The sequence below is a fragment of the Mesocricetus auratus genome, unplaced genomic scaffold, assembly GCF_017639785.1.
Source record: "Mesocricetus auratus isolate SY011 unplaced genomic scaffold, BCM_Maur_2.0 Super-Scaffold_100007, whole genome shotgun sequence".
NCBI lineage: Eukaryota > Metazoa > Chordata > Mammalia > Rodentia > Cricetidae > Mesocricetus > Mesocricetus auratus.
This window is the reverse complement of record NW_024429191.1, coordinates 38,565,648-38,697,933: the sequence shown is the minus strand read 5'-3', so window position 1 is coordinate 38,697,933 and position 132,286 is coordinate 38,565,648. Positions and strand designations below refer to the sequence as shown.

The 132,286-nt window shown below is 46.1% G+C and overlaps 4 protein-coding genes and 1 pseudogene across 8 annotated transcripts; 3 read left to right on the top strand and 2 right to left on the bottom strand.

The window, feature by feature from the left end:
* Positions 1-4,850: 4,850 nt before the first annotated feature.
* LOC101830944 lies at positions 4,851-5,992 on the bottom strand (annotated as a pseudogene).
* A 4,457-nt stretch (positions 5,993-10,449) lies between these two features.
* On the top strand, positions 10,450-19,408 carry LOC101841698 (zinc finger protein 709-like). 2 transcript variants are annotated; one of them, XM_040748741.1, is made up of 4 exons: positions 10,450-10,616; positions 15,930-16,056; positions 16,249-16,306; positions 17,025-19,408. In XM_040748741.1, the coding sequence occupies exons 1-4, from the start codon at positions 10,614-10,616 to the stop codon at positions 18,220-18,222; spliced, it is 1,386 nt and encodes a 461-aa protein (XP_040604675.1). In that variant the 5' UTR covers positions 10,450-10,613; the 3' UTR covers positions 18,223-19,408. The 2 variants fall into 2 exon arrangements, with proteins under 2 accessions (XP_040604675.1, XP_040604676.1); XM_040748742.1 differs by lacking the exon at positions 10,450-10,616 and adding an exon at positions 11,900-12,181.
* Positions 19,409-24,827: 5,419 nt separating this feature from the next.
* On the bottom strand, positions 24,828-33,383 carry Jmjd4 (jumonji domain containing 4). Its single transcript, XM_005067696.4, has 6 exons — positions 32,967-33,383; positions 32,624-32,789; positions 30,167-30,301; positions 29,758-30,025; positions 28,687-28,833; positions 24,828-28,477 (listed from the first exon to the last, which is right to left on the bottom strand). The coding sequence occupies exons 1-6, from the start codon at positions 33,229-33,231 to the stop codon at positions 28,178-28,180; spliced, it is 1,281 nt and encodes a 426-aa protein (XP_005067753.1). The 5' UTR covers positions 33,232-33,383; the 3' UTR covers positions 24,828-28,177.
* Positions 33,384-33,429: 46 nt separating this feature from the next.
* Snap47 (synaptosome associated protein 47) lies at positions 33,430-82,164 on the top strand. Of its 3 annotated transcripts, none has more exons than XM_005067698.4 (5): positions 33,430-33,550; positions 51,916-52,454; positions 61,126-61,616; positions 68,501-68,625; positions 81,625-82,164. In XM_005067698.4, exons 2-5 carry the CDS (start codon positions 51,958-51,960, stop codon positions 81,769-81,771), a joined length of 1,260 nt encoding a protein of 419 aa, XP_005067755.1. In that variant the 5' UTR covers positions 33,430-33,550; positions 51,916-51,957; the 3' UTR covers positions 81,772-82,164. The 3 variants fall into 3 exon arrangements, with proteins under 3 accessions (XP_005067755.1, XP_040604672.1, XP_040604670.1); XM_040748738.1 differs by lacking the exons at positions 33,430-33,550; positions 68,501-68,625 and adding exons at positions 33,594-33,609; positions 35,938-36,049; XM_040748736.1 differs by lacking the exon at positions 33,430-33,550 and adding an exon at positions 35,938-36,049.
* Positions 82,165-86,253: 4,089 nt separating this feature from the next.
* Positions 86,254-114,191, top strand: Prss38 (serine protease 38). 2 transcript variants are annotated; one of them, XM_040748735.1, is made up of 5 exons: positions 86,254-87,806; positions 111,661-111,823; positions 112,457-112,728; positions 113,268-113,410; positions 113,670-114,191. In XM_040748735.1, the coding sequence occupies exons 1-5, from the start codon at positions 87,782-87,784 to the stop codon at positions 113,922-113,924; spliced, it is 858 nt and encodes a 285-aa protein (XP_040604669.1). In that variant the 5' UTR covers positions 86,254-87,781; the 3' UTR covers positions 113,925-114,191. The 2 variants fall into 2 exon arrangements, with proteins under 2 accessions (XP_040604669.1, XP_005067932.1); XM_005067875.2 differs by lacking the exon at positions 86,254-87,806 and adding an exon at positions 110,684-111,485.
* The last annotated feature ends 18,095 nt before the right edge of the window (positions 114,192-132,286 follow it).

Genomic DNA, 132,286 nt, shown 5'->3' with positions numbered 1-132,286 from the left:
AAAGGCAAGCCAGAATGCCAGGACAATGGGCTGTTTCCCTTTCCTACATCACTGTAATGCCCGCTGTCTTGCTTTTTTTTAATTAAAAATTTTTATTTTATGTGCATTGGTGTTTGTCTGCATATGTTGTATGAGACTGTTGGATCCTCTGGAACTAGAGTTACAGACAGTTGTGAGCTGTCATGTTGGTGCTGGGAATTGAACCTGGATCCTCTGAAAGAGCAGCCAGTGCTCTTAACTGCTGAGTAATCTTTACAACCCCATCCCTTGTCTTTCTATCCTACTGAAACAAACATGAATCTCAAAGTATCACTGCTCCTGGGGCAGAAGTATATATAACTTTCCATAGCCTCTAAGGTTGGTTCTCAAGGTTGCATATCAGATATTTAGATTATGATTCATAGCAGCAGCAAAATTACATTTATGAAGCAGCACAAAATAACTTCATGGTTGGGGTCACCACTGCAAGAGGAGTATTAAAGGGTCAAAGCATTAGGAAGGTTGAGAAGCACTGCTCTAAGGTCTGGGAACTTGTCTGAGGTTGTCCTGACGGCTGGGCATGGTGACTCAAGCCTATAACCTCAGCATTGGAGAGTAGAGGCAGGAGGACCAGAAGTTCAAAGTCATACTGGCTACATAATGATTTCAAGTCCAGGCTGGGTTACAAGAGACCTTGTCTGAAAGAAAAAAATTTTAAAAGTTAAAGTTACCCAGCTTCTGGATAGTTGCTTGGAGTGCTTACATAAACCTAATCTTAAGTAATGCATGATGATTACAGACCCAAACACCCAAGTTTTTTTCTGTTTGTTTTTTTTTTTTTTTTTCGAGACAGGGTTTCTCTAAGTAGCTTTGGAGCTTGTCCTGGCACACGCTCTGTAGATCAGACTCGAACTCAGAGATCTGCCTGCCTCTGCCTCCCAAGTGCTGGGATTAAAGGCATGCATCACCACCGGCCAGCAGACCCAATCGTTTCACCCCACCTTGTATCAAGAATTTTGGCAATGTTCTTTTATAGCTACTTCCAATTGAACCTTAGATTGGAAGAGGCCTTACTTCCTGTGGCCGATAGACTTCAGCAAATATGGCGGTGAGCTATCTCTGCATGTGGGATCCAGAGGTCTTAAATGCTTCTGATTTGCTGGGCGTTGGTGGGGCACGCCTTTAATCCCAGCACTCGGGAGGCAGAGGCAGGCGGGTCTCTGTGAGTTCGAGGCCAGCCTGGTCTACAGAGCGAGTTCCAGGACAGCCTCCAAAGCCACAGAGAAACCCTGTCTCGAAAAACCAAAAAAAAAATGCTTCTGGTTTGTTTGTTTTAAAATAGAACCAGGTATCTCTATGAGAACAAACCCTGCATGAGCGTGCATGGGGTGAGATGTCATATGGAGAAGAAGCAGGGCATCCCGGGTATCACCCCAGCCCAGTCACCCCTAACAATGAGAATAGGAGGTAGAAACTATCTAGAAAGCTCAGAATGAAGTCTCCAAAGAAAGGCAGACTGTAGTGGCACATGCCTTAAGGTGGATCTCTGGTTTGAACCTAGCCTGGTCTACAGAGTGAATTCCAGGACTGATGGGGAAGTCCTGTGTGTATGTCAGTAAAGCACTGTTGGCCAATAGGGAAGCAAGATAGGTGGGACTAGGAGTCCAGGAGGACTCTGGGAAGGAAAAACACAGGGAGTCAAGATATAGCTGCCATAGGGATAAGAAGTCCAGATCCCTTTCTCCGGTAAGAGAAATACTTAGATGGGTTAAAAACTTAAGTCAAAGATAGCCAGTAAGAAACAAGCAAACAACCAACAGCTTCATAATTAATACAGCGTCTTGTGTGTTATTTGGGGACTACAACGTGGTAGAGCCCAGGTGACTGGTGGGGAAAAACCAAAGTGGCTGGCAAGGAAAAGGCTTCACTCAACACAGGACAGCCAAGGCTACACACAGAGAAACCCTGCCTTGAAAACCAAACCAAAACCAAAACAAAGTCTTTAAAGAAAAATAATAGTTTGTTTCTGAGCTAAAGCTGGTGGCTCCATTAGTGCCAGAGGACAGAGATGCCAAGTGTTTTAGGGTTCTAAACTGATTCCTCAATGATTTTAGGGTTACCTAGATCATGAGATCATTAACTGACCCAGAACAGATAATACCAGGATTCAACAAACAGGTACTTATTTTCTTTCTCACTTGTTGAAGGATGAGTTTCTTGTTGGTAGCATCGAGAACTACAAAGATGCATGGAGACAACGCTGGCATGAGATTGGGGTTTGAACTCAGTAGTTACCTCACAGCTCAGAAGAAACAGATGATCAAAGCCAGAGTGTAAGTCCCAAGGTCAGTTACATAATTAAAAACTTGCCTTTGTTTATAGCTGACGATGTGGTTCACTTGGTACAGTATTTGTCTAGCATGAAGAGAGTCTTAGGTTGAATCGCCATTGCCTACGCTGAGTGTGGTGTGCATGCCTGTTGATCCCAGCACTCGGGAGGTGGAGGCACAGTGTTACTGCTCTAGAGGCAGTGGGACCTGGGAGAATGGAGTGGATAAATGAGGCAGACTAAAGTCTCATGGGATAGCCAACGTTATTCAGATCATCAGACAATATATACTCTGAGGGCTAAAAAAGGAGTCACATGAGAAAGGTGTACAATCACAAGGGCAGCATGTAATGGGCAAGCCACCCTTGGCAAAAACATGTGCTTCCATAGAGGCATGTAAACAAATAACAATAGCCTGTTGTAATAAATAATCTGAAGCAAACTCACTCCTATTTGGTACACCTAGAAGAGGCTTGAAAATATAATTCAAGAACAATTCTGTGTTTTTGAAGAAACTGAAGTCACAAGACTCTTGTCTTAGTTTCTTGGAGTTTTCTCACAAGAACTCAGAAATCTCCCATGACTCCATTCCTTGGCCCTGTTCTGGCAGCAGAGAATCAAAAGTTCAAGGTCATTCCTGGGCTTGTAGCAGATTCAAGGCCAGCCTGGGATTTACCACATCTTAGAGAGGGTAAGAGGGTGGGGAAGAAGGAGAGAAAAAGAAAGAGAACTCATAGAGAGCATGGCCTGTGAGCTCTAAGACACTCAGCAATTAGGATGTCTACACAAGACTTGCCTTTCTATTCACACAAACCTCCCTTAAAATAGCAAGTTAGTATAAAAGTTAAACACAGACATCTCAACAAATGGGGAACAGTTGCTTGGGCAGAAACGCTGCTGCAGGGTTCCACTGGGGAATCTTCTCCAGTGAGGACACTTTGGAAGCTCGAAGGCTTGAACCATGTCTGCTGTGAAGTCCTTCAGTTGTGGCAGGCTGGAAGGATGGCACTGATGGAGATCCAGGAGGTCTTGAGAGAGCATAGGCCAACAGCTAGCGCTGACAGCCTGGCATGTGTGGGCCACCAACAGTGTGGCAGTTCAACGGTCATTGAGGCCCAGGCCTCACACAGAGTTTCAGACTGGAGAAGTGGTGTCAGGTGAGCATGGCCGAGAGATTCTAGAGACCATTCCAATGTTGTGGGGTAACTCTTTTAAGAGAGCCTAAGCGGGCAGGGGTCAGTCCTTTAAAGGGGTCCTTTGCACTTGTGTGGTTCTCACAGAACTCTGGGCTGGCCAGAGTGTTGCCTGAGTGAATCCTGCCAGGAAACAGGGCAGGCCAGCATAATGCCTGAACCTTTCAACAAGGTTTCAAGATTATTACTAATAGCATTGTAATACTTATGTTACAAATTGCAGGTACAGTGTTTATTATAGGGGGAAGAAAGAAATAATTAGCTGTTTTAGTAACTGTGCATTTTGTATACGCTTAGGCAATTTTTTAAAAAGATTTTATTTATTTATTTTTTTTATGTATACAGTGTTCTGCCTACATGTTTGCCTGCACACCAGAAGAGGGCACCAGATCTCATCATAGCTGGTTGTGAGCTACCATGTGGTTGCCGGGAATTGAACTCAGGACCTTTGGAAGAGAGAAGTCAATGCTCTTAGCCTCTGAGCCATTTCTCCAGCCATGCTTAGGCAATTCTTAAATATTACAGAAAATAATGGAGACAACAATGCAGTACTCTATTTACAGTACAGCTGAAAATCATATTTAAAATCAAATTTGAATGTACATAATTGTTAGTGCACTGACTAATCACGTCCAAAGGGAATCAGAGCTCCCTCCCTGCTCCAGACAGACCTCTATGTAATGGCCAACAGTGATTAAAGAGAAATCAGACACATGGCTTGTTTCCATTTTGTTGAAGAGCTCACACGAAGGGACCACTATACATTAAAATGCATTTATTAATTTTTATATTCCTGAAACAAGGTGGGGTTACACATGATTTCTTCTTTTCAGTCAAATTTTAAGAAATAACAGGACTGATTTGGATGTCACTAATATTCATTCTTTCTGGACATAAAGGACTGTTTTCTTAGGATTATTTTATTAATATGTAGAATGTACACTTTTTTAGCCAATAGAAGAAATTATCATTTGTTTGTCTTCTGTTGCTAAGTATAAATATTTTTAGCCTTCTAAAACTGTTTTCCTAAAGCTCACATTAGTAATTTTGAATCTTTCACACCTGACTCTTATCCCAGGTTGGAGACTGGTGGTTAAGTGTGGCTCCATCCCCACTGGAGACGAGTGGGTCCCTTGCACTTTCCCACGAACAAATTGTACACAGTTCTCTTTTCCCTTTCTACTGCCAAAACATTAGTCGGAAGAACACATGCATGTTATTAAAAATTAAGTTCAAAACACTCAAAATAATTCAGTATTAGAAACTTGATTCTACCATAAGTCTCTTTTTGGAAGTCACATTCGGCCAGCTAAATGCTCCCACACCACTGTTTTTGCCATTTAGGGAGTTCACGCTGGAGTTCCGTTACTACAACACTGGCTTCTGACTGCGCAGGCTCAGTAAGGTCTACTCCTCGTCGTCTGGTGGAGTTTGCACCTGGATTCTGTGTTTCATTCTTTGGCAGCTTTTTAGCTATTTCCATGAATATTTCATTTACATTCATTGATGTCTTAGCTGACGTCTCCATGAATAATAAACTGTTGTCATCTGCATAGGACTGTGCTTCCTGGAAGTCAACAGCTCTTTTATTTGCTAGCTCAGCTTTGTTTCCTGACAAAGCTATCACAACATTAGGACTTGCTTGCATCTGAAGTTCTTTAACCCAGGTTTTGCTCTTGCAAAGGACTCCCCATTTGAGATAGATATCATACACAACTATGGCTGCTTGTGCTCCTCTGTAGTACATTGGTGCTAGGCTATGGTAGCGCTCTTGGCCAGCTGTATCCCATTTTTCAAATTTTACTGTTGTGTCTGAAAGACCCCTACCCAGGACCCCCTAGGAAAAGAAAAACAAGGCCAAGCTGTTGCCTAGTGGAAAAATCCAGGCCAGGTGCCTCGCCTTCAAACAGGATGTCAAACAGGATGTCTGTGATCACCAGAGCAGTCATGGGACCTGGATACTTGTGTCTATGATCACCATAGCAGTCATGGGACCCAGATAATAATTTCTGAAGCATGCCGGGGTCTTTCATGAGGTAATACCAGGAAACCTAGTCCGTGGGAACTACCCCAAGATGAGCGAATGAAATGCCTGTTGCTATGCTGATACTTATGTAACCATTAAAACTCTATAAATATTGTGCTCCCTGCAAGCCCCGTATGCTCTGTACCCGAGTTGCAGTGGCATCCGCAGGCGCCTGTGTACTCAATAAACCACCTCTTGCTTTTGCATCCAGTGGTCTGGCCCCGTTCTTGGGCAGAGGGTTCCGTTCGGTGCTTGGCGCTTTGATGCCGAGGTCTTTTCATGTCGTCAAGACACAGTTTGGGTTAGAATGGTATTCTCTTGAAATTCATGAAATTGGTCCTTCACAAAGCGAATCACAAGGCTTGATTTGCCAACAGCAGACTCTCCTAGAAGTACCAGTTTGAACTGGCAAATTTTATTTCTAGTATTTGGCCGATTGGGTCTTGTTGCTCCTCGATTAGCCATGTCCGAATTTGAAAGAAGTCCCTAATTTCAGATTCCTAAATGAACTTCCAGGATGTAAGGTATCAATTTTGTGTTCTTTCTGGAGAAAATACTTGGGGTGCGGCTCCCAGCAGCGAGGCCACACACGGCCTGGAGACTGGATGCTTGCACCGCAGCTGCAGCAGCGTCGCCTGTTTGCCGCTTCGCGCACACTCAAATTCTTTTTTTTAATTATTTATTTATTATGCATACTCTTTTTTATCTGTGTATATGCATGTACCCCAGGAGGAGGCATCAGACCTCATTATAGATGGTTGTGGGCCACCATGTGGTTGCTGGGAATTGAACTCAGGACCTCTGGGAGAACATGCAGTGCTCTTAACCTCTGAGCCATCTCTCCACACTCGGATTCTTAAAGCCTATAAAAAGTCTTTATTTGCTGGCTGGTGGACTACATGGGGAATTTGCTCAAAGTGAGTAGCCCTGAGTCTTACCGTTCTTTGTGTTTTAGGCACAAAAACCACCTTCTGGTGGACATACTTTTGTTCGCAAGAACAGGTATGGGGAAGCTAAATTACAGATGTCAAAAATCAAGGTTTCCTGGAACTATGGACTAGGTCTTTAATGGATTAGGTCTTTGTTCACATTTTTTCTTTGGCAGGTGTTGGAGCTTATGTGTTAGGTTCTAAGGTCAGAATGGTGCCTGGAGAGTGGTGTGAGTGTTAATTCTAAAGATGGGAGGAGAAAGAACACTGACCCAAATCGCCATGGCCAAATTAATTAAAGCAAGTGATTAATTAAAGCACTTATTAAAAATTCATTTACACAGGCTGCCTCCAAGGCAGGGTTTGAGAGATCAGCATTGGATGTGAAGAAGACAAGGTTTTAGTAGAACTCAATGGTTGGGGAGTTTCCAAATGGGGGAATTTGGCTGGCAAAATGGGGGGGGGTTACAGGAGTAGAACATGAACACAACAAGTTAGTCCTTCCTGAAACAAAGACATGGTTGCAAAGTGGGTATAACAACAGGTAATCAGGGGCTGGAGAGATGGCTCAGAGGTTAAGAGCACCGGCTGCTCTTTCAGAGGACCTGAGTTCAATTCCCAGCAACCACATGGTGGCTCACAACCATCTGTAATGAGATCTGGTGCCCTCTTCTGGTGTGCAGGCAAACACACAGGCAGAACATTGTATACATAATAAATAAATAAATCTTAAAAAAAAAACAACAGCAGGTAATCATAAACTAGGTAGCTATAACAAACCTTATGAAATAAGTGTAGGGTTGCAAGATGGTTATAAACAACTTTGTGAAAGAAAGACATGATTGCTATTCCTGGAACAGGCAGTACAGAACCATTTGTAGTTAAAGTTACAGGTGGGGCATAGCCCAATTCTTCAGAAACAGGTTTAATCATAAACAGAAATGAGCCTAGTTTCTTTGCTATGAGATGGCTTTTAGGGGCTGGAGAGATGGCTCAGAGGTTAAGAGCACTGACTGCTCTTCCAGAGGTCCTGAGTTCAATTCCCAGCAACCACATGGTTACTCACAACCATCTACAATTCATCTGTTGCCCTCTTCTGGCATGAAGGCAGAACACTTATGTGTAATAAATAAATAAATCTTTTTAAAAAAGATGTCTTTTAAGTCTAAGATGGAGGCAGGCTGATTCTTCATCAGTTGTGCTAAGGTCTGGGGGCCTATTAAAGCCAAATTTCCAATTTTTGATTCATTTCATTGGACAATAGCTTTGTGTTCATAGCTTGGGGCTGATTCACTAGCAAATCAATACAATCTTGGGGTTAGTTCATTAGAATATCAAATCAAGGCCTGTCCTGGGCTACAGGTGACCTGTATGGAGCTTGCTTTTGAAGCCTAGCTCTTATTTGTTTGTTTTTGTTTTTGTTTTTGAGACAGGGTTTCTCTGTGTAGCTCTAGCTGTCCTAGAACTAGCTCTTGTAGATCAGGCTGGCCTAGAACTCACAGAGATCCACCTGTCTCTGCCTCCTGAGTGCTGGGATTAAAGGCATACAACACCACTGCCCGACTGAAGCCTAGTTCTTACCAGAGCTTCGTGGTGACAAGTTTAGGTATCACATTATTCCAAATCACACAAAATGGCTTTTAAGTTACACAAAGTGGTTTCTAAGCTATGTTTTACACACACACACACACACACACACACACACACACACACACACAGAGAGAGAGAGAGAGAGAGAGAGAGAGAGAGAGAGAGAGAGAGAGAGAGAGAGAGAGAGAGATTGTGAGATTGTTTTCCGTTATTTGATTTCTGGAGTCAAAGCTGTGAATGGTCCTGTAATGAGTCTGTAGTCAGAGGTCCCCACCTGTTGACCATTCATCCTTCTGTTGCTGTCTGATCAATGGGAAGGGAATGGGCACCATCATGCAGTGTGAGAATGGAGACCTGCTATTTGCATGCTTTGCTTTTTTGGGCATTGTCCCTGCCTGAGAAAGAAGGTTACCAAGGAAAAGTTGTTCTCTCATTTCTGGCTCACAAGGCAGGTGGGGTGGTCTGTGGTGGTGCACACTTTTAATACCATCACTTGGGAGGCAGAGGCAGGTGCAGCTCTTAGCTCAAAGCCAGACTGGCCTACAGAGCAAATTCCAGGACAGCCAGGAATACACAGAGAAACTCTGTCTTGAAAAACAAAACAAAAGGGTGGTGATTCCATCTTGGCTTTGTTTGTTTTGTTTTTTGGTGTTTTGCCTGAGAGGCATAAGAGTTGTCCTTGCCTTGTGACTGCCCAGGGAGGTTGGGGTTTTCTGAATACCTGGGATATGGTTGAAATGTTCAGGAATGTTAAAATGCAGAGCAAATTTCAAAGAAATTAGCAGCAACTAAATAGGTATTTCGTTAACAAAAATGAAAATATACCTTTTATGTATATTTTCAGAATGGTGTTATAGAAAACAAGGAATTTTGCTCACTTCCATTTGTCCTTTGGTTTGTTTTTGAGTGCTGAGTGAAGGTCAGCCCCCAAGCTCTCCACCACTACCACCTATGAACTTTACCTGTTCCTCATGGGGTTTCCAAAACATCTTAATTTACAGATGTGGCCAGGCGTTGGTGGCATAATCCTTTAATCCCAGCATTCAGGAGGCAGAGGCAGGTGGATCTCTGAGTTCAAGGACAGCCTGGTCTACAGAGCGAGCTCCAGGACAGCTTCCAAAACTGCCTCGAAAAACCAAAAAAAAAAAATTACAGATATGGTCCTTCACTAATTTCTATTAGCCATTATTATTATTATTTCTATTAGTCTTAAAGGACTGCCCAAAGCTTAGGCTACTTCCTGTACTAGTCAGGGTTCTCTAGAATACTGGTTCTCAACTTGTGGGTCGAGACTGCTCTGGGGTTGCATATCAGATATTGACATTATAATTCATAAAAGTAGCAAATTTACAGTTATGGAGTAGCGAGGAAAAAGGTTTATGGTTGGGGAGGGTTCCCATAACAAACATGAAAGAATTACAGCATTAGGAAGGTTGGGAACCACTGTTCTACAGGAACAGGACTGATAGTACATATAATTTATTAGGGTGGTTTGTGGTTTACAGGCTGTGGTCCAACAAGTTTGACAATAGCTTCTACCAACAGAAAGTCCAAGAATCTGATGGTTGTGCAACTCATGGGGCTAGCCGTCTCTGCTGCTTTTCAGTCTGCATTGGAATACCAAAGAAGTATGTTCTGACACCAGCGAAGGAATGCTTCAGCAGCAGGACAGATGAACTTGACAATGAAACCGAGGGCAAGCAGGCAAAAGGCAAAAGTTTTCTTATTCCACAACCTTTTATATAGGCTGCCACCGAGGTGTGGCTCAGATTTAGGGTAGGTCTTCCCACCTCAAATGATCCAGTCAAGAAAAATCCCTCGCAGGCATGCCCAGATGCTTGGGTTTTAGTTGACCCCAGGCAGCCAAGTTGACAACCAAGATTAGCCATCACACTCCTCAAGCTAGGAAGATTATAACATCTAAATGTTTAAAATGAGGGCTGTGGCTCAATTGGCATGGTCCACGCCCAACCTACAGGAAGCCCTCAGCTAGATCCCTGGTGCTGCATAACCACTCATGATGATACATGTGTCATCCTAGCATTCAAAAGGTGGGGGCAGGCCCATTAAGGGTTCAAGGTTAGCATTTGAGGTAAGTTACATGAAACCCTGCCTCAAAGTATTTAGAATAAACATTTTAAACAGTTGTCATATTAGCAATTTCCAGTTGTGAATAGCACGTGTATATTTTCGTTATTAACTCACGGCTATGCTTTCTATAGGTCAAAGGCAAGCGTGTCCTGGCAGGACCATCACTAGTGCGCAGAGGAAACCTGTCTTGCTTAGACAGGGATTGGATTACTAACATCCTTTGTCACTCAAGGCTTGGGGGCGTGTCCTAGGCCTTGTCTATCAGGGTGGAATTGTCCAATTAGGCTGCATCTGGAGGGGAGGGGCGGGGCAGGTTGCTGCAATCTCGCGGTGTTTGGTTCTTTCCACTGTTCAGTCTTTGCTCGGGTTCTTTTTCCTCCTCTTCTGTGTCTTTAGCTCACAGTAGTCTAAGGTGGCTCCACTGTAGCTAGTGTCCCTGTGAGGTGCAAACGACGCGGGACGCCAGAAATTCGGAAATGGTGAGCGTTCTGGCCGACGCTGGCTGGCCACATCCAACCAGAGCCAGCCTCGGGGAAGGCCTCCGTAGCTGGAGTCCGCGGCCCGACCCCGCTGCTGTCCCCCGGTCCTATGTGGCGGGTCCGGCGGGCCCCCTCGTGTCCCTTCGGCCCCCGCGACGTCCTGACCGACTCACCCCAGGACTTGGGGTGCTGACTTCTCTGGCGTCCCCGCCGGACAGGCACGGCTGCTTTCCGGAGGCTTGGGAAGCAGGGTCTCAGTCCACTTTCCATCAGTCTGGCTGCTTCCGGGGTTCACAATGAATCCCCCAAATACCACTTTCTTCCTGTTTCAAGAGTCTTGAAGGCAAAACCCCAGCTAGTCTTGGGCCACCTGTCCCAGTCAGAGAGATGGGTAGTGAGAAAAGCCGAGAGTGGAGATTCATCAATGAGGGTGCGGTGGGAAAAGGGACGGATGAAGGGTCCAGTGACACCCGCTGCCCCGTTCATCTTCACCAGAAGCTTTATTTATCCCTAACCAGAAGAAGGCCAGACCAGAAAGGAGCTTCAACAGCAGCCTCATGCAAAGTGTGGCTCCGCCCATCTTTGTCTCACTTAAGATCTCTAGGGGACTGACTAGGTGGCTCGCTGGAGATAACTTCTGCTTACTGGGAGATTTGTTCTTCCTTGGATCCTAGGTGACTGCAGGTTAAGGACCATAACTTACCACTGTGCCTTCAGCCGTGAACATGAAGTAGCTTAGACAGACACTACTTGAATGCTTTACCTGCTTAGATTGAACCAAAGTAAAGGAGGTAGTCGTCGGAGTGAAGGCAGAGATGTCAGGCTTTCATTCAGCTTTTATTCATATGTGTGTTTGCACACGTGTGTGGGGGTGTCTGTGGGGGGTCGGAGGAGGGCCTCTGAGTCCCTGGAGCTAAAGATAGAGACAGTTATGAGTTACCCAAAGTGGCCACTGGAAATTGAACTCCAGTTCTCTGCAAGAGCAGCAAATGCAGCCCCCCCCCCAAGCAGTTTCCATGTGCCTGTTTCACTCCAGGTATTCTCAAATGCCAACTTCTAGTGTAAGAGCTTTAGAAAGTGACAACCATTACTGTTTATTTTCCTTGCTAATAGAAGTGGGCGCAGTAGTTTTCATTTCCTCTAATGGTGGCAGGTTTCAGAACTTCCAGGGGCTGACAAGATTCTTTTTTTTTTTTTTTTTTTTTTTTTTTTGGTTTTTCGAGACAGGGTTTCTCTGTATTGTTTTGGAGGCTGTCCTGGAACTCGTTTGTAGACCAGGCTGGCCTCGAACTCACAGAGATCCGATTGCCTCTGCCTCCCAAGTGCTGGGATTAAAGGTGTGCGCCACCAACGCCCGGCTGAGATGGTGCTTTCTTGAGCCTCTCAGTTGTTCTGGGAGGAAACTTTTCCAAAGGATTAGAAAGAAAACTCCACTGCAGTGCGGCGGGACAGAGCCTGAAGTTGCTTGAGTCACAGTCGGCACTCTCCCAAGGAGGTGTGATTGTTGAGTAGTTCAGTAGCACTGGAGTGAGAAAATGGCCCTATGTGACACTTGATGCTGACAGGTCTGTATTGTCTTCAGAATTGTCCCTTTGCCATATTCATCGCCTTGAAATATTTGTTCATTTATTTGAATGTCAGCTTTACATTAAGTGTGAAATATACTCAGCTGAGTAAGGTAAAAAAAATGTTGTCTTTCTGAGGCAGGGTTTCTGTTTATCTCTGGCTATCCTGGAACTCCTTCTGTGGACCAGGCTGGCCTGGAACTTTAGAGAGCCATCTGTCTCTGAGTGCTGGAATCAGAAAGAGATGCGCATCATCACCCTCCGGCAAAGTGAAATACTCTGAAGCTAGAAAGAAGCAGATTTCAACCAAAAGTAGAGTTTCATTTCCACTGAGTTTTTTTTTTTAATTTGTTGCTTCCCCTGAGCATATATAGAAAAATGGCTGAGCTCTCATGCCAAGGTGTGGGTGTGGAGATGAGAAGCCAACTGTGGAAGTTAAAAATTGAACTCATCAGGTTTAGAAGTGCCTTACTGCTGAACCACCTACCTTGCCCAATCATTGGGTGTATTTATTTTTATTGTAAGACTTGGATGGTCTCACTATGTAGCCTGTCTGTCTTGGATCTTACCATGGGATTAAAGGTGTATACCACCATGCCCAGCCTTTTATTTCTTGATTATGTGTAAGTATGAGTTTCTGTACCAGTACAGTGCCTGAAACTGGAGTTACAGGTAGTTTTGAGCTCCCTGATGTGCTAGAAATCAAACTTACAAGAATAATATGCACTCAACTGGTCAGCCATGGCTCTAGTCCCTCATTTGAATTTTTTTCTTTTTTTGAGACAGGGTTTCTTTGTGTAACAGCCGTAACTGTCCTGACTTCAAACTCACAGAGATCTATCTGCCTCTGCCTCCCGAGTGCTGAGATTAAAGGTGTGCACCACCACTGCCCAGTTATTCTCATTTGATTTCTTGATTACAAATTCGTTGTTGCCTCCTCAGTTTCCCTGGGTTGATACACAATACCTTACTTTTTGAAGCTCCTGAAATTATTCCACAAAATTTCATTGAACGACTCAGGTTCCTTCAGATGACTATCTTTGATTCACATGTGATTTTGTAATTTGTGATTTAATTTCCAGTTGTTTGGAGTTTTCTAACTGTGTTTCTGTTACTGATGTCTATTTAAAGGTTACATGTTTGTTCTTAGACTATACTTTATGTAATCTCTTGTTATGGTGTGTTTGATCACTCAGAATGTGATCTGTCATTTAGCTGTGCTGTTGACTGAAGGGTTCTAGAAAAATCAGTGAAATCCTGCTGTTTGATGTTGTTGAATAACACTAGTTCCATTACTGCTTTTTCTGGTTATTGAATCTGTCAATTGCCGATAAGGAGTATTTTGGTGTTTCTCACTGTAATTATGAATTTCTTCATTTTTCATTTCAATTCTAGAAGTTTTTCCCCTATGTAATTTTTTTTTTTTTTTTTGGTTTTTCGAGACAGGGTTTCTCTGTAGCTTTTGAGGCTGTCCTGGAACTCACGCTGTAGACCAGGCTGGTCTCGAACTCACAGAGATCCGCCTGCCTCTGCCTCCCGGGTGCTGGGATTAAAGGCGAGTGCCACCAACGCCCGACTAAAAAGAAAAAAGCTCTTAAAAAAAAAAAAGATTCTTTTTGGGTTTTTGAGACAGGGCTTCTCTATGTAAACAGTCCTGGCTGTCCTGGAACTCCCAGAGACCCACTTGCCTCTGTCTCCCAAGTGCTGTGATTAAAAGCATGCCACCACCTGGCAAAAAATTACTTTTATTTTATGTATATGGGTATTTTTTGACTGTTATGTATGTTTGTTTGCCACATGCATGCAGTGCCCTTGGAGGCCAGAAGAGGACATTAGAAGTCCTAGAACTGGAATTATACATGGCTTATTAGTTGCCCTGTGGATGCTAGGGAGTGAACCTGGGTCCTTTGCAAAAGCCACAAGTGCTTTTGAACTGCTATCTCTCCAGCAACATTTCTAAAATATTTTTGCAGAGACTGTATTACCTATGTATAATCAGTTTGCTCTGTTGTCCTTTATTATTTATCCAACCAGTATTTTGCCAAGTTTCTGTGAATGTCATAAACTAAAACAGAAACATTAGAAGAAACGGCAAAAGGTCACCTCTTTCAGTTTTTTGGGGGGGAATGTAAGGTGATGGGAGCATGAGGGCATTCCTTTAACACATAATCAGGTTGCGGGGTTTTGTCCTTAAAATTTCTTGGGATACATGGAGCTTTCTCAATTTCACTTTATACTTGGGTACTTTTGAATACTTTAATTTTTAAAATATTTTTTTAAATTTTAGAATACTTTAATTTTTTAAAGAAATTTTCACTGCAACTCTTTTTCCCAGAGTTTAGGTGGTATGTACACATTGTGATCGTAAGTAGCAATTTGGGCCGGGTGTTGTTGGCGCACGCCTTTAATCCCAGCACCCGGGAGGCAGAGGCAGGCGGATCTCTGTGAGTTCGAGGCCAGCTTGGTCTACAAGAGCTAGTTCCAGGACAGCCTCCAAAGCCACAGAGAAACCCTGTCTCGAAAAACCAAAAAAAAAAAAAAAAAAAAAAGGAGCAATTTGTTTTTCCAGATAAATGTAGGCTTTTATTCACTTGTTACAAAATGATACCTGCACTGGAAACGTAGGCTGTTGTCTTTAAGACTGTTAGCATATCAGAGACAGGTTAAAACAAGAATGACTAGAAGCTGCACAAGGTTTTCTTCCCGTTCTCAGATTCTTATAAGTTTACCTTCACATGGTCGATATACCGTTTGAGCACATTTACCTTTTTAACAAAGCTGTTTCTGACAGTCCTGCTTGTACTTCCATGCTTCTGAGGAGGGATGTGTGTTTGGAGCATCCCACTGCCGTTTTCCTGACTGCATTCTCCCTGGATTCTGTGGATATTCATATAATGATGCTCTTTGTACCATTACTTATGTGTCATTATATAATGACCTTGATTACTGTTGCTTTAGGAGGCAAGTTTTGGCATTAAGAAACACTTGTCTTACTGTGTTCTTTCTCAGGATTCTTGTAGTATTCTGAGTGCCTTATAATTTCATATGAAAATTTGTGTTGGTTTTTCAACTCCTATAAGTCAGTCACCCAGGATTCTTTTTTTTTTTTTTTTTTTTTTTTTGGTTTTTATGAGACAGGGTTTCTCTGTATTGTTTTGGAGGCTGTCAATCCAGCCCAGCCTCGAACTCACAGAGATCCGCCTGCCTCTGCTTCCCGAGTGCTGGGATTAAAGGCGTGCATCACCACTGCCCAGCCAGTCACCCAGGATTCTAATTGTTCTTAGTCACTCTAACACCTTTTTAGAATTCCTCCTAAATCCTGAGGTCTCTGATGACAACAGTCAGCAAAGGTCCAATTTTGTGAGTAATCACTTCTAACAATAAGAACTCTCACAGTACAAATATTAGCATTGTTTTGTAGATAGTAGGATTTATTAGTAACATGTATTTGGAGATGTGCTATATATACAATGATAAATTAGGGATAACTAAGAAGCATCTTAATCCCTTGATTTACCAATGAGAAGAGTTTTTACTCTGCTATTGCTTTCTGAGTGCTTCAATTCAATTATAATATTAATACGGCTATATGTGAACAACTAAATACATAACATAAACTTTTAGATGACCAAATCATGGAGTGAGTATTTGGAAACCACCAAATCATGTGAACCTCTACATACAGAGTATAGATTGCTAGTGGTGTAAGTTTTACCCAGTCTCCAATAAACATTGTGGGATATTTTAGAACTCAGTGGCCTTTGACGATGTGGCTATAAACTTCACCCAGGAAGAGTGGGCTTTGTTGGATCCTTCCCAGAAGAATCTCTACACAGATGTGATGAAAGAAGTCTTTAGGAACCTGACTTCTATAGGTAAGAATGATAACATTTCTTTACTTAATAATAATAAAAAACCTAGGAATTTTTTTTATCAATTTGAAATGTGGGAAGGGACTACTTTTATGAATAAATGGGCATATTTTCAGGATACAGTGAATGTCAAACCTGCTATTAATTTTTTTGAAGTTCCTAATTAATAGTGCTTTTCCTTGGTCTATATTTTAGAGAACAGGTGGGAAGATCAGAACATTGAGGAGGACAAAAATCCCGAGATAAATCTAAGGTAATTTGTATTCACAAAAGGGTACAATGTTCCTTGAGGTATCTTTAGCATGTCATTGTAAACTTTGGTAAGCAAACCAAACAAGCACAATGAAGCACTTATTACTAGTTTGCGATCTTTCTTTTTTTAACAAAGTTCTGTGTTTTCAATGTAGTTGACTTCCACACAGTACTAAGAAACTGTATGAATATCACTGTTTTGATAATAGATGTGGGGAAGACATGTTTCAGAGAGATTATTGCATTTATTTTCTGATAATTAAGACATGCCAGGACACCTGGACTTTCTCTGATATTGGTTATAATGTAGGTCCAAGACATTAATGAATAGAAAATTGGTAATAAACCAACCATCAATAATGTGCTTGTCTCTTTTTGTACACAAGTCATATGGTAGATTCTGTATAAGTAAAGATTATAAAAGTCAATGTGGGCAGACTTCCAGTGAGATTCTAAATCTTTTTTGTTTTGTTTTTCAAGACAGGGTTTTACAGTGTAGCCCTGGCTTTCCTGGAACTCATGCCGTAGTCCAAGCTAACCTTGAACTCGGAGATCCCCCTGCCTCTGCCTCCCAAGTGTTGGGATTAAAGATGTGTGCCACTATCCCCTGGTTGAGATTCCAAATCTTAATCTGAAAAAAAATAAGTTCTTAGTTGAGTAAAACCATGTATATATGGCTTGTCTGGAAAAGTCTTCATATGTTGTTCATTCCTTAATAGGCACATCATTACTGACTCTGGATACACCCTATGCCAAAGTCAAGAATATTCTGAGAAGCCATATAAATTTACACAATATAGAAACTCCTTTGTTTCTCTTATGAGTATTCAAAGACATATGATAATGGACACCGGAAGTAAACCTTATAAATGTATGCTATGTGGGAAAGCCTTTCATTTCCCCAGTGAATTTAGAATACATCTAAGAACTCATACAGGAGAGAAACCTTATGAATGTAAACAATGTGGTAAAGCTTTCAGTCATTCCAGTTCCTTTAGAAAACATGAGAGAACTCATACAGGAGAGAGGCCCTATGTGTGTAAACAATGTGGGAAAGCCTTCAATTGCTCTGGTTCCATCCGAAAACATGAAAGAACTCACACCGGGGAGAAGCCCTATGAATGTAAACAGTGTGGAAAAGCCTTCAACTGTCCTAGCTATCTTCAGATTCATGAGAGAAGTCACACTGGAGAGAAGCCCTATGAATGTAAACAGTGTGATAAAACATTCAGTTGTTCCAGTTCCCTTCGAAAGCATGAGAGAACTCACACTGGGGAGAAGCCCTATGAATGCAAACAGTGCGGCAAAGCCTTTAGTTGTTCCAGTTCCTTTCGAAAGCATGAGCGGACTCACACTGGGGAGAAGCCCTATGAATGCAAACAGTGTGGTAAGGCCTTCTTTTCTCTCACAAGTGTTCGAACACACATGATAAAGCACACTGGAAATGGGCCTTTTAAATGCAACGTATGTGAGGAAGTGTTTCCTTTTTCCAGTGTATTTAGAAGACATCAATCATCTCACGCTGGAAAGAAGCCCTATAAGTGTAAACAATGTAGTAAGTGGTTTAGTTCTTCCACGTCACTTCAGATACACGAAAGAACTCATAATGGGGAGAAACCCTATGTGTGTAAGCAATGTGGTAAAGCATTCAGTTGCCTCAGTTACATTCGAAAACATGAACGAACCCATACTGGGGAAAAATCCTATCCATGTAAACAGTGTGGCAAGTGGTTTAGTACTTCCAGTTCTCTTCAGATACATGAACGAACCCATACTGGAGAAAAGCCCTCTAAACAATGTGGTAGAGGGTTCAGTCGATCCACTTCTGCTAGAAAACATGAACAAACTCATACTGGGGGGGAACCCTGTGAGTGTAATGTGGGAAAGCCTTCACTTCCAGTTGAAATTGATTACTAAATAGTCTTATGAATTTAGATTTTGGTAAATCCTCAAGTTCTCTCATAGGCTTTTGAACAAAAATGATACAGCACACTGGAAATGGACCTTTGTAATGGGAGGTATGTCAAAAGCCTTTCACAGTCCCGGTATATTTAGAGACCTCAAATAACTCATGCAGGAAAGAAACAAAGTGAAAGTAAACATTGTGGTAAATCCTTCACTTCTCCCAGGTATCCTTGAAACCATAAAGGAATTTATGTTGGAGAGTATCCCTACTAATGAAAGCAATGGAGAATCACCTATTGCAATTGTCTTTGTAAACATGAATGAACTTGTACTGGAGAAACATCCTTTGAGTACAAATAAATATGATAAATATTCCATTTCCCCATTTGCCTTCAAAGAAACTAAAATATTCATCGAACAACAAATCATCAGAAATTGATTATAAGGAATATGGAAAAACAGTTTTCTCGATTCTTTTAAAGGACACAAAAGGATTCACACTGGATAATAACCCTATGTTTGTGAGAAAAATGGTTAAAGCTTCAGATGCCGCATTTCTTTTAGATGATATGAAAGAATACATACAGGTAAAACAGTATGAATAGGAATGTGGGGGAACATTCAAGTTTTCTTTAAAGACATTAAATAGAGGGGAAAAAAGCCTGTGGCTCTAAGTAATGTGGTTAGGCTTTCAATTTTTACAGTTCCTTTTGAAAACCATGGAAGAACTCTGGATAAAAGGCTGAGTGTAAGAAACGTCAGGCTGAAGTTAGTTTTTCCATTTTCATTCAAAGACATGAAAGAACTCATTTAGACAAAGACTGTTGAGTATGCAGACAGTTTCCCAACTTCATTTCTCATTGAAAGGTATGTGATAATGCACATTGGAGATGGATAGACATGCATTATATTGACTTTACAATGTGAAAATATTGCTTTTCTGGGTTAAAGCATGGAATGTGTCTTTTTATATTAGATACAATTTTGTAGTATTTTGTTGAGACCTTTTTATAATTGTATTCAAAGAGATTTGTGTATCTTGGTATAATATATAGTATAGCATTATTTAGTACATACAGTGTATGCATGTGCATATGTGTATCTGTAGGATACAGTATAGTTTGTATATGAGTAGTATATATTATATAACTAGTTTATATGGTATGTAATTAAAACATATGCAACTACTATTTTACTACATAGTAGTATACTACATTGGTTATGCTTTTGAAATCTTATCAGCATTTCAGTTACCCACACTACTCCCCATCCCCAGCTACTTCTTGTTCCAGGAGCATGGTTACCAGGATCCCCAATATTCAGCATCAGCTGTTTTCACCAGGTGGAACCAGGGATGGTTTCCTTTACCAACCCATGGCCTTGGGACTGCAGCTGATATCAACATCCTCAGAATCAACTGGGTGTGGTCGTGCACACCTTTAGTCCCCAAACTAGACAGGCAGATGCAGGAGGGTCTCTGTTAATTTGAGGCCAGCCTGATTCTACATAGTGAATTCCATGATAACCACAGATACTAAAAAACAAAACCCCAAACATAAAATCTTCAGCATCACCCGTTCTTGTCCCTGCAGGCTAAGGAAGGTCCTATCTGCAGCTCTGAGAATATGGCTAACAAAGCTTTAGACCAGGTCCCCACAACACTACCAATATATGATCTGTAGACAACCCTGTCCACATCCTGTAGTACTGCACATACCAACGTTTTAAGGCCTAGTACCATCTTTACTCAAGGGAGGTAAGAAGATCTCTCATTCCTGCAAGAGACTGGACACCAGAATCATAAATCCAAATGTTACCTTTAAATGTCCCAAGGTGCTTAGGGAAGATTTTCAGAGCAATAGACTTGAGAGATTCTGAAAAAAAGCCCTGGCACTCTTTGGTACTTATACCATGAGACTTCCAGAAGGCCTCATCTGTGTCTCATTCCCACAGAAAGTGGTTAAGAGTGCTGGGCTGGGCGTTGGTGGCACATGCCTTTAATCTCAGCATTTGGGAGGCAGAGGCAGGTGGATCTCTGTGAGTTCGAGGCCAGCCTGGTCTACAGAGCGAGTTCCAGAACAGCCTCCAAAATAATACAGAGAAACCCTGTCTCGAAAAACCAAAAAAGAAAAAAAAAAAAAGGGTGCTATGTGCCCCACTACCTACCTCATCTCACAGCTAAGGAAGGTGCCTTTTGTGTTTCAAAACCTAGGTTTTAGGATTAATGTGTCATACACTGCAGCCTTATCTCACAGGACCCCGTGAAGGTTCCATGGCATCCTGTGACATCAGAACTTTGGCCAATGGTGCCACAAGTTCCATCTATTTCCTGCATTTATCCTGGGTCCCAAAGAAGGTCTTTCTTCACATGACTGTGAAGTGTCAGCTCATGGCGTCACCTGTACTTGTCCTTAGGTGAGGCTCAGGATAGTTTTCAGTGTCCTATAGCACAACTAATGATAGTTGCCACCAAAACATCTATCGTTGTTCCAGCCTTTGATGCCTGAGAATCTGTCGCACCTGCTGTGCAGCCTGCATCCGAGAATGTAGCAAGGTGGTCAGGATAGATGACACAGAGACCGGTCTCTTGCTTTAAGAAAACTTTATGCTTCCCCAGTCAGCTTAGGAGGAGACCCCAAGTCCGCTTAGGAGAACTCCCAAGAAAAAAAAAGCTTCCCTTTTTAAAGACTTCTGCCATCCATCTACATACAATTCTCCAACCGAGCTCTTACACACCTCTCACAGACTTCTCACCCTCCTGGCTGGTGGTTTAATCTCTGGCCCCAGAATCGGGGGAGACACCACAGGGAGCAGGAAGGAACATCTAGCCGTAGGGGGGATCAAAGTCATGGTGTTTCAGTGAGCTATCCCTTATCTGAGCCCTATCAAGCGCTTTATAGCACTGAATTGTTTTCAGTAAACATTATCTCGCAGCTGCCTGCTCCCAGGCCGAAGGGGAAGTGGGTTTCTGCTCAAGGTCTGGTGTCCCCACAAGAATCCACACACCTTTGGATGCTCGTGCTTACTACATAATTATAAAACTTTTTAGGAACTGCTGTGGTCTAGACTATCAGGAGACTCATGGACAACAAGTGCAGATGAAGAAAACACAGGCTGTGATCAATTGCAGGGAATTGTACAGGGACATGGGTAGGATTACAAGCAGAGAAAGTTTAATAAGGAAGAGTATTTCTCAGAAGGGAGGTGGGCCATAGCTGGGGAGAAAGGCTAGAAGCTGAATGTTCCCAATTAGCTAGCATTTTGGGATCTTCATATATTATTTATACAATGTACACTTCTTGTAAGTATGCTTAAGCATCAGTTGGGGGTGGGCTTTCCCTGAATTTTTTCCTGAGTTTTTATCACTGTTTTCTTTTATATAATGTAAATTTTATATGCTCTGTTCTAGTCTTCTGCTACTACTATCACACCTGATAGCTGTGGGGATCATAAACATTTGCATATTTATTTCCCATGTCTCCATGGCCTTTCCTCTTCACCAGCTAAGCAAGAGACCACCCTAAGAATCAGTATAAGCATATAAATCTGTCTGTGACCATGACATAGATTTGCAAACTCAGGCTTATATGACCAGAAATTCTGGCTGTGCTACAGGGAAAAGTACAGGGACTTCTACTTGGGAGCTATGGTTGGACTCTTGGGAGGAAAAGTTGGACAGCCTGTGTATGGATGACTAGGAGGTGGGACAGGGACTATGTGGCAGGGTGTGGAGGATCACTCACGGTCTGCTGCCTCTCAGATTGCTTTGGTTGTTTTTTCCAGTCTTAGTTTCTCAGGCATTTGGTAGAAATACAGCCCCTTCTTGGGAATTTCCCACACATGCACTGGCAGATCATGCTTGGTGGGAAGAAACAGCTAGCTGGGTGTGGTCTACGGGTGAGTCACCATGACTGGAAGGCAGCTCCCATATTCTTCCCCATTACAAGGCCTGCATACAGAGATCACTTATATACTCTCGGCCCCACAGAGGTCATTGTCTAAGCTTGCATGCCCCAGCTGACAAGACAAAACCTGGTACCATACAGCACTGTCCTGTATGGATCTGGGGGAAAATGACTCATCACTGTCCTGCTATGCCTTGTGAACTCCGACATTGAGAAGCAAGAGAAAAAAGTGAAACCTTACCCTGTCTCCTCAGCAAGAAGGAAACAATACCTGATGATTGTCACTTTTTATTACTGTGCTTTTGCATTTGTTGTGATTCTGCCAATTAGGTATGTTTCTTACAGGCAAGAAAGATTTTTGTTTTTCTTTTGGAGACACAGTTTCTCTACATAGTCCTGGCTGTCTTGGAATTCACTCTGTAGACTAGGCTGGCATGGAATTCACAGAGTCTGCTTCCTGAGTGCTGGGATTAAAGGCATGAGCCACCATACCAGCTCCCCCCCCCTTTTTTTTGTCTTTTTCCTTTGAGATAGGGTCTCATGTAGTCTAGATGGGCCTTAAACTTCTAGTATTATAGATGTTCACCATCATGCTTGATCTATTTAATACTTGAAATCAGACCCAGGACTTTGTGCATGCATGCAAGGCAAGCACTCTACCAACTGAGGTGCTTTACATCCCCTGCCCTGATGTTGCTTTCTGGAAAATAGTTCACTGGTAAAGTGCTTGCTGTACAAGCATGAGGACCTGAGTTTAGATCCCCAACACCTACAGAAAGCTGGATATGGCAATACATGTCTGTAATCCAGTGCCAGTGAGGTAGAGAAAGTCAGATCCCTAGATCTTAGTAGCTGAATGAATAAACTGCAAGTTTAGTGAGAATCTATCTGAAAACAAGGGAGAAACAATTGAGGAAGACACCCAGCACCTATCTATGTGGTTTCAGTGCTCTGGGAAAGTAAATAATTTTTACATGTTATAAAAGTGGTCCCATAAGAGTTAGAGCCCATTTTTATTCTCCACTAACATACATTTCATCTTAGGCTTTTTTTTTTTCTCCCGAGACAGGGTTTCTCTGTGTAGCTTTGGAACCCATCCTGGAACTTCCTCTGTAGACCAGGGTGGTCTGAAACTCACCTGCCTCTGTCTCCTAAGCACTGGGATTAAAGGCCTGCACCACTACCACCTAGCATTTTGTTTTTAAAGATTTATTTATTTATTTATTATGTATACAGTATTCTGCCTGCATGCCAGAAGAGGGAATCAGAGCTCATTATAGATGGTTGTGAGCCACCATGTGGACTCAGGACCTTTGGAAGAGCAGCCAGGGCTCCTAACCTCCGAGCCACCACCTCTCCAGCCCCATAAAGGAATTTTTTTAAAGAAAAAAATTGTAATTATTCTTTTATTTAAAAATTTTTTATTTTACATACTAACCTCAGTTTTCCCTCCTTTCCCTTCTCCCACCCCCAACCATCCCATCCTCGCATCTACTCCCCAGAGTGGGTAAGGCCTCCCTTGGGGAGTCAGCAGACTGTGGCATATCAGGTTGAGGCAAGACTAAGCCTTTCCCCCTGTATTATCAAGGTATCATAGGGACTGGGCTCCAAAAATTCAGTTCATGCATCCGGGATAAGTCCTGAACACTGATGACAGCTTATGCTGGAGAGGATGTGGAGTAAGGGGAACACTCCTCCATTGCTGGTAGGAGTGCAAACTTTGGAAATCAGTATGGCAGTTTCTCAGAAAGTTGGGAATCAATCTATCTCAAGACCCAGCAATACCACTCTTGGGAATATATTCAAAGGACACACAATCATACCACAAGGACATTTGCTCAGCTATGTTCATAGCATTATTTGTAATAGCCAGAACCTGGAAACACCTAGGTTAAGAGCATTCTTGGTGAGACATAAAAAGGATTACACAGTAGTAAACCGAAGCTTCTGAAATGAGTGGCTAAAATTTGCCATGGTTCTCTGACTGGGAATTGAACCTAGATCAATGAAGACACCAGAATCTAAGCACACTAGCAGGAAGATACATGGCTTTGGTGCCAAAAGAAAGCTAATGTCTGTGAAATCTCTACTTTTATTTGACCAAGAGTTATAATAAAATATAACTGTTGTTGTGATAAAACACTGACCAAAAGTCACTTGAGTGTATTAGTTACTTTTCTACTGATGTGACAAAATGCCATAACCAAGGCAACTTATGAAAGAAAGCATTTAGCTGGGTGGGGGTGGTGCTTATCTTTAATCCTAGCACTTGGGAGGCACAGGCAGGTGGATCTCTGTAAGTTTGAGGTCAGCCTGGTCTACAGAGTGAGTTCAGAGATACACAGAGAAACCCTGTCTAGAAAAACCAAAAAAAGAAGAATTTGTTCAGGCTTACAGTTCCAGAAGAGGGTTAGAGACCACAAGTATCATAATGGGGATCATGGTAGCAGGCAGGCATGGTGTTGGAGCAGAAACTGGGTGCTTATGTACATGAGCCTTTGGGGATCATTATCATTCAAACCATCACAGGTAGGATACTGATTATTTCCTTTTACATTTCCAGGTGATAGGAACTCAAACAGGGCAGGTTTCTTACATACTGCAGTCCTACCTGCTCAGGGTGGTACCTTCCCCAGTGGGCTTGGCCCTCTCACCTCAATCATTAAGAAAAACACTCCACAGATTTGTCCATGTGCCAATCTCAGGGAGGCATTTTCTTAATTATGATTCTTTATTCTCAGATATGTATAGGCTTATGTCAAGTTGACAAAAACCAACCAGAACACAGAGCAATATTGAGATATACTCTGGCATACAAACCTTAATTATATTTATGACAAAATGGAACAGGTTAAGGTAATCTGTTCATAGGCTATTTTAGTCATGGGTAAGCTCTGAACCAAACTTTTCAAGTGAAATTAAGGTCTAAGCTTTTATTTAGAGACCACTCCATCTGATTCCTTTTCTTTTAGTTTCAAATGAGCTTTGGAGTTAATTCTTAGATGTTCATTTCAGCTAAGAGTGGATGAAATCAATAAAAATTCAACTTAGAATTAAAACTTTTCTTTTCCTAAGATAGGGTTTCTCTCTGTAACAGCCTTGGTTATCCTGGGACTTTTTCTGTAGACCAGGCTGAGTTCGAACTTAAAGATCTGCTTGCCTCTGCCTTAAGTGCTGAGATTATATGCATGTGCCACCACCCAGCTCCTATCACAATTTTTAAAGCACAGTAAGAAATGAGTCATAATAGAACTGTAACAATATAATAATTTGTATGAATGTGGTCAAAATATCTGTTTTCATCTAATTAGTATTTCTGGATCACAATGGGATAGTGACAATGGGGAACAGAAGCCAGACTGGTGGAGAGATGGTTATAGCTCTCTCCTTCATAGTAAATCATTAGTGTTCTTACTTGCATTTTGCCCATTTTTCTTATTACATCTCAACTGTTTAGAATAGCTGTGGAACCCACTCATCACCCTTAGTCAGATTTTGACCAGTGGGGACTTGTCTCTTTCTGCAAACAGGTTGAACACCTTGGTCAATAGTTGGGTTGGACCCAGGAGTCACATTGCAGAGAAGAAGCCCTTCTTGGGATTAGGATGTTTTTCTTTCATTAATGCTTTACAAATGTTAGGATAACTAGGTAGAGGATATTTAACTGTCAATCCAAATAATCTTCCAAAAGACGTTACTTCTTGTGAACAGCAGTGTCACAATGAGAACACATGTCAGTAACTAAGGTTGTATCCATGGTATTTGGGGCAACATGAAGTTGCAAAGGCCAAACAAGGAGATTATATATCATGAAAAACTAAGTTTTGGCTACAAGAATCAGCAACAAGAATGGCAACAATCCAGGCTGGACAGACAGCTACTGAGCTGCCCTTACACAAGCATCAAATTGTGGCAGCCTTGGTGCAAGCTAGGGTTTTGGCAGTCTGAGAGGTAGATGACAGGCCTCACCCCCCACACCTCCTTCCACTTTCTCATGGATTCCAGGGTTCACTCGCACAGCAAGCACCTTTACTTGCTGAGCTGTGTAGCATGGGCCCGCTCCAGGCTTGGTAACCTGACTGGGGATTTACTATCATTCTAGTTATGATGGTCATGGGAGTACATAATAGCTACTGTCTGTCACACAAGGCCCAGGGTGCTAAATGTCTTAATTCTGCCAATCTTTAGTAAGGAGTAAACTGCTCCCATTAAGTTGCTGGGCCACTTGTGTGATGTGTCTCCACACAGGAAAGGAACCAGAGACCCAGATACTACACCCCTGGCCAGGAGCTCAAAGGCAGAGCCTAGGCAAGCTTATCTGCCTGGTCATGTTTGAGGACTCCCTGGAACAATGTTGTTGGTAAAGGTTCTGAAACAAGAGGTGTTATTATTTAGCTGGCAAAGAGATTGAAGTCATTAATAATTTTCTTGCCACTGATTCCACATCTAACACCAAGAGATAGCCTCCTAGCCACTGAGCTCCAGCAGCTCCCCAGCAGTCCCAACCAAGAAGAGACCTGCTCCTTGTGGCAGGCAGGGCAGAGATGCAGGTGCCCTGTCCCTACCCAAGTGCTTACACTTATCTAGTCTGTGTAGGACCTGCAGCTCACAGGGTAAATTAGCATTAGTGCCACTCTTCAGGGCACCAGCAGTTATGCCTTGAAAAGAGTGAGTACTCTAAGCCTCAAGTGGCTCCTCCAAAAATACCCCCAGGAGGCCTCACCCAGAGGGTTTTCCTACGAATGACAGGGTGTATCCCTGGCACCAGGCCCTGCATAGGACCTCTACAAAGGCTGTGGCCAACTCTGCTTATAATTTCCTGTGAGGCCCCACCTCAGACCATGAAGGCTTCAGGTTTAGGCAAAGCTTCTGTCTCCAAAAATGTCCAGCACTGTATGTATAGCTGTGCCTCATCCTGGTAATCCATGCTGGGGCCTAGAGTAAGCGGCTGGTTCTCACACAGGCTGTGCACCTCTGCTCTCAGCCACAATCCCTACTCCTCGAAACAGCAAAGCGAACATGGTGGCATGCAGGTGCCAGAAGTATAGGATATTATGTGGCCCCATGTAGGTCATTAAGCAATGGCTTGTCTCCATCTCAGAGAACATGCATAGGCAATGGGTGCAGTCAACAGAGGGTACTGCCTGAGACTCGGTGTATCCGTCTCCTCTACAGGAATCCCTATACTTCTGCTTTGGATTTGGGCCTATGCCCTTTAGGGCAGAAGATTGGCTAGCATAGGAACCCAGGCCTTGAAGGAGTGCTATGGGGGAATAATACCACTTTCCCTTAATCCTGCACCATCATTTCCATCCTGGGGACTTGGCTAGACCAGTACTTGGGTTTTTCAGTCACCTAGCACTGTGCCTCCAGCCATAGGGGAACAACACACAGCTTAAGAAGTCCTCTGCGCCGGCGGTGGTGGCGCATGCCTTTAATCCCAGCACTCGGGAGGCAGAGGCAGGTGGATCTCTGTGAGCTTGAGGCTGGGCTGGACTGACAGCCTCCAAAACAATACAGAGAAACCCCGTCTCCCGTCTCGAAAAAGAAGTCCTCTGCAACTTGCCCTACCCTAGTTAACTCTTCTAGCCCAGCTGCTGGAGCGCCCAGGACAGAACTAGAGGATGAAGAGGCTCGGAAGGCAACTGCATATATACATCTCTATGTCCCAGGTCACACAGAGACACCTCCAAGGTAGCAGACCAAATATCCACCACTCAGAAGTCCTAGGATCACTAGGAGAGGCTGGAAGTCATCAAGGAAATCTGGTTTCATGATCACTACTCAATTCAAGTTCTTGGCAGGCTTGCTATAGGCCAAATGGGTGAACATCCCTCTAGCCCCCATGAGTTAAACTCTCATTTTGGCTGGACCCTCCTAGAGATCCAGGGCCTAGATGACAGGAAACAGCATCAGATGGAAAGACTTTGTCTGCCCACCCTGCAAGAACTGCCTTGGGGCACATCCTAGGCGTCAAGGAAGGGTAGCCTGTACTTCAGAAGGGCCCTTAGGCAAGAGGCTACCCTTCAGAATTCTCCCTACATCATGTCCTATATAAACTACTAAAGGGCCTCAGCAGCAGCCATGGTGTCCTCCAGCTGCTGAAGCAGCTCCTCTGGCTGTGGTGAGAATGCACTGGTGTCCACTCTCTGAAAGTCAATATGTGCAATCACAGAGGCCAGCACATCTGCAAGGCGACCAACATCAAATGCAGCCTGCTGCAGGTTCAGCCCTAGGCCTGGCTTGTCCCCTGTATCCCCCTTCAGTCCTTGCCTCAGGATAAGAAGTCTCTTCTCAGCGATGACCTTTAGGAAATGGTAAAATTCTTCAAAATTGATCCCTGTGCAGGATTTCATGATGACCTAGGCCAAGAGAAAAGGGCAAGTAAGTCCTGGGGTCACATCCAGACTCAGACTGCTAAGATCCCTCCCACACACCTAGGGCCTAAGATGGGACCCAGAGACAAAGGGACAGAGTCAGGGTAGCGGCCACTGGGTCTGAGTCATGAAGCCTGGCCCTGGCGTCTGTCCTGGACCCAAAGCTGACTCAACATGGGCAGGTTGCTTCCTACCTGGCAGTGGTGGTGCCAGTCAGGCATGGAGTCCTTCCATTCTCTGATCTCCTGCTGCACTGCCTGGAGTTCTTGCTGCAGGAAGTGCCACATGTTTGCCAGGTTGCAGCCATTGACCCAGTTGTGGTTGATAGAGATGGTGTCGTCCTGGAGGGCAGAGGACAAGCTCCATGGGGCAACAGCAGGCATTACCTTTGGTGAGCAAATCAAATCCTACTCCATGCTCACCAAGCTCCGTGGGTGGGAGTTTTGGTTGTTGCTGTGTTTGTTTTGTTTTTGGACAAGTTTCTCTGTGTAGCTTTGAAGCCTGTCCTGGCACTCACCAGGCTGGCCTCAAACTCAGAGAGATCTGCCTGCCTCTGCCTCTGTCTCCAGAGTGCTGGGATTAAAGGTGTGTGCCACCACTGCCTGGTGGGTGTGAGAGTTTTAACTGACAACTTGACACAATCTGGAACTACCTGAGGAGACAAGCTCAGTGAGGAACTGTCTACATTGGACTGGGCTGTGGGCATGTCTGTGGGGAGATTGTCTTAACCGATGTGGAAAGACACAGCTCATTGTGTGTGGCACCATTCCTGAAGCAGAGGGCCCTGAACTGTGTAAGAGCAGAAAAAACTGAGCTGAGCACAAATGAGAAAGCAAAAAAAAATGCATTCATTTCTCTCTTCTTGACTGTGGATGTGATTAGTCATATGAAGTTCCTGCATTGGCGTCCCCACAACGAACTGTAATTTGGAATAAATCCTTTCTCCCCTAAGTTACGTTTTGTCAGAGTATTTTGTCACAGCAACAGAAATGAAACAATAGTGGGCAAAGGTAGCAAACAGACACTTAGCCATGGCAGCCAGGAAATATTGACCCCATCTCATGATGGGGCTAACACATTGGAATGAGAGCTAGAGGAACCAAGCTAGAATAGGACAAGGGGTAAGTTCCTCAGAGTCTCAGTGTGGCTTCCCTACCCTATATCCAGTCTTTGCAGGGGAATAGTACTGCCTTCTTTCTACAGAGGCCGTTGGGGACATAGAGGGAGGGAGCCTGGCAGGAGCAGGGTCATGTGCACCGTCTTACCAGATTGTACACTTGATGGTGCCACCCGCTGGGCACAAATACCATCTCACCAGCCTCCTGTATGACTTCAAGGGGTAGGCTGCTGTGCTGGATCCTGGGATACAGGCGAGTGTCCAGGAGCTCAGCGGAAGTCACATCATAGGGCAGGTTACCGTGGCAGTCCCGAAGGGCCTCCTCCTGCCCCGGTGGGCAGAACAACCATTTCTTCCTCCCACAGATGTTCACTGACCAGCTGAAGGAGCGGAAGATGTCCGCATGGAAGGGAGACCTACAGCAAGGGCTTTTGGTTTGTGTCTTGTGGAGTCCTGTGGAGACCCTGAAGTTTTTGATAGGCCTCTAGGCAGATGCCCCAGATGGTCACACCTCCCATCTCATCTTCACCAGGTGCCCAAGTCCCTTCTGTCATTACCAGGTGCCCCTGGGCCCCGCATAGACAAAGCGGTAGTCATCCACATTGAGGACGTCCCAGAACTCGTTCAGCCAGTCCGATGAGAAGTACACAGGCAGGGTGAATATATCTTCCAAGTCATCCACCAAGGAGTCTCTGAGGAAAGCACATGAGCTATATTGTACTAATCTACCCTGTGTCCCATTCCATATCAAATAGGGCCACCTAAGATCACCCAGCCCTAGTGGACTTCTTGACTGTTCTCATGAAGGACATGAGCTGAATCTCAAGTTGCTTAGTTCAGAATGCTTAAGATAAAATGACTTTGGAGGCACAGTGGCATAACCACTCCACTTAGGCAGTGGTCACTGGGGCTCTGAACACATGGTAAACACCATCCCAGTTCCTGAGTCATGGGCCTCCTCCTTTTTTTCACCACTACTGGAGAGCGTAACACTACCTGGCAGCACCAGGTTTCAGACCCAGGTGGGAGAACCTCAAAACCCATCAATGGGTTCCCAAACACTGGATCATATTAACACCAACCTCAGAGAAGGCTCAACACCATCATGCTGGGAAAAGTTTCTAGAGTCATGTGCCTGTAATTCCCAACAAGAGACAGAGATAGACAGAGCTCCAGTAGTAACAACTTATCTGTCGATCCCCAAACATCAGCATTGCCTGCCTCTCTGAGCACTCAGCAAACTATTACACTTGGCCAGGCATCGATCCCCTGTGGCCTCCTGATTATGCAATTCCATGTCTTCTTCTGCCCATTTTGATTTCAGGGTCTTCCAGAAAAAAAGTACAAGCAAACAAAGGATTTAAATACAATGAACACTTTTTAGCCTAAATGTGTCAGTTAATATATGGGAAATATTCACTACCTCCCTAAACAAAAAAACACAAAAGAACAAAACAAACCAACTTACATGTTTACCTACAATTTCAAACTACTACACAAGACAGAATTTAGGCCTGTGAGTCCGTCTGTACCTGCTCAAACATTACACAGATGCAGGACCAGTGTCTGCTCACACTTTAGCCACCTCCTATATAGGCCACTTTCTACCCAAACAATGTAGTATGACAGGGCATCTGGAGGCTGGTGTTTCTTTTGCATCCGGTCAGCTGTGGAAACTGCTGTGAGCTGAAATGCCATCCTACACTACACAAGTTATACAGGAATTCAAAACTGTTCACTTTGCTTTCTGCTGGGGTTCTGAGCACAACCGTCTGTGCTTGTGAAAGGAACACCAGGCAGAGAAAACACACAGTCCCAGAGCCACCATGGAAAGAAGTGATGCTCTTCCCAAAGAGATGTAGTAGGCTCCTCAGCTTACAATAGGCTTATGTACTGACATGTCCAAGCAGGAAATACCATAAATTTAACAATGTACTAATAACATGTGTTTAGATGCTCAAGAACTTAGCATTACCAGTTCCAAAAAGAAAAAAAGCCAGCAGTGTGCCTAAATGCACAACCACTGTAGCTTAGCACAACAACGGAGCACACTGTAGAGATGCGATCATCTTCTTGACACTGTCCAGCATAGAGAAGGGAAGGGGAAGAAGCATACCACATCCGGCTAGCCCAGGGAAACAGCAAAATTCAAATCTGGAAGTAGTTCTTTTTTTGGTTTTTCGAGACAGGGTTTCTCTGTATTGCTTTGGAGGCTGTCCTGGAACTCGCTCTGTAGACCAGGCTGGCTTCAACTCACAGAGATCCGCCTGCCTCTCGAGTGCTGGGATTAAAGGGGTGTGCCACCAACGCCTGTCTTGGAAGTAGTTCTTACAGAATGCACTGCACTCCTGCACCACCACAAAGTTACAAAAAAAAAAAATCTCCTAAGCAAAGTAGCCACAAGTTGTCGAGTGAGAGTGCCTCTTTAAAGAATAAGGGGTTTTCAAAGTGCAGCAAGAGCGGTTGTAGAAAGCTCACTTGCTCCTTTTGAGAGCCTAGAATGGACCAGGCGACGGCAAGAATCCCCAAAACAAGCCGGGCGGTGGTGGCGCACACCTTTAATCCCAGCACTCGGGAGGCAGAGGCAGTCGGATCTCTGTGAGTTCGAGGCCGGGCTGGACCGACAGCCTCCAAAACAATACAGAGAAACCCTGTCTCATAAAAACCAAAAAAAAAAAAAAAAAAAAAAAAAAAGAATCCCCAAAACAACCATGGAAGGAGCAAGCCTGTCCTCAGTGGGGAGAGAGCAGTCCTAGAGATCTGAGAGGAACCTACTCAGCATCATACCGAAGTGGCCACCTATGCCCATACAAGAGCCACACAAGACTTACTTTTCTCATGACAGTCCACCTGGGCCGGTATGGTGACATTCCCAAGGAACCACCCTCCCACCAGCTTTGAGACAGACTAGAACTCTTCTGTAAAGGGAGCCCCTCTGAGTGCAGTAGGAATGTTAAGAGGGCCTGCACTCGCTGCTTAGTGCCCAGCAGCCATCCGCCAGCCTGTCCCATTACCTGCACAGGTGCCAGTCCTTGAGGTAGAGACAGCCCCGCGGTGAGGAGCAGCCTCCTTGGATGTACTCCTTCCAGTAACTGATATAGTCACGGAAGGGCATGTGCTCCTTGGGGTTTGAATTGTATTCCCGCACTCCGCAGTTAGCGACTGGCACAACAGCGTCTCCTGCAGAGAGAGGGTCGGTACAGAAGCGGTAGAGTCATCCGTGTAGTTCACCCCCTTGGGCCACCCTTTGGGCGAATTATCCAGATCCCACTCGTCTGTTCGGTCCTGGCCACCCTCCCAATCCCCGGGTCTACGTCTCTGCTCCGAGTTCCCCAGGTCAGCCCGCCTGTGCCCTACCATACTTCTGCAGCAGGTACTCGAAGTCAGGCTTCCCTGCTGAAGTCACCCAGCGTCGCCGGCTGCCCCAGCCCTCAGTGAAGGCGCTGGAAAACACACAGGGCAGGTTAGGCAGCAGGAAGCCCTTCACGAAGTCGGCGTAGGAGAAGGCGTCAGGCTCTTGAATGAAGGTCACACTGCGGGGTGCGGGACCGTCGCAGCCAGGGACTCGGCCCCCGAGATCCCGGTAGTGCCGCTCGGCAAAGGTGCGGGTCTCCCGATCCATTCACCGGGAAACCTGACCCTGGAGACCCAGCCCTGCTTCCCACTACACTTCACTTCAAATGGGGAATGGAGGCCGAGAAACCTCCTAAAACCAATTTGGAGCAGAAACCACAGTGAAGGAGCCCGGAACCAGACATCAGAGGTGCAGCATTCCAGCAGGAACTCAAGCCTTGGCGCTCCGAGGATGTGCGCGTGCGCCCTATGTGGTCCCGCCCTCCCGCGCAGGCGCAGGAGCGCTCGCCTAGTGGCGAACCGGCTTCCCAGCGGCTGGCGTCTGTGTTTGGTGGTCCGGGGTCTTCTGCGCGCTCCTCTTGCCCCAGGTGAGCGGTACTGCTAACGCGCAGCTAGGCAGTGCTCGAGTCCGCCACTGAGACAGGAGGTGAAGATGAGACCCAAACCTTAAGGGATGATGGAGTCCTGAAGGGGTGGTGGGATGCGAGTGGAGGATGAGGATCCGCGGGGCGTGGGGAGGCACTTGAGTCTCCGGCTTAGGTTGAGGAACCTTTCCTAGGATTGTGATGTTCACTTAGAAATAGAACGGGACAAATTAAAGGGGAGAAAAGTGAGTTTTGGGAGATTTTGAGGTTCAGGTAGAGAGGTGTGGATTATTGGGAAGAAGGCAAGGGTAGAAACAGGAGGCAGGGACTTGTTTGATCTAATTCGCCCATTGTGGACCTCACTGTGACTCTTGTGGTCAAAGAGTAGAACTCTGTTGCAACTAGGTCATGGTAGGAGATGACAGCTCATAGAGAAATTCAAGTGCAGAGAAACACATATCCATGCCAGTACTCGTGGTGCTCGCTTTGATCCCAGCGTTGAGGAATGCTGAGGTAGAAAGATCCGAGGATTCTAGGACAATATGAGCCACAAAGCAGGACTTGTCTCGAAAAGAAAAAAAGCCAGTACACAATGACAACAGCAATAAATAAAACCCCAACATCCCAAAGTGTCATTTACGTGCAATCATTAAGTCTTCTGGTATCAAGCCTGTTTTGCCAGACATACATGAATTTATACATTTTATTCCTGTACCCTCCTCCGTCTCCCAGAGTCTCTGTCTTCTTTTTGTACATTGGCAGTATATTATATTTGGAAACATCATTTTAGATCTTTAATCTACTTCTTGGCATACAGTTCTTAAAATTTTTGGATTCCCTGAGCTGATAACTGCCATTTTGCATGCTAAGGAGTCTAACACCATCCAACATCCACTAGGGTGGTGGATTCCAGGTGGAGCTGGTAACTGAAAACCTGAGCAGGATTAGAGGGTAGGGACTTTGAACCCAGCTCTCATCCTCTAGGGCTGAAAGTCCAGTAGGTCATTAATGACCAGTGTTTAATTAGTCGTGTCCACGTAATGAAATGTCCCGAACATCCTTAGACGACTCATTCAGAAGGTCCTGGAGAGTGTGCCTAGGAAGAGTGTTAGCATGGTTGTCTCATACTTGACCTGCTGCATCTTTTAATGCCCCATGTAATGTCCTTTATAATGAAACAGTAAATGTAAGTTAGTATTTCTCTGAGTAATATGAACTTCTGGGGGAAATCCAACTAAAGGAGGGATCTCTGGGGCCCTGTGTATAGGTGTTGGTCATCAGAAAGAGGTGACACAGCCTGGGCTTGCATTTGCAGTGAAGTAGGGACATCTTGGGAGATTGAGCCCCCAACCTTGGCATCTGACACAATCATCAGGCAGGCATTATTAGATCGAACTGAATTAAAGGGCATTCTTCTGGTGTCCACTGCTGGCACTCTTAGGGTCCCAGAATTCTGTGCTATGATGTGAGACTAGAGATAAAATAGTTTGTTTTTTCATAGAAATATGAAAAACCCAAATAGGAATTGCTTCTTTGTCTGTGTAGTGTCCCAGGGCCAGCAGGTATATATGCTGTCAAGATCTCTGGACCAGCACAGCCCCTAACACAGTAATTGGGACATGAGCTCTTGACCCCTATTAAGTTAGTGTTGTAATTCTGGTCTTCACACGGTGGCCTCTGGGTGTTAGTAACATTGTCGAGTATGTCAGGCCTGGAGAGAGGCCTGAAACACAGGTGTGTGTCCATGAAGTTGCCTCTCCTACCCCCAGCTGGGAACTGCTAGTGATGCACTTCCTCTGCCCACACAAACCTATGGAAACTGCGCATCCTGGGCAAAGCCACCCCAGATGAAAACAGGAAAGCACTGGAGTTGGCACTCTGGAGGAGACGAGGTGGAAACAGTGGACGGTCTTATTGCTCTCTGAATATCTAGAGCACGCCCTGCAGCTAGGCTGTGGTGTTTGAAACATCCTCAGAAGCATGGCTGAGCCTCAGGGTGGAGATGGGAACTTCTGAGGGAGTGGAAAGAGGGTCTGCTGCAGAGCAGGAGGGCAGGTAATGGAAAAAGCCAGTCTTGCCACCCCCGCTCGGACACACTGCCCCACTGTTCTCCCTCTCAGCCTACTAGGGGAAGGTGTGCAGAATGCTGTGTGTTCTGTTACTTTGGAAATTAACTAAAAATAGGCTGTTTACTTGCTATTGAGTTTTACTCAAGGGCACATGTGTGATGGAAATGCTGAAAGAGACCCATTATGCCAATCCCAGTTTGTTAGGAGTCACAGTCAAGTGACGTGGGCCTTTTCCCCAAGAACGTCATTTATGTGAATTAGCTTGACACCCACGGGTTGCCTGCCATGACTTCCTATGGTAATTGTGCCTCTCACATGCAGGGTTCACACAGAGCTCCTACTCTACCTGTACTAGTGGAGGCAAGTCACGAGCTAACAAAGGAAGACACCAAACACAGAATTCAGGAACAGAGCCTCTCTGGAGGCTCACTGGGTATGTGTGTACTGGGTGCCCATGGATTTCACAAGACTCACTTCCATGAAGGTCACCTTTGGGAAGCTCCCCGAGGTGTGGAAGTACGGGGTTGTAGTGGGCAATAGGAAGGGTATGAGTGCCATGCAACCTGAAGCTTTAAAGTAGAAGGGCATTTCAGAGTCAGGGACGCTAAGAAAGGGGCAGCAGAATGAAGCTTAGAGCCCCATTAGACCGGAAGTATGTTTTCTGTGATTTGTTTGCAGTACTCTCCCACTACTGTCCCAGAACTCAGGGCCTCCCACATGCCAAGCAATTCTTTACCCAAGGGATCCTATATTCACAAGAGCTTTTGGCAGAAGCATGACGTTTTATAATTCTGTTTCCTGACTGATGGGGTGCTGAATAGACTGAAGGGACAGGATGAAGTGAGAAGGTCCTGGAGGGGCTGTGCCAATAAAGGATGACACTGTCCTAGAGAGGGTATCACTGTGGAGGCTGTCATTGTTGCCAGATGGGGGTCACAACCTGTATCCCACGCCAGGTCTGAATAGAGCCAGATTAAAAGTGGAAAGCAGAAAAAGGAGATTTATTCAATGTGGCCAGGTTGGGAAGAGGGACGGAGAGATCTGGTGAATCCCTAAGTCCTGGAGTGAGGCCAAGTACTTGCATGTGTAAGACAGTAGAGGTGTGCCCCCCTACGCCCACCATTAACCCATGCTTGTCTGGACTCCAGTCTCTGTAAGGTGGCCTTACAAGTTGTTAGAATCACGTGATCTCTCTTGGGAGATAAATTCCCTCTGGCTAGTGTCTTTTCCTTCTCCCAGTTTGAGATTCCTGGGGAGATTTTCATCTCTTTGGGGTCCATTGTTTCAATACTCTGATAGATTGGAAGACTTCACTTGTGCCAGGCCTGTTACCTTAGGATTTGTTTATGGGTTTAGGAGGATGAGGAAGAAAGGGGTCCAGAAAGACTCTTGGTTCTAACAGAGCTTTTGTTAAAAAAAGAAACACATAGCTAGGGCCTAGTAAGTGTGAGGTACCCAACAGATAACCAAGCAAGGATCTGGTGGTGGGGCTGGACTGGTTGGAAATGCCTGTTAGGTGTGACATAAAGATGCCCAGCAGGCAACCAGAAGTCTGAGTTGAAGCCTTGAGAGCCCATGGGCTTGATAGATGTGGTTGGGTGAAGTCAGCCTTGTCATGGAACTCTTACACGTGTATGTCTCATACTGGGGGCAGTAACTGGAGGGGATGGTGGCATCTGAGGGAGGGAGGAGGGCAGTATGTGTTATAACGTGGAAATTTTTGTTGTTGTTATTGTTTTTGTTTTTTCAAGACAGGGTTTCTCTGTGTAGTCCTGGCTGTCCTGGAACTTACTCTGTAGACCAGGCTGGCCTTGAACTCAGAGACCTGCCTGCCTGTGCCTCCACCAAAGGTATACTCCACCACTGCCTGGCTTACCTAGGAGATTTTTAGTATACTTGTAAATTGATGATGTTGTCAAGGAGAATGCCTGGAAAGTTGTGTCTGATTAAAACTACAGTGATGTGGTGAGGTTGGAAAGTTGCCAGGAGCTAATTACCATATCTTGGACCCACTTTAGCCATATGAATAGTCAGCCATTCCTTGCCCACCTCTGTATCAGTCATATCCTGTGACGAATAGATTAAAAACCTTTGGCATGCCGGGCGTTGGTGGCGCACGCCTTTAATCCCAGCACTCGGGAGGCAGAGGCAGGCGGATCTCTGTAAGTTCGAGACCAGCCTGGACTACCAAGCGAGTTCCAGGATAGCCTCCAAAGCCACAGAGAAACCCTGTCTCGAAAAACCAAAAAAAAACAAAAAACAAAACAAAACAAAAAAAACCCCTTTGGTATGGGGGGGGGTGGGATGGAGAACTGTGGTTGGAATGTAAAATGAAATAAAAACAAAAACCCTTTGGTATCTAGTAATTTAGCAAACCCCTAGCTTCTACCAATCCAAAAGCTAAGAATGTCATCAGATAACATCTGAGGCCTATAGAAAAGCTTTCTCCATCTTGCTGTGACTTCTTTAATGAACCCACCAATGTATTTTACATTTGCTTGATTGATGACTTCCTTTGTTCTGTAAAAGTATAAAAATTTCATGAAACTGCTTTCACTTTGGAACATGGAATTTGTGGTGACCTAAATCTGTGTTGCTGGACCATGGTCACTCAAAATGGCTCCAGAAAAAAATCTGTTATTCCATTTAAGGTGAGCGCTGTGCTTTTGGTGTTGACAAATGGGATTGGCCACAACCTGTAGTCCATGTCCAGTTGCCAGAATTTTGTAGGTTAAGTTTACTGGAATATCCATACCTCATGGTTGCTGTGTCACCTGTGGTGGTGGTTCGTGACTATGACTAAGACTCATGACTTGTAGGCCTAAAGTACTTACCACATGGTCCTCACACCATGTTTGTATACCTGTGCAAAGAAGAGTGAAATCAATGATGCTGAGGAGGAGGAGGTTGGGGGGGGGAGGAACCTGTGAAGGATCTGGCTTCAAGGGGAGCAGGAGCTCCTTGAGGACTCTGTGGGGAGATATGTCAGTCTAGGCAAGGTCATGGTGTCTAACCACTTGTGGGCAGCTTCTGCTGCATGGGTGGGAACAGTTTTCTCCTTCCACTTAATATGCGTTTATTTTGGCCTTCTGGAAAAGACATCCTGGAAATCTGTGGTAGGAAAAGTTGTGGCCACATGCTTCTCCTTTGAAATTTGTCAAACATGGGTACAGTTCTTATACTTACTATCTGTAACATCATAATGACAAGTGCTTGCTGTCTTCTCAACTTTTGGCTCTCTGTCCTTTTTTTCTCTGAATTTTAGAATGACCTAGAGCTGTTGTTTACCTGAGGTCTTTTAGTTATTTTACCAGAGGGTAAACAGGTTCAGAAGGTGAGGTAACTTTTCCCAAGTCGTAAAGCTGTGGTGGAGCTGGAGCTTCCTCTGCTGCCTCACTGCTAGGCCTGGGGATTTTCTGGGGGCATGTGTGGATAATTTCACTGCCTACTCATGGTCTGTGCAGCAGCAACCTTGTGGAGCAGGTGATTGCTGATACAAACTTTTTGTGGTGTCTAGCAGTGTGGCAGTGTGTTGTCCTGTTTCCTGGACTATGACTCCTGAAGTCATGGGAAGTGACCTGCCGCCTTCTGGCCAGCAACCCATAGGTAATTTCAGGGTGGAACAGTCCTTAAAGACCAGGGCAGCATCAGAGGATGGAGGCGTCAGTCTTATTCCCAGGCCCCAAGAAGGAAGAGGGTCTACAAGTTAAGCAGATCACCAGTGGCTAGTGGTTGAATCAGTCACACCCATGTCATGAAGCCTCCATGGGTAGACTTCCACATAGGCTGGCTTCCTAGTAGCTGAATACTCAGAAGTTCCAGGGGGGACAAAGAATCCTTAACCCATCTTTATACCAGGCTCTGTGCGTTTCTTCATCTGCATCCATTTTAATGCCCTTTATAATCAATAGTAAACCTAAGTGTTTCTCTGATTTCTGTCAGCTGTTGGAGAAAGTGAATCCAATCTGAGAATAGGTGAACCCCTACATATGGGTCAGATGTAGCCTGGGATTGAGGTTGGCATCTGAAGAGGCCGTCTTAGGAAGAGACTGTCTTTAAGTAGATAAGGTTGCAGTGTGAGTGGACTGGAGACACCAAGCTAGAAGACACTTTAGAACCAGTTGCTGGGTGCTGTATAAGGAGACATCCACACGCATATGTGTTTGCAGAAGTGACAGTAATGTAGGAGAAACTGAGTTTGGGGTTTTTTTTTCCTTACATGGATCCATGAACAAGCCATTCTCTCTTGGACAGGTCTGGTTGTAGCTGAGCAATGGGAAACCCCTTCCAGCCAGAATGAGATGGCTGTCTTTAGAAGCTGAGTAGTGTTCTGTGTGGCTCCCTGCCTTTAGCCCTTATCTTAGCCTTGGAAACCATGAATGGACTGAAGTGGTTCCTTAATTCTGAGAAGTGCATGCCAGTACTTTTTAAAGCTATTATTTTGTGTTCTGGGTGTCTTACCTGCATGTATGTATGCCACGTGAATGCAGTGCCCTTGGAGGCCAGAAGATGGCATCAGATCCCCAGGACAAGAATCATAGACTATCCTGAGCCACTAAGTGGGTGCTGAGAATCAAACCTTGGTCATCTGAAAGAATAGCCAGTGTTGTTAAACAGCTGAGCCATTGCTCCAGTCCCATCAATGACTTTCAAGGGTTCGAAGGTCACATGCATGGCTTGGAGGTGCTCTTGCCGGTAGCCACTAGACTTACTGGAGCATAGCAGGTCTGTTGAGATGTGGAGGAGTCAGCACTTGCTCCCTGTGTCTCCAGGCATTATGGTGGAAGGCTCGGGCATGGGTTTCCTAGTTCAGAGACCTGTTGCCTACCCCTCAGTGTGGCTTCTCCAGATGGAAGAAAGACACTGCCACTAGTGTGGCCCTGATGTGCTAGGGAGGTACTCATAATGCAGCCCCGTCTGCTGAGCCAGCCCCTCCCTCAGAAAGACAGAGCAGCCTTCTATACAGAAGGAAGCGTCTCCTGCAGCTGAGAAAATCTCCCCCACTTTTCCAGTGACATCAGGCTGTAAACTTCCTGGCTGTTTCTCCTGGAGCTTTCCTGATGTAAGAGTTCGAGGTGTTTTGTTTGTTTTTAATGTGGTGGTTCCCCTTGGTCTGGCCAAGGACAGGTTGTTAGGAGGCCTGTCAGGCTCCACATACGACCTAGTGATCCTCTACAACTTGGAGTTATCTCTGAAATCCTTTTCTAAAAAGATGACTTTTATGTATCGTCTTTTCTGTTATTTGTGATGATGACAAAATTCTCGTAGCTAGTTTGGCAACTTTCTTCCAGGAATGTCCTAGCTTCAGGTCTTGGAGCTAGTGGAGCTGTGATTTCTGGTGTGGGGGAATGACTTGTGAGAGCCATAGATGCATACTGAGAAATTTGGGTCTGCTCTTGAGGCTGCCATGGAGAAACGGTCTAGGATATGTTTGTGAAGAACTTGAGCCTGGTTATTAGAGAAGTCAAACCCACATTTTGTTTTTACATGGCATTTCCCTTTTGTGTATATTAAGGGTGACAAGAATAAATGTCCTTTCTCCCTCTTCCCTGTTATGTCTGCTTGTTTCTGTGCATACATGTTGTCTGAGGGTAACTCTAAGCAGATACTAAAAGCCAAGGCCAGGTAGTAGGTTTTTGGTGTTTGGTGAAGGATGCCTTCAATAGGATTCCCAAGCAGATGGCCCTCCACCATGCCCACTGTGTCCCAGCTGAACAAAAATCAAAAAAAGAACACCCATCACAAGGAAGTTGCTTAGCCAGAACTTTGAATAGAATACAATCTATTGCCTTCCAAGAGCTTTCAGTCAAGCAAACCATATGTGTCATACTGTGTCCTTGTCAGCTACTTGGGGTCCTATTGCTTTATCCAGATATTATGACTAGGTAAAGAGAAGTCCTAGTGTTGGCAGTCCTGGGCCCTTGAGTGCCCAAGGTCTAGAGGGGCTGTACTACGGGACACATCCAAGGGTTTATAATTCCAAGCTCTGAGAATAGGGACCTATTTCCATGTTAGAAGCCAGACTTTTGGCTTTACATATTCAAGTTGACAGTTTGTTGCTCTGAGCTTTACCAGTGGGGCCTGTACTGGGGAGCTATTGTACTTTGTGGCTACTACTGCTTGTGGTACTGGTCTTGGATGGGCTTCAGATATTGGGATGCTATGTTCCAATAGCAGTTTGTACTATAGTTCTAAGGCATAGAATGTCGGGCTTCTTGCTTGGGCCTTGGGAGGCATTTGGAATTCTTGGCTGTTAAGGCTTGGCAGCTCCCTCACCTCTTTCAGTGACTAAAGTCTAGAGGCTCAGTGTTTTAGGCTGCTCACAGTCTGTCATTGTCACCACCACAGTCAACCTCTGGAACTCTTTAGTTACCTTCCTACTGTTGCTGCCTTTGCCATTGTTACCACTTTCCTTCTTATGTTACCAGCTCAGCTGACTCTACTAAGAAAAGTAAGCAAAAATGGGCCAATGAGATGGCTCAGCAGAGAAACTTGCTGAGTCTGATGACCTGAATTGATTCCCCAGGAATCATGGTGGAAGGAGAGAACTAACTTTTTTAGTGATACGTGTGCTTGCAAATACAACCAGGCATGGTTGCATCTCTCATTCAACCACCAGTCAAACTAAGGACACTTGCAGACCTCATTTGCATTAGTGACTTACAGAGGGAACTCTGGGCAGGAACTGCCCTTTGTTCTTAGTGGTGTGATTTTACATTTTCCTCAGTCTGCTCCCTTTGCTTGCTTGTTTTTTGTAAAATAGTCTTCCCTTTTCATGGAATTCTGTTCTAGTGAAATTGGTTGACTGCACCCACGAATGGGATAGCTGGCTTATACAGTAGTTCTGTTTTGAGTTGTACTGTTCTCCAGAATGACTGTACTAACATCACCATCAACAGTGTGTAAGAGTTACTATTTCTTTATGCCAGCACTTATCATCCTTAGCCCTCCACCACAGACACTAGGGATTGAACCTTAAGGCTTCACATGTGCTAGGCAAGTGCTCTTCACCTGAAGGAGATCCTCTACTTTTGGAGGATGTTTCTAGAACCTGTATGTATGTATGTATGTATGTATGTATGTATGTATGTATGTATATATTTTTTGTTTTTTTAGGATAGGGTCTCTCTGTGTAGCTCTAACTGTCTGGAACTGCGCTGTAGACCAGGCTGGCTTTGATGTCACGGAGATCCACCTACCTCTGCCTCCTGAGTGCTGGGATTAAAGGTGTATACCACTGTAACATGTAGTCTTCCCACCAGCTGCTGCCATTTGTTTTGGGATTCCTGCCTGGGTCCTGCTGTCGCTTTAGACCCCAAATAACACACAAGACACTATATTAATTATGAAGCCGTTGGCGGTTTGCTATGGGTTCTTATTGGCTAGCTCTGACTTAATTATTAACCCATAATTACTAATATATATTTTTATAAGGTCTTATCTTACCCAGAATACCAGACTTGCTTCTCTCCTCCTGGGATCACATGATGACAACTCTTTTCACTACATTTCCCAGAATTCTCCCCGACTCCTAGTCCCACCTATCTTGTTTCCCTATTGGCCACCAGTGTTTTATTTACATACCACAGAAGGACTTTCCCCCATCAACTTTCCCCATCACACCACCACCATCTGACTGATAATAGCCATTTTACTGGAGTGATACAGTCAGTGGGCAAGTTTTCCAATAGTTGGTCATTTGTATAATTTGTGAAAAACATTCATTCAGGTTGGGTGGTGGTGGCACTTGCCTTTAATCCCAACATTCAGGAGGCAGAGATGGGTGGATCTCTGTGAGTTCGAGGCCAGCCTGGTCTACAGAGTAAGTTTCGGGACAGGCTGCAATGATGCAGAGAAACCCTGTCTCTAAAACAAGCAAACAAAAAAATTCATTCATATTTTAGCCCCTGTTAATTGGAATTTTGTTGTTTTTAAGATCATTATATGTTTTGGATATTAACCTATTTAAGGATTCATTTTGTTTGTATATTAATGTTTTCCTGCATGTGTGTATATGCACCATGTGCATATAGTGCCCAGGAAGGCCAGAAGAGAGTGTCGTATCTTCTGGGACTAGAGTTACAGCCAGTTGTGATCTGCCAAGTGTGTACTGGGAATCAAACCCAGGGCCTGGGGAAGAGCAGCAAGTGCTTTTAACCACTGAGCCATCTCTATAACCCTGAGGGATATTATTCTTTTTAAAATTGTGTGCATTGTTGCCAGGCAGTGGTGGTACATGTGTTAATCCCAGCACTTGGGAGGCAGAGGCAAGTGAATCTCTTGGTAGCTAGAGATGTTGGACATTTTTTTATGCATGTATTGGCTTTGCATACTTTTTTAAAAAATAAAAGTTATTTTTCCTGTGTGTTTTATTTTTTGTTATTGTTTGAGACAAGTTCTCTCTATATATACCAGGCTCATAACCCTCCTGCTTCAACTTCCCAAATCCTGGAGTTGCAGGTGTCTGACTCTGCACCAGACTGGTTTTCACTATAGTTTTTGACAGTTTTTTTTTTTTCCCGAGACAGGGTTTCTCTATTGTTTTGGAGGCTGTCCTGGAACTCACTCTGTAGACCAGGCTTTTTTGAAAGTTTTTATGTCCCTATTCATCATAGGTGTTCAGGTTTCTTTTGTTGTTGTATCTTTGTGTGGTTTTGATAGTCCTTGACCTCATAAAAAAGAGTTTAGCAATGTTTTTTTTTCTTTTTCAATGTTTCTTAAATTTTTTGGAATTAGATTATTTATTCTGTAAACACTTTGTAGAATTCAGTCAAAAAAGTCATCATGCCCTTGATTTTTTTTTTTTTTAAAGACAGGGTCTCACTATGTAACTTTGGCTGGCCTGGAGCTTGCTGTTTATGGGAGACTTAACTACGGTTTCCATTTTATTTCTTATTACTGGTATGTTTAGATTTTCTGTTTCTTTTTTATTCAGTCTGGGTAGGTTGAATATGTCTAAAAATTTGTGCATTTCTTTTAGATTTCCCAGTTTTTTAATCGTGTAATTTTTTTTTTTTTTTTTGCTGTAGTCTCTTTTTTTTTTTTTTTTTTTTTTTTTGGTTTTTCAAGACAGGGTTTCTCTGTGGCTTTGGAGGCTGTCCTGGAACTCGCTTGGTAGTCCAGGCTGGTCTCGAACTTACAGAGATCCGCCTGCCTCTGCCTCCCGAGTGCTGGGATTAAAGGCGTGTGCCACCAACGCCCGGCATGTAGTCTCTTCTTTTTAAAGAGCAGATTTATTTTATTTTTATTTATGTGTATGTCTGTGTGTATGCCACATGAGAACAGTGACCACAGAGTCCAGAAGAGGGCATCGGATTCCCCAGAGCTGGAGTTAGAGGTGGCTATGGACCACCCAATGTGAGTGCTGGCAGCCAGCCTGCTCTTTAGCAAGTACTTTCAATCCTGAGCCATCTCTCTAGCCAGCCATAGTAGTTTATTTTCTCCCCCGCCCCCCTTGGTCTTTTCAGACAGAGTTTTTCGGTGTAGTTTGGGTGTCCTGGACCTCTCTCTGTAGACCAGACAGGGCTTGAACTCAGAAATCTGTCTGCCTCTGCCTCCTGAGTTCTAGGGTTTGAGCCACCATGCCCCACTTCATCTCTGGTTTTGTGGGGTTTTTTTTTTGTTTTGTTTTTGTTTTTTTGAGACAGAGTTTCTCTGTGGCTTTGGAGACTGTCTTGGAACTAGCTCTTGTAGACGAGGCTGGTCTTGAACTCACAAAGATTCACCTGCCTGTGTTTCCTGAGTGCTGGAATTAAAGGTGTGTGCCACCACTGCCCAGTGTCATCTCTGATTTTATTTATTTGGGTCTTCTTTTTACTTGGTTAGTCTAGCTAAAGATTTGTTAATTTTTATCTGTCCAGAAAACAAAATCCTAGCCAGGTCAGTGACATAAGCTTTTAATCCCAGCTCTAGGAGGGAGGCAGAGTAGAGGCAGGTGGATCTCTGTGAATTTGAAAAGAAAAAAAGAAATATTGGTTGTAGTTCTTCATGAAGGTCTGTCGGAGCCAGTCTGAACCTGGGATTTTTTTAGGCAGAAGTCTTTTAGGCTCAGTCTCTTCCTTTGTTATGGGTCTGTTTTAGGTTGTTGGTTTCTTTTGGCTTAACTTTGGTAGTTTGATTGACTGAAGAAATCCATTAATTTCTTTCTGATTTTCCAACTTATTGAAATATAAGTTTTTAAATTTTTTCCTTAATATTTTTAATTTCTTTGTTGTCGTAATGTTTTCCTTTTCATTTCTGTTTTTGTTAATTTGGATCATCTTTTTCTTTCTTTTGCAAGGATATGTCAAATCTTATACCCCATCCCACCCCTACCCCAAGAGAGGGAGAAACTATGTAGCTTTGGAGCCTGTCCTGGAACTCACTCTGTAGACCAGACTGGCCTGGAACTCACAGAGATTCACTACCACACCACCTGACTTGTTTATCTTCTTAAAGAACCAGCTCTTAAATTCATTGACTCTTTGTTTCTATTTCATTTACTTTTGCTTTGATTTTTATTATTTCTTGTCATCTACTTGGTTTGGACTTGGTTTGTTCTTGTTTTTCCAAATTCTTATTTTTAGGTGTTTTTTAAAAATTTTTATTTTATGTGTGTGGGTATTTTGCATATATGTCCATGTGCTGTGAGAATCCACAGAAACCAGAATTGCATCATTAAAGTTCTTTATTTGTGCTCTTTCTGATTCTTTAATGTAGGAATTTAGGGCTATAAACTTCCTGCTTAGGACTCCTTTACTGTGTCCCAGAGGTTTTGTTGTCTTGTGTTTTCATTTTCATTTGGTTTCAAGAATACTTTTAATTTTTTATTGATTTCTTCTTTGACTCAGTAGTGAGTTCTTTAATCTCTGTGCGTTTATACACTTACCAGAGTTTTGTTTGTTGTTGATTTTAAGTTTTAATGCATAATGGTTGGATAGCATGCATGGAATTATTTCAGTTTTTTGGCATTTGTGAAAGTTTGTTTTTCACTCCAGCATATGATCATACAGAAGCTTCCATGTGCTGCTGAGTTGAGTGGCTATGCTCTAGTGCTTAGGTAAAATGTTCTATAAATATCTGTTAGGACTATTTGATATGAGATGTCATTAAATCTAAGGGTTCTCATAGTTTTTTGTGTAGAGGATTTATCTATTGGAGAAAGTAAGGTGTTGAAGTCACCTACTATTTGGTTTGTGTTAATCTGTGTCTTTAATTCCATTTGCAGAGGTTTTTTTTTATTCTTTTTTTTTAAAGCAGAGGTTTTTTTTTATGAAATTGAATGTGTCAGTGTTTAGTATATAGGTTAGTACTGTAATATTTTCTTGATTAATTGATGCCTTGATCAGAATGAAGAAGCCTTCTTTGTTTCTTCTGATTAGTTTTAATGTGACGTCTAGTTCATCAGATACCAGCAAAGTCTGCTTGCTTCCTGAGCCTATTTACTTGGAATAATTTTTTCCGTAATTTCACTTTAACACAGTGCCAATCTTTAAAGCTAAGATGGGCTTTTTTGTTTTGTTTCGAGACAGGGTTTCTCTGTATTGTTTTGGAGCCTGTCCTGGAACTCACTCAGTAGACCAGGTTGGCCTCAAACTCACAGAGATCCGCCTGCCTCTGCTGGGATTAAAGGCGTGCACCACCAACACCCAGCCCCTAAGATGGGCTTCTTAAGACAACAGAAGAATGGATTTTTTAAATTTAAATTAGAAACAATCTTGTTTTAAATGTCAATCCCAGTTCCCTCTCCCTCTCCTCCTCCCCTGCCCTCCACCAACCCTCTATCCCATCCCCTTTCTGCTCTCCAGGAAGGGTGAGGCTGGATTCTGTTTCTTAATTCATGTAAGTAGTGTATGTCTTTTGACTGGAGAATTGAGGCTATTACTGTTTTTTAAATAATTTAATTTTTAAAGATATTTTATATGTCTATTTCCCTTGCGCATATGTCTGTGCACTACAGGTATGCATGGTGCCTGCAGAGGTCAGAAGAGAATATCACATACCCTGACTAGAACTATGGTTGATTGTGAGCTACCATGTGGATGCTGGAAACAGAACACAGGTTCTCTGCAAGAACAGCAAGTGCTTTTAACTGCTGAGTCATTTCTCTAGCCCTCTGCTGAGTCTTTCCAGTCCACCCCTGCTCTGTTTTGTTTATTTGCTGAGGAAGGGTCTTACTATGTATCCCAGACTGTTGCTCCATAGCCCAAATCGACCTCCAATTCATGGTCTTTCTCCCTTAGCCTCCCAGTGCAGGCTGTACTACTCATCCTGTTCCCCTGTGCATTTCTAACAGGGTGGGTCTGGTGGTGACCAGTCCTTTCTGTTTCAGCTTATCTGGTAAAGAGTTCATTGTTCATTTCTGTAGGGTAGTTGAAAATTCTGTCTTCATCTTGCACTTTTGACATTTTGACTTTAGTATTCCTTGGAGAAGTTCTTTTTTGTTTGTTTGTTTGTTTTGTTTTTCAAGACAGGTTCTCTCTCTGTGGCTTTGAAGCCTGTCCTGGAACTTGATCTGTAGACCAGGCTAGCCTTTAGCTCACAGAGATCTGCCTGCCTCTGCCTTCTAAGTGCTGGGAATAAAAGCGTGTGCCTGCTGAATCTCTCTCTCTCTCTCTCTCTCTCTCTCTCTCTCTCTCTCTCTCTCTCTCTCTCTCTCTCTCTCTCTCTCTCTCTCTCTGTCTCTCTCTGTCTCTGTCTCTGTCTCTCTCTCACTCTCTCTCTCCCCCCATTCTTTGAGTTTCTTGGATCTGGGTGTCCACATCTCATAGAAGGCTTCAGGGGATGTAACTCAGTGGCAGATCATTCCTTGGCACCATAGAAAGGCAGGGAAGTTGTGGTGGCTTGAAGGAGAATGTCTTACATTGCACCACATGTCTGACTGTGGTCACCAGGGAGTAGAACTGTTGAAAGATTAGAAAGATTAGGAGGTGTGGCTGTTGGTTTTTCAAGACGGGATTTTCCTCTGAAGGTCTGGCTGTCCTGGAACTCACTCTGTAGACCAGGCTGGCCTTGAACTCAGAGATTTGCCTGCCTCTGCCTCCCAAGTGCTGGAAGTTAAGGCGTGCACTACTACTGCCCAGTCTAGTAAGTGTTCTTAACTTCTAAGCCATCTCCCCAGACAGAACCTTCTGTTTTATTTTTTTGGGATTTTTTGAGACAGGGTTTCTCTGTGTAGCTTTGGAAGCTGTCCTGAAATTCACTCTGTAATCCAGGCTGGCCTCGAACTCACAGAGATCCGCCTGCCTCTGTCTCCTGAGTGCTGGGATTAAAGGCATGCATCACCAATGCCAGGCAATTAAAAAAAAAATGTCTGATGGGTTATTTCAAAAGATATGTGTTCAGTTCAGAAATTCTGCTTATCCTAGTCTGTTATGGAAGCTATTTTATCTCATTTGTTGATTTATATATATCTAGTACTTATATGTATTCTAGTACTTTGTCACATTTCTTATTTATATGATGAATTTCCTCATTTTGCTGTCTGTCTGTATTTCATTACATTTCAGTGATTTTCCTTAGGATTTTATTTTCAATTATCTTTTCAGACAACCTGTGGATTTCCTTGGAATTGAGCTCTATTTCCAGAGAATTACTGTGTCCTTGAGAGGTGTTGTGTATTCTCCATTTTTAAAATTTCTTCATTGATGTCCTCACATTTGTGTAATTGTTGCCCTTTCCAGTTTTGTGGAGTAGCTTTCAGACGAAAAAGACTTTTATTTAGATAGGATTTAGGGTGCCAGTGTTTGAGCTTTGTTTATAAGTGAAGATGGATGTGTGGCCTGTGTAGTTTCTTTAACTGTAGTCAGCGTCACCAGTGTATGTAGTCCTTCATAGTCTAGTCTGCAGCAGTGGGTCAGAGTATTTGCACTGATTTGCAGTGGACATAGGATTCCAAATGTGTGTTTCCTTACACCCTGCAGACTTGAGTGCCTGTGCCTCTGGGGCTTATGATGGTGGCAGTTGAAGTTCTGATGCTATAGAATGTGGAGGGTTCTGTCACCAGGTCCTGTGGGGCAAGTGTAGGTGATGGCAAGTTTGTGGCACTGATAGGTATGGTCTTGGAGCTTATGACATTGATAGGATTTTCCCCAAGCCCCACTGGGCAGCATGGGTGATGACCTGTGACAATAGTAACCACATTTCTAGCATTGTGGGCCCTAGATGGAATCTTTTCCAGGCTCCAGAGTACAAACACAGGTGATGGTAGCACTTTTGGTACCAGTAGCTGTGATCAAGAAGATGTAATGTATGGGGGAGGCTTCTAATTCCTATGAGGTGAATGCAGGTAAGGCCAGGGTTGTGGTGTTGGAGCTATAGGATACCAAGAAGGCTGTGCTCTGCCCTGGGAGACACATAGGCTCAGTGCTTCTTTTGGTTGTTACTGGCTGCTAAAACAGAATGGCATCTAGCAATGACTTTTGTAGCAGTTTGTGTTCTGAGGGCTAGAGAGGGTCAGTGTGAGGTCATTTGTTGGAGCAGAGCAGTCACTGTGAGCTCCATACTTTATTTGAAGCCCTCTAGTGCTGTGGAATTCTACAGTTGGGTCTGCAGGTGTGCTGCTGTCCCTGGTACTTCCCCGTCCCCCAGAGAAGGGGCTGGAGAAGACTGCAGTGAGTCCTGTTCCTGAGCTCTTTCCTGCCCCACTGTGTACTGTTCTCGTCATTTCCTTGCACACTTTTAGAGTCTCAGCAACTTTCCTCAGTCGCAGTCTTCCTCTGACACTCTGGTAGACACCTCTACCTCCTACCTTCTGCTGTAGAATTCCTGAGGGATTTAGCTGTCACCTTAGTTCTTGACCTAGTGGTTTGTGTAGACCAGGGCAGCTGGTGGCCATATGCAGCAGGAGCAGAGGTGACAGGCAGGCCACAGACTCCTTACAAACTTCAGGAGCATTTAGCCTTCAACATCGATGTCCTACACCTCTAGACTTCCACCTGACACTAAGTGGAACAGGAGCTTGAAGGCAAAGTAGCTGCCCAGCCCAGACTACTCAGGGAGACTCAACCCTTGGGGCTGAGTCTGTCACAGGGCTGCAGTCTGTTCAGGGGCCTAATGTTGACAAAGATTCTTCTGTGGGTCTCCTCCCACCCCCAAGATTGGCTGCTCCGAGAGTGGCTCAGTGAGAGAATGAATAGAATTCCCATTGACTCCACATCACAGGAGCTAGGGACCTTGCCAGTGCTGCCTCTTGTATGCTTACTGCCCATGCTGGCTTTTGCATAACAGGACTTACAGACCTGGTGACTGGTAGCAGTGTCCCTGTAACCTACAGCTGGGTTCAGTATTTGAGGGATCGTGCTAAGATATTTCCTAAAAGTTAAGCCATATCATAGGAAGACTGTTTGAGAGATGCAGAGAGACATTGAGAGATAAACAGACACTCAGAGACACAGACACAGAGAAACATGGGCAGGGAGGGGTGGAAAGCTCTGCTTACCTAGTCAGTACCACAGACTGCAGTGTGGACCCTCTTTTCTTGTCTAATATTTGGTATCTGTACAAAGAGGATTGGGCAACATATTCTATAAGGGTTAATTCAAATCTGTCATCCATGACTTACGACTGCCTTGATGAATATAATTATAAATATGAAATTATAAACAGTACCAGGCGTGATGGCACATGCCAGTATTTCTAGTACTGGCTAAGTAGGACACAGGGAACTTGAGGCCACCCTAAGCTACATAGCTTCAAAGTTTGTCTGATCTACATGTGAGGCCCTACTTCAAAAACAACATCATCAGTAGACCACTTTCCTACACGCACCTGGGTGTGATCCTCATTACTAGGGCAGGGAGGGGGTGAGTAGAAGAAAATGAAACCGGCACACATCAGGGCTTATGGCCACACAACACTATCTGTATGTAAATGCATCCATGCACTTGTGACTCTATAGGTAACTCTGAGATGGCTGTCCAGGAGGGGGAGTTGTGTCTATAGGACTTCTCTGTAAGCAGTTGGATCATACACAAAGATGAAAGAGGATCCTTAGGAGGACCTTGTACAGATACACAGTGATAAGGGCATCATAGTCACAAGGTTATATTCATGGGAAGGGACTGGGGCCTTGTCTATAGTGCTTGCTCTCCTCAACGCTTGCCCCGTGGGTACAGGAGTGGAGGGTCTCATGTAGGGAGTGGTGGGACAAGCTCAGATCTTGGTTCTGGTCTCAGCCCTCTCTACCATTCACTTTCTGGGCAGAGGCCCACAACTTCCTCGAGGCTGTCCCTTCTGTCCTGGATCACATACTGTCTGTAATCTAAAGGAAATTGATATATTTCAGCCTCAACCGCCCACTAATTGTTTCTTTTCCTTCAGAGACAGATACAGCGTCTGTGTAGTCCAGCTACCTAGGGACAGATGAGCAGTGATGTGCGAGTCCACTCCTGGCCTTGTTCCTACTACCTGAACCTTGAGAAGCAATGGGTTCCTGGGAAACTGACCTTGACACCTCATTCACTGAAGTTCAGTGCAGACAGAACTGAAGAGGTCCTTGTGGGCCTGCCTCTCTCCAGCATCACTGAGATCAGGAAAGAGGCCTCTCTCTTTATCTTCAGTGCCATCACAGTCCTGGAGAAGGGCCAGGCCAAGCACTGGTTCAGCTCACTGCGGCCTAGTCGCAATGTGGTCTTCAATGTCATCGAACACTTCTGGAGGGAGCTGCTGCTGTCCCAGCCAGGCACTGCTGCCAGCACAACCTCCCCCATGACCAGGGGGCAGGAGCTGGTGGGACTGATGGCTGGTTCCCAGAGACGCATGGAAGACACATCAAAGGTCCTTCATCACCAGGGAGAGCAACTAGACAGCGTCATGAGGGGCCTGGAGAAGATGGAGTCAGATCTAGATGTGGCTGACAGGTGGGCACACCCCAAGGTCTGCTCTGCTTCTCCTGGGAAGGCAGAGTGTACTCTCAGCAAGCTCATGGTTAAGACATTTCCAGCACCCAGAGAAAAGGCTGTGCTGTTAATGTGTGTGGTTCAGTCATGTCCCCAATTCTTAGGTCATGAGTGAGGTCTGTCTTCTCCTGGAAGTGATCAGCTTTAATGGGGACAAATAGTTTTTGTTATTGTTATTTTGTGTGTACTTTGAAGTGCTGTCACTGAGTTTGTCCTTCAGAATGGGCTTTTTGTTTGTTTGTTTATATTATTTCTTTGGTAACTTTTTCACATCACTTTAAAAAATGTGACCCATTTGAAGTGCCTGTTTTTTGTTGTACTTTATTGGCTGTCTTGTGTTTTCTGTTAATTTTGCTCTGTCCTTTTGCTTTCATTCTGGATTATATCTCTTGAGTTTTTCTTTTATTCCCATTAGATTTTAATTTCTAAGAATTAGTTTTGTTCTGCACATGTTGTTTGACTAATACTCCAATCTTCTTCCTGTCTGTTTTATCTTACCATTTCAGTTGCCTTTGTTATGTTTTATTTTGTTTTCTATGGTTTTTCAAGGTAAGGTTTCTCTGTGTAGCCCTCACTGTCCTGGAACTCACTTTGTAGACTAGACTGGCCTCAAACCCGCAAACATCCACTTATCTCTGCCTCCCAAGTGCTGAGATTAAAGACATGTACTACCACTGCCCAGCTGCCTTTGTTTGTTTTTTATTTTATATCAACCTGTCTCTTCTAGTTCTGGATTTCTTTATTTTCTGTCTTTAATCAGAAGCATTTGTCCCAGGGTCACTGCGTAGGGGGGCTTCCAGGACTGGATTGTAAATAAAATTTCGTCTTGAGTCCCTGCCTCCCTCCTGCAGTGTGAGCCCTGTAGGCCTTGCTTGTCTTAGCAGGGAGGATTCAGCTCTCTTCTCTCTATTCTGACTCCTCTCAAGTGTCCAGGTTGTGTGTAGGTCATCGTGTCTTCCTCCAAGCCAGCGTTCTCTGTCACTCACCCCATCCCACCCCTGCCTTCAGATGATGCTGGCACCGCCTTTGTTACTGCATCTGAATTTCCAGCCTCTACTGCCACTGGTGTACAGAAAAGTTTCCACAATTTTCTGGCTGTCTTTCCCTGTCCTTAGGGAAGTGGCATTCAGCTTACAGTCCTTAACCAGCATTCCCTGGCCTTTTTTTTTTTTGGTTTTTCGAGACAGGGTTTCTCTGTATTGTTTTGGAGGCTATCCTGGAACTCTCTCTGTAGACCAGGCTGCTCTCAAACTCACAGAGATCTGCCTGCCTCTGCCTCCCAAGTGCTGGGATTAAAGGCGTGCACCACCAATGCCCTGTGCCCTGCTTGTGCCACCAACGCCCGGCCCCTGGCCATTCTTCTTAAGGTCCATCTTTGAGCATGCTCTTTTTCAACACACCAAGTTCAAATTTGTTTTAAAATTCTGTACTTCTTTTTTTTTTAATTATTTATTCTTATTTTATGTGCATTGGTGTTTTGCCTGCATGCATGTCTGTGTGAAGATTTCAGATCTTGGAGTTACAGACAGTTGTGAGCTGCCATGTGAATGCTGGGAATTGAACCCTGGTCCTCTGGAAGAGCAGTTAGTGCTCTTAAGTGCTGAGCCATCTCTCTAGCCCCTGTGCTTATTTTTCAAAAATTAGCTTGGAAATGCATTCTTTCTGGTTTTTGCAATTATAGCCCTTTTATCTAAAGTTCTGCTTTCTTGTTTGAGTTATCCCAGAGTCCCTCTGAAAATATTAGGTAGGAAAATGGACCTCTTTGGTATCCTGTAATATAAGTTCTACTCTGAGTAGCCTGGTGAGAGCTCAGACATGATTGCCCATGCCTCCTAGGATATGGGTCAGCCCATTGTCTGGCCTGTCTGCACTGCTCGCTGCCATGTCAGTCACTAGCAGTCATTTTGGTTATCAGCTATTTTAGGTGTCTTAGTGCTGCGTTCAGGAGCATTTTACTGACTAATGATCTAGTATGCAAGAGTGGTGATATGCTAAGTGGTGATAGGCTGCAGAGTGAAACACAGGAAGATGTTTTAAGAGGGAGACTACTCACATAATTCCCATTACAATGTAGCAATAGTATGTGTGGTCTGTAAATAACTCTATTGTAAGTATGTGTATTAGAAACACAGCTTGTATAGGGTTTAATACTATCCTTTGTTTCTGTTATTCCACAGGGCCTGGGAACATGTGTTCCCTGTGGGTAAAGGACTGTGTATGTAAAGAGCATGCAGTGCTCTCAAGCTGCTGTGTGGTGGAATGTCCAGGCTCTCTTAGTGCTTCGTAGGTGTGATGGCCTTTGCCATAGTCCACACCTGGCTAGGGATGTGCTCAGAGAGGGCTTGTGGATGGGCTAAAGACACACCCAGAGACCGGTATGCGTGTGTTAGATGGAGGTATGGGTGTGTTAGATGGAGGTATGGGTGTGTCAGATGGAGGTATGGGTGTGTCATCAGGCGTGTCACAGGAGCAGAGGCAGCGGACTCCGCAGACTGTCCAGAGTTAGCAGGTCTGTTCTCCTGGCCTTAGCTTAGTTGGTCCTCAGGACTAAATGAGATAAAATGGATGTGAAGAATAAACTCCCGTGTGTTCCAGGAATGGGGTCTTCCATTACATCTTCTCTTCTGGTTGACCATGTCATAGCCTGTTTGTGTCACTGTGCATGCGAATGCATGCTTTCCTGGAACTTGGGGACAGTTCAGCATATTTCATAGTCTGCCGAGTTAGAGTTCCTATTGTTTACTTTTGGTTCCTGTTGGGAAATCAGGTTTAATCTAGACACTGGATACATCTGAGCTCCTGTCATCTCCACATGTTGGAAGCTGTCTTTGTGGGGTTGCAGTCGGAGCCAGCCAAGCAGCCTGAGGTTCTTACCTGAGAGGGGGAGTGTGGACTAGAGAAAGGCTAGATAAAGATGTTAAAGGAAAAGACAAAGACACAGAATAAAGCAGGAGGGCAAACCAGTCCATACTGAAATGCACGAGTTTATTTCTCACCACTCTTTTGGTTTTTCTTTTTTCTTTCTTTTCTTTTTTTTTCTTCCAAGACAGGGTTTCTCTGTGGCTTTGGAGGCTGTCCTGGAACTAGCTCTTGTAGACCAGACTGACCTCAAACTCACAGAGGTTTGCCCGCCTCTGCCTCCCGAGTGCTGGGATTAAAGACATGTGCCACCACTGCCGAGTTCACCACTTTTATATACCTTAACCAAAAAAGGGGAACATGGCTTCATGTATATGGAACAAACAGACTTTTCTTCCTCATTTCTCTAAGGATTCAGTAACCGCACCTTAGATTCAATTTCTTGTTAACAAGCCTTGAGGGTCAGGAGTAACCACACCTCAGACCAGTTGTTATTTAGAATAAGACAGCCAAGGCCAAGATCAAACATTCTACTGTGGCCACGCCTTTGACCTTTATGACTTACTGAGGACAGTTTTGAACTCTGTTCCCTTGAGCCAAGACGGAGTAGAGCCATCTTATGGGCACCTACATCCATGGAAACTCAGCAGATGAGTCATAGCGAAGTGAGACCCTGCTGTTATAAGGACAGTCACAGTAGATGTTCAACCCTTCTCTGAGGTCTGTTCAGGATTCCTCCTGACAGTGCTCACCAAGAGCCCATTCCATCACCACCCCAGCTCAAGTTGGAGAGGCCACATCCCTCCCACCTTCTATTTCCTGCACTGTTGTCTCATAGCCCCTGGCTCAGCTCTCATGGGCACCTCAGCAGAACCAGAGCTTTTGTGCTTTTAGTGCTAAAACAGGTATCTTGGTGTGAGGCCCCAAGTGTTGGCTCTTGTGTTTCTAGTATGTGCCTATTTGTCAGTATCCCATAGCCCGTTTCCATGGTAGTCTAGACATAGGGTGCCTTCCATGTCTGAGAGCAGTGCTCTGTGGTCTGAGCAAGTCTGGTTCCTTGTTCCCCATGGTGCCTGTAATGCTCACAGAATGGCCTCCAGCCTCAGAACTTACTGGAAGGGACTTGTGCACAAAGGAAAAGCATGATCTGGTACTCTTTTGTTTACCACTTGCTGGTTGTGGCATCATTTGTAGTAACCAAACTAGGAAGCAGCCCAAGTGTCTGTCAACAGATGGACAAATAAAATGTCACACACATACACACACACATGCACACACACACACACAGAGTGGAACATTACTTAGCAATAAAGAAGACTGAAATTGTGTCATTTACAGAGAGACGAGGGACTGGAGATCGGTGTGCTATGCTAAATAGCAGACTCAGAAATAAATATACTGCATGTTCTCTCACATGTAGAAGACAGATGGGGGGCAGGAAAGTGTAGTTGGACTATCTGGAAGAGGGAGGAGACCCAGTGGGAGGAAGGTGGAGAGACAAGATTGTACCAGTAAGGAAGTGTTACTTTTCTAGTCATTGTGACCAAACACCTAACTAGGAGCAACTGGTGAGAGCTTTCTTTTTGTTTTTCGAGACAGAGTTTCTCTGTAGCTTTGGAGCCTATCTTGGAACTTGCTCTGTAGACCAGGCTGGCCTCAAACTCATAGAAATCCACCTGCCTCTGCCTCCTGAGTGCTGTGATTAAAGGCATGTGCCACCACACCCAGCTCGTGAGAGCATTTTGACTGACATCTTAAGAAAGCATGCATCCCCTTGTCCGGCAGAAGGCATAGCTATAGGAAGGAGCATGAGACTGTTTGCCTTCCCATTCCAGGAGGGGGATGAGAACATAGATAGGTCCATAGCAAGACCTTACAGGGGCTGTTTCTGTGTAGAACTGTGATGACCATGCACAGTGATGGTGGTCAGCATAGTGGGCTCTGAAGAGGAAATAATCTAGTCAGAGCAGCCAGTGTCCCTCACACATACATAGATAAGGAGAATATGGTATATCTGTGCAATGAAATGTCATTCATCTATGAAGAGTTGTAGCTGTACAAACGAACCTGGGGATTGTGATAGTCAATTAAATAACTAAGGCACAGAAAGACAAGTGCTGCATGTTTTCCTTTGTGGAAATCTGAAGTGGGGCTTGTACATGTTCGTAGCTCCTGCCTGACTCAGTAGGTCCCCAAGCCCACCTTGTTATCCCTCCAGTTCTGTAATACTTAAGCGGAGTGGACATACTCAGGGGTCAGCAGAGCCCTGGTGTTGGGTCCCTGACCTGTATTGAGAGAGCTACTGTGGTGAAAAGAAGCCCCTAGAACTCCATCTGACTGAGAACATAGTAGCCAGCAGCTTAACTGTGAAGGGTTCAAAGAGAGAGGGCAGAGGGAGGACCACCACAACCAGCTGGAGATGGACTCCCTTAACCCTTCCTTGGGTTGCACTGACCAAGCAGCTCACAGGACTTGTGTTAATTGGTTAATGAGAATACTTAGCAAGGATACAGATGAAAACATTAAGAGGTCAGGTATGTGGAAGGGGCGGGGATTCCATGTCCTCCCAGGGCCCCGCCCCCAGGATCCTCCTCATCTTCAGCTCCTGGGAAGCTCTGAATGTGTCTCTAGGGGTTTTTTAGACATTTTCATTCTGGAAAAAAAAAAAGCCCTGTTGTTAAAGTTTTTTTGTGGGTGCCCTTTATCAGACTGAGAGTTTTTTCCTGTGATAGAAGTCTTCAGGCTCAATGCTGTTCTGATGAATTTACAGCTTTCCCGTTTCAGTGTCAGTGAGGTGAATTACACTGGTTATTTTCAGGTGTTAAGCCGTCCTTATCTTCCTGGGATGAATACCTTTTACTTGTGGGTTAGTAATTTTCTATGTCATCAGTGTGCTTGCTGGTTTTTATAAGGGATTCTACTGTGTTGGGATTTGTATGTCTGGTTGCGTCAGGCTGGTGAGTCTGGCAGCCTGTGAGATGGAGGGCAGTGGTGCCCTTACACTGTTCTTTGAACAGGGCTGTGGACAGACAGTTGTTGATCCTTATCTTTGGCAGAATTCACCACTCAGGCCACAGTGTTCTCTCTGCTGTCATCGTTACAGATTTAGTTCCTAAAGCTATTCATATTTTTTTTCCTTGCTTGGGTTTCAAAGGTTGGGCCGTCTAGCGTGGTACACTTGAAGTAAGTTGTTAAGACTTATTGGCACTGAGAATAATATCCATAATACTTTTAACCATTTCCATTCATGTGTCAGAGATTTATATTTTCTTTATAGCTTCCTTAGTCATTTCTTGTTAGTAATTTGTATTTTATATTTAAGTTTTATCAAGGAACTGACTTTTGGCTATCTCTCATTAAAAGGCATGGTCTCACTGGGTAGCACTGGGTAGCCTGGAACGTACTTTGTCGGCCAAGCTGACTTCTAACTCGCAGAGATTCAGTTGCCTCTGCCTTCATACTGCTGGAATTAATGTCATAGACCACTCATTTCTGTTTATCTTCTCTGCGTGTATACAGGCACGTATGTGCCATAGCATCTGTATGGAAAGTTGGAGTTAGTTTTCTCATCAGTCATGTGGGTTCAGAGGCTCAAACTGAAATCCTCACACTTGGTGGCAAGTTCTTCTACCCACTGAGCCATCTCCCCAGACCAGTTTCCTACCTCACCCCACCCACCCCTTTTTTCCTGCTTCTAATTTAATTGATCTCTACACTTGGGCTTTTCTACTTTCTTTCTGTATATTTTAGTCTTCATTTTAAACCAATTTGAAATAGAAGCTTAGATAACTAATTTTAGACCCTTTGTTTGTTTGTTTGTTTGTTTACTTGCTTATTTTTATTTAGTTAGTTTTGTTTTGTTTTGAGGCAGTGTTTCTAGCCCTGGCTGTCCTGGAACTCACTCTGTAGATCAGTCTGGCCTCTAACTCAGAGATCTGCCTGCTTCTGCCTTCTGAGTGTTGGAATTAAAGGTGTGTGTTACCACTGTCCAATTGTAAACCTTTCTAATATACATATACACACATTGGAAACTTACTTTTCTCGAATGGGATCATGTTTGCTTCTCCTGTGTATTATATTTGCATTGTTAATCACTTTAAATGTTTCTGTCTTGCATTATGCTCTTGAGGTCAAAAGAAGGTGTCAGATCCCCTGGAATTGGAGTTACAGATGGCTGTAAACCACCATGTGGGTTCTAGGAAAGGAACCCAGGTCATCTACAAGAGCAGTAAGTGCTCTTAGCCATTGAGCCATTGCTCCAGCCCCTTTAAATGTTTTCTTATTTCCTTTTTACATTTTTGGTACATGTACTTCAGTGTGCATTAATCTGCAAATATTTTCAGTTTATATTTGTCATTTGGACATAGTGTCTTTGCAACTAAGTGCATTCATTCCCTGGAATGAGGTTCTGTGCCCAGTTGAAAGCAGTGTGCATTCAGCAGATGCTGGGTGATTCAGTCAGGCTGAGCTGCCATTATACTGTTCAAAATTCCAAATTCTTGCTATTTTTTTTTTGTCATTTTTGTCCCATTAACCATTGAAAGAAATGTAACTGTTGAAGTCTACAACTGTTGTCTGTTTTGTCAGGGTTTTTTGCTCAATTAATTTTGAAGTGGCGTTATTTGGTACATAGATGTTTAGTGATAAGCCTTCTTGTTGGATGGATTCTCTATCATACAGTGCCTCTGGTAGCATCTGTTTACTGTTAACATCCTGTGTATTATGTGTATATTTCAACTCTTTATTTTCTGTGAATCTTTTCTTTCATGTTTTACAGTGTTTTTGTGAACAAGGTATAGCTGCCTCTTGTTTCTTTCAAGCTGATCATGTCTTTTACCTTGGTCCATTTGCTTTTAGTCTGAATGCTTACCTGGTTCAGTTTAACTCATTTAATTCTGCCTTGTGTTTGCTGTTTGTTCTTTTTGATAGTTGCTTTTTCTTTTTTTAAATTTGAATTTACTTATATTTTATGTGTGAGTGTTCTGCATGTATACCTGCATGCCAGAAGAGGGCATCGGATACTATTACAAATGATTGTGAGCCACCATGTGGTTGCCAGGAATTGAACTCAGGTCCTCTGGAAGAGTAACCAGTACTCTTAGCCACTGAGCCATCTCTCCAGCCCCAGATAGTTGCTTTTTCTTTCTTGCCTCCATTTGATGCATTGTATATATTTCTTGTTGCATTTGTGCTGTGCAGTCTAGTAGACACTAGTTATACTAAAATTGAATTATCTCAGGCTAGGAAGTGGCTTAGACATAGAGTTCTTGCCTACTATGCGCAAGGCCCTGAATTTGTTCCCTAACTCTACAAACAATTAATTGAATTAAGAATTGATTTTCTTAGTTGCCATGGCTCTATATGAAGTGTTTGTTAGCTGTATGTGCCTCTGATTGTTTTGGACAGTGTTGATAGAGCACTTCCATGCTGCAGAATGCTTTAGCAGACAGCTCTGTAGAGCTTGGTGGGTTGATGGATTCATAGATGGATTCTGAGTCAGAACTTTCCAGGTCAAGGCATGATGTGGAAAGACAACATGAGTCATGTGCACATGTTGCTGGATCCCCTCGAGACAGGTGTGCTTACCACCCCAAGCCTCAGGTCCCCACCCTTCGTGATTTCTGCTTCATGAGTGCTTTTTGGGGAAGATTGACTATAAAATGGTAGCATGCTCTGCAAAGATTAAGGCAGTCTTCTGGAGAAAAACAAAAATAAAGGCCTTACACCTCAAAACTGACCATCTCTGTTTTCTATGTTTTCTTTGCTCTTTTAGGTTGCTGACAGAATTGGAGTCTCCTTCCTGGTGGCCTTTTAGCTCTAAGCTTTGGATGACGCCAGCAGAAGCCAAGACCAAGAAAGCTGTGTCTGTAGCCGCTTGTGAGCCCTTTGGAAAGGAAGGGGTGGTGATCAGAGTCCCTGCTATTGTTTCTCAGAGAACAGAGTCTCATTCCAAGCCAGGAAAGCTCACTGTCCTGGTTTCTGGTTTGGAAATCCATGACTCCAGTTCATTGCTCCTGCACAGGTTTGAGAGGGAAGATGTTGATGATATCAAGGTTCACTCTCCTTATGAAGTCAGCATACGCCAGCGGTTCATCGGCAAGCCAGACGTGGCTTATCGGGTGATATCTGCCAAGATGCCAGAGGTCATTCCCATTTTAGAAGTGCAGTTCAGCAAGAAGATTGAACTCCTGGAAGATGCCCTAGTGCTCAGGAGCAGGACCCGGACTTGCCCTGAAGAGGGTAGCTGTTCCATTCGACATGCAGGTGAGTGGCTAGCAGGGCAGTGCATGTACCAACTTCCAAAATTAGAGCCTCACTCAGCATGTGTGTTCAACGTTTGCTTCAGTCAGCAGCTTGCAGACAGTGAGGGGTTTGTACAACTCTTTTAGATTGCCAACTTATATCTGTCCTTGATAGATAATTGGGTTTCAGAATAGGACAGTGCCAAAGCTTGTTTTGTTTTGTTTTTTGCTTTTTGTTTTTTAGAGGTGGGTGGTTTGTTTAGGTTTGGTTTTGATTTTCGAGACAGGGTTTCTCTGTAGCTTTGGAGTTTGGAGTCTATCCTGGAACTTGCTCTGCAGACCAGGCTGGCCTCGAACTCACTGAGATCTGCCTGCCTCTGCTTCTCTAGTGCTGGGATTAAAGGCGTGTGTCACCACTGCCCCGCAAAGCTTGGTTCTTGACTGCCTCTTACCTCTCAGGGTGGCACTGTTAGGAGGCAGCGGGGCCTTTAGAGGGAAAGGCTTTCTTGGAGGGCCCTTAGGCCACTGGAGGCTTGCCCTCTCTTCCTGACTCTTCCTGCATGCTAGTCACAGGGAGCAGTTTTGTGCCTGTTGTGAATGTATTGCCTCACCACAGGTCCAAAACATCAGGGGTCACTTGACCTTGAACCAAGACCCTCTAAGAACCATGAGTTAGAGCAAATCTTTTCTTTTGTAAGTTGGTTGTTTGGGTATTTCCTTGTGGTATAGAAAACTGTCTAGTGTAGGTAGAGGTATTATCAGCCCATTCTGTGGTACTTTAGCAAAACACTAGAAGCTAGGTGTTATATAAAGAAAAGATTAGCTAGTTTACCATTCTGAAAGCTTAAAGCCCATGATTGGACAGCTCTTTTTGGTCTCTGGTGAGGGTCATTGCATGGCAGATACACAATGGTGAGAACACTTGACAAGACAGCATGCTGAGGAGATTCAAGGACCAGGCTTTCTCCTTTATAACAGCCGGGCGGTGGTGGTGCATACCTTTAATCCCAGCATTCGGGAGGCAGAGGCAGGCAGATCTCTGTGAGTTCGAGACCAGCCTGGTCTACAAGAGCTAGTTCCAGGACAGGCTCCAAAGCCACAGAGAAACCCTATCTGGAAAAACAAAACAAACAAAACAAAAAGAAACTTACTAGGATCCCATAATCCTTCTCAAAGACAGTATCTCTGTGACCTGATGACCTCCCCCTAGGCTCTATCTCTCAAGGGTACTACTGCTTCCCAACATCTCTTAGCTCCTAGCATATGAGCCCTTGGAGACACACTCAGAACAATAGTGAAGGGTTGGGGTAAGTAAGCCAAAGGAAGCTTCAAGTCCTGAGCTCTTACTTCGACCCACACCTACCCTGGCACGTCCCCTGCCAATTTACCACTGTCCTTTGGCATTGAGTTAGATCTTTCCAGCCACTATCCAGATGTGCACTGAGGGGTCTGTATCCTTGTGTTCTTGGACACAGAGCTGAGTTTTTAAGTTCAGGTGCTGTGCACTGGGTCAAGTGGGGCAGCAGAACCTAACACCAAGGTCCAGGATGGGGGTAGTACATTTGGACATGATGTATTCACCATGGTATTCAGTTTCCCTGGATTAGGATTAGCAAGGTGAGGACCTAAGTATAGCAGATGAGATGCTGTGCTCAGCCCTTTCTAGAGCTCTCAAGACTTGGCGTGCCCGGGACTGGAGAGATGGCTCAGTGCTTAAAGCACTGGCTGTCTTTCCAGAGATCCTGAGTTCAATTCCTAGCAACCACATGGTGGCTTACAATCATCTACAATGGGATCTAATGTCCTCTTCTGGCAGGCAGGCAAACATGTAGACAGAGTACTCATACCAAAAAACAAAAGTGTGTCCAATGAGGTACAAGCAAAGAAGAATCAAGAAGTGGGGTATCTCCTTGTGGAGGCAGGAGTAAGGAGATGATGAAAGCTGGCATGCATGATGTTGAGGAGGCGGCATGTGATTCCCAACTGGGTGGTAGCCCCAGGGGAAGGATGGCTGAGGGAAGAAATGACTCCCCTGGTGATTGGGTGCTTCAGGTAAGAGACATTATAATGCCTTAGGAAGGTGGCAGCTATCCCAGTGGAAGGAGGACTAAGGAGGTGTCACTGGCCTACAAGTAAGATAACCTAAGGCGGTTTTCACGACTTCATTGGATTGGTGGCTTCTATAACTTGTGAAGTCACAGGTTTACTGCAAGATAGTTACCCATCTAGTGGGTCTTGTTTGGCGTGTTAACACTAGGTGGTTAGCAGAAGGTCTAGGCTTGTCACAAGCTGCAGTGGTTCACTGTCCAGACATCGTTGTTTTTAGGGAAACCATAGGTGTGCTTCCTGTTCCCACTCCTGATTGGAGCAGTTCCCTAGCTGGTGCAAGCCAGCCTCCCTTATTATAGACGTTGGCTTCAGGATGTCTTCGTAACCATATTCTTAGCAACAGGGATTTGATTGAGTTACTGGGGACCTGTCCTTTGCAAGGGACACAGAAAGGTGGCCATCACTGGGACTCTCATGGGGAAGCCTGACAAACTGTGTTATTTTATGTCTTTTGGGGACTTCGTTAAGTGTTTTGAATGTACTTGGAAGGAAATGCTGTCCTCATTTCTAGTAGATGGGTGTGCCTCCCAATTGGCTGGTCTGTGCAGGAAGCTCACATGTACTGAGGTTTAGTGGGGGAGATGACTTCCAAGTAGGTGGGAGCTCAGTGGTTTTCTTGCCCACAGCTTGGTGGGAGGGTTGGCACTTTGCCCACACCTTCATGCACTGCAGTGCTCAGCCAGCTTCTATCTTACCACTGGGAGGTGGAAATTGGAGGCAGTGTAGGTGGAAGCCTGCACTCAGGCCCCAGGCCCCAGGCTCTTCTGAAGGTGTGCTGTGTGCGTGTGGCCACATAGGGGCAGTCTTGAAGCATGGCGAGCTTCTGCTGCTGGAGTTAAACTTTACCCGGGAAGCTCCCCAGAGACTATTGTAGTGAATGCTTCCTGCAGACTACAGAGGCTGCCATTATCAAGGGCCCCGGGCCTGGGGAGCCGGAAGAGGGGCATGTTGTCTTAGGACAGCACAGCTCGATTGCTGTTTTTCTTTGTAGAATCCTTAAAGCCATGTGAGCTTAGAATACTGTTTTTAGGGTCGTTATCTCCTGTTTGATGCCATGTGTTAACCGGTGTCTCAGACTCTGAGTTTCAGGTAATGGGGTGTTGTGAATAGTAATGAAATCATGGAGCATAAGTCTGCATATGAAACTCACTGCTGCTTTATGTCTGTCTTATTCACATAGGCCAGGGGTGATTTTATACATTTTCTTCAATGATTTTTGTGCATAGATAGTTTCAAAGTACCCTGGTCTTTGTAGCTTAAAACTCTGGGTTTTTAACATTTTTATGTCCTATGTTACCCCAAACCCCAAATGTGCTCTGTCATCAACTCCTAATGTTAGTGTGCCTCCTTGTCACTTCAGGGAACATCCCTACCAGGTACCTGATCTCTTACTTCCACCTGGCTGGCTCTGATGATGCCTTGAAAAGCCTATAGAAGGACTCCCTGCTAGAGTACATGATCAACTTGTTCCAGGATGTCTTTTAAGGCAGAGATGGGAAGTCCTGAAGGTCCTTGGATATAAGCACCATCTTAGTCAGGGTTTCTATTGTTATGATGAAACACCACACGAGCAAAAGCAAGTTTGAGGGGGGAGAGAGCTTAATTTGCTTACACTTCCATGTTCATCGTCAGGGCAGGAACTGAAACAGGACAGGAACCTGGATGCAGGAGCTGATGCAGAGGTCATGGAGGGGTGCTGCTTACTGACTCTTCCTATGGTTTGCTTAGACACCTTTCTTATTTGTCCTAGGAACACCAGCCCAGGAGTGTCCCCAACCGCAATGACTGGGCCATCCCCCATCAATCAGTAAGAAAATGCCCCGTAGTTGCCTACAGATTGATCTTATGGAGGCATTTTCTTAATTGAGGTTTCCTCCTCTCTGATGACTCTAACTTACGGCAAGTTGACATAAAAACTAGCCTCGACAGTATCCTAGGATGAGGTCCTTAAGTGTGCAAGCCCCGTGCTGTGTTTGGTTGGGTTCTCACAACCTGATAATACAGGTACTACCTTTTGCATGATGGTGATCTCTGGGCCCAAGGGAAGGGTTTGTAGGGATACAAAAATGGGTGGCAGTGTGACTGATGGTGTTTCTGGGGTACAAAGACAGGGTCCTCAGGGTTGCACAATGCTGATCTGGGTTGACCAAGAGGCTGGTTAGGGAGAATGGCTTAGCCCTCATACACCTGTGGTCTCCATGCTTCAATGTAACTATGTGTTGCAAAGTCACTGTGGAAGGATAGGTATCTGTGGAAACAATATGTGACTCCTTGTGTTTCCCCGTCTTCACTCTGTGCATTTTGTTTTCTGACCTTTGGACCAGCTTGTCAGACCTCATGCAGTCTGCACCCCTGCCAGAGGAGCTGCTTTCCAGTTACAGATGGGGAATGTGACCCAGGAGGGGGCTCTGCCTACGTCGGGCTTGGTACCTTTACTCTGAGCTGTGGGCCAGAGGGCTGTGTGGGGGTCAGTGTGTGTCCCCTCTGCCAGCTGACTTCCCTTGAGACCATCTTACGCCTCTTTGCCCTGCAGTCTTCTTCACTGCATGAGCCGTTTTTGCTGCTTTTGTTAAACAGATCATTAGTGACTAAAGAGATAGAAACTATCTTGTCCAGAGCCACAGTAATTCTTCTCAGATGTTTCAAAACATGGGTCAACAAGTCAGCAACAAGCCCTGGAGGTAGCAGAGGTCTGTGCCTTAGATGGGTCCCAGCTGACCCCACAGCTCATGTAAAACATCCCATAATCCATGTGCCTGTGGGTCATTAGTGACATTCATTAGGAGAGTCTTGCTTCAGCTTTCTTTCTGTGTGTTAAAGTCCTGGTTATTCAAGCTATTGAAACTCAGTCGGTCAGGATCAGCCCTGAGGTTTCAACCACTGGAGAAGCTTCAGTCAATCTGGCTGTCTTCTGTAGCTTTAGTCAGTCAGGGTCTCCTGCAGCCTGAAGTGTGGTAGCCATGGTCAGTAGCTCTGGAGTTCTGCTTCCTGAATCCGTGCTGCAGCCAAAGCTCCCAAGAGGCCCTGGGGAAAGGCCTCAGCAGTGCGGGAGCATTGAGGCTGTGCATCGTGACTGTCACAGTGTGCACAGCTAATTACAGACCAGGCGGAGAGGGTCACCATATCCCCATACTTGAGCTAGTTGGCACAAAGCAGAGGGACCCCAAGTTCAAGCAGTGGGTTAGTGGGGTTCTTTGGGCCCCTGGATGGGTATCCTTTGCCCTCTCACCCATCTGGAAGAGCCCTCTTTGTACTGGACTTCCCCCCCCCCCCCCCCCAGTCTACCTACCATTATCTCCTCAGGCTGATGGTTGCTCACATGCCTTTTCTGTACTTTCCAGCTTCCAACCCAACTAGCTGTGTCCACTTGCTGTAAAGCAGTGCTTGCTATACCAGCCAAGAACTCCCATGGGGAGAGGAGCTCAGCAGTGGGCCCTGGGAGCTGGTGGGGGGAGGGGGCTCCTAGCTACTGCCACCAGAATAACACCTGGAAAATACAAGTTTGTAATCAATTTGGCTTGTTGCGACCTGTTTTGTTTCTTTGGTTTTTTTTTTTTTTTTAATGTTGTAAGAAAACCACTGTCCCTAACTCCGCTATTTGTAGATTGGATTTACACACTAAAGTGTGTGTGAGCTGAAGGGTGTTCACCTCTATTCATCTACAATCCTGTGGGCCTGTTCTCTCCCTGCTTGTCTTTCTCCTGAGGTGTGGCCAGTTCTTAGCTACTCCTGCCTCTCTCAGGAGACTTGCCTTTCAGACAGTTGGAAGTGATACAGAGTGAGGGGAGCTCTGCTGTGCTGGAAGTCTCTTTCCTGGGGAAGACAGGCATGTCTCAGTGACTGATTTTTTTGGTTCCTGCCCTCAGCCCAGTGAGCACTTCTCTAGCTGTGCCTTCTTTCCTCTCTTTTTGTGGTGTGTAGCAGCGAGCTCCAGGTTGCTCTACCCTGTCTAGCTTAGAGATGTGTCAAAGCCCCTGGAGGGGCTGCTTGTCAGACTCTGTGCTCTTCCTGTTTCATCCCAGCCAAGTAAATGCACTTGGCCGCTGCTCTGCATCCACAGTGTCCCTGTTGTAGGAAGAGCAAAGATCAGACTTCAGTCACAGACCTTATCTGAGCTAGGAAGTTCTGAGTTTGTGGCTGGAGTCGCTCTCTAAATAAAGAACAGGTGGCCCATGGCAGCCGCCAGGAGCCACACTGTATTGTGCCAGTTACACCGTTACTGCCAGCTGTCCTGTCTTGGGTGCAGGCATCATTCGGCACACAGGTGTGTGTTGATCTGTGCGAGCTGCAGAGCTGCCCATTGAGCTGAGCCTGTCTGACCACAGGATGGGTGGCTCTGACTCACTAAGACTGGAGCAGGCAGGCTTGTACATGGAGCTCCACTTGGCTCCAGTAGCTGGTCATTTCCTGTGCTCTCTGGAGCTGCAGTGTTCTGTAGAATAGCTCAACTGTCCCCACATTTCCTGGTGATGTGTTATATGTACGTTTCACCAGGGTTCAACAGTTCTTGCGTTTTATATGCCGCATCTTTAAAAATTGCACACTTGTGGATTAAAGGCCCTTCTCTCAAGAGATACTTATGAGATTGGCTCTGGGTGTTTAACAGAGTTGCAAACTCACTCAGCTCAGTGGAGACCCAGGCACCAAGGCCCATATGTACCCATATGGACACTTGGACGTGCTCCTCAGGCCAAAGTCTGTGGCAGTCTTAAATGCCCCTCTGTGAGCTCCTGAATGCTTATGTGTGGTTTGCGCCTTCCGAAAGTTTTCACCACTGACCTCAGCTTTCCGTTCCAGCATCCAGACTGATGGGCTGCGCTACACACCAAGATCTGCCCACAGAAGGCCAGGAAGGCGAGCAGCTGCAGCTGCAGAGGAACTGGCCACTACTCTCTGAGGGGGAAGCTCAGGAGCTGACACAGGTAGAGGGGCCCCACTGCCTCAGTGGGCCATTCAGCATCTTGTTCCTCCTGCCTGAAGACAGGCCCTTGTTGGATGACGTATACCTTTCACTAAAGCAGTGGTTCCCAACCTGTGGGTCTCAACCCCTTTGCGTGTGTGTGTGGGGTGGTTGAACGACCCTTTCCCAAGGGTCGCCTAAGACTATTGGAAAACACAGATAGTCACATTCCAATTCATGACAGTAACAAAATTACAGTTATGAAGTAGCAATGAGAATAATGTGTGGTTGGGGGTTACCCCAACATGAGGAACTGTATTAAAGGGTTACAGCATTAGGAAGGTTGAAAGCCACTGCTCTAAAAGTAGCTGCTTGGTCCCAGGCTTTGCTGTGTTTTTGTAGTTGGAGAAAGGACAGAAAGCAGCTGCCCATCCCAACTCTTTAGTTTCATGGCATACAAACTCATAGTGTTTATATGTTATAAACACCCTCTGTACATACAGTTGCACCAATTGCCACCTCTACCCATTGTATATGTATGTGTACATGTATGTGCATTTTATGTGTGTGTATTACATGTGTGCTATGTCTATTCTGCCCAGCATGTTCATACTCTGTTTATTACATGTGATTGTGCAGTATGCATGTGCTCTGTGTACATGTGTTGTATGGCATATAGGTACTATATGCTGTGTGCTGTACATGAACACATGTTATCTACAACCATGTATGTACATTTAGGGGTTAATTAGCTTGCTCAGATCTCTCATGTTCAACATTAGATTCTGAAAGAACTTTTCCACTTTTCTTCAGAAGATTGAAATTTAAATGCTGAACACATTTACTTGACAATTGGTATCCCTGGACAGTGTGCTTGCCTCTTCTTCTGGTTTTTGAAGAAGCACCTCATCAGGGTGTCATTTTATTCACAGATATTTCTGTCTCCATCCTTAGAATATAAGAGTACTTGTAGGATATGATAGTTTTTCTCTGTAGTCACAGCAACCCTGGAAGCTTAGGAAGACTGCAACAGGTTCAAGGCCAGCCTGGATTGAAGAGAGAGACTTTGCAAAAACAAAACAACAAAAAGTAACAACCAAATAAGAGCTGTTAATAAGTCAGGAGGATGAGGCAGTAGGACCATGAGTTGCATGCGTGCGTGTATACATACATGCACACATACATGTATGCATGTGTAAATGTAGTCCTATTAATTTAGAAAATGAAAAGTGGGGGCTAAAGAGACAGTTTAGCAATTAAAAGTACTTTCTGTTCTTGTAGAGGCCTGGGTTTGGTTTCCAGCAACCACGTAGTGTCTCACAACCATCTATAATGCCCCCTTCTGGTCTTTGTTGGTACTACATGCACATGGTGCATATACACACATACAGACAAGAGTCATACACACAAAATAAAACTAAATAAATCTTTTAAAAAAATAAAATTGATTAAAGTGCCGAGTCAGTGTTCACATTGCCCTGGATCTGCCATGGGGCCTGTCTGTTCTAACTAGGACCTGCAGCCACATATAGAGATGGTAACAGCTCTGCCCCTTATCTGCGGGAGTTGCTGATAAAAAACAGGGTTCTGTTGCGGGGGATATGCCTGGCTGTTTGCATTGGGAGGTAGATATGAACAGTCATTCAGTAAACCTGTTTTTAAAAATGAGTTTTCAGTTTATGTGTCTGCATAGGCACAACTTCTTTGAGCTCAGCAGTTACCTCTTTGGGATTCATCCTTTCTGTGAGATACTTTAAACATAGACCCCTGTTCCCTTTTCTTCATGGTCCTATGTTCATGTTTAAGCATAACCTAGGCACACTGCCAGCTGTGACCAGCATCTTCTGCAGGTTACCAGTCATATTGTCTTCAAAACCTTGTGGGTCAACACCCACATCTCTGAGCTACTCTGAGCAGCCTTCTGAGAGCTTGGACAAGAGTGGTTGGCCTCAGAGGTTGTGTCTGAGAGTGCCTGGTACCCATTTTATGACAATATCTGAGTCCTGCAGTAGTTGTGTTTAGGCAGTTTTACTTGTCGGTTGCAATGATGGCCATGTGGTCTGAGAGGCACCTTCTCTGTGAGCATCAAATCTCTGTCAGCCTTCATCTTAAACTTGAGGGCCAGAGGAGAACATGTCAGGATGAACACAGTCCAGGCCAAGAATGGGGCAGGATTCCAAAGTGCCTGTCTATGGCAGCACCTAGAAGTCCTGGAGTGGTTCATGCTGGCAACACTGGGTACTATGGATAGAGGTCTTAGTCTTGGGACACTGAGATCAGTGGTACTGGAAGGGGATCTGTGATGCCAGACTGGGCCTGAGGGAATGAGCAGGTGGGAGCTCTGTGCTAGTCAGGGGGTGCAGCCTAGCTTTACATGAAATGGTCTTTTCAAGGTAAAACACATGTTTCATATTTAGAGAGGAAATTCCTAGCTGTACAGTTGAATCTCAAGCACAACTAGGAATGAGTTAAATTCTGGGGAAAACAAAAATGCAAGAAATCCTCCTCCATCCAACTGTGGTTTTGGTTGCAGATGCTATTAAAGCCATTATGTTGAGATGTGTCCTGGTGATTTAAATTGCAGTTGGGGATGCTAATGGGGAGGTGTCCAGGATTATGCAGGGTGGGAGTAGGCTGAGTGGGTGCGCGGTCTGTGGCCACCAGCTGCCGCGTCACTGCGGCTAGGGGAGAAAGAGCCCAGGAGGCCAGAAGGAAACCAATCCTCTGGTAGATTTGGCAAAGCTCCTCAACTGACAACTGGCATAATGTGCTCCTCCACAGAACTGTGGCTGCACTTGGTTCAAGGGATCTGCAGAGCCACACGTTGTTGGTGGTAAAGGGTTGACAGATGATAAAACAGGAAATGGAGATTGCTCTCCCAAAGTAAGGCTTGCAGGGTCTATGCAAGGCTTCTTCCTGCCCCTGTTTCTGTGCCCTGACCTGAGTTGGAAGCACTTTCCCTTTTACTGGGAAGCTACCAGTAAATAGTGGAGATCAGAGTCATCAGATCTGGTGGATTGTAGGCAGAAAGACAGCCAGTCCCTAACAACACTGCGGCAGAGAAAGGGCACTCCTGTGTGTAAGATCTAGTGTCATGTTCAGGTGTGATGGGGCTCCTCACACTGGGCAGCTGAGGTCTGCACGGCATGTTGGTCTTGCTGCTTGATGTTCATCTTTAGAGTCCCCCGTGCTCCCTATACCTCAGCTCCACGTATACCTGTACCTGCCCCAGATACCTAACTGTAGCTTCCTGGGAATAATTTTGTGGTTCTCTATTGGTTATTTAACCCACTTAAAGACATTTGTGGGCCAGTGAAATGGCTCAGTGGGTAAAGACACTTGCCACCAAGCCTGATGACCTAAGTTTGATGCTTGGGACCTACATGCTGGAAGGAGAAAGCTAAATCTCACAAGTTATTCTATGCCAGACATGGTAGTGCATGTTTTTAATCCCCAGAAATCAGGAGGCAGAGGCAGGAGAATGTCTATGAGACTGGGGACAACCTAATCTACACAGGCCAGCCACGGCTACACAGTGAGACCCTGTCTCAAAACAAAACAAAACGAAACAAAAATGATAAAATAAAACCAAGCTGTCCTCTGACCACCACATGCATGTGTGCGAACACACAAAACATTAAATAAATATAATGTTTAAGTTTAAAGAAATTCATACCTGCTTTTCATTCTTTTGAGCAAAATGGTTTATCATCTTCAATGCCCATCACCTCGGCCTGTTTTCTTTGGTACCCTAGGTTTAAACCTACCTCAAACTCTACCCTCTCTCTGCTGGAGAGGGAAAAGCCAGTCAGCCATTTTGAATGAAACTTGTCTGCATGAGATGACTATACTCCCCAAGTATCCCTGAGCTAAAACAGTTTAAGGGTCAGAGCATCACCAACTCGACTTTTGTACCCACACTGTCCGCACATTGAGACCACGAGTCTTCTCTGCACAGTAGTGTGCTCCGTGATGACCCCACACATGTACTGCAGGTCTCAGCCCCATGGCAAGGACCATACACTATCCCTTCATCAGTCTGTACAGCCAGGCTGCACAGCCTCTAAGGGTAGAGCCCAGGAGGACCCACTTGCCAGCCTGAGTTCAGGGTCCTCCCTTGAACAGTTTGTAGTGAGAGGAGGTTCTGAGTGTTTGGCTTTGGCCACTGCAGGTTTTTGCCTTTTTTAGTGCTCATATGTCCTCACACTTACTAGAACTTTCCTACCCTTATTGAGAGGTCTCTGGGGGATGTTTTTATGGAGAGCTTTAGTTCCAGTTCTTTGTAGCACTGAGCTAAGCCATGTACCTCAGGCACAGGCTGAGTATTCCTAATACCCAAATTGAAAAATTTTGAAGACCTGACACACCTGGAGGACAGGCATACCTTTCCTCAGTTTCCTCTCCACCTTATCTTTTGAAATAAGTTCTCTAACCTGACTGGAACTCGCTCTATAGACCAGGCTGGCTTCGAAGTCACAGAGATCTACCTGCCTCTGCCTCCTGAGTGCTGGGATTAAAGGCATGTGCCATCAATGCCTGGCCCTGCTTTTCTTTTTAGAGTTCTACCTTTTATGTCTTAAATTGCTACTCTATTTTGAGTTAATTTTTGCATGTGGAATGAGATGACTACAACATTGTTAGGGAACTATTTTCCCACTTTATCTTAAAGCCCTGTCAAAAATCTATTAGCCATAGAAGTATGGGATTTCCCACCCTTTTTCTTCTTTATCCTGGTCTACTGGTCAGTGTTTTGATTACTATAGATCGCTCCATAGTAAGCTCTGAAATTTCTGAGTGTGTCATACTTCTGTTGTTGTTTAGTTTTAGTTTTTGAGCTAAGGTTTCATATAGCACAGGCTGCCATCAGAGTTATTATGTAGCCAATACTGTCCTTGAACTCCTGAGCCTCCAGCCTCCCAAGTGTTGGGGTTACACATGTGTACCACATACCAGCTCCCACTCTGTGTAGAATTGCTTTGGTTGTTCTAGGCCTTTCCATTTTGGTTTACAAACTGCAGCTTGCATTTTGACTGTGCCTCCACTGGCTCTGTGTCATTTTGGGAGGTTCTGTGGCCAGGACAGCCTGAAGCCTTCTGGCCTGGCACCTAGGGAATCTTTGTATTTGTTTCAGTCTCTAACTTCAGTCCGCAAAACTTTTCATTTCCAGTACGCCTGTCCCCTCTTTTGCTAGGCTTCTGTCATTCTCTGGGATGCTGTCATAGGCAGGATAATTTTCTCGGCTTCCTTTTCTAGTCCCTTGCAGGTGCTACAGAGAGCTGCAGGTGTTTGCCATGTGGTCCTGTGCTGAGTTAGTTGCTCAGACCTGTTCCCTTTTGTAACTGAGCCTTAGGTTGTCTGTCATCACATAATACCCTCTACACCCAGGAGTCATTTCAGCACTGCCATCCCAAGACTGGCACATTTTTTTCCTTTCTTGCTTCACTATTTAGAAATTTTATTTTTATTTTGTGTATGAGTGTTGGTCCATGTGTGTCTGTGGCACCATGTGCATGCCTGATCCCCTCAGAGGTCAGAAGAGGGCCTCTGATATCCTGGGACTGGAGTTTCACATAGTTGTGAGCCAACCTGTGGGTTCTGGGAATTGAACTCAGGTCCTTGGGAAGAACAGTCCCTGCTCTTAGCCATTGCACCATCCCTGCAGCTCCCTTTCTTCACTATTTTGACCTCCAGGGTGTGGGTGCCCTGTTGGTAGATGCTATGTGCATGAACCCTGTTGTCCTCTTGAAGAAGGTCCTCTATTCTAATGAATCAGGAGGACCTGTTAGATTTTGTTGGTGCCCTTCCTTTGTCAGGGAAGGTCTTTCTGATTGTCCTACTGCTGTGGTAAGTCATTCATTTCCTTACCTCAGATCCCCTGTGCTCTGTGCTCTGCCCCATGTGAATTCAGCTTGTTTGCTGTGTTGTTTTCATTTTCATTCGTCTCTAAGAATTTACTAATTTGGTTGTTTCAGAGCTGCTGTTTAATTTGTATATGTCTATGAATGTTACAGATTGCCAGATTCTTACTTTAATTCCACTGTGGTCAGAGAAGAAACTTATTATTTCAGTCACTGTACATTTAATGAGATTCGTTCCCTGGCATATGATGTATGCTGGAGAAAGTCACTGAAGCATGGGATATTCTGCTTCACTCCTAAAATCCTGGGAATCTAAAAGTGAAGTATTTTCCCATGTTAATGATCCCTCTGCTGGCCAGTAGCCACAGCCACGAGAGTAGTTTCAGGGTGGAGCTGGTTACAGGAAAACAAGGCCAAACTGGAATGTGAAGACCCTCAGCCTTACCTTAGCAGAAGGGCTGAAGGTTGAGTGGATCACCAATGGCCAGTGACTTGATTACTCACCCCATATAATGAAGCCTCCATAAAGTCCCTAGAGACATTTTCAGACAGCTTCCCGATAGTGGAACACATGGAGCCTCTCAAGGGTGGGTACTCACAGAAGGCATGGAAGCTCCACTCTGTACCCATACCTGACCTCCTGCATCTCTGTTTGTATGTATCCGTGGTAATTATCCTCATGATGAACCAGTCAACATAAGTTAGTATTCTCTAAGTTCTGAACTGCTTGAGCAAACTACTACAAGCCAAGGAGGGGTTGTAAGAACCCTGACATAACTGCTGGGCATCAGGAGAGAGCTTACATCTGGCACTGGAATGTGGACATAGTAGGGACAGAGCCCCCAGCCTGGGATCTGACATTCTCCAGGCAGTAGATGTCAGAGCTGAACTGAATTAGAGGACTCACTGCTGAGGAACTGACTGCTTGCTGGCAGCAGAGGTCTGCAGACTCTTAGTGTTAAAAAGGCGTTGTTAGCACAGTGAGGCCGCACGTGCCCTTTCCCGGTTCTTAGCTGGGGTGTTAGGTGGAGTGCTGGTTACAGGTCACTGAAGCTCTGCATTTCCTTACGTGGTCTCTCTAGACAGACTCGTCAACATTGCACCCTTTTAATTAACTTGTCATAGTAGGTAACAAGTATGGAATAGCTTTGGTCTTGGCTGGGAAGCATGTCTTGGGTTTTGATGCCATTGAATCATGTTAGATGAATAAGAGATGAACAAGATTAGGGACTGTCTGTCCATGTGCAGTGTGAAGGCAGCACATGATGAGATGGGGAGGTATAGTTACTGCATCCTTGTCATATAATTCATTATGTCAAGTATTATGATTGTCATTGTCCCCTGTCATACAGCAGGGTTGTACCTAAAGGCTTGGATAAGAACAGGTGGTACCTCATGAAGCTGCATGAGGCACTCACATTGCTGAGAATCTGTTTATCTCTTATTTTTATGTGTATGTGTGAGTTTATGAGCCTCCCATGAACTCAGGATCCTGCAGAAGAGGGCATTGGATTCCCTGGAATTGGAGATACAGACAGTTGTGGGCCACCATGTCATTGCTGGGAATTGAACCTGGGTCCTCTGGAAGAGCAGCCAGTGCCCTTAACCACGGGAGCTATCTCTCTAGCCCTCGTTGCTGAGAATCTGGGGAGCCATGCCTCAGTACATCTTCCCTGTTGTTCCTGTTTTGTGTAGTGAAGATTCATCTTTCTGCAAACGTTTGACACTTGGATGTCACCTATGACTAAGTTGTGTAGCAGTGGTCTGGGCCAGCCTTGGGCCTGTGTACTCAAGCATCATGGCTGGCCCTCAAGTGAGAATAGCTATTTGTCACTGGCAGCTGGCTCCCAGAAGTAGTTCAAGGCCCACAGATCCCTGAAGACATGAGCTCAGCTACTCTGCTGTCTCTAAGTCACCTCAGAAGTGGCACAGACAAGCCCATGCACACCATGGTATGGGGGAGACCATGAGACCAGAGCCTCACACCCACCCTCCCTGCCAGCCCCAGACCACCAGGAGCCCCTAGGAATGCAGCCACTGGGATGTGAGACTAGGGTGGTCTGTGAGCTTTGCGTGTGATGGATTGCAGCAGAGCATGCTCCTGCAGCCCCTCGGGCTTCACTGTTGGGAAAGCCAACTTTCCCCTCTTTACCTTCTCCACAGCATGTTAATGGCTCAACTGGAAGAACCGTTCAGAGTTGCAGACAGCTTGATTTATCCCAGCTCTGTTCTTAAATGGTTGCTAATTTTTTACTGTAGGAAAATTCACAGTTTCTGGGTGAGTCAGTGTAAGAAGAGTTGAGAGCAGGCAGCCTAGTTCATACTAACTGTAGATGCTCATATTCATGCCCCAGATCCTGGGGTCATATGACAGGGTAGACACCAGTGTACTGCAACACATACAGGCACACAGAGTATCTCCAAAGTGAGGCTCCTGACAGCACAGTCCTACATGGGGCGGGGGGGGAGGACGACATGTATGTGGTCAGTGCATCTTAACGGTCTCAATTAGCTCTGGTTCCATAATGTGCTTGCTTATGGACCTTGTAGAAATGGCAAGGAGGCTAAGGTCTCTCTATAGTTGCTCTTCTGGTGTGCCTGGTATGATATTGCTGGCACCTGGGACTGTTGATGTGCTTGTCTCAAGTCCAGGCAGCTTTGTGCAGATAGAACACTCATCACATACCACTGAGCTGTGAGCTCTTGTCCAGAGCAGCCTTGAAGACCCATGGGGCTTTCAAGGCCAGCATGGTTAGAGAGTCTTCCTCCAGGACTCCCTGAGAATGGCCCCTTGCGTATGTCCTAGAGACACAGCTGGTGGGGCGGGGGAGGCTGGTCTTATATGTCCCTCTCTACTTCTGGTTCCTGCCTGAGTCACCTGAACTATTCCCCCTTCTCCTGCCAAAGACTGAGAGAAGCTGATGTGACTCAGGGACAGTGGCATTTGCTGCTTATTGTTGTGTTGCATCCATGCCTTCCCTGGGAGATGAGCCCTCAGTTTCCCAGACCTTCCTGGACACACGCCTGCACGTGTTTACGTGCCTTGCCTGGCCAGCATGAGCTGAACATTTTTGGTTAGGTAATCTGCACAGGTGAAGCTGCCTGGTTACTGTGCTGTTTGTGGCACATCAGGGACTTGTGGGAACATCCATTTGAGCTTGGTCTTTGACTCACAGCCAGAGAGGGCTCATCAAGGGGCCCCTGGGTATGTCAGAGGCTGGCAACATTATGCACTGATGACTAGACAGCTTGTCATCCTGGGCCACAGAGGGAACAACTGTTTTTAAGGTTTGGCCAGACTTCATGAGCTCCATTCTTTCCATCCCCTGTTATATGGAATGTGCGTGGTGCTATTTAATTACTTCAATCCCTCTCTTAGAGAAAAAAGGCTACCAATATTTTAGAGGTATTAATACTTGGAAGGTTAGCTCTGTGATTTTCTTTGTCTGCAGACCTAGTAGCTGTTGGATGTCTTTTCAGTATGGGCAGGATTAATTAATTCCGAGTGCATTTTGGCAGACAAGCCAAGGGGTCTTAGCAAGCTATTTGGAATGAGTTCTATTTTTAAGACTTAAAAAATGGCGAGACTTTTTCCAAATCAAAGGTTAAATAGCAACCAGCCTTTATTTTGAGTATTTGTACAATAAAATGCTGAAACTTGGATAGGCAATCGGCTGCTTGGGCCACAAATTGTTGTATGTGAATATTCTTTGACTATTAAGCAGAGGCCACAGAAGACACAGTCTTCCCCCTTTTTCCCCCCTTTCTTTTTCCTTTTGAGAAGGTCTCATGTAGTTTAGGCTGGCCTAGTGAAAATGATCTTGAATTTCTGGTCTTCCTACTTCCACCTCCCAAGTGCTGAGATTACAGGCAGAAGCCACCACACCCGGTTTATGTAATTCTGGGGGCTGAGCTTCGTCCTCAGCCCACACATAGTCTTTCTTTTGCTACAGTTTCACAGGCAATTGACTTAGCTTTTCAGGAAGATGACAGTGGAAACGTTACATCTCACAGACTGTCATAGAGGTGGTCTTTGTGGGCACAAGGTCATGTGGCCCCTTGATCCTATTTCTTGTAGCTAGCCTTCCTGTTTTTCCTGGCTGAGATGTTTGTTAAGCCTAACATTCACACTGACATATAGGACTTCTGTATTGTGTCTTATACCTAACCAATCATTTTGAAGTATATTTTGGATGCATTCACGTTGGAGTCCTCAGTGTGTGGCCATGCAAGAATGTATTGTTTCTTACTGCGCTGCAGCTTTGTGGCAACTGCAGGTCGCGTGCACTGCTTAGGCTCTGAAGCTCAGCACCCATGACAGGACAGTGCCTCTTCCAGGCCCAGATGAGATCCATGCTTTGTTTTCAGGGACATGTGATTTCTCACAGTGCCTTGGTGCTGTGACTGAGTCATCCCCCTGTGGCAGTTAATGTCAAGCTAGTGGTATATCTCTTGTAAGCTGACTCAGTGTGAATCCAGCTTTTCTGGATCTTATTTAAAGAGATAAAAAACAAAAAACACAGTTCCTAAAATTAGGTTCTGTGAGTTGCATAGCTTAAGCCTTTATTTAGGACAACCAGAGAGTGAACAGCCAGCGACAGGAAACAAGACTGGAAGTGTGTTTTAGTCATGTATTTCTAGTTTTCATGGAAGCGTGTGGATGTCGTAATAAAATCCAGCTCAGGCTGAACATCACTTTGCTGAAGTGCCCAGGACCATACTGGTTTGGGATTACTTAGGATTTTGAAGTATTTCTCAGACACCAGATAGCCTCAGGCTGGGACCCAGTCTAAACATGAAATTCACTTGTTGGTGCGCACCTTTGACACATACCTAAAGATGACCTCAGACAGTGGTTACAGTGTACCAGCATATTGGAGATTTGTCTTATTTTTGCTGTTTTTAGATAGGATTGTGGATGTGCCCCTCCATGCCTGATTAGTGTGCCTGCATTTGATGTGGCCTGTCCTATGAACTCAGCTCAGAGAGTATCAGATTTGGGGTTTGGGGGGAAAGGATGCCAACTTGTCATGCTAACGTGATGGATAATGATACGAGTCACAGACAACTTTCATTTTCCTCTTTAGTTCTCTTCTTCCCTACAAGCGCCATTCTTCTTAGACACAAACAAGACAAACAACTGTGCCTACTAAGTGAGCCAGTGGCCGAGGGGCTGCAGGACCCACACATGCCTGCTTGGGAGCTGTGGCACCCAGAGTTCTGGCAGGATCTGACTCCTAGTTTCAAGGAAGTCATAGTCTAAACCTTTTCTTTCAGACCATGGCACATATACCTTCAGGACAAGGGTGCTGACTGAGAATTGCATAATCAGAACATCATAGTATATTTACACCCTCTGGAAAGACATGTGCTTTTATGGGACCCATTGTGCACAGGCCAAGAGGCTGTAGAGAAGCATGGCCAGGGGTTGTGTATAGCCTGACTGGGAGGCTGGGAGTTCTTGTCAGATGACATAAGTGACAGGCAATTAGATGGCACCAGGCAGGTGAGAGAGGAGTATTGACCAGAGAGAGGGGTAGGACAGGGTGTTAGGGGACTTATTTCCTTGTTTTACTTTGTTGTCTGGTGTCCACTATTTGAGGTCACAAGTATAGGAGATGGAAAAGATCTATTGTATGATGTCATCGCCCATCTCCAGAGCTCATTGACCCCACAGAGCTCTAGCCAGCTTCTGGGGGAACAGCTAGAACTGCAGGCAGCATGCTCTGTCTTGTGATGGCAGTGTTCATGGGGAGACATGGGCCGTCTCACTTTTGTCGCTGTCTCTCTGCATGCTTTGGAGTAGCCTATCTTTAGAGGAGCCCCTAAGGCCCATTGGTGTTTCCAACACAGGCCTTTGTAGTTTGCATTTTATCGTGTGGATGGCTTATGTGACTCTAGCTGTTGAGGAAGAATTTAGGCCTTACTGTCCTGTCTTCTCTTGCTTGTGGTGTATGTTGTTAGTCAGATACACAGCTCTTGGCCAGGTCCCCAAGCTGGTGGAAATGCCAGCCTATGAGCAAGGGCACCTTTGTAAACTAGAACTGAGCACTTAGTGTATGACTGGGGCACCAGCTAGGTGCTGATAGAGCAGTTTGGGCCACCTGAGGTGTGTGGCAGCTCGGCCAGACCCTCACAGGACACTTTCATGTGCATTATCAGGTAGGGGCCAGGGAAGGTCTTAGGATATAATAGAGTCACTAGATAGGCTTTGGGGGCTTCTGAAGTTTCCCCTCAGCCCATCCCTGCCATAAGCAGCTGTGGGAGACAGTGATTGTGACCAAGATGTCCTGCTGCCTCAGATTCATTCTTCTGTTCCTCTTCCTTGGCCCACTGTGATGAGGCCTTCCCTGGGAGGAGGTGTTCACAGTCATCACAAGTGGTGGGCACTGTTTTCTTTTAGTACGTTTTCCCTTTTGCTGTCAGCTTGGAAATATTAGCTGCTTAACCCAGCTTCAAGAGAATGTAGTTAGTATAAAGAGCTCAGAACTGCAATAAAACTACCGGAAGTATGACGTATATCACAGATGTAAGTGTGGGAAGCTAAGGGGAGATGGGCCTCCCAACCTGTCTGGCCTGCAGTAGTCTGTTCTTGAACCCTCGGTGTGATGTGCACCACCTGCCCGAGGTAGGTACGGCCAGCCTTGTATTTTTGAAGTGACCTTGTGTCATATAGCCTATTAAATTATAGGCATTTGTCACTTAATGATGAGGATACATTTAAAGAGGAGCCTTTTTAGGGGACCTCAACACTACCAGCATCTAGTGACTTACACAGGTCTGAATGCCTGGATCCCTTGCTGGAATACAGTTGTGAGCACAGATGCACACAGCTGCTGCAGCATGGCAAGCACACTGCTCTACTAAGCTCACGGCTCATTCCAGTATCTAACAGTGTGAGCCATGCAGCCTAGTGATTCTGTTAGCCCGATCCACAATGGCTTCACTCAGCACCTCCGGGGATGGTCATGTACACTTTCTGGTGATGGGCAGCTGCATCCTGGGACCACAGGGTCAAGTCTAGTGCTGAGACCAAGTCCAGGCACCAACTCTGTAGGCTGTGTCCTCCGGATTCAGAAAACCGTATCCCTTTGATTACATCAGGCTTTTGCTATTGTGATAAGGATGGAAACAGTTAATGCTCGTTATTTGGCTTCTTCCAGATCCTGAGCAAGCTGAAGGGACTGGCACTGGACACTGAGGCAGAGCTCGAGCGCCAGGATGAGGCTCTGGATGGCATCACCGTAGCTGTGGACCAGGCGACCCTGACTGTGGATAAGCATAACCGGCGTATGAGAAAGCTGATGTAGTGGGGCCAGCTTCAGAACAGCCACCCCTGGCATGGCTCTCCTGATTCTGCTCTCGTGAGCCCTGAGTCCATTGTACTGGAACCTGGGAAGCCATTGTTGGTGCTGTGGACTGTGAGACCCTACCCGGGAACTGCGCCTTTCTAGGATGGGCCACCAAGAGGAGCCACGGCATGCATGAATGTGATGTGTTTTCTGAATGTCCTTAGCATGTGGGCCAAGTCCAGTTCAGGTAAGGATGGCCACCACAGCATAGCCATCCTTCCTGTCCTCATTGAGACCCCAGCTTTGTGCTGCCATTGGGGGGTCATGACCCAGGTTACCTTGCACAAATCACATCATATTGTCATCTTTTCACTGTTTTTGCTGAACAGTAAAGAATGTCAATCATTCTGAGGGAGGTGTGGATACTTGGTCTAACTCTACCATTTGCTTGCTGCAGTCATTGGTTCCCCTTAAGATGCTGCTGTAGCCCCTGCCACCTTATCGTGGTCATTAGAGTTCTGTAGAAGGAAAAGAAACTAGTAGTCTTTATGTGTATATTATAAAAAAGTATTTATTGGATCGCTTACATCATAGGGGCTGGGTCCAACTACAGCCATGTGGGCACTGGTGAGACAGAGAACATTGTAGCTGCCCAGGCCAAGAATCTGGACCCCTCATCAGCCCCAGTGCTGAAGGTCTGGAAGCTCCTGGAGTCACTGGTATTGGTTCTGCATTAAAAGGTCAAAGATAACGGAGGCTGGTGTCAGCGGAGGATAATGGCAGCCATGCACTCTCCGAGAGAGAAGGCCTGTACACCGGGCACACATTGCTTCCTCCACTACTCATTTAGACTGCCTACAGCCAGGGCAGCCCCCTTTTGCTAGTCACTGTCCCTCTGGAAGCACACATAGGCATGTCTCACCACTCCTAGACATCTCTAATCCAGTAAGCTGATGACAAAGACCAGTCATTCTACTGGCCTTGCCCTGGCAGACAGCCTTTTCTTGCCATGTGTAGTGACTGGCTGAAGCCTCAAGGGCAGCCCATCCCCAGCACAATGCCTCAGTTTCTACCTGAAACAGAAGCAGTGCCATTTCCCAGTGTTGTGACCCAGGCTATTCACAAATGCGGCTAGGTGCCTGTTTTAGAAGTGGCCCAAGCTGTCTTGCTAGTTTCCTTTGCTTAATCTTGTGTTTTCAGTGCGGGTTCTCACTTTACTGCTAGGAGCTACTTCCACAAGCTACTTTACAAAGGGCCACTAAGACTCACTCATGGCTTGTTTATTTATGTGTGTGTGTGTGGTTGGTCCTGTGGGTTGTGTTTTGTTTTGTTTTGTTTGACACGGGTTCTCACTATAGTCAAAGCTGGCCTTAGGCTTGCAGCATTCCTCCTGCCTCAGCCTTCCAAGTGCTAGATTATCAGTATGTGTCATATCACCTGGCCCCATCATGTATTTATTTAGTGGTGCATGGAGATGTCTGTCTGCAGTGTGTAGTGATCAGATCAGGCAGGCACCATTTCCACCTCAAGCATCTGTTGCTTCTGCATGTTGGAGGCTGTGTTCTCCCTTCACATCTTTATGAACATAGTGAATGGCTGGGTGCGTAGTCTCCCTGACATGTCTGGAGCACAGGGTGTTCTCCTCCTGCCTACCTGTACTTCAGTTCCCATTGTCCATCCTTCCTCCATCTGCTCCCCTTCTCCTTCCACTCAGTGCTCCTGTGGGACCTTGAGCACTTGTCATTTCATAAAGCATCGTGTCCTCCGGGTTTATCCATGTTGTTGTAAATGATGGGACTTCATTCTTTTTCACCACTGAGTATTGATGTGTGTCTATAGTTTACGGTGTGTGTTTCTGTTAGTGCTAAGACTTGTATGCATTAGGTAAGCACTTTCCAGAGACTCATCCTTAGCCCTTGACTTTTTTTTTTTTGTTTGTTTTTTTTTGTTTTTTTTGTTTTTACGAGACAGGGTTTCTCTGTATTGTTTTGGAGGCTATCGGTCCAGCCCGGCCTCGAACTCACAGAGATCCGCCTGCCTCTGCCTCCCGAGTGCTGGGATTAAAGGCGTGCGCCACCACCGCCCGGCTAGCCCTTGACTTTTTGAGACTAGGTCTCACTATGTATCCCTAGCTGGATTCTCACTGAGATCTTCCTGCCTCTGTGTTGAGTGTTGGGATTGTAGGCTTGTGCCCTACACCTGGCACCAGATACATTTTCTTTATCCATTCATGCCACAAGACTCCACTCATGTGAAAGCCAGAAAAGCTGATTCTGTAGAAGTAAAGAATAGAGTAGTAATTGCTAGAGGTAAGGCGTAAAAGGGGTGGGCAGGGAAGTGGGTACAGAACTAAAGTCAGACAAGCAGTATGCTCTGGTATTCTGTTTATTAGAGGAACTAGAGTGAGCAATGGTCATGTTTCAGAACAGCTGGAAGAGAATTCCCACCTACTGAGAACTGATGGGTGCCTAGGGATATGATCTGACAGTTACTCACTGTGGACGTGTGCCAGGGTATCACACTGTACGCTACAAGTAGGTACAGTTACTGTGCTGATTAAAAACAAGGCAGAGGGGCTAGAGCAAGGGTCAGTGGTTAAGAACACTGCTGTTTTTGCAGAGGACCTAGGTTTGATTCCCAGCACCCATGTTACGGATAACGACCTTTTTTACTTTCAGTAGCCCAAGAGCCTTCTGGCACTATGAAAACTAGCTAGGAAGGAAGGATTTTTCTGATCAGTTCCAGACTTATTTGTGTATGTCCTTCAACCAAAGTATGTGGTGTTTCCAGCAATAGGGTCTTATCATCTAGTTATGATGGGCAACTGTCCTAATTTCCTTTCTGTTGTGATAAAATGTCCTGGCAAAAAGCAACTTATGGGAGAAAAAGGTTTGTTTTAAGCTCACAGTCCCAGGTCAGAGTCCATCATTTCAAGGAATCCACACTGGCAGGAGCCTGAAGCAGCCAGTCACATCACATGCACAGGGAGCAGAGGGGAGTGAGAGGGTTCATGTTTATTGTTCAGCTAGCTCTCCATGCTGTGACACAGCCCAGGGCCCAGCCTATGAAATGGTGCTGCTGGTGTTCAGGGTAGGTCTGCCCACCTTACCCTCACAGGCATACTCACAAGGCAGCCTAATCTAGGCAGTCCTTAATTGAGACTCTCCCCACAAGGTGATCCTAGGATGTGTCAATTTGACAACTAAATGAACAGTCACTGCAGATCAAGAGCATTTGTGATAGCTTGTGGCATTTCGGGGGGCCACTGAGGCCTCCTTGGCCAATAACTCAGAGAGGGGTAGGTATCCCATGGCTGTCATTGAGACTTTTGTCCTATGTCTTCTGGGAGTAGCATTACCCATTCATGCAGAATACTTTCCTTAAAAGTTCTTTATTTTAATTATATTTTTATCATTAGCTTACAAAGTAGTAGGTTTCCATAAAGCTTTTCTACACATCCTTAGTTTTGATTAGTCTTGTCTCTGTCCTCATTGCTACTTAAGCTTAAACCCACTGTTCCCTCCACTTTAATATTACATGTATTCCCAAATCAAGGCCATTTGGATTGGGTTGAGTTGTTTGATTGATGTTTATAGTTTCTCTTGTTCGTTGCATATCCTAGACAGTAAAATTCTGTTGGATATACAGTCAGCAAAGGTTCTTCTTTCTATAGGTTGCCTCATCACTAGATTGACAGTTTCCTTGCTGTACAAACCCTTTTTAATCTCATGAGATCCTATTTGTCCATCATTGGCCTTATTTTCAGAGAGACCAGTGTCCTATTCAGAAAGTCCTTACCTCTGACTGTATTTTGAAGTGTACTTCTTACTTTTAACTCCAGCACTTGCAGAGTTTCAGGTCTTATGTTGAGGTCCATGGTTCATATGGAGTTGACTTTTGTGCAGGGTAATAAGTGTTATGAATCTAGCTTCAACTTTCTATGTGTAGACATTTAGTTTTCCTAGTACCATTTGTTGAAGATATTGTCCTTTCTCCAATGTGTCATTTTTGCCATCTTTATCAAAAATTAGATGGCTGTAGTTGAATGGCCTTGCATCTGGGCCCTCAACTCTATTTAATTAATCTATGGTTCTATGTTGATACCATGCTGTTTCTGTCACTATGATCCTACTGTATAACTTGGCATTAGGTATGGTGATACCTCCAGCAATATTTGTTTTCTCAGTATTCCTTTGGCTGAGATCCTTTGTGCTTTCAAATGAATTTTAAGATTCCCCCCCCTGGAATTTCTGTGAAGAATTAAGATGACATTTTGATAGGAATTGCCTTGAGTCTATAGATTACTTTTGATGGGACGGCCATTTTCACAATGCTAATCCTGCTAATCCATGAAAATGGGAGTCATTTCTGCCTTCTAGTGTCTTCTTCAATTTTTTTCTATTGGTGTTTGAAATTTTTCAGAAGTTTAATTTCTTTTTTTTTAATGTATTTATTTTTTATCTTATGTGCATGGATGTCAGGTCCCCTGGAACTGGAGTCACAGACAGCTGGCACCTGCCATGTGGGTGCTGGGAATTGAACCTTGGTCCTCTGGAAGAGCAGTCAAAGCTCTTAACTGCTGAGCCATCTCTCCAACTCCAAGTTTAATAATTTGTGTAAAATTTCATAGAAGTCTTTCACACCTCAGTTAAATTTATTCCATGATTTTTATTTATTTGTTGTTGCTGAGTTTCGGGTTTGGTTTTTCTTTTGTTCCTTTTTTTTTTTTTTTTTTGAGATTATCATGAATGCATTTCTTTCCGTGACTTTATTTTTCTTATTCATGTATAGGAATGCTGACTGCTTTTTCTATCACATGCTTGAGATCTTTTCTAAATCCCAAAGCTACTTGTACATATTTAGAGTTTTTGCTACAGCAGCATCTACTTCCTAATAATAAAAATCTATGTTCATTTTCTGGGTGTGCCAGAACAAAGAACCACAAACCATGTGGTTTCAAACAACAGAATCTTACTATCCGTTTTCCCAGGCTGGGATTTGTAATCTAGGTGTTAGTGGGTTATATCCTCATCTAGGCTCAACTGAGGTCTTCTAGTGCAACCAGGTTGGTGGTAGACTTCAGATTCTGTCGCAGTAAGCCAGGCTGCCACTTTTCTGGCTACCAGACTGTTGTCAGTCCCTCATTCTCTTCTCAACACAACCTCTGTCTCCACACTCACAACCACATAGACCCTCCAGCTGTACCTCCTGAGCTTGTGTTCTCCAGTGGGGATGCCAGGCCCAAAGGAACACACTCCATCTCTGAATCAGCTCATTCCAGGTGTTGATTACGTCTGCAGAGGCTTACCAGTACCTCATTAATGCTTGCTCAGACAACTGAGAAAACTGTGTGTACAGTAGCCTTGAAATAGTATGGCATCTAAGAACCTGCCTTTCTCTTTCCTTCATCCACAAAGCCGTTGTCTGGCCCTTACTTCTGATCCAGTGAGATCTGGAAATTATCCTGGTTAGTATTTATTGTCAACATGAGATAACCTAGAGTCACCTGGGAAGAGGGAACCTCACTTGAAGAATTGCCTTGGCCAGACTGGTGTGTGGCCTTGTCTGTAAGGGGTTATCTTTGACTATGATTGCTGTGGGAAGGCCCAACCAGCTGTGGGCATTACCATACCTATCAAGGGGGTCTTGGGCTGTATAAGAAATCTCTGAGAGCCAGCCAGAGAGCAAGCCAGCAAGCAGTGCTCCTCCATGGCTTCTGATTCGAGCTCCCTCAGTGTTGGGTTGTGAGCTGGAAATGCAAGTCAGATAAGCCTTTTCTTCCCAGGTTGATTTTGATCTGAGTGTTTCATCACAGCTATAGACAGGAAACTAGGACAGAAATTCGACAGTCCCTCCTCTTGTCCCACCTCTGCCCTTCCCTCCCTCCACGCTGGCAGGCTTTCTGCGAATCACACATTCTCAGAGCCTCCCAGGCCTGCAGGGCACGCCCTGCCTCTTCTTCATTGCTGCGCTCTGAGCTTTTATTTCCCTGTTTATAATATGCAGCTACCCCTATTTCCTATGTACGATGATGAGTGCCACGTCCCAGCCAGGTAAGACCCTTGGCCCAGCTCCAGTGCATGCAGCCTCCCTCCCTGTCCTCTGAATAGGAGCGTCCACTGTCAGCTCCTACTCCTGCCGGTGTCCAGGGACTTCAGTTCCATGTAATCTAACTGAGACAGAAAGGACACCAGTGATGCGATGGAGAGGGACTGCTCTCTCACTGTTCAGTCCTTCCCACGAGATGACCAGCACCTGTCACCCCGTGGGCACCTCTCACCACGAGCATCTCAGCAGCGTGGTGGCAGCTTGGCAGCCAGGTTAGAAACCCAGTGAGGGCCTGGGTGAGACAGTCACAGTGGCTGCCACACCCGGGAAGCGGGGGACGGGGGGGGGGTGGTGGAAGAAGGCGTTTCTGTTCTTGCTTTGTTGACTTACAGTGAAAGGGCTGGGTGCAGCCCATTCACAGAGCTGTTGGGATTTGTTCCACATGTGAGGTGTGTTTTTAATTTAATGGTTTATATCATGGTGGATGGTGTTTACAGCAGTGAAGTCAGTGAGAGATGAAAGCACTGTGGGCCCAGAAATCTTGCTTGGCACACAGGCTGGTCTGAGAGAGGATGCCGTGTCTGCCTTGATGGTCATGGGTGTAGGTCATCTGAGGGGCATAGCAGTACAAGGGAGGAAAAAAATGAGAGACGAGGGTGGGGTGGTGGCCTGACCTCTTTGATCTCACTGCTCTCCAGCTTGGAATCCCTCAACCTTTCCCATGAGCAGGAGTCAGGAGTTGGTTGGTCACTAGCCCCGGTTCTACACACTGTGCTATTCGGCTGGATGCCATGGGTCTAGTACTCCTGGCCGTGGTACAAGTCAACAAGCCCCTGGTCCAAGGGAAGAGGGACAGGAGCCCAAGGGAGGAGGAACGAGTCAAGGCAGCAGAAAAAGTCAGGTCCCCAGTTCTGTCTGGGAGAGGGAAAGTGACTAAGGAAAGGGAGTACTACCCTATGCTATGTCCAGTTGATTTGATAGAGTTGCACCATACTCACACATGCACCGGGTATGTGTTATAAGAGTGTGTTATGGGGGGGGGGGCATGATTTGATAAGTGACACTATACCCACACATGCACAGGGTATGTGTTATAAGAACCCTGTGGTTGCCTGAACCTCACATAGTGTCTGGCTTGACTACTTATCCTTTGTCTATGATTTTATAAGCTAAAATTCAGCGATGGCAAATTAAAAACAGCTAACTGAGCAAGGTGGCACACATTTGTAATGTCCGAACTTAGGAGGCTGAAGCAGGAGGATTGCTAAGAGTTTATGGCCACCCCCACCCTACCCCTGCCAAACACCCTTAGATTGTTGTAAGTGCTACAACCTGTTTTCTTTTTAATGATTTATTTATTTTATGTGCATTAGTGTTTTGCCTGCATGTATGTGTGAAGGTTTTGGATCCCCTGGTGTTAGAGTTCATTGTAGACTGCTATGTGCGTACTGGGAATTGAACCCAGTTCCTCTGGAAGAACAGCCAGTGCTCTTAACCACTGAGCCATCTCTCCAGCCCCTAGAACCTGGATTTTAATTTGTTTATTACACAGTGAATTTCACCTTTTCACCTGAAGGAAGTACTTTCATGGCTAGTCTTTGGTGTGTAGTGACAATTGATCCAATCATGGAGATGGCTACCTAGTCACTATGGGGTGGGTAAGGTCAGAAGCCAGTACTGAGCCCACAGTCATGAAATTTACCACACTGCCCAGAGGGTGTGTCAGTTCAGACTACAGAACTATGGGGGCGGGGTTGTTCATGTCTTTAGATTGTGTCTGCCTAAAGTCAGACATCAGACCTGAGTGAGATCAGACCTGAGTGAGGGAACTGGCCTGGGTGTCTGGGTGACGCTGTTCTGCACCATGTGCGTTGGTGAGTACCAGGCCCTGGTAGGTGGGTGGACTGACTGCGCTCTGGACCAGGGCTCCACCTCTCACCAAAAGCAGATGTTCACCTCTGGATCCCTGTGGCTGCGTGCAGCCTGAACAAATAAAGGAATGACCACAGGCTCCGAAGAAAGAGGGGCGGCATCGCCTTTCCCAGCTTTCAAAGAGACGCTTCCAAGACAAGACTCTTTAGATTTGGAATCATACCTCCTAAGAAGCTTAATTCTTTCCTTATGTCTGGAGCCTGATAAAAACAGGCTCCTTTGAACACAGTCCCATGGTGCTACGTGTATGACGGGAAAAAGTTCCCAGAAAAAGTTCCCAGGGTCGTTTGTGGGCAGTGCCTGCAAATGCAGGGGTGCAGCCCTCAGGAGTGCCCAGGCAGGGTTGGGCGGTATTGGGGGGCATGGACAGAGAGAGGGTAACACCTTCAAACCCTGATGATGGGAGAGGCTGCTGAGGGGTGCGGGGCACTTGTGAAGGTGGGGAGCAGGCTGTGAGGGGAGGGGGTGGATAGACTAGAGGAAAGGGCCCCTAGGAAACAGAACCTGAGTAGGGGTGGGGAGATAAGGACCCACTGGAAGGAAGTAATCAGAGGAAGTGGGGTGTTTGGGTCCTGGTGATCAGAGTTGGCCAGGGAGGGGAGGATGGGGGGTGGGGAAACAGAGGCCCTAGGGAACAGGATGTCAAAGCCCTGGTGGGGAGGGGAGGGCAAAGGTAGGCATGGTGGGAAGATGGGGACTGAGTAGGATGTCTGAGACAGGGAAAGGTGCAACAGCAGGCCGTGAAGCTGTAAGCAGCTGTTTCCAGCTGTGGAGGGGACGGAGTTGGCAGGATCTCATGGAGAAGCAGAGGGCAGCACTAGTACTGTGTGGTGAGGCAAAGAAGGCACACCTCTTTACAAAGCCCAAGCTGAGCTCTGTAGATGGCTCCTGTGGCTCTGCTGCCTGTCCCCATGGAGTCTGAGAATGAGTGCAGGTATGTCCCCAGCCCTCTGGTCACCAGAGCTAGGCCAACCCAGGACAGCCAGACATGCAAGGATTCCTCCCCAACAACTGCTCTGGGGTCGCTGCAGAAAGGTCATTGGTCAAAGCCAGCAGCGAGGCATCAAGAGCAGGTCTGTGCCTGGGGACACAGGTTCTAGGCAGATAATCACCAGGCTCCTTTCTCCGGGAACTCTGTGTTCCAAGGAGTGCAGTAGTGTGTATGTTTGTGTTCTCAGACGTGTGTCTGGGTGTGTCTTCCTGTGTGTGTCTGGGTGTTCTGACATTTGCGCTGTGTGTGTGTGAGTTGAGTGTGAGGACCTGCATGTGAGTGTGAATGTGAGGACTGTGTCGCTGGACACTGCCTTGCTTCCGCCTCTGGTGAGGGAATCCTTGGATTTGCTTTTACATAGTTTCCTAAACACTGACTTTCACTTCTTGGGGGCTTCGGCACTAAAATAATGATAGTCCTTGGCCACCCAGAACCATTTTCCCCAAATCTTACCTTCAAGGAGCCCTGTAATCCAGTTAGGAGCAGTGATAGAGACAGGGTGTCTTCCTGCATTGACCACAGGGCAGTTCCAGCCACCCCAGTTCCCAGAGCCACCCAATACACTGCCCCACCCCCATCTCCTGGAAGGTTCTAGATGGTCAGAGTGTCTGTCTCTCTGAAGCCCAGCCTTGGAAGACCCTGACCAGGTCCTGATGCTCTCCGCAGTGAGAAGTGATCCTCACCATTACTTCTCACACCAGTCTCCTCTCCTGGGCACAGCTGGCCTTTGTACAGTCCCGGGATTATACAATGTGCTGTCTGTACCAGAAGGAGAGGGAACCCCTCTGCCTGTTCTCCAGAGCTCTCCCGGATGTACATCCCCTCACACTCCACCCCCAGAAGGAGGCTGGCCCCCACACCTTTGGGTTGTTTACTGCAGGCTCTCTCTCTCAGTCAGTCAGTCATTCTCTGGTGCCCAGAGTCCTATGGGAGAGCAACAGATGCTCTTCACCACTGAGCCATCACTCTGTCCCCCAAATTGGTCATTGTTGGGCCAAGTGTCAGACAGTTTCTTAGAGTCCAAGACAAGGGGGGACTGCCTGCACACATGGACAGACTTGGAGTGAGAAGCGCCTGCTCCTAGAGTTCCTCCCTCTCAACAGGCTTCAACGTCCTGGTGTTTTGGTGCCCATACCTGATCCCAACCCTGGCCCTGGCCGTCTGCTTGTACCCAGAGCCTTCATAGATTAGACTGGCTTCAGGGTCCTCTAAGTGCGAGTCAACCTTAAGTTCTGGTCTCCAGAAGCCCTGCTTCATCCTGGTATGTCGTAGGTTTCAGACATTCATCACCACAGCTGGCTTCTTAATGCCCTTTATTAATTTTCATTAAACATATAAGCAGCTATATTTTGGGGGTATTTTGCCACATTTTCCTTCTCTTGAGCTTCTGAGTCATTTAAATTAAAATCTATTCTGTCAATTTTTTCAAGGGCTTGCTATGTAGTACAGGGTGACCTTGAACTCTGAACAGTCTCCTCACCCCCCCCTTTGAGATTACAAATGTGCACCACTGGGCCAGGCTCAGTTAAGCTTTCAAAAGAATAGTGAGTTTGAACCGGGCGTTGGTGGCGCACGCCTTTAATCCCAGCACTCGGGAGGCAGAGGCAGGCGGATCTCTGTGAGTTCGAGGCCAGCCTGGTCTACAGAGCGAGTTCCAGGACAGCCTCCAAAGCCACAGAGAAACCCTGTCTCGAAAAACCAAAAAAAAAAAAAAAAAAAAAAAAAAAAAGAATAGTGAGTTTTCTGTGTAAATTGGGCATGGTAGTGAACACCTGTAGCTAAATTCTTCTGTACTTGGGAGGTAAAGACCAGGGAACCAGGACTTCAAGGCCAGTCTGAGCTACATGGTAAGTTTGAGGACAGCCTGGGCTACATGAAATCTTTATCCAAAAGCCCCAAAAGATTTATGTAAATTTTATTATATTTATTTATTTATATTGGACACACAGAGAGAGAGGTGGAGGGAGAGAGAATATGAACAGAAGTAAGAGGATGATCCTGAGTTCGAGGCCAGCCTGGTCTACAGATTGAGTTCCAGGACAGCCAAGCTGTCACACAGAGAAACCCTGTCTCAAAACAAAACAAAACAAAAAAGCAAGAAACAGAGGAGAACAATTCACTACCTAACCAATAGGATGCATTGTAGCTGAGACTCCTAATCTCAGATTTCACATTTCTGTGGGGGTTGAAGCCAATTCATCGTCGCCGTCACTGCCTTTATAAACGCTATGCATCAAGGTTTACAGGAACACATGCATATGGATTTCATTTGTTTCCTTGCTGTAAGTCTGAAGTCCCTGACCTCCATTGCTGGCCATTTTTCCCTGATGGAATTCACATACAAACCTCCGTTTACTGTCATTGGCTTTAAGCACCACTTTTAGTTTTCTCTCAGAAGTGTTCTCACATGTCAAGTCTCCTCCAGAACCCATCTTGTGTGTGTCACACCCTGGGTCCCATTTCCTGTGAGAAGAAGGGACATGGGGCTGAGCGAGAGTTTTCTTCCTGCTTTGGTCTGGTTTTGTTTGTTATCTTTTGACATGGGGTCTCACTGTGTTGCCAGGTTGGCTAGAACTCATGATGTTCCTCCTGCCCTAGCCTCCCAAGTGCTGGGATTAAGGCATGGGCTCTGTGCCCCACCTTACTGTGGTTTTGAAATCTACGTGAAAGAGGGAAGAACTCCTCAGATCTGCAGCCTTGGAGTGTGTACTGGGACTGAGCCAAGTCCAAGAGCTGAGATGATTCAGGGCTGGATTTGGACCATGAACCAAAGTGACATTCTCAAACACAGTTATCCCTACCATCAAGTCTTCCAAAAGCCAAAATTCAGAATCAGCAAAGTTACAAAAATAGAATTCTGAAAAAATTCAAAATCTTGAAATTGTTCATTAAACACTTTTGTTATTAATTATTATTATATGAATGTATTATTATTATTACTGCTAAATATTTTTGGGGGGTAGGTACTAGTGTCAATGCCTATTGGGAGATCAGAGGATAACCTTCAGGAATCAGGTCACCTTCCACCATGTGGGTCCCAGGGATTGAACCCAGACTGTCAGGTTTGGCAGCAGGCTCCTTCACATGCTAAACCCTCTTATAAGCTCCCTAATTTTGAATTTTTTTATTTAATATTTCATTATTGGTAGTATTTCATATCCAAGACTAATTTCAAACTCAAGGCAATCCTCCAGTCTTGCCTTCCAGAGTGTTGGGATTACAGGTCACCAAGGCTGGCTAATTTATATTTCAAGAAGCAGATTTGAGAAACATGACACTGCAGCATAACAGTTCATAGGCTGTTTTGCAGAAAAATGTAGGCAAATGTGGCTCTCAATGTGAAGAGAGTAAGAGATAATTATCCTAAGTCAAATAAGAGTGATCATGGCCTGGGGACACAGACTCATGTGGCCCTCAATGTATAAATATTTACAGCAACAGAAAAGACAAGGTGCTTTAAGATGTTAGTGGGGACATCAGGCAGACAGGTTCCTGTCCTTTTCAGTGTGTCATCTAAGAAAATCTCTTTTCTATAATACTCATCTCTCCTGGAACTTGCTCTGTAAACTGGTTGGCCTCTAACTTACAAAGATAGCCTGCCTCTGCCTCCCAAGTGTTAGGATTAAAGGCACCACCAAGTCCGATCTTTTTTTGGGGGGGGGGGTCAAGCCTAGCTTTAAGAGCGATGCTGGAGCACAGAGAATTTTTCCCTTACAGTTACAGTAAATTCCAGTTACAACCAGTATTTATAAACAATGAGTTATTCCCATTTCTCTGTATGACATCTATCCAAGAGCGCAGTAGAGAAAGACAGGGTGCCGTGCAGAGCAGAGGAAAACGTGGGCTCAAACATCAAAAAGAAACCCTGAGAAAATGAATTTCAGGCTGTAAAGGAAAAAACTGACTTGTATGTAACCAACACAACAGTGAGAGGGGTCTTCATGGCTATATATGTTTCTCTAGTCATTAGTGAACACAGCACACACACACACACATATATATATGTATATATATACACACATACATACATGCATGCATGCATACACACACACACACATACATACATGCACACATATGCCACTCTGGGATGTTCAGGAGGCAGACTGGATAGCTTTAGTTCAGTTCCTAGAACCATAGTGGAAAAAGAGAACCAGTTTCTGAATGCTCTCTCTCTCTCTCTTTCTCTCTCTCCTCTCATACACACACAAATAAAAATAATAAATAACATATAGTTTAAATTTAAAAATAGCCACTCTGCTCCTCTGAGCCTTAGATACTGGCTATTAACCACTGATGCTGAGGATGGGGGCCTGTGTGCCCAAGTGTGGCCTCACTAAGTACAGGAAAGAAATTGATCAGTGCCCTGTGACTTGAGAGTTTATCTTGCCCCCTGCCTGAGGACTAGCTTTCATGGTACCAGAAGGCACCATGGAAGCTTCCAAAGGAGAGAGGCAACCACAGTTCTACCCAGCTATGACACATATGAACCATATCAACAACCGGCATGGCAGGATACCCCTATTGGTTCAGTAGTAGCACACATACCTTAGTAATAGCTAACTGCTCTAATTGGACTCAAGGCCCTCTCATGCCTGGTACTGGAAACCTGGCTAACTACTTAGTGCCAGTGAAGTCATGGTTATTGGGGGAGAATCTACAGCCACATAGTTACTAAACCAACATATCTCCTAACAGCAATCTATAAACAGATAAGTATAGTCCTCACCCCTCATCAAGGGAACGTCTCTCTGTAACAGAGCCCACTACAGAAAACCATAACCAATCAATATGCAGAGTTGTGGAGCCAAGTCCCAATGGATACATCTACAAAATGTTCCTGCATCTAAGACTTAAGGAACATTGTGGCGTGGGGCATAAAGATTGTAAGAGCCGGAAGATCGGGGGCTTTGCTTTGAGACTGTCTCTCCTAGCAACATCAGAAGCTATATCTGTAAAGTCTCACCAGCATGACTGTCCGGATATGAACTGAACAAGGACATCATCGAACCTGCCAAACTGTGTGTGTGTGTGTGTGTGGGGAAGCCTATGATGAGGCCTCAACCCTGCAGGAAGAACTACATCCAGCTGAGTGAAGCTAGGGGTGGGAGAGGCGGTCCTCCCGGAGTAAAAACATCCCAATTGGTTGTCTGGTGCCAAATGGTCAGCCCTAGCAACACATGTACAACTAACATTACATGGACTTGACAGGTTGCAAATACATCATGCAATAACAATTGATGAAAAAAGAGACTGTGGATTTGAAGGAGGTGTATATATGGGGTGTATGGAAGGGTTTGGAGGCAGGAAAGGAAAGGGACAAATGTAATTAAAACATAATTTCAAAAATAAACAAAGACTAAAAATAAAAAGAGAGTCCACCTCATCATCCCCAGATAAAGTGACAACAGCTTTTCCAAAACTCATGCCCATGTTTAAAGAATGTTAAAAACAAACAAACTAAAAACTTCCAGTCTGTGGGACAACCATTCAGGCTGTGTACAAACAGCCAGAGTTGGCAAAGAAAATGGTACCTCCATTCTTGGAGATACAAACCAGGGCACACGAGCCCATCAGAGCACCAGAGGGGCACGCCGCCATCCTCTGGAGTCCATGGAGGAAGTGGGCTCCAGGACCCGTGTGCTTCATGACTGAGGCCAGAGAAGCCTGACTAGAGGTGAGCTCCACCCCAAGAGGAGGCTGCTAACTGGGCGTCCCCACCACTCAGAAGAAGGGAGGTGGCTGAGTAGCCTTAGGTGTGACAACTGTCTTTGATAGATAGACATATCCCCACCCCACCCCCACTCCCCCCCATCCCTGGTTTCCCTTCCTGCCTTTCCCCTAACGTGGACATTTCTGTTCATGTGTTCCCTGGAGCCAGAGCACAGGCCTGTCGGCCTGGCAGGGGTGGCAGGGTTAGCGTTCTCTCTGGTGTCACCCAAATGTGCTACAGAGCCTTTGTCTTCCTCAGCTGGCTCTCACCTCAGCGATTGTTTCACCTGCCTGGACAGTCTAAAAGCACAGGGCCTCCCTCTGGCCCCACAGTGCCTCCGACCTTGAGGGTACAGGGCCCAGGGAGGCAGTAACTGCCTGACCTTCCCAGAGGCACCAGCCTGGCACATTCACAGCCAGATACTGTACCAGCTGAGCACCATCTTCAAAGAAACTGAACTGTGACCTTGCTACCCCCAAAGCCACACAGTGAAGGGCTCTGGGCAGATTGGGCCTTCAGCAGAAGTGGCCTGGTCTGGCCCCTCTGTGTCCACTGGGGCCTGTTCAGATACTATAGGGTCCAGACAGCTTCCCAGGGAAGCCTGTTCCACATGTTGGAGCAGCATGTCTAACTGGGTGTAAGGTCTGTTCTTCAAGAACCAGGCAGAAGCCTTGAATGTGTGACTTCCAGGCTCACAGGTGAAGTGCCTGGATCAGCCTGTCCCCTTTAGGGCCAGGCCTGATTTCTTTGCAGGGCCTGGCTCCCCTGCACACACACAGTTAATACATGCAAGGCACACACTTGCACAGCTCGGCCTCTGTTTAAATACATCTCAGGGCACACCCTAGGACCAGTCTCCCTGAGCCCAGGTCTGTCTGGTGTCTCCCTACCTTTTATCAGCACAGGAGCAGGCAGAGCAGGGAGTTCTGGGTTCTTGTCATTTTTGAGGCCACTTCCTGACCAAGTGGACCACCAAGACCTTTTCCTGACCTTGACCAGAACCATTCATTCCTGAGGAAAAGCAGATGGTCTAAGAAGGTGGTGTGCCTGGCAGCCAAGTCCAGAAGAGAGAGTGTTTCTTGTAGGGCCAAGTTTTGTGGCCACCAGGAGAGGCTGAGTATCAGATCCTTCTGGAGACTGAAAACCAGGTACATTTTAGCATTCCTCAGAACCCTGAGAGGTAGGCCTTAGGTGCTCCTGACCCTTGGTGTGTGTGTGTGTGTGTGTGTGTGTGTGTATGTGTCTGTGTGTATGTATGTCTGTGTCTATGTGTGTCTCTATGTGTGTCTGCCTGTGTCTGCGTGTTGTGTCTCTGAGTGTATGTGTATCCCTGTGTGACCCTTGGTGTGTGTGTGTGTGTGTGTGTGTGTGTGTGTGTGTGTATCTGTCTGTCTGTCTGTCTGTCTGTGTCTGTGTGTTGTGTCTGTATGCCTGCATCTATGTGTCTGGGTGTGATCCTTGGTGTGTGTGTGTGTGTGTGTGTGTGTGTGTGTGTCTTTGTATCTGTGTGTATGTGTCTATGTTTGTGTCTTGGTGTGTGTGTGTATCTGTGTGTGTCTGTGTCTGTGTGTCTGTGTATCCATGTGTCTCTGTGTGACCCTTGGAGTGTGTGTGTGTGTGTGTGTGTGTGTGTGTGTGTGTGTGTGTAAAGCCAGTGGCTAGAAAATCCAGGTCAAGCAGAGCAAAGAGGAGCTGGGAGGGGAGCTAGGAGAGGGTCTGCTCATAGCCCTCCTGGTGGAAGCTTACCCAGGTCCACTTCCTGGGAGCTCCACTCCAGGAGGCAAGGATCAGTTTGGGGGATTCCTCTTGGCTCCTTCTGAGACTGAAGTGTGGGATGAGGGCTGGGATTAAGTTTCCATCTCTGCCTGACATGCTCCCTTCACCAAGGGGAACTGAGCCCCCATAATCAGAACCAGCTGTGTCTCAGGCTGGGATATTGGGATGCTGGGATGCTGGGGGTATGGTAGCAGTGTCTGCCTGAACAGAACTGCGTGGTCCCACTTCCCCCAAGGAAAACCTTCTGAAATCTCTCAGTTTATTGTCAGGAAATTGAGATAAAAGATTCCCATCCAGAGCCCATACTACTGCAGGGTCTCGGCCCTTCTCCCACACTGCTTGTTGAGCCTGTAGAGAGTGGCTCTGGCTCCTGGGACCAGGAAGCAGGACTCCATGTATTGGACTCCAAGCATCAGGCAGCATTAGCCTCCAAAAGAGCTGGGATGGGTCCCGTGGACAGACTGCACATTGTCAGGTGTTTGCAGTTGTGACAAGATATCTGACAGGAACAACTTAAAACAGAAGTGTGTCATGGTTTGAGGTTTCTGAACGCTCTGTCCCACTTCATCTGGCTCCTGTGTTTTACGCCTGTGGGATGGGAAGTGCTACAACCGAGCATCATGGCAGGAGCATGTGTGCAAAGCAGCTGGACTAGTGGCGGAGAGAGGCAGACACAGAGAGGACTGGGGACAAGAGGCAGAAGTCACAGCCCTCGGAGGCTTGTGACTAGTGGTCCTCCTCTAGCCAGGGTCCCACTCTTGATGGCCTCCTCGGCGGGGTGAAGTCACCAGCAGTTTATCTGATTATGAAGTCAGCAACTTACCAACGTCATTCAGCTGGTATCCTAGATTTCTGCTGCTGTGTTAAGATTCCATGATCAGAAGCAACGTGGGGAAGAAAGGGTTTATTTGGCTTACAGATGGCAGTCCATCATCAAGGGAAGGGGCTTGAAGCAGAAACCATGGAGGAATCAAGTTTCCCAGCTTTTTCCAGGCTCAAGGACCGCCTGCCCAGGGGTGGCACCACTCTCAGAAAGCTAAGCCTTCCTCTATTGATTACCAATAAAGAAAATGCACCCATAGACATGCCCATGGCCAATCTCATGGAGACAATTCCTCAACTGAGTTTCTGTCTCCCCGTTATGTCAAGTTGACAACCAAGATTAGTCATCACAACTAGGCACTAAGCATCAACATACCAGCCCGGAGATATGTTTAGGCATGACACCTTAAGAATGGCCTACAGGTCCGGCAGCTGTAGCTGCTCATGTGAGTGTTAAGTTTAGGCTTTGAAAAGGGATTCTAGTCCAGCATCCAAGACCCCAGGACAGTCACATACACGGAGGCCATCAAAGGATACCACACAGGCACTCCAGTGGCTTACCTTCAAGTCAAGCTCACTGCGTGAACCAAGGGCACAGCAAAGACTCAACTGCATAACAGATTTCCCACAAGGAGGGAAACTGACTGGAAAGAGTCCCTGTCTCTAAAGGCTGCTGGACATAATACAGGGGATGAGAGGAGGGAGGGGGACCGTGAGCACAGGGTTGGGAGGAGGTAGGGAAAGGAGCACGGTCACAGTGAAAGGGAAGAGGAGTGCATGAGCTTGGTGCAATGGGAGGAGGGAGATGGGAGACTCTCAGGGAGGGATGGGTGCAGGATGCCGGGGAGGGGGACTCCTGGACACCAGGCTGGATGCCTGCCTGTGTTGATTTGTTCCTTGTTTATCAGGGTTTATCAGTGTAGCCCTGGCTCCCCTAGAATTCAGTCTGTAGACCAGGCTGGCCTTGAACCAGAGATCTGCCTGCCTCTGCCTCCCAAGTGCTGGGATTAAAGGTGTGCCCACCGTGCCCAGCAGTCAATGCCATTTTAAATAGTGTACTCAAAGCCTCTCATCGGGGTAGGGCTTCGTAACTGGCTGTCTTTTTGTAAATCCCATCTGCCACTTTCAATATGTCCCACTCATATTGTCGGCAGTTTATTTTCATGTTAACTTTTAGGGCAACTTAGCAGTGTTTCGCCTGTCATCCTGCACAGCCTGTTGTAGCAAAGACCGTTGAAAACCTCCCTACTGCTGGAGGAGGGTGCATGGGTACAAAAGTGTCATTGTGAGAACGCATTAGAGGCTGGTGAACTAGGTGGTGGAGTAGGTGGTGGTCGAGTAGGGTCTCAGCACTCAAGAGACCCTTCGTCCATGGGCAACACTACCCTGAGTCCACGGACAGCTACATAATCAACCACAGACACACAGACCCGTACTAACAGACACCAGGGGGAAAAAGGAAACAGATTTCGGTGTCTGTCACTCAAAAGCTTGGGGTCAGAAGTATGTTTGATTTTTTGTTTTCAGATTTTGGGATATTTGCAAATTGAGGACATGCGACATCCTTGTCATGTTTCTTTCACATTTCCTGTTCACCTTAGGCTTGTAGTCTAGAAAGGGTTTCACGCTTATCTTCAGTGCACCTGCCCTGTGAGTATCACCTGTCGCCTGAGGCCATGGGTGTAACCTACCTAGTGTGGCATCACAACAGCTCTCAGAGGTTTCGAATTTCAGATCTTTTTAGATTCCAGATTTTCAGGCTAGGAATGCTTAGCCAGCCTCAGTGGGGGGGGGAAAAATCAAAGCATTTCTGGCTCGCTCATCAGGAACCCCATCTGCAGGCTCATCGCTGTCTCTTCCATAGGCTCCAGTTCAACTCGCTCATGTGGATTCCTACCTACCTCTACTCAGAGCACCCAAGCGCGTCACCAGGGCCCAGAGGCATTTCCCTGTCACATTGCTTACTGTCTAATCACTGCCTGCTCTGGGAAAGCCGAGGGAATCTTAACGCAGCACAAGCCGGGCCCTGACCAAGTTCCCCACTGAGAGAGAGAGAGGCTGAATTTAGGGCATGGGGCTTGGGGTGAGGCCGGATGGTGGGGAGCATTCCAGGCATGCCGAGCTGAAGACTGGCTCCGCCTGGTGGGTGGCGCCTACAGAGGCCCCTGGCTGACCCTGCATAGTAGGTTGTTCCTCTGCCCCCAGACTCCTACGTGGCAGCAGAGTTCAGTGAGGCCACCAGACCCTTCCTTCTGATGTTCATGCTATTGTGGAGAGTCCCGTCTGGGTTGGGACGGGGTTGCCATGCAGCCCCGGAAGGACAGTAGTCACTGGTAGCTTTCCTGAGCAACTGAAGGAGTGGGCGAAACAAGCAATGTCCTCTCTGTGGCCCCTCTTTGAGCTGAGGAGCAGGGTCCAGGGAGTCTTCCTTCCCCCTACTGCAGTCTGTTGCTGCACTACCATAATGTGGCCTGTGAGGAGGTCTAGAAATCCCACAGCCCATCTCTGCTGCCTCACTTAGGAAGGTGGTTGACCACACCCCTGACAATGAACAGGCACACAGAGGAGGCCGAGGAGATCAGCATAGGCAGCTCAACCCCTCTGCCTATCTCAAGCCGACTTGGAGGATGGCGTGCCACCTGCATACACTTTCCCAGCCGCAGGCATCTGCCTCCTGTTTCCCCGAAGTTCAAAGGCAGACAGCTGGCAGGCAGAAGCAGGGTGGCTAGCCTGTAGTTGGGCGTGTTGTCTGTCTGGACAAGCTGGCCTGAAGGGGAGGAGGTGTGGCCCCCTGGCCTAGCCTTGACCCAGCCCAGCTTTGATTGAAGCCATGTGAAGGGTGGGTGGGCAGACAGCCAGGATTCTGACCCTGAACAGCCAGGACTCTGACCCTCAGGAGAGGTGCCGTGGTCCTTGGATGCCAGACTGTCTGCAAGCTCTTTGCAGGGCTGGGCACATTCTCCTGGGCTGACTAGAGCCCCCACTCACTCAAGGGCTTGAGGAGCAAGCAGCTCAGCTGTACTTCAGTGTACTCAGCTCAGGGGGAGCTTCAGCTATAGAGGCTGGGATGCAGCTCTCAGAGCATCTCATCTGGAGAGAGGATGGCAGTGACCTCCAGGGAGCTCCGGAGTTCTCCAACTGGACCTTCTGTATACTGGACTAGCCTGTTACACAAGACTCAGTGACTGCTGCGGTGCTTTCCACAATGCGGGGTTTTTAACCAAGGGTTCATGTGTGTCCTCCAGGGCCATGGTGCCACAGGGGAGAGATCAAGGCCCAGCAGGCTCAAAAGCTGGAATGAAAGGCAAGAGAAAGGTAGTGGTGGACTGCCTACATCTTCTGTGGGGGGCCAAAAGGAGAACAGCCCCTTACAGGGCTATGGACACAGGTGGGCATGCCAATGGCATTAAGGGGCGCTGTCTTTGTGACTTCTGGGTGTTCCTCACCCCAAATATTTATCATCTCTTCTGCAGCATGCCTACCTACCATCACTACAAACAGAGCTAGCTATGAGCCTCACCCCGCCCCCTCCCCCACACACTTTGTGGGCTAAGCTCTGATCCCCAGCTCCTGAGCAGTTCATCCTGGAGTCAATGGTCTTTTTTTTTTTTTTTTTTTTTTTTTTTTTGGTTTTTATGAGACAGGGTTTCTCTGTATTGTTTCTGAGGCTATCGGTCCAGCCCGGCCTCCAACTCAGGGATCCGCCTGCCTCTGCCTCCCGAGTGCTGGGATTAAAGGTGTGCGCCACCACCGCCCAGCCGTAAATGGTCTTTTAACTACTTCAGAGTTCATCATTGCCAGGACTGGCTGAAGCCTCTGCCAGGCTGCAAGGTTGACATATGATGTGTTTTCATGGAGTATGGAACAGCAATCTCTGCAGCCTGCTATCCTGAGGTCATCACCTATACACCCTGCATAGTGCTCAGAGTGCCATGCTACAATGTGGGTGGTACATGCATACACAGGGTACAGTGTACACTGCCCGGTGCGTGGAGGGCTGGCGACTGATAGCTGCTTAAGTTCTGGGGGGTGGACCCTACCCTAAGCCAGAGTTCATCTCACCCACTCAATCTGTTTTCAGAGTCCTCTGCCCTCCTGAACATAATAGGTCTATTCTCTTCCTGATTCCTCTTCCAGGGCCCACAGGCGTGCTTTGATGGGCTAAGGGAATGAGAAGCCTTGCCAGAGTGCGGATCCATAAGTCATGGCCTACAAGATAGAGAGAGCTAAAGAAGCCACAACATCCACACGCCACATTCTTGTGTGAGGACCATGGATGGAGGGGACTGAACCAGAGCTCCAGATGCATGCATCTCAGGAGCAAAACACACATGAATTTGATGGAAATTTTGTAAGATACAATGAAAGACATACACCCCTGCTACCTACTCCGAAGTTCTCAGCCAAGAACACCCAGCCATCTGATGGCCTCCTTCTAGAGTGAGGCCTAGGTCTGCTCTCTGGTCCTGTCTCCTTTCCCATCATCTTGTCCATTTTAGAAAATAAAAATGTTAAGAGAGCCGGGCGTTGGTGGCGCACGCCTTTAATCCCAGCAGAGGCAGGCGGATCTCTGTGAGTTCGAGGCCAGCCTGATCTACAAGAGCTAGTTCCAGGACAGCCTCCAAAGCCACAGAGAAACCCTATCTCAAAAAAACAAAAAAAATGTTAAGAGAAATGCAGGTAATAGAAGTCAATAAGTAGCGTGCCTCCATGGCCTCTGCATCAGCTCCTACATCCAGGTTCCTGTCCTGTTCAGTGCCTGCCATCACTACTTTTGATGCTTAACTGTGTTTTTAAAGAATTATTTATTTATTTTATGTGCATTGGTATTCTGCCTGCTATGTCTGTGTGAAGGTGTTGGAACCCCTAGAACTGGAGTAACACACAGTTGTGAGCTGCCATGTGGGTGCTGGGAATTGAACTCAGGTCCTCTGAAAGAACAGCCAGGGCTCTTAACTGCCGAGCCATCTCTCCAGCCCCCTTGATGCTTCATTGTTATATCGCTCTGTGAGTGAAATAAACCTTTTCCTAACCAAGTTGCTTTTGGTCATGGTGTTTCATCACAGCAATAGAAACCCTAACTAAACCTCCTGGAGGGTGTCTCCCAGACACCTGAGTTACAAGGCTTGACCAAGTACAGTTGGCTCAACCCTCTACTCTGTCTAGCATTGAATTATCCAACAGTTCCAGATGAGGCACCGTCTTCAGACATCAGCCTCTCCCTGCCTCAGCTTCTGACAAGGCCTGGCCAGGTGACCCTGGGCACAAGGTAGTGGTACCTGGTCTCTACCTCTACCTACCTTCTTCCACCCAAGCAGAGAGCCCTAGGCAGTGCTTACCACTGCCATAGCCCTTGGAGACCAGTCCAAGGTCCCAAGTGGATTCTCCTCACTGACCCCTCTCCAGTCTCCTGCCCAGGTAGGTGGTTGGGGATCCAACTCAGTTGGTAGAGTGCCTTCCAAGGATGCATGATGTTCCCAGTACCTCCCCAGCATCGCCCAAGGCCAACCTGGGCTACGTTTAACTCAAAGAGAGAGAGAGAGAGAGAGAGAGAGAGAGAGAGAGAGAGAGAGAGAGAGAGAGAGAGAGAGAGAGAGAAGAGCTAGAAGAGGGCTGTAAATATGCATATTGCTAACAATGGTATCCTAGATTTTTATAGCTGGTCAATCCAGATACAGTACTAGTGGGAGATGTCCCACCTCCTTCTCCTTCTCACCACAGGTAGATCACCCAGCTAGAAATCCAACAAAGAACTTCAGAGTCAACTGCACCATAGATCAACAGGACTTAAGGGACACCAGCAGAATTATTTCACCCAATAGCTGTGACTTCTTCTCAGCAGCCCATGAAACTTTCTTCAAACAGGATCAGATTTTAGGCCACAAGCAAGTCTTATAAACAGAGAAAAAGAAGCAATTTTAGGACCTTTTCAGATCAACATGGAATAAACCTGGAAACCAGGAAGAGAAAGTATGCAAAGTTATGAGCACTGGACAATGCACTTTGAGTGGGTCATTGGGAAGGAAATAAGAAATTCCTAGAACCAAATGAACACGAGATCACAACTTCAGGACTTCCAGAGAAGACCATTGGTTCTGAGGACAGTTCATGGCTAGGAGCACTTACACTGGAAAGTCAGAGACTAGGCAGGCAACCGAATGATGCCACTCAAGTTCTTAGCATTGCAAGAACACATGGAGCCCAAATTGGCAGAATAACAGAAATAACAATCAGACCTGAGACTGATGAAACAGACAGAAAACACAAATCAATGGGGATGAAAACTTGGTTCTTCCAAAAACATGAACAAGATTGACAAACCCTCAGCCAAACTAACAGGAAGAGAAAGGAGAGCTCAAATAATAAAATTAGAGGGAAAGGGAGTATGTTATAGCAGATACCACTGAAACAGAGAACAGTAGGGCACATTTGGAAAGTTTATGTTCCAATAAATCAGAAAATTGTAATAAATAGATATATTTCTCAACATATATGACCTACCAATACTGAGCCAAAACAAGGGAATAACAATCAATGCTCTTAGAGCAGTGGTAACCATCTCCCTGCCAAAAGCTGGGCCATACAGACTCACTGATGAACTCTACCAGGCCTTTAAAGAGCTAATCACTTTGACATAGTGGCACACACCTTTCATTCCAGTACTCAGAAGGCAGAGACAGGAGGATCTCTGTGAGTTTGAGACCAGCCTGGACTACATAGCAAGTTCCAGGACAGCCAGAGCTATCCACTGACTTAAAAAAGAAAATGAGCTGACAGATTGGGGCTGTAGGAATAGAGAACCTGAGTTGAAATCCAGCACCCATGCCAGATGGCTCATAAACACTTGCAAATGCTGTTCCAAGGTAGCTGACACACCTCTCTTGTCTTCACGGGTATACACACACACACACACACACACACACACACACACACGCACGCACGCACGCACGCACACACGCACAAATGCACACACACATGCACACACATATATAAATAAATCTTTTGAAAAAAAGAATTGCAAATGGGATTGTATCAAATAAATGTTTCCACACAACAAAAACAACAGCACCAAGAGCCATCCTATAGAATAGAGAAAAAAATCTGTCAGCTATTCATCCAATAGAAGATTAATATTGAGAATATACAAAGAACTCAAGGATAAACACCAAAAGAGTGAAGAATATATTAAATAAATGGGCAAATTAACCAAACAGACATTTTTCTGAAGAAAAAGTACAAATGGCTAATTAACACATAAAAAAATTCAACTTCCTAGCCATTAGGAAAATGCAAATCAAAACTATGTTGAGATTCTGTCCCATCTTAGCTATAATGGCTCTCACCAAGAGGAAACAGGAAGTGATGGTGCTGAAGATACACACCAAGGGTGGGGGACCCTTACACATTGTGAGTAGAAATGTACATTAGTGTAGCCATACTGAGATCAGTATGGAGTTAATAAAATACTAAAACTACAGCTGCGACATCGTCTAGCTACACTACTTCCAGGACTTCCAGGAAGACACTGAGAGGATTCTAGCATACCATGTTTATTGTGTCAGTATTTACAATAACCAGGTTATAGAGTCAGCCTATGAGACAATGGATAAAGAACAGGTGATACAGATCCACAATGCAATTTTATTCAGTCACAAAGAAAAATTGTCCCATTTGCAGGCAAATGGATGTAATTGGAGCTCGTCATGTTAAGCAAAATAAATCAGTCTCAGAAAGCCAAATAGTGCATGTTTCATCTCATTTACAGACTCTCAAGGGGGAAGACACAGAAGCAGGATGGGTTACTAAAGAAGAAGAAAGGAATTGAGGGGAAGAGATGATGAGAGGGTGTCTGTCTTAGTCACTGTTCTACTGCTGTGAAGAGACACCGTGACCAAGAGGAAGCATTTAGCTGGTGCTTGCAGTTTTAGAGGTTTATCCAGTATCATCATGGTGGGTAGTGTGGTGGCACGCAGGCAAATGCTGAAATAGTAGCTAAGAACTACATCCTGGTCCCTAGAGAGACTGGGCTTGGCGTAGGCACCCTCAGTGACACACTTTTCCAATGAGGCCACACCCCCTAATCCTCTTAATCCTTTCAAACAGGGCCACTCCCTAGTGACTAAGCATTCAAATGTATGAGCCTATGGAGGTTATTTGTATTCAAACCACCACAGTGTCCTAGTTTGCTTTCTCTGGGACTGTGATTAACACCATGACCAAAAGCAAGTTGGAGAGGAAAGGGTTTGTTTCTTTTCAGCTTACAGTCCATCATGAAGTAAAGTCAGGACAGAAACTTGAGGCAGGAAGGCAGGAATGGATGCAGGAACAGAAACAGAAGACCTGGAAGATTGCTGCTTACTCACCTGCTCTCTAGACTCACATTTTATACCTCCCAGAACCACTTGCCCAGGAAGCTGGGCCCTCCCACATCAATCATTAATCAAGAAGATGCACCCCGGACTTGCCTATAGGTCAATCTGATGGAGGCATTTTCTCAAGTGGAGGTCCTTCTTCCCAGATGGCCCTAGTTTGTGTCAATTAATTAATTAATCAGCACACAGGTAATAGTGGGGGAACTATGATTAAAAGACTTCATGTGCATGCTTGGCAATGTCACTATGCAAAGCCATTATTTTGTATAATTAATAAACACGAAAAAAACAAGACTGGGAGTGTGGACCAGTGGTAGAGTACTTGCCTAACAAGGTTCTAAGTTCAATCTCGGTACCACAAAAATATACCTATAAAATTTACCATCAAGACCATTTTTAAGTGTGTAGTTAAGTGGTATTAATACATTCATAAGTTTGCACAAAATACCCAAGCTACCTATCTCCTCTTCCCATCTGTAAAATGAAAATATACCCACCCAACAGCAACTACCAGTTTCCCAGCAATCACCATTCTATTATGTAGCTTTGTAATTTTAACTAGAATAAGCAAATCAATCAAACATAGTGAAGAGTAGGAGGACAAAGAACAAAAAATGAAATGAAAATAGAAAAATGAAGAAGCAGCTGGGGATGAGGGGGAGAGGGAAGGAGGAGGGAGGAGGGGGAGGAAATGCCCGCAGCATTAAAGCACTCGCAAGCTTCTTTCCGCTTCTTTCCGAGAAGCCCCTTTCTTCTTCCTGCTGTGAGTAGCTTCTTTGGACTTGCACTTTACTTCATAGATTCTCCCTTCATCTGTGTCTGAAGACTTGCTAAAGCCATTCAGTTAGCTCTGAATTTGAGTTTTCAATTCCTAGAAGTTCCATGGAGGTTCTTTAAAAACAAAAAAACTTTAATGTATACCATCCAGTTGTTGAGAAAATGGAAACTTAGAGGCCCAGTTTCTCCTCTCTGACTTTAGCACAGCAAGCGGGTGCTTTATGGTCTCTGGCTGAGAATTCAGGTGTCTGGGTTTCTTCCCATCTGTTTTGGACTGTTTCTCACTCATCAAATCTCCTCTCAGGTTTCTTCTGTCTTTGCTCCTGGGCTGGAGAAGTATCTAAATGTTATTTGCAGAAATAAGCAACAGCCCTAGGGTAATATTTTTCTGTCCTAAAAAGCTCGTGTTTACATTTGCTGGACACACAGAGCCGAGGGTGTTAGAACTTGAGATTTCCTGAGTCTAAGGCCTGAGCCACCCAGATGCTTCTAAGCTGGGCTGCCGTCCATCAGACTGCTGACTTGCCTCTGCCCATCCCCTCACCCTTCGGGTGCACTCCTCTTTGTTTTCAGTCAAAAGCAGGTGTGGCTGAGTATGATCCACACCCTTGATGGGTCCTGGACTCCTATTTGTTTCCTTAACCCTGAAAGATGCCAGAAATGACAGAGTCCCTTCCTGGCCCTTCCTGAAAGGGCGGGATAGCCTGGGTGCCAGGATCTCCTCACTAGCCGAGCTTCCTCAGGAGAGTCATCACTGTGCTTTAGATATTTCCTGCTTCTATGGAGATGGCATTTGTGTTGTGTGGTGAGTTTTTCCTTGTCCTTATTAGGAGGGCTGGTCCTCACTGCATTGCTCACCATGACCGGAAACTTGTCTGCATTTTAATCTAAAGTTTTAAAGGGCTTTCAGTGGTCACTTAAGTTCAGTTCTGTATAAAGGGCGTGGTGAGATCTTATTTTTCCTCTCTGCAGATCCTGTGTCCAATAGAATTCCCACTGACAGTCCATGCCTGTTGAGTCATGTGTCAAAGCTCTGTATCTATAAAGATCTAAGTCTGGGATTCATTTTTGTAACAGACTAAAGTTCAACTCCTTCCCCTACAGCAGTCAGAACCCTGACTCCAAACAGAGTGATAGTATTCAGAAGTGGGGCCTTTGGGATGTTGTGATGGTGGGGCTCATGGATGGGGATAGTATCCTTGCAAAAGGGGCTCCCACAGTTCTCCCATCCTCCCATTTTGTGAGGACATGGCCAGCAGATGCCAGTCTGTAAGCCAAGAGGAGCCTGACAGGTGAAGTGCTGGCCCCCTAACCTCAGACAGACCCCAGCCCCAGAACTGCCAAGAATACTGTCTGTTTTCATGAACCATCTGGTATAGTCACAAGCCCTCTAGCATATGGAGTTTTGGGTTTTTTAATGTTTTTTTTCTTTATGTATATGTGTGTTTTGTCTGCATGTCTGTCTGTGCGCCATGTGTGTCCAGTGCTTGAAGAGGCCAGAAGAGAGCATTGGATCCCTTGGAACTGGAGTTGCAGATAGTTGTGACCCACAACGTGGGTACTGAGAATTGAGCCCAGGTCCCCTAGAAGAGCAGCATTAGATCTTTGTTTGTTTGTTTGTTTTTTTCAAGACACGGTTTCTTTGTGTAGCTCTGGCTGTCCTGGAACAAGTTCTATAAACCAGGCTGAACTCGAACTCACAGAGATCTGCCTGTCTCTGCCTCCTGAGTGCTGGGATTAAAGACGTGTCACCATATGGCTGCAGTATTAGATCTTACTCCTGGAAGCATCTCTAGCCCTGGAGTTTTGTTAACAACCTGAATTGATGAAGACGATTCCATTATGTCTTTCTCCCCCACCCTCTGTTAATTATTGTCCTAGGTTATACCTTACTGATATTTTAATTACCACAATCTTATTCTTCTTGTTTGGCTTCAGTGAATCTAGTGTGATTAGAAACAGCTGTTATTTATGACATCCACCTTCATATGTAAGTGCACAGGATGGCTCTAGCCCTCTGACTTTGATACTGCTCCTAAAGCTTTGTAATTTTCCTCATCCCTTATTACATAGCCTTATGGAGTCCTTTCCTTAAAATATTTTTTTAAATTATGTGTATCTATGTGGTGAAGTCATGTGCACCTCTAAGGCCACAGGTGACAGACAGATACCTGGAGCTGGAGTTACAGATGGTTATGAACTGTCTAATGTGGGTGCCAGGAACCAAACCCAGGCAGGCCCTCTACAAAAACAATACAAACACAGCCTTTTAACCACTGAGCCATTTCACCAAACCCAGGCAGGCCCTCTACAAAAACAATACAAACACAGCCTTTTAACCACTGAGCCATTTCACCAAACCCAGGCAGGCCCTCTTCAAAAACAATACAAACACAGCCTTTTAACCACTGAGCCATTTCACCAAACCCAAATATAGTTTTTTGTTGTTTTTTTTTCTTTTAAGATAGGGTCTATTATGCAGCCCTGGCCTTGAACTCACCTGCTTCCCCAGGGCTGGGATTAAAGGCATGCATCACCATGACCAGCGGGGTCCTCCCTTGAAAGTAACAGAACTGTATACACTTGTCAAAATTTGCAAGAAGGGGTAGGTTTTACTGTATATAAATAGATTTAATTTTTAAAAAGAGGTTTTGATAGCAGATGGTGAATATGTAAATAGTAATAATTTGACAGATCTGAGTCTGCCATAGAGAGAGCTAAAAGCACTGGGGTTTTATAACACAGAATTCTCAAACAGAACCTGTCTATCTAGGTCTGACCATGGTGTGTGTGTGTGTGTAGGGGGGGGAGTTCTAAAGTACATCCTGAATGCTGGCAGTTGACAGGTTCCTATATCTGCTGGGGACGGCTATATCTACTGGGGACGGTTACCCGCTGAGGACATCATCAAGTATACAGGCCCAGGTACTGTCGCCTGTACCTGGCCGGAGATCAGGCATCCTGCCTTGCAGTCTTTAATGTCAGCCTCCACGCGGTTCAGGGTCTGTCTACATCCACCTTTCACTAGCTCAAAGTCGCCTGCTGGGGGCGCCACGAACGCATCCAGTACCTAGTCACGTGTCCTGCTTGCGGCCTCACCGGGGGGGGGGGGGGGCACGTCGCATTTCCTAGTCAGCTGCCCCTCTCCTACTGGGCTGAGCCTCCAGCTTCATGGCCGCCCCTACTTCCGGCTTGGGCCCCCTGGGAAACCTGCTGCTTCTACTCCTGCTGGCTACCCCAACCTGGGTTGCGTCAGTCAGTCACCGACACCCTAAAAGCCCGGCAAATTCAGTGAGAGACGTGGGTAGGTCCCTGTTCCACAGTCTGGGTGGTGGTCCTTTCTTCCCGGGTGGAACCTCGGCCCTAAGACCCGGCCTGGCCCCTTCCCACTCACCTACGCGTTGTCCCCTCCCCGACCCGTGGCCCGCTCCTCCCCTGGTGAGACCTCGTGCCCATTCTGCAATTGTTTCTCTCCTCAGCCTGTGGCCAGCCAGTTCTGCCGGGCAAGATCTTGGGTGGAATGGCGGCACCGGATCAGAAATGGCCGTGGCAGGTCAGCCTGCATTTCTCTGGCCTTCATGTATGTGGTGGCTCCATCCTCAGCGCCTACTGGGTGCTGACAGCAGCACACTGCTTTGATAGGTGAGCGGTGCAGGCTCTGTTACAGGTAATGGGGCAGGGACACGGGACAGGAGAAGCCAGGAGTGCCCATGACTTACTTGGACTGCCTCAAGCTCTATCCATGGCTAATACACTCATTCCTCTGGCCCCAGGCTCCAAGCTACTTCCCTCGAACCAGCATAGACTTAGACTTATCCACCCTGGCTAGTGACTAGGCCAGAACCTAGGTGTGTGGCCCGTCGTCTGGAGCACAGCCCTTCTCCACAGACTAGGCTACATCCCTGCCTGAGAAGCTGGTCCCCATTTACAGCCCCCATTCCAGGTTCCCCTCCTCCAGGAAGGTCCTCCCCACTAGAGGAGTGTTCTCCTCCACAGTGAGCACAGAGTGTTCTCTGGGCAGACGGCCCTGTCTCCTGAGCCTCATCCAGTCAGGCCCACAGCTGTAGTGTACAGGGGCTCATCAGCTGTTCAGGAAGAGGCAGGAGAGGGGCCCACGTGCATAGCTGTGTGGCTCTCATTGGCACGGACCCCTGTTGGTTCCCAAGTCTCCATCTACCCAGGTCAGGACCTCTCTGGGGTCAGATAGTCAGGCCCCCATCTGTGGGCTGGTGATACAGGGGGCTGCAGGCAGTTGGCCTCTATTCTAGTCAACAGTGGGAAGAAGATTGAAACCTTTGACGTATACGTGGGCCTCACCGACCTCAGCGTGGCCACCAGATACACCCAGTGGCTGGAGGTTAACAAGCTGATCATTCACCCCACCTACATGTGGTTTCATCCTGTTGGAGGGGACGTGGCGCTGTTGCAGCTGAAGAGCCCCATCGTATTTTCTGACTCCGTGCTCCCTGTCTGCTTGCCACCTCCCAACCTGAGCCTCCACGGTTTGTCTTGCTGGGCTACTGGATGGGGACATGTCTCACAGCAAGGTACGCGCTAGACACCATCTCACAGAAGTAGAATGGGTGTCCCTGATGTCTGGGAAGGCGGACAGGAGAACAACTTAAGCCGAAAGATGCAGACTCTAAGGAAATAATCCACCACAAATAAAAAAACAGCTGCCAGAGATGAAAATTCCATTATGGGGCTATGGCAGACTGAGGGAGGACCAAATGACCTTGAAGACAGATTAAGTAGAAATTATCTATATTGGAACAGCAGAAATTATCCATATTGAACATATGTGTGAAAGGGAAACAGAATGATGTAAAAAAGACACTCCCAGAATTATGTGGACTGGGCTTCCCTGTGTAGGTGGGGCTTCCCTGTGTGGGCCAGGCCTCTCTTGTGTGTTAGGTGACTCCTGCATGTGGACAGGGCTCCTCCTGGAGTGGGAATTCCTTTCAGATTTGTCCTCCATTGACCAAGAACCCAAGAATAACTCTGACTCCTGTCCTCCAGGAACTAAGACTTCTCGGGATTCAGACAGGCACCGTCACCTGACAGCTCCTCTCCCTTCTCCTCATAGGCGACTCCTTGAAACAGCTACAGGAAGTCCAGTTGCCACTAATCCCCATGCTCCAGTGCCAGCTGCTCTATGGATTTACAACTTACTTCCTGCCAGAAATGTTGTGTGCTGGGGACATCAAGAATGAGAGGAATGTGTGTGAGGTATGTCCCATTCTGTTGAATCAGAGTTGGACTCTGATGTAGGTAGGGGACTGCTGGGGTGGCTGTACCCAGGGAGACAGTGTGTGACAATCACATACTCACACACTTGTGTCAGACCCCAGTGTTGAGCCTCTGGGGTCCATGGCCCCAGAGAGGGGACTTTGTGTGTGTTGGGGGCCGGGGGGAGGAACATGGGCCCCTCTGTACCTGAGGACCATACCTGGACTAGCAGATCACAGACAGCCCCCTTCCTTCACAGGGTGACTCCGGCGGCCCACTGGTTTGTAAGGTGAATCAGACCTGGGTGCAGATTGGAATAGTGAGCTGGGGCCGAGGGTGCGCCCATCCTCTGTACCCAGGGGTGTATGCCAATGTCTCCTATTTTTTGAATTGGATCCATTATTATTTGAAAACCACACCCATTCCTCCTCTGCCGACCCCCTCCCTCTGTTCATCCCTGACAGCCAACCCTAGCATTTTTGTGACCATGCTGGCTAGTCTGTTGGTGTGGTGAGGACCGAGACACCCACCCACCCTCCCCACCCCGGGTAGGCTGCCTCATGCCCTGTTTCTACCCTCTGTAGCTCTCCAGCCCTGTCCCCCCATCTCCGTGTGCCATGAAGGCAAGACACTTTTCCCAGACTCTTAAGTCTGTAAAAAGTTGAGCAAAAGAAGTGGAGAGGATCAGAAATGAACCAGGAGGGAGAGTTGGGGGACAGCTGGGGGGAGCCAAGAGCTTGGGCTTTACACAGTCAAACTTATTAAACATTCCGTGAAGCAAGTGCCTTGGAACTTCTGTTCTTGCCTTCCGCTCCAGTCTCTTTACATTCCCTGTGCAACGGGTAGGAGTCCACACGTAGAAAGTAGGCCACTCAGGCACGTCCCACCATGTGACAAGAGAAGCACAGGAGGCTGAAGGGATGGCTCCGTGGTTAAGAGCACTGGCTGCTCTTATACAGGACCTGGATTCAATTCCCAGCACCCACATGGCAGTCACAACTGTCTGTAACTCCAGTTTCAGGGATCTAATACCCACTTCCGGCATCCTAAGACATCAGGCACAAGGCACACGAGTTACACAGATACACATGTGGGTGAAACATCTATACACATAGAACATGATAAGGTTTGGGGAGTTGGGGAGAGAAAGGTACAAAACAAACTGAGCTTTTCTAGACACCTGGGCAGGCCTGTGGGTACAGCCCAAGAGAGGGGAAAGGTCGCAGATTCAGTTTAAATGTCAAAAAGAGTTTTGAAACATGGAACTGTCCTAAGTGGGAAGGCAGAAACCGTGAGCTGAGAATATGCAGATACGGGAAAGAAGCCAAAAGGATGTGTGTGGAAACGAATGAGCAGAAAGCCACACAGCACCATGTCTGATGTCTGCAAGACCTGTGCCCCAGCTTCTGCCAGCCTCAGATAGAAAATATCTCCCCAATTTCATCTCTGCCCAAGCATGAACAGACTCCCCAAACAATGCAGCATAATGGTGATTGACATAGCAGCCCCACTGTGTCGGGGGTCATAAGTCACCTAGAGATGACTTAAAGTGTATGGGAGGAACCAGGCACAGTGGCGCATGTCTACAGTTCTGACACTCGGGATGCTGAAATAGGAGGGTGACAAGTTTGAGGCCAGCCTGGCCAACCTAGAGAGAACCTGAAATAGAGGGTGTGTGAGAGCTCAAAGAAGGTATTATGTATAATTCTATGCAAATAAATTACTAAAAAGTACTTTTACCTAAAAACAAAAACAACTATCCCCAGCAAAGAGAGAAGGTTAAAACAAGCAAGATTCCATAAATAAATGGAAATATTTAAGAAAGTGACACCTACCCCCACCTCCACTTAGTAGAAGTCCCTGTGATCAGATTTCCTTGGGAGATTATTAACTTTCAACTACAGGGATGTCCCAGCACTGCTCGGACTTTTGGGAGTACAGGTAAGAGAGCAGCATTCCACTTGCCACCAGGAGCAGCTTTGGATGAAGATACACTAACATAATCCGATGTTGGGGCAGGAATTCAAAAACCATAATGAGGGGCAGGTGAGATGGTTCAGTGAGGAAAAGTGCTTGCCACCAAGTCTAAAGGCCTGAGTTCAATCCCAGGGACCTCCAGGGTGGAGACAATTGACTCCCACAGGTATCCTTTAACCCCTACGTATGCCATTTAGCACAGGAGCATATACACACACATATAAAGAAATAATAAGTGTAGTGAAAAATAAATAAAACCCTACAAAAATATTAACAAATACAATCCTAGTTTACTTTTCAAAATAGATCCCTATGGTCCAAATGGACCTTATCTGTCATATGAGATTGATTAAATGTTAGGCCCAGGGGTGGTGGCGCATGCCTTTAATCCTGGGACTCGGGAGACAGAGGCAGGTGGAATTCTGTGAGTTCCAGACCAGCCTGGTCTACAGAGCTAGTTTCAGGACAGCCAGAGTTATACAGAGAAGCCCTGTCTTGAAAAAAAAACTAAAGAAAAAAAACCTATGAAATACATAGATAAAATTCACCATTATCAGTTGTTCTGCTATTGGAGAACACCAATGAGAAAGCTTTTGACAAATTTAGAAGGCATTCCCATTCTAAAAAATCAGGTAGAATTATATGGATAGGAAGATGTGAGATGTGTGGATCCCTCAGTCTAAACCTGGCTGAGTGTCATTAGGCGTTCCCTAAGGCCTGAAATACAGGGAGGTTGGAACAGTTCCTGAGTCCATCACCACAGTCACACAGACGACCTGTCCCAGGAAATTCAAGGAATGGTTTGGGTCATCTTTTGTAAAAAAAAAAAAAAAAAAAAAAAGACATGGAGGAAAGTGAGAATTTTGCCATGATCACTACCACTTGTGGAGAGGAACACTTCAAAAGTGGCCGCACCTCAGTAAAAAGCACACACTGACAGGAAGACTAGAACAAGACTCTATTCCTGGAGCCCTAGCACGGGCTGTGGAAACTGAGGAATCTCTCAAATGCCACCACAGACGGAGTGTCTTCCAAAGCCTCTGTGTTTCTTTGGCTTATAGTCCAGAGCATGGTACTAGTACCGTACCATGGTGGAGGACTCCCTATCATGGCACAGCCCATTAGTCACCCTTTCCTGAACCCACAAATCTGGTTCATGAGTGATTAGCCTACCTTGAGACCAGTTCCTCAGCACCCAGGCACCACTACATGTCACTGACTTATGGCTTAGGGATTAAGTGTCTGACACATGGATATGGAGGACATAGCCAAGCCCTAGTACCCCTAAAAACAGCAAAGAAGCAAAAAAAAGTAGACTTTTTGGGGCTAGGGATATAGTTACCTACATATTTGTCTAACATGTATGAGGCGTACGGTTGGATCCCCAGCACCATCTAAATCAGGTACGGTGCCATACACCTGTGGTCTCAGTGCTTGGAAGGTGGAGATGGAAGGATCAAGGAGTTCAAGGTCACCCTTGGCTTGAACTTTTTTGAGACAAAAGTATTGTCTCAAAAAATGTAGGTTTTAACAGATGATAGTACAGTTTATAGTCTCAGCTAGGGCAACATGAAGTAAAGTGGGATTTCTTTTGTGTTTCTGGACCTAGACAAGTTGATTTCCATGTTTACATCCAAACACAGGTAAGTGAATGTGCTCAGAATAAATTCAACATGAAAGCTAGTGACATAGGTCTATGGCCAGTGGTGCAGAAAAAGACCCTGCAATAAATATGTCACAAAGGGTGGAAAATCCATGTCTGCCCAAGAACAGACATAAGCATGAGTGGATGGTGCCTGGAGCTCAGGACGTCAATATGTAAATAAAAGTGAGGCCTGGTGGCATAAGCATGTAATCCCATCACTTGGAAGGCTGAGGCAGAAGGATCATGAGTTTGAGGTTAACTTGGGTTACATTGTATTATCCTTTAAAAGAAAACAAAAATTATAAATGCTGTAAAAGGATTCAGAAAATTGTCACATGCCAGGTAGTCAGTCACATTGGAAAGATAAGAATTAAATAGGATGACTAGTTTCTGCTGCCCTAGACCTCACATCCTGGCATAAAACTGGAAGGACGCACCACTGTGATCTCCGTGGTGTTTGCATCATTTCGATCCATAAAATTTGCATTTATTTTAGCAACAATTGTTTAAGAGCAACTGTGAACACACTGGGCTTCTTTTCCCAGCCTTTATCCTTCAACATTCGGAGGCAGCAGGGACCACACAGGCCCCAACGCAGGGAGAGTTACTATAGACGTGCATAGCAGTTCCACCAAGAACCTGTCTGGCATGAGGCTGAGGCTGACAATGTAGTGTGTGCAGGGTGGATACTCCCACCCATCCCTGTCTAGATGTAATGACAGGAGCCAGACTCTTTTCAGTCCCTGTATGTACCAGGTCTCTCCAGGAGAGGAAGACTAAGGAAGATGTCTGTCCTAAGCAAACCAGTTATGACTCTGTTGTCATCACCAAGTTCACAGTTTCTAGTAAAACTGCACACAGAATTTCAGCAGTCATTTATACCCACTTCCTGAAATAGGAATATTTAAGGGACAAAGAAGGTTCTCACACCAAGTCTGTGACCATCATGTATGGTAAGGAGTGAATACTTAAAATGCGTTTTATGAGACATCATTTTGGTGGATGTGTGCATGTGTACATGTTTGTGAGGAGGTGTGCATATGTGCACATGCGTGTGGCGGCCACAAGACAACCTTGTGTCATCCCATAGGAACCAAACACGTTGCCTGTTTGGTTTTGTTTGTTTGTTAATTTTGTTATTGTTGTTTTTTGTTTGTTTTTGAGACAGGGTTTCTCTGTGTAGCCCTGGCTGTCCTGGAACTCACTCTGTAGACCAGGCTGGCCTCAAACTAACAAAGATCCACCGGCCTCTGCCTCCTGAGTGATAGGGTTAAAGGAGTGTGCCACCACCACCTGGCTTGTTATTAGTTTTTAATGTCTCAAGTGTTTTGTCTGTGCACTAGAGGCCAGAAGAGGGCATTAGATCCTCTATAACTGGAGCCAAAGATGGTGTGAGTACCGGAGATAGAGCCCAGGTCCTCAGCCACTGAGCCACCTCTCTCGCTCCGAGTCACAGGACCTCTCACCCGCCTGGAGCTCACTCAGCCAGCTAGTCTAGCTTGCAGCCGTCCCCAGGGATCCTTCCATTGGTCTCTGCGTCCCCAGAGCTGAGATTCAAGCACATGCCACCATGCTGGCTTATTTTACATGGTCCTGGAGATAAATGCAGGTCCTCATGCCTACATTACAGCACTTTACTGACTGAACCATCTCCCCAGTGTTTGGGGATTTTTTTTTTAGTTCATTAAATTGCCTTTCAGTTTATTCACTGTTTTAGAGATCCAATTTTTCTATTTTTTAAAATTTTCCAGGTGTCATAATAGTGCAGACTTTTGAATACGATGTGCTGTTTCAGTGCATGCAGACTCTGTGCAGTGAGCATGTATCTCCTCCCCCTCAGGCATGGTGGGCCCCCATCTTTCTTCTTCTATCCCTCAGCCTGTTGTGTTTGTCCATGAAAACCCTCATGGCACATTAGGGCTGCTGATGCATGCATTTTCCAAGCTCCTGAACATGCCTCCTCATTTGTAGCTCCCAATTTGTGGTTTTCCTCCTAAGACACCAGAGCCTGCTGCTTCCTGGCATCCTGACATCTCCTGCCACAAGGGGGCAGTTCTCTGGCATCCAAGAGTGCACTTGCCTGAACCCTAGGCCATATGAACTGGCTCCTGCCAGGGCTCCACCTCCACCCCAGAATGTTTGGATCTGGGACCTGCTCAGGAGGAGGCACAGTTGTGATGCCTCTCTTGGGGTGCTGAGGTTGCTAGTGGAGATGGCAGATTGAAACCAGTGACTCACCAGTATCTCGTTTGTTCTGAGTGTTGCAGAGTGAGAACAGGTGTCACAAGGACCCAGACCACAAAGGTCACAGGATCGTCTATGCTGGGGATGCCATGAGCTGCTTCACACACCAGCCTGGCTTGTGTCCTGCTTTCTCTCTTCTGCTGTCCCCAAGGGTGCGTGTGGAGCACCAACCTACTGTTGGGAGAAATAGTGTGATTAGGGTGTTGAGACTGGTAGTGGGAATTTGGGAGAGTTCAAGAGCCAGAAGGGCCCATCTCCCCCCCAACCTCACTATCTTTTTGAAATTCCCCCAGCTCCAACCCTTCAGGAATCAAAGAGTTATTCAAGAAATAAAATGTAAGTACCATGAAATGCCATATTATTAGAATAAAGGGGGGGCACTGACATCTTTTATTTTGTTTTGATTTTTCAGAACAGGGTTTCTTTGTGGAGTTGCTTTTTGTCCTGGAACTAGCTCTGTAGACCAGGCTAGCCTCAAACTCACTGAGATTCACCTGCCTCCTGAGTATTGGGATTAAAGGTGTGTAACACCACCGCCTGGTGGCAACATCTCAATTATTAAAACAACAAAAGCCAGGCGGTAGTGATGCACGACTTTAATTCCAGCACTAGGGAGGCAGAGGCAGGCAGATCTTTGTGAGTTTGAGGCCAGCCTGGTCTACAGAGCGAGTTCCAGGACAGGCTCCAAAGCTACACAGAGAAACCCTGTCTCAAAAAACCAAAAAGTCAAACAAACAAAACCATTACAACAAAAGAAGCATTTGATAAAAGCCAACATCCTTTTCTGATTTAAAAAAAAAAAGCACTTAATAGACTGGGAGTAAAATAGAAGATACTCAACACACTAAAGGACATGTTTGAAAAGCCCATAGCTGGTTCCATGCTTAACAGGAAAAGAGACACCTTTCCCCTGAGATCAACAATACAAGAAGGCGAGATTTCCCCACAGCACTCAGCGTCCTACTGAGAGTTCTAGCTAGAGTAAGTGGGTAAGAAAAAAGGAATGGCCGCTCAATTGGAACAGGAGAAGGAGCACTTTCTGTATGGCATGGTTTTATGCTGTGGACATTTCTAAAACACACACAAACCTCAAGAAGTTGCAGGATACAAAATCCACACACAAAATCAATCACACTTACAAACACTAGCCTTCAACAGCTCAAAAAGGAAATGAAGAACACCAGATACAGGTCCAGGACAAATGCCCAGGGCCCACCCACAGAATCAAAGCTATGGTGTCATGGCCACAGAGTCAAGCCCACATTTCTGGCCTGCTTCCTGGTACACATGGCTGAGCAACCATGGGCAGAGTCTGGAAGGTCTTGAGCAGCCAAGAAAGCATGTATGAGGTCTGAGACCTTGCAGGAGGATAGTGAGCTAGGCACAGGGTAAATGCTGCCCTTCCAAGTCTGGGTTCTACTTCCACTCAGCACTGTATGCTGTTGGTCCTTAATGCTTTCTGGGGATGAAAGCTCCTGGGACTTTCAAGGTGGCCAGAGAAGATCCCTAGCTTCAAAGAGATGAAGAAATCCATAGGGTCCTCTCATCACACACCTTGTGCCCTGCCTGCACTGTAAGAAAGGGGCCTTATTGCCAAACAAGACTGGCTTGTTGGTCTTCAACGGCAAGTCTCACTGGCTGAGGAATTCTGGTAGGAGGAGGTGGGTTGGAATCTGATAAAAACTAGGGGTAGGGGCTTAAGGCCCCAGGGTTAGGTAGGAACTTACGGGGGGCTCTGCTTGGGAGATTCAAGTAGCCTAGTCCTCATGCTGGCCTCTTGGCAGTTTGGGCCTTCCCTCCACTCTCCCTAGCTGGAAAGAGAGACTGACTCCATGAGTCAGGGTAGCCTACAATCCAGAGAAGGAAAACAGAGGACTCACGTGGGAAGTGTAGCTGGCTTTCTGTGTGACCACTCTACAGTCACTGACAAGGACATGGAATGGGAGTGAAGACAAGCCCAGGAGGACACCGGGCAGGGCAAGATCACCCCTGCTTATTTACAGGAGGGAAAATAGGAAGTCCCCTAGTCACTGGAATAGACTTCCTCCTCAGCCCTTCCCTCTCCAGGCTTCCCTCCCAGCATTTCCCTCCCTGATCCTTCCCTCCCTTGCCCAACCACCCCTCCAGCCCTCCCCTCCCTAGCACTCTCCTCCCAAGCCTCAACTCCTCCTCCCTAAGCTGTGGGGCCCGCCAAGCCTCTCAGCTCCTAAGTGGGGCTCTTGGTCCTTTATGGGTCTCCCACCCCATAAAAGAGATTACAGCTGAGCAGCCCAGCACCTCTGGAAGCAGCTGAGCCAGCCACAGCCTTGCAAGCCTGCCTAGGGAGGCCATAGCGGAAGAAGGCTGTCTCAGCGTGTAAAAAGGCCCTGGCTACTGAGGGACCCATTTGTCCTTGTCTTGGTCCCCATTGGTCTCTGGGCCCTGAGCCTTCCTCTGCTGGGGCAGAGTGAGTAGGCAGGAGACCAGGCACTGGACAGGCCCCAGCAGGCCCAGACCTTTCCCTGGACATCCAGAGGGATCACACAGGGCTTGGTTTACAACAACGCCTTCTGATTAATAAAAGTTTGATGGAAATTTCATATGTTGACCAGGGTCCTAAACATTTTCCAGGCACGTCTGGCAGAGGCCAAGCCGCCTGTTTATGTTCACAATGAGACATTTTTTTCCAGTGAGGTCCACAGTGATTGTCTCCTTCAGAACCAGCATGGGGACAGACACACTTGGAGTGGGACTCTGCCCAGGCCCACCACCTCAATTGGTGACAATCTGATCCCTACCCAGAAGTAGAAGCCAAGTCCTTCTCCACAGTGGGAGCCTTAGGCCAGATTCTTCTTATTCGCTGTCCCTTCTTCACAAGGGTCTCAAATGTCCCCATCTCCACAGAGGAGCTTCCTGATACACAGCCCACAGGTGCACAACCTTGGAGGAGGCTGTTTGTGTGGAACACCAGGCCCATACCTTTCCCATGGGATAGGAATTGGGCTGTGGCCTTTTCCCACTATGAATGGGACCAGCTCCCCAACCCCAGCTCAGAGTCTGGATTGGGGGGGGGTCTCACTGGGAGGGTAAGAGCAACCAACATGTGTGTACAAGCAGTGAATGTCTGAGGTGGTATTTGAGTTGGAACAATGGGAGCCAGGATGGGGTCCCCAGCTGTGTTAAGCACCATGTATCAGGACTTCTAGAAGGAAAAGATAGCAAATGACATCCTACCAGCGATACACCAGGGCAAGGCCTTGCTAAGTCCCCTAAAGCACTCCAGACTCCTGGCTCACAGTCCTAGGGCAGCCTCAGAGAGCAGCCATGTGCAGAGCTCACAGTTGTGACTGTCTACTCCGGTTCTGCCCTCTAGGCTTCCACTGCCATGGGGGTCCGGTTTGGAGGTGGCAGTGACGGTGCAGTGTGCCAGCTGGGGCTCAGCCTGCCCTGAGGCTACACCAGGCCACCGTGTGTGGTCCTTGTGGGAGACTCTCATTTATTTTTCTTTCTCCCCCCTTCCTTTTTAATAAAAAGCATCAGAGTGGAGGCCAGACACCACTTCCATCCCGTGTCCTTGTAAAATGTGTGTGCCTGTGTGCACGCATGTTTATGCAAGTGCACGCATTCATGGCTTGCTTTGGACAATGACCACCTACACCAGTGCACACCTACACCAGTGCACACCTACACCAGTGCACACCTACATCAGTGACCACCTACACCAGTGCACACCTACACCAGTGTCCACCTACACCAGTGTCCACCTACACCAGTACACGCCTACACCAGTGTTCACCTACACCAGTGCACACCTACACCAGTGCACACCTACACTAGTGCACACCTACACTAGTGCACACCTATACCAATGCACACCTACACCAGTGCACACCTACACCAGTGTCCAACTATACTAGTGCATACCTACACCAGTGCACACCTACACCAGTGCACACCTACACCAGTACACACCTACACCAGTGCACACCTATACTAGTGCACACCTACACCAGTGCACACCTATACTAGTGCACACCTACACTAGTGCATACCTACACCAGTGCACACCTACACCAGTGCACACCTACACCAGACTACACTACAGTCCCACATCCCTGTGTAGCCATCTTTTTGAAGATGGAATTGGGATGCCGGCCAGAACCCAGAGCACAAACTAAATCTGTGGCATGCTTCAGGTTTGACTCCTCCCTGTTCTCCTATTATGGGTTATAGAAGACTCTGTCCCACCTCAACTCCCACAGAAGGTTTGCAGTGCAGGACTCCCACAGAAGGCTCGCAGTGCAGGACTCCCGCAGAAGACTCACAGTGCAGGACTCCCGCAGAAGACTCACAGTGCAGGACTCCCACAGAAGGCTCGCAGTGCAGGACTCCCACAGAAGGCTGGCAGTGCAGGACTCCCACAGAAGGCTGGCAGTGCAGGACTCCCGCAGAAGACTCGCAGTGCAGGACTCCCAGCCACTGCTTGCCAGAACCCTGCATCTTTGCTCTGTGTCCCACCATATTATTTTGCTTTCTCTAAAGAGATTATCTCTGTCACATACCCTACACTGACCAGACAGACTACCCTCTACAAAACCCCATGCAGGCCCTGCCTAGCCTCTCCCCACGCCCTTGGGTACCCTTTCCACATCACTCCCTACTTCTTGCCAACAAGCCCAGATGGTACCAAACTAGACAGACATCAGCACAGGGCCTCGATTTCCTAGGTCCAAGAAGGGGCTTTTCTAGTTAAGCTTCCATCTGGCTTCCCCTCCCAACCCTCCTCACACACCCCACACTGAGACGTGCTGTTGTTATCAGTCTTGGGGCTTCCTCTCCTCACTCACTCACAGATTTTGCCCCTTCCTGGGCCTGTGCTCTGAGTTGGCAGCATACAGAGATCCGGGAAGGCAGAACCTTCTGGGAATGGCAGCCCATGGAGCTCCTTCTGTACTTCATCCCTCCCCTCCAGTAGGCCCCTCCTTTGGCAGTTCTGAAGTGGCTGTGGCACTCCTCAGGAAGCAGAGCAGGGGGGAGGGGTACTGGGGCTGGGAACTGGGGTTATCCCTGTAGTCACGTGTATCCTGACCGCCCTTGAGCAGGTGGGTCAACAGGTGACTTTCCCTTCGAGGTCCATTTCTCCCGAGCCAGCACCCAAACCCACAGCTGACCATCTGCAGGACGGACCCCTCCTTGAGAGCCCATCTTAGTCTATGCTCTTCTTAGAGGCCACCCCACACTAGCCTGTCCCTCTCAGGAACCTCCCCTCTTGCTTTCTGTCTGCCTCCAGCCAGACACCTCTGGCCTAGGGCATTGGGAGTGCTCCCACCCCAGGACCCTTCCTCCTCTCCCTCCTCCATCCTCCCACCCACCTTCTGGCTATGTCCCCCAGTGTTTCCTGGAAATGCCACATTTGTCCTTCCATGAGGATGTATGTGGGAAGGATGGTTTGAATGAGAATGTTCCCCATAGGCTCATGTATTTGAACGCGTGGTTCTACAACAACTGGCACTTTGGGGAAGGTTTGGGAGGTGTGGTCTTGCTGGTGGATGTATGTCACTGAAGTAGGTCTTGAGAGTTTGAGGGCTCCATACCATTTTCACTTTCTTTCTCTACCTCGTGCTTGCAATTCAAGATGTGAGCTCACAGCCTCCCATTCTTACAGCCATGCTTGCTGCTTATTGCCACATCTCCCTGCCACAATGGACACTTCTGCCTCTGGTACCAAATTAAGCTCCTTTCCCCATAAGTTGCTTTAGTCATGGTGTTTTATCATATCAATAAAAAAGCAACTGATACAGACCTCTGACTCTCCTGAGGTCCCCAGCCTCTTATCCCAATCTCCCTCTGTCAAAGTCCTGGAAGGAAATCATCTTTAGCACTTGGGGGGGGGGGACACGGCAGCATTTGGGAAGGCAGGTGTGGCAAGCTGGAATCCTGGCGGTCAGGGGCTTGGAGGTAGAAGGGAAGAGAGAGAGGGGACAACAGAGAGGAAGGTCAGTGGGGAGGCCACCTGTGTCCCACTCCACAGGACATCTGGGAGTGTTCTCCAAAGCAGTCACAGTCACTAATACTCCCCACAGCCCTTGGCCTAGGCTATCCTTGTAGCCCTGAGTTTGGCTTCCAGGCTATGCAAGATGTCCTTGTCAGGAGAGGTCCCCATCCTCCTTGCTACTGTGTGTCCTTCCTGGTACCAGGACTGGACTTAGAAACAAAGAAGTTTTATCTTGAAAACTAACTCGCTCGGAGGCAGGGGTGGCCTATGGAATCTGCAGAGTGAGGCAGAATTGACATATGGCTCTGCACTTACCTTCATTTTGTAATAACCAACCATCATAGTGTGGAGAGACCCCATGCAGAAAGACATCCAGTCAGAAGCATCCTGCCTCCATAGTTAGTCACCACACATGGTCCTCTTCCCAAAATGGTTCTTCTGGTTCTACCTGTCCCTGAGGTTTGCTGACTTTGTCAAACAGCTGGTCATCCCTGAACCCTAGCCTGTGAGGATCATGGGGGAGCAATGGCTTGTGATCGTGGAGTAATGATTATTCAGTGTTGGGTTGAGCCTCTCAGGTTCATGGGTCATGATGCAATAGAATACATATTCTTAAGGGACTCTGGGGGACAATTCTCACTGATCTGCCTTCCCACAGTGAGTTGTCCCAGACCTGTGAAGGCAGATGTGCACATGTGTGTACACAAAGAATGAATGGCAGCCTTGCTGCCCCTGGGTCCCAGAGTTTCATATGTGGGACCCCATTAGATTCTGCCTGAACTTGTCCCTGAGCCTGGATGCAAGGTCACTGTTTCCACCAGGACCCGGCCCTGCATGTATGTCAAGAGTCTCTGAGACCCTACCTGTGGCACTATATGTGCCCTGACCAGGGGCTTCAAGCCAGAGAACCAAAATCCAGAGGCCATCTGAATTGTTTATGTAGGTAGGAAAAGTCAGGAAAGCTAGTGAACCCCGGCCTACTTCACAAAGGGTCCCTTGTCTCCATAGGGCCTGTCCTGGGAAGGCTGCAAGTCCAGGGACCACCAATGCACCCTAGTCTACCTTCTAAAGACAAGGTAACTGGAGAGGCCATTGCTCTCCCTCAACTCCAACCTATCTGTGACCGAGCCCACTAAAGAGCAGACATGGCACCTGTGTGCAGTGGACACAGAGAGCCAGTGAGGAGAGCCCCAGCTCCATTTGCCCTCTCAGTTCATGGGCAGAGCAGAGATGCTCCCTGGGGTGGTCTGAATGAGACTGACCCCCATGGGCTCATCTATTTGAATGCTTGGTTCCAGTTGGTGAACTCTTAGGAGGGATTACAGAGTGTGGTCTCATTGGAAGCAGTGTGTCCCTGGGAATGGGCTTTGAGGTTTCAAAAGAACACACAGACCCAGTCTCTCTTACTGCCTCCAACTCATGGATCAGATGTGAGCTCTCAGCTACTGCTTCAGTGTCATGCCTACCTACTTGCGGCCTTGCTCCTGGCCATGGCGATCATGGACTGACTCTCTGAATCTGTAAGCCAGCCACCAGTTAAATGCTGCCGCATTCCGAGCCATGATGATAATGATTGACTCTCTGAAACTGTAAGCCAGCCCCCAGTTAAATGCCTTCGTTCACAAGTTGCCTTGGTCATGGTGTCTCTTCACAGCAATAGGAAAGTAACTAAGACACTCCTGAAATTTTGAATGATGCCACCTACTTGTCTAACCAGGGAGAAAGACCTCCATTCCCAGGAGAACAAAATGCCAGGGACAGGTAAAGCAAGTGAAGAAAAGTCCTGACTCAGCAGGCACCAGGCAAGGAGAGTACACCACAGGGACAATGCATCCACAAGCACACCGGCCTATGCAAGTATGTTTGAGAGTATAAGCACATACCCATGCACATAAAGAACACATATGCGCACACACAAACCTGCTAGTGCACATAAGTGTACACATGCATGTACATAAGCACATGTCTACACACAAGATCCTCCTCGATCACACATATGAGCACATTTCATGCAAACAAATTATCATACTCATGCACATACACATAAGCACATATCTGTACACACAAGCCTGTTTTTTCATACATAAGCAAACACATGCACACATATGAACATAAGCACATACCTAAACACAGAGATTCCCTCATGCACACATATAAAAATACTCATGCTTTATACCCACAGGCACATAAACACACATACAAGCCTGCTTGCATACATATAAACATATACACACAATATATGAGCACTTACCTAGACACAGAAGCTTACATGGCATACACATGAAAGCACACACTTAAACACAGAGTATGATCTCTCATACAAACACACTCGTACATACACAATGCACACATGAACATATTCTTGTACACACACATATACTCTCACACATGCATGTGTGGGCACACTCATGTAAGTACAAACATGCACCAGGGTTGCTCACTCCAAAATACATTTTGCCTTAGCATTTCTGGCCCAAGCCTTCCCAGTTTGGCCTCCCTCCCTTTCCCTGGCTAGGGGAAGCTTTGTGGGAGGTGAGGGGCAGCAGCCAGCAGCTGGACCTCAGAGCAGCCTGAAGCTTGGCTCCCAGGAGGACAGCCGCTGGGGCCTGTGTACACGTGTGAGAGGCCGGGCGACCCCCTGCATGGATGCAAGGGTGGACCCCAGGCTTGATTTATGATGGGCTCCTGCACATGTGTCAAACATGCTGTGTTAAGCACTGGCATAAAAATAATATATAGGTTACCACAACGTTTTTATGACCTTCCCCAGCCCTGCCCTGGAATGCCGGAATCTAGCAGGTGAAATAACACACGTTTCAGTGGTTGCAGTTGCACCGGGTGCAGGCATAGAGCCTGAGCAGCAGAGAAGACTTCATCTGGAAGCCCAGTCAGTTGGATGCTACGGCACGGTGGGGAAGCAGACTCCTGGATGTTGTGGAGAGAGCTTCGGAAGCTTGGAGGGAAAGCTGTCCTGAAAGAGGATGCCCAATGAGGTCTCTGCATATCCCTTCTCGTTCATGGTGCACTTGCTATCTCTCTGTCCTGGGACAGGCTGCAGGAGTCTCTCCAGGTGTTAAGTTACAGAGGATGCAAAGGAGGAATCGGTGACAGCCTCAGCGTGGTCATGGAGAACCTGCAGATGTCCCCTGCATGTGACACCAGTGAGGACACATCATCAACTATTGCTGTGTGCGGCTAACATCTGCCCTCACTCCCAGCTCCATCAAGAAGAGTGCATTCTTGCTTCTGTCTTCACACTAGGAAACAGTATTTCTTCTTTCCATAGATGGGCAATGTCTTAGTTAGGGTTTCTATTACTGTAAAGAGACACCATGACCACGGAAACTCTTATAAAGGAAAAACATTTAATCGGGGTGACTTACATTTTCAGAGGTTTAGTCCATTGTCAGCATGGTGGGACATGGCAGCATGCAGGCAGACATGGTGCCAGAGAAGTAGCTGAGAGTCCTACATGGTGACTCGAAAGCAACAGGAAGTGGTCTGAGGCACTAGTTGTGGCTTGAGCATATACGAGATCTCAAAGCCCACCTCCACAGTAATAAATGCACTTCCTCCAACAAAACCATACCTCCTAATAGTGTCACTCCCTATGAACTTATAGGGACAATGACATTCAAACTACCACAGGAAAACTGGAGTCTTCTACAGGACAAAGGCCCCTGTTAGAGGGACATCTTGAGTATGCAAACAAGATGTGGTGGTATACAGCTGTAGTCCCAACACTGGGAGGCAGAGACAAGAATCTGAGTCTGAGAGTTTGAGACCAGCCTGGTCCACATAGCAAGTTCTAGGCTAGTCAAGGCTACCTACTGAGACCTGGTCTCAAAACAAACAAACAAACAAACAAACAAACAAACAACAACAAAATCACCCAAGCATCACCCTTTGGAATGCTGGGAAATAGGTGGGATGGGGTTTTCTTAGTTGACTGCCCCAGATCCAAATGGACTGATGAGTCTCTCAGTCAGAAGGATAGTGGACAGTAGCTAGAATCTGCTGTCCCAGGGACACAAAGAGGCAGCACAGGCTCATTTGCTTGATAAGAGGTCATCTCTACCCTCAGACCAGGTGAGTCTCTGGTTCCCTGTCCATTAAGCCTATTGTGGGGTACTCCAAAGTGCCTGGACTACTGGCTGAGCCTACCTGCTGAATCCTTGCCACAAGCCCCTTTTTTATGTTCCTGCTAGGCCCCTCCACAGAGACCTCTCCTGGGTGGGTTTCCAACTTCACAGAGGGAGTGTGATGTTGGCCTATTATCAGGGATGTCCCAGCAGTAAGGGGCAATCACCTTGTACCCCAGGCAGATGATTTTGGTGGGAGCAGCCTTGCTCACCCAGTGAGGAAGGAGGCAAGCACCCCTCTGCTGGGTGTGGCTGGTTATCCTTAGAGGGTGAAGCTAGGGGTTCATGGTTGGGGCCAAGAGGAAGCTGGCCTGGGTTCCTCCTCTGGCTGGGCTCTACAGTGTGGTGACCTCTCATCCAAACAGGACCATCTAACAGCCCAATGAGAGCAAGAGTTAAGGAGCCCAGCCCAGCCCAGCCCAGCTCAGCCCAGCCCAGAACTACCCCTTCTTCAAAGCAGCTTTGGTTTCTCCATCTGAGGCAAGGCAGGATGTCACACTGAGGCCCGCAGCCCCTTCCTACCTGCAGCTCAGAGAATCAGCTAACTAGACCTGGACTTGCAAGAAACTGAAGGAACAGTCTTGACCTCTTGCCTTCAGAAACCCCACAGGGAGAAGCAGGTAGCCCAGGAGGCAGGTCACCTTCTCTCAGTCAGTAGAGCCATCAGCCAGCTGCTAAATTAGGGGGTGTTGCCTATATGGTCCCGCTATGGGCAGCACAGAGGGAAAATTAAGGGGACATAGGAAAGGGAAAGGAGTCTGGTTGGAGCTTTTCAACAGCTGAGAATCAAGAATTCCAGCACAGTCATTTGCTATGAAGGTTAGTGACAGAAATAATCTTCCTTTTACATAGAGATATTTTATGTTAAATAGCAATGCCCCATGCTAGGGTCTAAGCCTACAGGACCTTCAAGTATGACCTTACCCTTTCCCAAATATTTTCTGAGGAGTCATTTTTTTGTTTGTTTGTTTGCTTGCTTGCTTGCTTGTTTGTTTTTGAGACAGGGTATCCCTATGTAGCTCTGGCTGTCCTGGAACTCACTCTGTAGAGCAGGCTGACCTTGAACTCATAGAGATCCACGTGCCTCTACCTCCAGAGTGTTGCAATTAAAGGCATGTGCCACTACACCCAGCTTGAAATTTTACTATTTGTTTATTTTTTATTTTAAAATCTTTAACAATTATATTTAGTGTGTATATTTTACCTACATGTATGTGTGCACCTTGAATCCCCTAGAACTGGGATTAGAGACAGTTGTCACTTGTCATGTGGATGCTGAGAATTGACCCCTGGTCCTCTGGAAGAGCAGACAGTGCTCTTGAAACCACTAAGCCATCTCTCCAGCCCTCTGGGGAATCTTAAAAATAATACTAGAGCATTTTTGTTTGTTTTTTTAATAATATAATGTGTTAACTTCCCCAGCAACTCTTGTCACCTAGTAGGGTTTTACCTTATCAACAACAACCCTACACAGTGCATAGTAGCCGCCTTATGATCTCACTTAGGTTCCTTTTAGCAACCCATGAAATAAGGCTTCAGATACCACCCACACTGATACACATATACATGGCTATTATGGAGAAAATTAAAATTCTCTTTGAGAAGGCCATAACTGTGTCCCTGGGTATGTCTTATAATTCTCCTGAAGGCCTCTCTTTTTATGAATCCCTGTGCTAAAATCTTCTCAATAAACTCCAAACCCTATTTCATATTGGCTCATCCTGAAGCTAATTTTGGTTGCAAGATCAGTCATCCATCTCTGTCACCCACTCCAAGGCTTAGGGAACATCATGGAAGAGGAGATGGGAAGAATGTAAGAGGCTAAGAGAGGGCAGAGTGCTGTGCAACCATGGAATGGTGTCTTCTGAGCATGATGTGGCCCCGTACTCTTGTACTCACAGTGACTGAAATTGCCTGTACAAGACCAGGCTCATTAACACTGTCACAAAAAGGGGAGGGACTCATGAGGCATAAACCAGTTGATAGAAGAAGGATATTTTTTCCAGTGCTGTAGCCACTGGTAAGTTTCTCAAGTTCCTATAAATAATCCCTTACCCATTATCATGTAAGCAACTCTAATTAAACTAAGTGGGTCACAAAAATAAAAGACCCAGAAAGTAGAAGGGAAGACAGAGGAATGGAAGGGGGACAAAAGAGGTGTCTTAGTCAGGGTTTCTACTGCTGTGATGAAACACCATGGCCAGAGCAGCTTGGGGAGGAAGGGGTTTATTTGGCTTGTGCTTCCATCACTGAAGGAAGTCAGGATAGGAACTCAAGCAGGGTAGGAACCTAGAGGCAGGAATTGATGCATAGGCCATGGAGATGTGCTGATTACTGGTTTACTCCTCATGGCTTGCTCAGCCTGTCTTCTTACAGAACCCAGGACCACCAGGCCAGGGATAGCACCACCCACAATGGGCTAGGCTCTCCTACATCAATCACTAATTAAGAAAATGCCTCACAGGTTGCCTACAGCCTGATCTCATGGAGACTTTTTCTTAACTGATGCTCCCTCCTTTCCCATGACTCTAGCTTGTGTCAAGTTGACATAAAACCAGCCAGAGCACAGGATGAATATGATCGAAATACTTTATATACATGTGTGAAAATGTCCTAATGGAATCCACTACTATGTATAATTAATATATGCAAATACAAGACTTAAAATAATAAAGAATTTGCCTTTACCAGAGTGGTGTTCCCCAAAGGATATAAGAATTCATCAGGCTGCTGGCCACAGTTCTGGGCTGTGTCTTTTGCTTGTCACCCCCCACCCCTACCATCCCCTATACCCACATATCACAAGGCATCTGCAAGGATGGCATCTTGGCTTAGATTCCCCAGGCCAGGAAGGGGCTAGAGAGTGTGACCTGATGAAAGTGAGCCTGAGGTGC

Bases quoted from the DNA above. Each gene is read 5' to 3' on its own strand.
- Snap47 (XM_005067698.4), top strand. From the start codon at position 51,958: ATGAGCAGTGATGTGCGAGTCCACTCCTGGCCTTGTTCCTACTACCTG. The intron at 52,455-61,125 runs GTGGGCACACCC...TTGCTCTTTTAG, and splicing joins GATCTAGATGTGGCTGACAG to GTTGCTGACAGAATTGGAGT. The intron at 61,617-68,500 runs GTGAGTGGCTAG...TTTCCGTTCCAG, and splicing joins CTGTTCCATTCGACATGCAG to CATCCAGACTGATGGGCTGC.
- Prss38 (XM_005067875.2), top strand. From the start codon at position 111,353: ATGGCCGCCCCTACTTCCGGCTTGGGCCCCCTGGGAAACCTGCTGCTT. The intron at 112,729-113,267 runs GTACGCGCTAGA...TTCTCCTCATAG, and splicing joins GGGACATGTCTCACAGCAAG to GCGACTCCTTGAAACAGCTA. The intron at 113,411-113,669 runs GTATGTCCCATT...CTTCCTTCACAG, and splicing joins ATGAGAGGAATGTGTGTGAG to GGTGACTCCGGCGGCCCACT.
- Jmjd4 (XM_005067696.4), bottom strand. From the start codon at position 33,231: ATGGATCGGGAGACCCGCACCTTTGCCGAGCGGCACTACCGGGATCTC. The intron at 30,302-32,623 runs GTAATGGGACAG...TGCTTTCCTCAG, and splicing joins AAGGACTGGCACCTGTGCAG to AGACTCCTTGGTGGATGACT. The intron at 30,026-30,166 runs GTAATGACAGAA...CCCTTGCTGTAG, and splicing joins GCGGGGCCCAGGGGCACCTG to GTCTCCCTTCCATGCGGACA.
- LOC101841698 (XM_040748741.1), top strand. The intron at 16,057-16,248 runs GTAAGAATGATA...TCTATATTTTAG, and splicing joins TAGGAACCTGACTTCTATAG to AGAACAGGTGGGAAGATCAG. The intron at 16,307-17,024 runs GTAATTTGTATT...ATTCCTTAATAG, and splicing joins AATCCCGAGATAAATCTAAG to GCACATCATTACTGACTCTG.